Source organism: Solanum dulcamara, chromosome 3 (genome assembly GCF_947179165.1).
Source record: "Solanum dulcamara chromosome 3, daSolDulc1.2, whole genome shotgun sequence".
NCBI lineage: Eukaryota > Viridiplantae > Streptophyta > Magnoliopsida > Solanales > Solanaceae > Solanum > Solanum dulcamara.
This window is the reverse complement of record NC_077239.1, coordinates 300,156-444,334: the sequence shown is the minus strand read 5'-3', so window position 1 is coordinate 444,334 and position 144,179 is coordinate 300,156. Positions and strand designations below refer to the sequence as shown.

The 144,179-nt window shown below is 33.1% G+C and overlaps 14 protein-coding genes and 1 long non-coding RNA gene across 25 annotated transcripts in view; 9 read left to right on the top strand and 6 right to left on the bottom strand.

The window, feature by feature from the left end:
• The first annotated feature begins 5,395 nt into the window (after positions 1-5,395).
• LOC129882034 (ABC transporter B family member 1) lies at positions 5,396-12,948 on the top strand. Its single transcript, XM_055956151.1, has 10 exons — positions 5,396-5,836; positions 5,930-5,984; positions 6,353-6,528; positions 6,626-6,826; positions 6,908-7,167; positions 7,250-7,566; positions 7,743-7,966; positions 9,842-10,215; positions 10,337-11,051; positions 11,503-12,948. The coding sequence occupies exons 1-10, from the start codon at positions 5,441-5,443 to the stop codon at positions 12,778-12,780; spliced, it is 3,996 nt and encodes a 1,331-aa protein (XP_055812126.1). The 5' UTR covers positions 5,396-5,440; the 3' UTR covers positions 12,781-12,948.
• Positions 12,949-19,249: 6,301 nt separating this feature from the next.
• On the bottom strand, positions 19,250-23,103 carry LOC129882033 (uncharacterized). The gene is made up of 3 exons (XM_055956150.1): positions 22,815-23,103; positions 22,661-22,723; positions 19,250-19,646 (listed from the first exon to the last, which is right to left on the bottom strand). The coding sequence occupies exons 1-3, from the start codon at positions 23,006-23,008 to the stop codon at positions 19,541-19,543; spliced, it is 363 nt and encodes a 120-aa protein (XP_055812125.1). The 5' UTR covers positions 23,009-23,103; the 3' UTR covers positions 19,250-19,540.
• Positions 23,104-28,078: 4,975 nt separating this feature from the next.
• LOC129882031 (uncharacterized) lies at positions 28,079-43,355 on the bottom strand. 5 transcript variants are annotated; one of them, XR_008765712.1, is made up of 6 exons: positions 43,152-43,355; positions 42,269-42,363; positions 39,004-39,097; positions 34,318-34,504; positions 29,696-29,820; positions 28,079-28,750 (listed from the first exon to the last, which is right to left on the bottom strand). It is a non-coding gene; the product is annotated as an uncharacterized LOC129882031 (long non-coding RNA). The 5 variants fall into 5 exon arrangements; XR_008765711.1 differs by lacking the exon at positions 28,079-28,750 and having other exon boundaries at positions 28,757-29,820; XR_008765713.1 differs by lacking the exon at positions 28,079-28,750 and having other exon boundaries at positions 28,757-29,820; positions 34,408-34,504.
• LOC129882030 (glucomannan 4-beta-mannosyltransferase 1-like) lies at positions 34,512-39,072 on the top strand. The gene is made up of 9 exons (XM_055956149.1): positions 34,512-35,603; positions 36,896-36,994; positions 37,079-37,331; positions 37,684-37,794; positions 37,886-38,022; positions 38,098-38,211; positions 38,300-38,499; positions 38,604-38,798; positions 38,913-39,072. Exons 1-9 carry the CDS (start codon positions 35,289-35,291, stop codon positions 39,070-39,072), a joined length of 1,584 nt encoding a protein of 527 aa, XP_055812124.1. The 5' UTR covers positions 34,512-35,288.
• Positions 43,356-50,885: 7,530 nt separating the features above from the next.
• On the top strand, positions 50,886-53,468 carry LOC129882029 (heavy metal-associated isoprenylated plant protein 6-like). Its single transcript, XM_055956148.1, has 5 exons — positions 50,886-50,988; positions 51,098-51,263; positions 51,679-51,899; positions 52,329-52,416; positions 52,534-53,468. The coding sequence occupies exons 1-5, from the start codon at positions 50,980-50,982 to the stop codon at positions 53,115-53,117; spliced, it is 1,068 nt and encodes a 355-aa protein (XP_055812123.1). The 5' UTR covers positions 50,886-50,979; the 3' UTR covers positions 53,118-53,468.
• A 17,624-nt stretch (positions 53,469-71,092) lies between these two features.
• LOC129882028 (uncharacterized) lies at positions 71,093-72,317 on the top strand. Its single transcript, XM_055956147.1, has 2 exons — positions 71,093-71,547; positions 71,632-72,317. The coding sequence occupies exons 1-2, from the start codon at positions 71,524-71,526 to the stop codon at positions 71,899-71,901; spliced, it is 294 nt and encodes a 97-aa protein (XP_055812122.1). The 5' UTR covers positions 71,093-71,523; the 3' UTR covers positions 71,902-72,317.
• Positions 72,318-73,052: 735 nt separating this feature from the next.
• LOC129882027 (uncharacterized) lies at positions 73,053-78,369 on the top strand. The gene is made up of 3 exons (XM_055956146.1): positions 73,053-73,561; positions 74,499-74,783; positions 78,194-78,369. The coding sequence occupies exons 1-2, from the start codon at positions 73,217-73,219 to the stop codon at positions 74,763-74,765; spliced, it is 612 nt and encodes a 203-aa protein (XP_055812121.1). The 5' UTR covers positions 73,053-73,216; the 3' UTR covers positions 74,766-74,783; positions 78,194-78,369.
• A 7,394-nt stretch (positions 78,370-85,763) lies between these two features.
• Positions 85,764-86,373, top strand: LOC129881390 (auxin-responsive protein SAUR71-like). Its single transcript, XM_055955599.1, has one exon. It carries the CDS (start codon positions 85,801-85,803, stop codon positions 86,164-86,166), a length of 366 nt encoding a protein of 121 aa, XP_055811574.1. The 5' UTR covers positions 85,764-85,800; the 3' UTR covers positions 86,167-86,373.
• Positions 86,374-91,652: 5,279 nt separating this feature from the next.
• Positions 91,653-95,515, bottom strand: LOC129882026 (uncharacterized). Its single transcript, XM_055956145.1, has 3 exons — positions 95,305-95,515; positions 91,999-92,077; positions 91,653-91,847 (listed from the first exon to the last, which is right to left on the bottom strand). The coding sequence occupies exons 1-3, from the start codon at positions 95,454-95,456 to the stop codon at positions 91,779-91,781; spliced, it is 300 nt and encodes a 99-aa protein (XP_055812120.1). The 5' UTR covers positions 95,457-95,515; the 3' UTR covers positions 91,653-91,778.
• Positions 95,516-97,439: 1,924 nt separating this feature from the next.
• Positions 97,440-99,563, top strand: LOC129882025 (transcription initiation factor TFIID subunit 8). The gene has a single exon (XM_055956144.1). It carries the CDS (start codon positions 98,209-98,211, stop codon positions 99,331-99,333), a length of 1,125 nt encoding a protein of 374 aa, XP_055812119.1. The 5' UTR covers positions 97,440-98,208; the 3' UTR covers positions 99,334-99,563.
• A 2,076-nt stretch (positions 99,564-101,639) lies between these two features.
• On the bottom strand, positions 101,640-104,529 carry LOC129882024 (membrane magnesium transporter). Its single transcript, XM_055956142.1, has 4 exons — positions 104,351-104,529; positions 104,224-104,276; positions 103,784-103,884; positions 101,640-101,997 (listed from the first exon to the last, which is right to left on the bottom strand). The coding sequence occupies exons 1-4, from the start codon at positions 104,421-104,423 to the stop codon at positions 101,907-101,909; spliced, it is 318 nt and encodes a 105-aa protein (XP_055812117.1). The 5' UTR covers positions 104,424-104,529; the 3' UTR covers positions 101,640-101,906.
• Positions 104,530-105,346: 817 nt separating this feature from the next.
• On the top strand, positions 105,347-116,894 carry LOC129882023 (phosphoglycerate kinase, cytosolic-like). 6 transcript variants are annotated; one of them, XM_055956136.1, is made up of 15 exons: positions 105,347-105,387; positions 105,608-105,812; positions 105,919-105,980; positions 107,499-107,766; positions 108,360-108,703; positions 108,811-109,096; positions 109,648-109,715; positions 109,991-110,239; positions 111,034-111,109; positions 111,590-111,666; positions 111,742-111,791; positions 112,487-112,571; positions 113,285-113,383; positions 115,459-116,163; positions 116,267-116,894. In XM_055956136.1, exons 2-14 carry the CDS (start codon positions 105,647-105,649, stop codon positions 115,690-115,692), a joined length of 2,064 nt encoding a protein of 687 aa, XP_055812111.1. In that variant the 5' UTR covers positions 105,347-105,387; positions 105,608-105,646; the 3' UTR covers positions 115,693-116,163; positions 116,267-116,894. The 6 variants fall into 6 exon arrangements, with proteins under 6 accessions (XP_055812111.1, XP_055812112.1, XP_055812116.1 ...); XM_055956137.1 differs by lacking the exon at positions 105,347-105,387 and having other exon boundaries at positions 105,546-105,812; positions 115,459-115,737; positions 115,829-116,163; XM_055956141.1 differs by lacking the exon at positions 105,347-105,387 and adding an exon at positions 106,905-107,006 and having other exon boundaries at positions 105,796-105,812.
• Positions 116,895-117,342: 448 nt separating this feature from the next.
• Positions 117,343-127,340, bottom strand: LOC129882022 (pre-mRNA-splicing factor ATP-dependent RNA helicase DEAH10). The gene is made up of 12 exons (XM_055956135.1): positions 127,166-127,340; positions 126,669-126,715; positions 125,968-126,048; positions 124,553-124,769; positions 123,882-124,299; positions 123,005-123,208; positions 121,953-122,113; positions 121,002-121,187; positions 120,128-120,356; positions 118,504-118,703; positions 117,980-118,114; positions 117,343-117,883 (listed from the first exon to the last, which is right to left on the bottom strand). The coding sequence occupies exons 1-12, from the start codon at positions 127,237-127,239 to the stop codon at positions 117,700-117,702; spliced, it is 2,136 nt and encodes a 711-aa protein (XP_055812110.1). The 5' UTR covers positions 127,240-127,340; the 3' UTR covers positions 117,343-117,699.
• Positions 127,341-129,558: 2,218 nt separating this feature from the next.
• Positions 129,559-140,449, top strand: LOC129882021 (TSL-kinase interacting protein 1). The gene is given in 15 exon segments (XM_055956133.1): positions 129,559-129,580; positions 129,583-129,754; positions 134,334-134,650; positions 134,761-134,843; positions 134,957-135,004; positions 135,130-135,239; positions 135,705-135,789; positions 135,895-136,171; positions 136,731-136,865; positions 136,964-137,115; positions 137,214-137,452; positions 137,538-137,865; positions 139,104-139,511; positions 139,597-139,728; positions 139,857-140,449. Coding segments are annotated over 15 exon segments (2,727 nt in total). The 3' UTR covers positions 140,076-140,449.
• Positions 140,450-141,894: 1,445 nt separating this feature from the next.
• The window catches only part of LOC129881389 (uncharacterized), a 4,630-nt gene continuing 2,345 nt past the window's right edge, over positions 141,895-144,179 (bottom strand). The window contains exons 2-3 of one of the 2 annotated variants that reach the window (XR_008765572.1): positions 143,566-143,859; positions 141,895-142,757 (exon numbers count right to left, since the gene is read on the bottom strand). Coding sequence is in view for 1 of the 2 variants with exons in the window: in XM_055955598.1 (XP_055811573.1) it covers positions 143,713-143,859 (147 nt within the window). In the remaining variant the exon portion in view is untranslated. Of the gene's footprint in view, positions 142,758-143,389; positions 143,860-144,179 lie in introns of those variants that run through there. The other variant, XM_055955598.1, reaches the window with a different exon arrangement.

Sequence of the window (144,179 nt, the reverse complement as noted above, 5' to 3'; positions counted from 1 at the left end):
GATTTATTTATCAATTTAACGTTAAAAATTAGCATATTATATATAACGGCCATATCTCTATGATTGAGCCCCTCTTTTGTAACTAATTTATTATTTTATTTTAGTTTTAGTTTTTAATCATTTCATTTTGTTTTTATTTTGTTGTCATTAATTGGTTTCTTTTTCCCCTTTTTTTCCCCCTTCTAATTCATTATCATTGTTGTTTTACTTTTGGTGTTCTTTTATATACATAGCTTGCTTTAGTCCAAAGTTTAGTTTGAATCTAAAGTATATTCTCAATTATATTTGGTTTTTGTGATCGTTTGGTCTGATGTGACAACGTAGTTTCGTTTTTTAATTTTTTGCAATGATGTTCGATATTAATATTAAGATTTGATAAAATCCAATTTTGCATCAATAAATTTCACGTTAGAAATAACATTAGTTTATGCATTATAAAAAAACTAAGAGTTTATTTATCAAATCGTATTTCGACTTTAAATTTAAAATATAGAATTTGAGTCTTTCAAAGCAAGCTTTAGAATTTTTTTTAGTTTTATTTCAGGAAACTTCAATCTTACCTTTTTATGTTCAAACCCAATTTTAACTTTCAAATATCAATTTTTTTCCAACTTAACTTCTAATACAAATATTACGGCTCAATCACAAGTCTCAAGGTTCGAGCCTTGAAAATAAAAAAAAATATTATCTTTTTTTACTCCATCATGAATTTACCGAGCAACAGTAACATTCCTAGTGTGGTATTTACTATTAATCTAAACCTCACACGAATTTACATAAAAATAATAATAAGAAGAATTACAATAATATTTATCATTAAGAAATAAATAAGGAGGAAAATAATATAATATTTGTTTAAATTCTACAAAATTACATATATAAATCAATGAATTTCACGTGATCGATAAAGAATTACATTTTTATTTTCGTCCATCATTTAGGATGCAGATTCTATCTCAAGAAGCGTCGTTGTTACTCTTTTAAGACAGAGGTAATATCACGCCCTAAACCTTTTTTTATTTGTTTTTTCATGTGGTGTTCGGAGTTAGTGGAATCCTGATTAAATTCGAATCGCGCACTGCAGGGCCATTTGAGGGTGACGCTTCCATCAGGATTTTTTTCATTCTCAGGGTTCGAATCCAAAATCTCTGATTAAGAGTGAAAAAGTTTCACCACTACACCACAATCACTGTTTAAATAGACCTAGATCATTAATTGATCTCTTAAAAAAAACTAAATGTATATGTCCTTGTAAGTTCCAAAAAAGAGTGAAGTCTGTAAATACTTTCTCTGCAAATATAACTATGTTTCCCATTTTCATTAACTCCAGTTGTTATATTATACAATTTCAACTCTGTAATAAGTACTTGTCACTGTACTTATGTTCCAATTAAATTTCCTCTATTTAATGCATTCCAAATTATGTGTAAATCATTAAATAGAGAACTTACAACAAAGGATTGGTCGAGGTACAAAGCGTATGTATTAACAGGATCTATAAAAGAATTGTATACAGAGATAATTTTATCGTGCTTTAAGGCTCTCCTTTCAGAGATTTAATTAAAATGTGTGTACAAAATATGCACATGTATAACATAGACATACACACAAATAAGAATATTTATGGTTTGGTGAAAAATTAATCTAAATTGATAAATCGATTAAATTGATTTGAATTTTTTTAAAACTAAAAATCGACTAAACTGAAGTGTGAATATCCTAGAACAATCCATCGACATTTTTTTTTTATTTTGTGATATAGCTAATCTAGATTCGAATTCAAAGTTTCATTATGATGGTAAATTATCATAACTTAAATGTAAAATCTCTAATTAGGGATAAATATATTATATGCGTATAATATATTATCTTGTTGAGCTTCTTTCTTCCATTAGTTTTTATATTTTTAACATGACGATAATAACAACATATTCAGTAAAAATTCATTAGCGGAATCTAAAAAGAATAAAACATACGCTCACCTTATTCCTACCTCATAAAGACACGATTTTTAAAAGGCCCTCGACTCAAATTTGAATAAAAAGAAGAAAGAGGGGCTTTTTGGTAAAACAACATGATGGTCAAAAAGGAAAATTAACAGACAAAAGAAGCCTTTGTTGTGAAGGGACTTGCAGAAAGTAAAGAAAATTAAAGCCTGCAAAAATACTGAAATTCATTAAAATTATATTCCTTTTTTTTTCTTTCAACTTTTTTTTATATTTAAAAAACAATAAACTGACATAAGCAAAGCTACAAACCTGAAAGAATTTGCAGGACAAGTCAGATACATAGTTTACTTTACTCATATTTTTAGCTAAAAATAAAAATAAAATAAAGCTGAGTTACTGACTTTTTTTTTCTAAACAAAGAAAAAATATATTCCAAGAAGACCCTATTATGTAGGGTAATATTTGAATTAGAATTTTAAAAAAGAAATTAAAACTTCTAAAATTTATGATTTAAGTATGTCAAATATTCCAAGAAGACCTTATTATGTAGGATAATATTAGAATTAGAATTTTAAAAAATAAATTAAAACTTCTAAAATTTATGATTTAAATATGTCATGATATTTATGTATTTGGTAAAGCTTTAGAATCTCGTGGCTATAAACACGTCATAATATATGTTTCCTGTCACATCATTTCCCTTTAGCAATCATAAACTATTCAAATAAATGAAGATATTATAAAGAGTCTTAACTATATTATATTTAGAACAGATTAAAAAAATGTGTCACATAAACTCAAATTGAGAATAATAAAATCCCATTTAGCCAGTTTTTTTAATTAACTTGTAATTTCACTACAGTACTATTATTGGTTATCAGAATTCTTGAATCCAACAAATTTGCTGTCATTTTAATTTTTAAAAAAATTGGCTTTCCTAAAAGTATGAAAAAAAAAGAGAGGAATCTGCAGATTTTTTGTGATTTTCTGACAAGTGTTAGAAAATATATGCTTAATGGTATCTTACATTTGAACCAATTAAAAGCCATAATTAATTATTTTTTTTAATTGTTTGAGGGTACTAAAATGATTTTGATGGAAGTATGTGGTGTTAATCTGACAAAAAAAAAAAAAGCTTTAAGATGAAGGAATTTGGACAAAAATGTAGTGGAGATTTGATTAGATCCAACCTGTTTTTTTCCTCTCTGCAACATAATCATTAGTTGTATTCAACTTATGGGAATTTTATTCACCAACTAAGGAGGATTTTTTTTTTTAAAAAAAACGATCGCATCGAGAATCATGAAATTTCAGATTTAGATCTCAACATAGATAAAAAAAATTATGTAATTTGTTTTCATCTGTCATATTTTTGATGAAACGAGTTACATGATATTTGTTGCTGATGAAAAGTAACAAATATCCTATAATATTAATTAAAATGCGTAAAAATTGGCTATCATAATAATAATAAAAAGGTTATATGCATTTTTATGTAATTTAAGTTTTGATCCTTCTTTTCCGATATGTATAGATCCTGTTCATGGATTAACAAAAATGTGCAAAAGCTCTATTTGCCTCTGGAACAATATCACCATTTTTGTTCAATAAGATACCAAAGTGGATGATTGACTACCCCTTCCCCTTCCTCTTTTCTTTCGTTTCAAGCATCGATTTTTTACTTTGCAATAACTCGGAATTTAATTCCATAGAGATGATAAATCTTTGGCCTGTAAATTCAATGAACGAATATTACCTCTCGATGATCTTGGCATTCTTATGTAATTTAAGTTTTGATCCTTTGGTAGAATTTTATACTAACACACATATAGTAACACATTTCCATCATCCCTTCAGTACTTTTAATTGTTTACTATATTAAAAAACAATAATTTATTTTTACTTATTAACTACACATTTCTGATATGTGAAATTCAGTACAAAGTCAAAAATCAAACAGTTCCCTCAAAGTCAAAAAATAGTACTCCATTATTAACTATTAACTACACATTTCTGATATGTGAAAATAATAGATTATTAATATTGGGGAAAATTACAAAAAAAAAATTAAAATCTTATAAAAATATTTTAATTATAATTTTTTTTAACCACCGCCAAATTGAGACAATATGTTTTTCTGGTCAAAAAAAACAATCTCAATTTTACACACACAGTATTCCTTGTCGGATGCTAAAGTTCTCACACACACACACACTATAGGCTGCTATCATCATCTGTCAATTCTCTGTTTTTTTTTAAAAATAATAATAATAGAGTATTTAGTAAAAAATTTACTCGATGCACAAAATATTTTACATTCAACTACAATATGAAAAAGAACCACATCGTAAGGGTGTGACATAAACGACATACCATAATGAAAGTATTAGGAAATAATTGCTTTCACGATACGAACCGAGATAGAGATAACTTTTTAATAGAGTAAAGTTATATTATTTTGCATAGTTCAATGATAGTTTCAATCCTTCCTATATAGTTTTTTTTTCCGACATAATAAGTAATCATACACAAAAACTTAGCTTTAGTGAATAAGCAAACACTTTAATTTTGAGAGTACATATTTAGACACTTGCATTTGATTTCAACTAATAACTAACTACTGCAACTCGTTTCCAATGGATTTTATGGACACATGATATTAACGTGACATATAAATTTTTAAAGTATCTAAATAATTATTTTATAAGTTGGACTGTTCAATTGCCACATCGAAAATGTATTAAAGATATCTAGTTATACATTCTCAAAATTAAAATCTTAATTGTCAGCGTAAATCAAATTTAAATTCCCCCACCCCTTATTCCACTGTTAAAAAAGTACACAGTAAAAATCAACAAGAGTAGATTTTATTTTCCAAATCAAAGTCAATGGTTAAGTAGAAAAATGTGACTAAGAATAGTTAAAAAAAATTGGAGTAAGAAACACGAAAAATTATTTAAAAAGTTGTGTGTGGAGTGGGGTGGGGTAGGTAGTTTGGGGAGGGAAGAAAAAGAGCATGTAAGGCAAAATGATGTTAAATAAATTTTTAATAACCCTCAATTATTTATTAGGTTACAAAGCGTGGATAATTTAATTCAGGATTAATAATTATGTCTGGAATAAGTTATCTTTGTTTTTGAGTGGTATAGTAATTTTGGAATAATTTATTTCGAGATAAAGTAGATAAATGACAAAAATATTCCTTTAAACCCTTTTTATACATCACTTTTCACATTCATAAAGAGTATTTTTATAAATAAATAATTTATTTTTAAAATTTATATAAAGCATATTATTTTGCATGCAACAAATCAAAAAATTAATAAAAAATAATTTTATCATAATTTATCTCGTCATAACTAATTCATCGTAACTTATCCCGTCATAATTGGTATTCAAACCAAACGACCCCTAAGAGAGATAAGAGAGTGTAGAAAAAATAAGAAACTACATAGTGTGGGTGTGTTTTGTAAGTTTTCATTTGCAAAGCAATGTCACAAGATTCTGAGGAGATAAAGACCATTGAACATTGGAAATGGTCTGAAATGCAAGGCCTTGAACTAGTTGTCTCTGAAGACAAAAATTCAAACACCCCCACAACAACAACAACAACAAATAATCATCAATTTCAAGAAACAAAAATGGAGGTTAAAAAAGAAGAAGGGGGTGATGTGGAAAAGCCAAGTACACCTCCACCTGCAGTTGGTTTTGGTGAACTTTTCAGATTTGCTGATGGTTTGGATTGTGTACTAATGACAATTGGTTCACTTGGTGCTTTTGTTCATGGATGTTCTTTGCCTTTGTTTCTTAGATTCTTTGCTGATCTTGTTAATTCTTTTGGCTCTTATGCTAATGATGTTGATAAGATGACTCAAGAAGTTTTAAAGGTAAAACAAAACCAAATTCACTTAAATGAAAAAGATAGCTAATTTAAATTCATTTTTTCTAGATAATGTTTTGTGTTTTTTTGTGTTATGCAGTATGCATTTTACTTTCTTGTAGTTGGTGCTGCAATATGGGCATCTTCATGGGCAGGTAAAAAAGGAAACTTCATAAAAATTGAATCTTTTTACTTGCTTTCAAGAATTGGGAACTTCATAAAAATTGAATCTTTATTATCTTTCAAGAAGTGGGAACTTCATAAAAATTGAATCATTATTGGCTTTCAAGAAGTGGGAACTTCATCAAAATTGGATCTTTATTAGCTTTCAAGAATTGGGAACTTCATAAAAATTGAATCTTTATATTGCTTTCAAGAATTGGGAACTTCATAAAAATTGTTATCTTTTTTTTGATTTCAAGAATTGTGAACTTCATAAAAAATGAATCTTTTTTGTCTTTCAAGAAATGGATTTAAAGATTCTTTCTTGATGGGGAATTGGATTTTGCTAATGGTTTTTCAGAGATATCATGCTGGATGTGGACTGGTGAGAGACAAACAACAAAGATGAGGATCAAATACTTAGAGGCTGCTTTGAACCAAGATATTCAATATTTTGATACTGAAGTTAGAACTTCTGATGTTGTTTCTGCAATTAACACTGATGCTGTAGTGGTCCAAGATGCCATTAGTGAGAAGGTGAACTTACTACATGAACTTCTTTTGTTTTTGTTTTGTGTGTTTGTGTGTATAGTTGAAGGATCTGATAACCTCTTTTGTGTATGTGTTACTGCAGTTGGGTAATTTCATTCATTATATGGCTACATTTTTGTCTGGATTTGTGGTGGGATTTACAGCAGTGTGGCAATTAGCTCTAGTTACTCTTGCTGTAGTTCCTCTTATTGCTGTAATTGGTGCTATCTACACTATGACATCAGCCAAATTGTCAAGTCAAAGTCAAGAATCACTTTCAAAAGCAGGGAACATTGTTGAACAGGTAAAATAAAAATTGTACTTACTTTGTGAAATTAAGATGTTTTTTTGCTACTGTATTTGCTGAAGTGAAGCTAATTTACAGACAGTTGTTCAAATTCGGACGGTATTGGCGTTTGTTGGTGAGGCAAAAGCATTGCAAGCATACTCAGCAGCACTTAGAGTTTCTCAAAAGATTGGATATAAGAGTGGATTTTCAAAAGGATTAGGACTTGGAGCTACATATTTTACTGTCTTTTGTTGTTATGCTTTACTTTTATGGTATGGGGGCTATTTAGTTAGGCATCATTTCACCAATGGAGGACTTGCCATAGCAACAATGTTTGCAGTCATGATAGGTGGATTGTAAGTACTACGCTTTGTACGTAAATATGTCGAGCTTTTTAATTAAATTTAGTTGCTTAGAACTTTCTCCTTCATTTGATAGGGCTTTGGGACAATCTGCACCTAGCATGACTGCATTTGCAAAGGCTAGAGTTGCTGCTGCCAAGATTTTCCGAATCATCGATCATAAACCGAGTGTTGACAGAAACGCCAAGACGGGTTTGGAGTTAGACACTGTTAGTGGCCAACTAGAGCTTAAAAATGTTGAATTCTCTTATCCTTCAAGGCCAGAAATCAAGATTCTGAACAATTTCAACCTCATTGTTCCTGCTGGAAAGACCATTGCTTTAGTCGGAAGTAGTGGTTCTGGGAAAAGCACTGTGGTCTCCCTTATCGAAAGATTTTATGATCCCACCTCAGGTATCACAACTTTGCAACAATTACTACTTCATTATTGAATACAATATTAGCAATGTGATGGGCAACTTTAAAATGCGTTTTGGAGAATCCGACACGGGTTCGACAACAATTTTGGAGAGTCTGGGCAACATAGTTAAGGTATGAACATCTCAAGCTAATAATTAGTCTTTATGCAGGACAACTTCTGCTCGATGGAAATGACATAAAGACGCTGAAATTGAAATGGCTGAGGCAGCAAATTGGCCTTGTGAGCCAAGAACCAGCACTTTTCGCGACAAGCATCAAAGAAAACATACTATTAGGAAGGCCAGATGCAACACAAATTGAGATTGAAGAAGCTGCTAGAGTTGCCAATGCCCATTCTTTCATAATCAAACTTCCTGATGGCTTTGATACTCAGGTTAGCTAATTAAAAATATTACTCCCTCCGTTTCAATCCGTTTGTTTGGTTTTGACTTGGCACGAACTTTAAGAAATCAAATAAGACTTCTAAATCTTGTCGTTTAAAACTAAATATATGGAAAAAATGTACCAAAATGTTCTTTAATCTTATGGTCTTAAATACGCTATCTAGAAAGTTAGAATTAAATAGTCGCCAAAAATGAAAGATACATTCTCTTTGAAACGGACTAAAAAGGAAAGTAAAAAAAAAAATTGAAACACGGGGAGTATTTACCAAATAGAAATTTTGCAACTTTAGATTCAACCAATTATGCTGCATTAATAAAGATTTAGTAGATGTATCATTAAATGTTAACAATTTTCTTTTACATTCCATATGCTATTTAATATGTGACCATTTAATATAAATTATGCTGGTCCCACTAGTTTATTATGGAAGATGGATTGGATATAAGGTTGATGGTAGAGAGTGTCTGAATTCCAAAATAAATAAAACTAAAAGCTAGTTTGGCATTTATCTTGGTCCAAGTGGGACCACTAGGGATATTACAAAGATTGGTTAGAGGCTTGGGGTTATGTGGGAGAAATGATGCAAATTTACAAAAGTTTCTTTGACTCTTCTAAGATGTTGTTGGGTGCGTGTTAGATCCTATAAAAATAGTGTATTTTTGAAGGATTCGTCGGATGTGTGTCGTATCCTCCAACAGTAATGCATTTTTGAAGAATCCATTGGGTGCATATTGAATCCTCCAAAAATAGTGTATTTTGAAGGATCTGACACAGTTGCGACAACATTTTTTGGGAGTCCAAGCAACAGACATGTACTATCATGTATCAGAAGGGTTTCCTTAGTCAAAGGCAAAGTTTTTTTTCTAATCTAAAGGATGACTTTAACCTTAGGCAAAGCCAAATTCATTGGTTGTGTTGAATGGTCAAATTTTTATGACTTTGAAGGTACATTTAACTGTAAATTATTTACAAAGATGCTTTTTTTTCCCTTCATCTAAATTGTTTTGTTTGGTCAACAAACAAACCTAACATTATTTTAATGAAGTCAATGTTTTGGTAGGGGACTGGTCATTTCATTTAAGAAATAGGTAACATGGGGTTTTCAGTCAACAGTGCATGTGCTGGAACAAATTTTATTTTATCTATTCATGTGAGAACAAAAGACTGTTTGTAATGTTAGTAGTTGGAGAGTTGACACTAGAAGATAAATGCATCAGAATTTTTAAAAAAAATTGAGGAAAAACATGTAGGGTTATTGGTAGGATTATAATAAGCCTGATATACATACAAAGTCAAATAAATAATTACATGGAATTTATTGTGCTCACAAGTTTAAGGGGGTGGGGGGAGGGGGTGCATTTTTTTGGAATGATTAAAAAATAATTGAATGGCTAGGCTGTTAAAATATTATTATTTTTTTGCCATTTTTTCCTTGAGCCGAGGGTCTATCGTAAACAACTTCTCTACCTTTAAGGTGTAGCGGGTAAGGTCTGTGTACACTTTACCCTCTCCCGACCAGATACATTGTGGTTGTTGTTGACCTTGATTTGTCTATGAGTTGTTACTAATAATACATTATCAAACTTTTATTTGTTGATTTGAGAGAAATGTGAAACTTGAGCTGCAATGCGTGTGCTATTGATTAATTTTGACGAGTACCTTGCTTCTCTCGAGCCTCACATGGGCGGGTGTGGTATGAATCAGGTCATGTTTAGCTTGTCCCGTAAATGGTTGAGAGGATTGATGACACTATAGTCATTGTTAAGTTCATCTTTTTCTGTTTTTTACTGTTGCTAATTAGTAAATCGCGGGGTAGCTGAAGTTAGACCTACAGAAAGTGAAAATGTGTATCTGGACATTGCAGGTAGGGGAGAGAGGATTACAATTATCGGGTGGACAGAAGCAGAGAATTGCTATAGCGAGGGCCATGCTTAAGAATCCAGCTATCCTTCTCTTAGATGAGGCAACTAGTGCTTTAGATTCCGAGTCAGAAAAGCTAGTGCAGGAGGCTCTAGACAGGTTCATGATCGGACGAACGACTCTTGTGATTGCTCATCGCCTGTCTACTATCCGGAAGGCTGACCTGGTGGCTGTACTTCAACAAGGCAGTGTCTCAGAAATTGGAAGCCACGATGAGCTTATGAGTAAAGGAGAGAATGGTATGTATGCCAAGCTCATCAAAATGCAAGAAACGGCTCATGAAACTGCTCTTAGTAATGCCAGAAAGAGCAGTGCAAGGTATAATTATCCAAATAATAATATTACACCTTACGCTAATGATGAGAATAATAAAACTCGCAGCTGTTGCTTATACGTGATCTGATTGTATCTTAATGCTCTTCAACTTTTTTTCCCACAGGCCCTCGAGTGCAAGGAACTCCGTAAGCTCACCAATCATCACTAGAAACTCTTCCTACGGTCGATCACCATACTCCCGTCGGTTGTCTGACTTTTCTACCTCGGACTTCAGCCTCTCCCTTGATGCTGCATATTCTAATTACCGAAATGAAAAGCTTGCATTCAAGGACCAAGCTAGTTCGTTTGGCCGCCTTGCAAAAATGAACTCTCCTGAGTGGACTTACGCTTTGATTGGTTCTATAGGTTCTGTCATCTGTGGTTCACTTAGTGCTTTCTTTGCATACGTCTTGAGTGCTGTTCTTAGCGTATACTACAATCCGGACCATGCCTACATGAGCAAACAAATCGCGAAATACTGTTATCTTTTGATTGGAGTTTCATCAGCTGCACTCATTTTCAATACTCTACAGCATTACTACTGGGATGTAGTGGGGGAGAATTTGACCAAACGGGTGAGAGAGAAAATGCTGGCAGCAGTGCTTAAAATGGAAATGGCATGGTTCGATCAGGAAGAGAACGATAGTTCAAGAATTGCGGCCAGGCTCTCTCTGGATGCCAACAATGTTAGATCTGCCATCGGGGATAGAATCTCTGTCATTATGCAGAACTCAGCTCTCATGCTAGTCGCATGCACTGCAGGATTCGTATTGCAGTGGCGTCTGGCCCTCGTCCTCATTGGTGTCTTCCCCGTGGTCGTTGCAGCAACAGTTTTACAGGTGAGTGAGTTCACAGAAATCCAAATCGAGTCCTGCAACATGTTAATTTATCACTTAGCAGGTTTATCAATAAAAAAAGATCAATGTCTCCATGGCGTAACGCATGATAATCTAAAATGGAATTCAAACTAATTCATTAAGACACTTCTGTTTTATATACTTCTTCCATCCCAATTTATGTGACACTCTTTCCTTTTTGCTGAATCCTGAAAGTTCTCTTTTTACTCTTAATGAGATGATTCATAGCCACACAAATATCTATAACTTATTTTCGTCCACAAGTTTTAAAAGTCTTCCTTTCGTTCTTTAACTCCGTGTCCAGTGAAATACCTTCACATAAATTGGGACCGAGATTCATCAAGACACTTCGTTTTATACAAGTTCGTACGGTTTAGGTTAAATTTTAGATTATATATTCTGTGTGTGCTGAATTATTTGTATCCCCCAACAGAAAATGTTCATGAAGGGATTCTCAGGAGACTTAGAAGCTGCTCATGCTAAAGCCACACAACTTGCTGGAGAAGCTGTAGCTAATGTAAGAACAGTTGCTGCCTTTAATTCGGAAACGAAAATAGTCAACCTTTTCGATTCCAGCCTCCAGACTCCGCTTAGGCGTTGCTTCTGGAAGGGGCAGATTGCGGGAAGTGGTTATGGGATTGCTCAATTCTTGCTTTATGCTTCCTATGCCCTTGGCCTTTGGTATGCCTCCTGGCTTGTCAAGCACGGGATCTCTGACTTCTCAAAGACTATCCGTGTTTTCATGGTCCTCATGGTTTCTGCTAATGGTGCAGCCGAAACATTGACCTTAGCCCCTGACTTCATCAAGGGTGGCAGAGCAATGCGTTCTGTTTTCGAACTCCTTGACCGTAAAACAGAAGTTGAGCCGGATGATCCTGATGCAACCGCTGTCCCTGATCGTCTTCGTGGTGAAGTGGAATTTAAGCATGTAGACTTCTCATATCCCACTAGGCCTGACGTGTCAATTTTCCGTGATTTGAATCTTCGTGCTCGAGCTGGAAAGACTCTTGCTCTAGTTGGACCAAGTGGATGTGGAAAGAGCTCAGTCATTGCACTTATAGAGCGGTTTTACGAGCCATCATCCGGACGTGTCATCATCGATGGCAAGGATATTCGGAAGTACAACCTTAAATCTCTGAGAAGACACATTGCTGTAGTGCCACAAGAACCTTGCCTCTTTGCTACCACCATCTATGAAAACATCGCGTATGGACATGAATCAGCAACCGAAGCTGAGATAACCGAAGCAGCAACCTTGGCAAACGCCCACAAGTTCATATCTGCATTGCCTGATGGCTACAAAACATTTGTCGGAGAAAGGGGAGTTCAATTGTCTGGTGGACAAAAGCAAAGAATCGCCATTGCTCGTGCTTTCCTAAGGAAAGCAGAGCTAATGCTGCTGGATGAAGCAACAAGTGCACTCGATGCAGAGTCTGAGAGATGTGTACAAGAAGCATTGGATCGCGCTTGTGCAGGTAAGACCACCATTGTTGTTGCACATAGGCTATCCACAATCAGAAATGCACATGTGATCGCGGTCATAGACGATGGGAAAGTAGCAGAACAAGGTTCTCATTCTCATCTGTTGAAAAACTACTCAGACGGTATTTATGCGCGTATGATACAACTACAACGATTTACACACGGAGAAGCTGTGAATATGGCAACAGGATCAACGTCTTCTGTGCGTTCCAAGGAAGATCAAGATTGAGTAAACAACGCGAAATGAAGCTCAAAATGAAAATACCCCTAGAAAAAAAAGGAGTACACCTTGTGTAACACCCTTATTATTTTTTGGACTGCTAATTTCTTGTTCACTGTTTCTAGTATAGTATAGTATAATATGTGCATTAATCCAAAATTTATATTTATCCTTCAATCTTTCACTCTTACTCATCTCTCAATCATAGTAAACTTCATTTCTTTTCTTAGTACACACCAAATGAACTGAATTTAGTAGTAGTAGTACAATGTAGAAGGGGAGCCTGGAACCTGGAGCAACAATAAAGTTGTCTCCGTGTGACCTAGGTTTGAGCGTTCGAAGCAATTACTAGATTGTCTATATCACATTCTTGAAATGCGGTCCTTTCCGAATCTACCTAATGCATAATGCTTTTTGAACCGTCCTAACTTTTTTTTTTAATACTATGTAGGAAGCAAGAAAAAGGGTGAACGGTACATTTTACTTTGTGGGGATCTAGTACCTAATGTTCATTAGCTACTCCATAAAAGGGTCAAAAGATGACCTTAGGTTCATAGGTTTGAGATGTGTGTCAAGCGAATTAAGTGTAGTATTTAAGTGGAGAAAGATAGAAGACGGAATCATAATCCTCGAGTTTCAAAGGCTTTGGGCAAAGGGATAGATCGGTTCAACCAAAGAGTTATCATTGGATGAACAGTTGATATTAATCCCAAAAGAAAAGACAGCAAGTATAGCCAAACCGTAATTGACCAACCATCTGATAAGTTCATCCATAGTCATTATGCCTCCTAAAACGATATGTCAAATTCATCGAGTTTTTTCAATGAATCAAAACGATCAATTATTAATGGAATTCCTTGTCGACTATCTATAAAATACTCATTTCATTGAGGCCCTTGTTTTTTTTTCCCGAGTGTCAAAATAATAGATTTTTTCATTTGTCAATGAATTGGATCCGCTCCGATTCGATCAATAATGAGATTCTTGGTTAGGGAAAGGTTCTGTGACATGGACACCCAACCCAACTCGATCGATCAGTTAACTCACCTAACAGATGATATTCTTGATCGATTTGATCGAATTTCATTCTTTCTCACTATTCAAAACCGAGAGTTTCCAAACACATCATAATCGAAATTGGCTCCAGATAAATTTCTCAATCATAAATTAAAAATAAAAGGTGAAAAGATAGAGACACTATACATGATTGATTTTAGTGTCCTTCCTAAGTCAGAAAGTCCTAGTGCATCCCCTTTATTACAAGACAAATTCATCATAATGTTTGAAACAAGATACATTGTTACTTATTAACTTTAATTTGAAGAAACAAATTTTTGGACATGTTTGTTTTGTGTCCCACCTCCTATCAATTCACCACCAAATCAACCTAACTAGACCCTACTAATAAATTACTACTAGTACTAATTGTTGCAAACGTTAATTATGACAAACCTTAATAATCAAAATTGTTAAATTTGTCTGTGATCACTTTTAACAAAGAGTGTTTGTGTAGATTAATAAAATATGGACCAAAAAATGTTGGATTTCCGACAAGATTACAAGTCATAATCCATGGCCAGGATATGATTTTATTTTACTTTTTGCAATTTTGGACCGTTTGATGTTGGTTGTGCTTCAAGAATCAACTGAACTCAAGAAGTTGTGCATCTATCGTCGATGAATTTAAGTTCAATGCACTGATATGCGTATAAAAAATATTTATATAATTAGGTTAGTTAAAATATAATATTAGGTAGTAACCGATAACTTAGAATAAATGATAACTAACTTGTCATAACTCATAACATGTTAAATTACACTGATTAATACTAGAAAATTCTTCATTTCCAGACAATCCAATTCATTTGAACGTCGAGGATTTTCGACAAATGTCATACGGGATTCTCTTCGTTAATTATTGTTAAATTTTGATTTTGGTCCTTGTGATATACGATTCAATATATTTAACCTTCAATTAATTAAAAATATGTGCTTTTGATCTCTTTATATATGAGATATGTTATATATATATTTAGAAGTAAATTGTCTTCATATATAAAATAACCATACATATTTAACATAACACATGAGTAATTAAATAACGAAATATTTAATAACTCTTAAAATTTGTCAATATTCATAAGCAAATAAATATAAAGTACACATTTCAAGTAATTAAAAGTTAAATGTATTTAATCATACATTTAAAGAACTAAAATTAAAATATACCAATAACTAAAGGATCAATAAATGCTTCAAAATCAACCCCTAACTTGAAATAAATGGTATGTAAATAACTTATTGTAACAAGTTAAATTTTATTGATCGTACAAAATTAATCATTATATTATCAATGTATATAACCGATAAATTCATCTATCACTCCCTAGATTGATAGTGATATGTGAAGTGGAAGAAAGGAGAGGAATAGGAAACAACATAATTGATTTAAGGGGGTTCACGAGGTGAATGGTTCCACATGTGGAAGAGTCTTAAAAAGGGAGAAAGAAACATATAATTGATGAAATGTGACCGGACGGTTGAAATTTCTTTATTCCTGATTAGATATTTTGAATTCGAGTCTTTATAATAATAATAATGATAATAATATATTCAGTGTAATCTTATAAAATTAGGTCTGAAAAGAATAGAGTGTATGTAGATCTAACCTCTACTTCAAAAGTAGAACGACCTCATGTTTCCGACAATCGACAAACCCTCGACTCAAGATAAAAATAGTTTCGAAAGAAAAAATAATATAATAAAAGAAAACAACAAACAGTAATAAAACGATAGATAGAAGCATAATAATATTATAAAAAAAATAATACTATAATCAAACTACATGAAATAACATATAATAATTGGATTTGAATCTCTGTGCATTATTTTTTTTTGTTGGGATTGCAATCCTCAAAAATAAATCATGCAATACACGAATTCAAAAATAGTCGAATCTCAATATAAATATCGAACACCAGATAAAAAAACTAGAAAAAAGGATTAAAAGAAGAGTCTAATAGCAAAAAGAAACAAAAATCAAACAAGTTGAGATATTTCTTTTATATAGGTTAAAAAACTTGTTTGGATTATTATTATTACATAATAATAATAATAGTGGGGTTATTTTCTTGGTGGTGGGAGGTGCACGAGTGAAAAGTAGCATAAAAATGTGACATTTAAAGTTGAAAGGGATGGTGTATAATGGCTTTTTTCCATAATGAAGGCAACGGCATTATTTTCCAACATTGGTTATTTAAAAAAAAAAAAAAAACTTGTAGAAAGGTGCATTTGTGAACTAATTTATAAAATGATTCAAATTTATCTTATATATCGTTAATAATTGAAGTCAAATATATTTTCGTTAATATACGACTAGTCCATACATACCTTTATTCACTAACGTCGTAAGTTTTTTATTTTTAACACATGGATCATTTACTAGGGAAATAATCAAATTTGGTCATGAACTATGCATTTGCTCCATTGGGATACTAGTTGTGAATATAAATTAATTTTGTCTATAATCAGGAGTTCGAAGCATTCTAATAAGTCATAAATAAAAGAACTTGTTCAATCGACTACAAATTCTATCTTATAAGCAAAAAATTATGTTTGTTGTTTAATTATTCACAAAATATGATAAAAGTGACCATATGAGCAGTCAATTCGAAAAATATTCTTAGCACGAGTTTTATACGGTAAAAAAAAAGTGTACTATCTTATCTTGACTTGTTTAGTAGGATATATTAGAGAAAATATTACATATATTAATCTTGTTATTATTTAATATCTTGTTTGATAGTGTTTTCAACACATGTATAATTCATGTTCAATATTACTTGAGTGTAGAACTAATACATAGCAATGCATGATATTTAACAATATTAGGATTATAAATACATGAATAAGCACAATTAAAGATAAAAGTGCCTTTGAATACATCAAATTATCAAATACTAAATTAATGTCAGTATAACTAATTCCAATATAGCTAATACATCCTCCTCACTACTATTTTTTTTTTGAGAGGTTTTATAATGACAAATGCCCCTGACAAAAACTTAGTAATATTCATAGGTGTATGAATATTAAAAAAAAAGTATATGAAAAAAAGAAAAGAAGATTATTTAGAAGTTGAAGTTACGTTTGAATATGTACTAATTAATTCGTGATAGATTTAGAATGTTATCTATAAATTCACAAAATCTGTTAACAGTTGCACAAACTCTATATAAACATATTTACTAAATATCTATAAATATCTAACTATGAACACAATTATTATTACCATATTAACTTCAAATTATTGTAAAAATTCATAAACTTTCGAATCATGAATCTACCTCTACAACTAACTTGAAAAAAGTAAACATTTTGTGAGTGGGAAAAGAATTTTTTCATTGAAAAACTTGTGAAAATTACTTTTTTCAAATTTGGAACTCATCTTTAAAAGAGTTTTTATAAAATCAATTCAATATATAACATATATTGTTTTGAAAAAAAATATTTTCAGAAAAAGAAAAATCATGTCTAAATGAACGATTAATTACTCCTTTCACTTTGTTTATCGCAGTTTGATTTTATATGAATTTAATAACGATGAAAGAAATAATTTTAAAACTTATAATCTTAAATTTTTTGTAATATTTATTCGTCTATAAACTTCTTGAACTTTTGAACCCAAATTATCATAGTATTTGTATAACTATTAAATCTTCTCATTAAAAAAATATAAAATTGTGTCATTTTTAAAATAGATTAATAGAAAGAAAAAAGTACATCATGAGAGTTTTGGGCACATGTTTTTGACTTATTCAAAAAATCTCAAATAAGAAAAAATCCATAAAATACAAACAAATTTTGCGTCAGAAAGTGTTGTAAAAAGCAATTTTGAACAATTTGTTTTTTCTTCTTTTTCTTATCATCATAATTCTATTTGGCGTACACGTTTAGAATTTCGAAAGAGCATGAAATCGTCCCTCTATCATTCTCTATGACTTAAATACTTATCTTTATTTGTAATAATAGAGTTAGAACTCGTGATGTGCGTTACATATATCATGTGTACGGTTCCTACAATCGAATGAAAAAGAGTAAGTGAATAAATGATTGATTTGAGAATCGATATTTAAGATGTGAATGAAGTATATAAGTTTTTGTAAGTTAAGCTATTTTAGAATAAAGTTTAAATTTATAGGAATGAAGTTACAAATTTGTATATGACTCTGAAGTTAGGTTTTGTGCAAGAAACTTTTAAATATTTTGTCTAAAGTTTGATTTGATAATCACGTGCTTATAAGTTTTGATAAATCATTTCATTTCACTTTTTTGTTTTTTATTTTATTTCACTCATGATATCTCATCTATTTCATCTTCCTAAATTAATTTATTTATCCATTTATTTGTGGTACCTCAATTTAATTTATTTCTTTTTAATTCAAAATTAATTTAAATTAAGCATAAATTTAAAGAGATTTACAAAATCACGTGTACTTCTACTTAAATACTTGACTTTGTAATAGCGTTGAACTCGTGACGTAGTTCCATAAATTACGTGTAACATTTTTACTATCGAATTAAAGTCCTAACTATTAGGGCGAAGCTAGCATGAAAAGTATGATTTAACTTTGATTCAAACTTTGTATATTTCTCGAAAAATCCACTGCATATTTTGCTTCTTCTTTTTTATAGCGTGTGTGTGTCTCTATGCATATTCTGGTCTTTAACACTCACGTCTCTGTTACTTTGTAGTTTGTACTATCTTTTATATTACATTTACATTTTCTCTTTTTTATTAGTTTTCTACCTGATATCTCGATACCCACAGTGAAGCCCGATTAAATTTGAATTCGCACCAAAAAGTGTCACATTCAAATTCAAACTTGAGATCTCTCTGATCAATCCAACGGGATCCTTGTCGGTACTTTTTACATTTTCTATATTACAACTAGAAGAAACTAAGATAGTGGTATATAATATATATTTGCCTAATGTAAACCCAAATTGGGACACTTAAATAGGTCCAAACTTAATAAATGAAATAGTAATAATAGTAATATTAATCCAACTTTGTACCTTTACGAGTAACTATATATGAGATTATTGATTCTGTTAATTGATTATAATAGAGTGTTTTCATTACCCAATACAATACACACACACAAAATATTAGCCCCATAGTGTATCAGTCACTAATAAATTGCACAATATTTTGATATCTAGATTAGCTGTGCGCACCTCAAGTAACAAGGTTACCAAGTCTTACGATAATAGTGTCAAGACAAACTGCACAAACCTTAACTATTCCATTGGATGAGTGTTATTTTATATCGACAGGGACAATTTTGAGAGAGGAGTACTAGAGAAATATATTTTCATCTGATTTACTTTCTCAAGTACAATACTACTCAAGATTTTCTCCAATCACATTATTCCAGTTCAACAAAGAACTCGACGAATTACTGTTCTTTCGGAATTTAGCTATCAAATCCAAATTGAATAAATTGGCATAGAAATTCAAAGATGATTTTTTAAGCAATATGTGGTTTGATACAACAGAAACAAAACATAGGCAGTCATTAGCTAGCATCATCTCAGTGAATCTTGGCCAAACAAGAAACGCCGAGCTAATGCGCTCTGCTATAAGTATTCTAAAGTCTAAACTTGCTATACTGAGAGAGACAGAGAGATATGGTTTCTTCAACAAAATTTTCAAAAGGGAACTCTACCAGTGCCAAATGAGTTTTAAACGGGACGAGGGAAGCTCTTAACTCATCAACATTAGCTTTGGACCATTATCTGGCATGCCCATTCCAGCAGCTAAGTCAGCATCAAGTTGGGTGTGTGGTTTAGGGCCCATCATTATTTTCACACTGCATCACAACAAAACTATTCAGGTAAATATACAAGGTTTGTACTATCACAGACTACCAACTATGATCATTAAAAACCAAGGATTCACAATTCATTAGTCAAATTTGTATGCTCAAAGCATATAAGCTTCAAATTGGATGCTTCTAGCTGAAAAAAGAAAATTCTAATTTCTTTACAGCCAAATCAAAATGAATATGTACTTGCCCAGCATTTCAGTTTACAACTTATAATGTAAAGAGTCACATTTTACCATTTATAACACGTGAGTTTCTATCACATTTACAATTTTAGTCACTATGAAACAACTCCTCCAATTTATCACGTGAGATGTGCTGAATTATCCAAGAAATTGCTCGCTACTTCGCCAACTCGAAGGAAATATAGAAGTTAAAAGATGTAGAAAACAAGATTGTTCAAAGGGTCCTAACCGATGCTGTAAATTTGCAAACAGAAACTGTTGCTGAATAAGTTTCAAGTATTTTAAGAAGGATGTTCAAGACTTTGCACAATTTAACACTGCTCTCTCTTTTCACCATTCACTAGCAAAAAGGTGATCCATTCCTTCACCCTATCTTTGCGAGTGTGTAAGACTACAGAGGCTCTACAATAAATATAACCTCAATTAGCGTCTGTAGCCCCCATGCAAGCGAATTCAACATGCCAGAATAAAAAAGGTCACTTGCAAAGAATACAAAGCATAACTGATGTCAAATTTACTACAAGAAATTCTTCTAGAATACAAATAGAAAAATACTATTTCTTCTATTTCCATTAGTAACATACAGACAACTCTCTAGACAACCAGCTGGTATTATTTGTTGGCAAAACAATATGGTTTAACAGCAAATTATTATGTATGCAATATGTGCAATACAAGCAGATGAAATGATCTTTCGTCTTGAATTTCATATAACCCTAAAAGCACATGGTCCTAGACTCCTAAAAGATCATGGTCCTAGTAAGTTTAGGCATGCTTACCACCTTTACCCAGCCTATAGTTCAAAATTAATTTTACAGAAGGTGGTCTACTCCTTTTGTACTGTGTGCGGGGGGCGCTATAGATTGAGTTTTACTGAGTGGACTAGGAAGACCATCCGGAAATGACAGATCTGCTCAAGGTCAAATGCTTCTCTTGGTTGGTGTTCAAAGATTATCATGCAATGATGCAAACCTACAAAAAAGGGGTATGCAGCTCCACAAGAGGTGCTTCTTATGCAAGAAAAGATTGCGAATAACAACCATCTTTTTTTTCCAATGTAAATTTACTCTCTAAAATTTGGAAATTTATTATTAACATCTCACTCATTAACTGGTATATGGCCAAAACTATCCTACAATTTTTGCTACGATGACACAAGAAAGGTATATAGAGGTCTTCATACAGCATCTGGAATACAATTCCAGCTGCAATCTGGTGGTGCTTCTGGAAAGAAATGAATGATAAGTTGTTTGAAGACAATAAGAACACTGCTAGATATGCCAGCCACGTGTACTTTTTTGCTTTGTTTTTGGCGTAATGTTTCTGACCCAAGTGCCATGATTGACTTCATTAGCTCATTACACGAGCTGTAATGGTTTCCTTCTGGATGTAACTATCCCAATATCACCTTTTGCTGGCTTCGACAGAGGAGAGTGGAATTTCGTGATGCATCATAATCAAAAGGCCGTAAAGTAAAGAAGACCTATGAAGCATCTTTTTGAATCGAATGGGTTTTTGAGGTTGGACAAGCCATTTTTTGGCCTTGAATCGGGTCAGGAAGAACAAGTTGTTCCCAATTTCTTTACGCTTTTTCTAGGATCAGAAGGAACCGCTATAATGACCGCGGGTGGAAATATCATACTTTTTGAGCTGATGCATCGAGGACCTTCGCAAGAAAGATAGATATAGGATATATTCGCTAGAAAGTCCCATCGATTGAGCTGTTGATGGAACAAGGGCTGCTTTCAAACCTATAATAGAAGTCGCTCCATATCGATCAAACTAAAGAGGGTCTACTTCCTCTTATGATTTTTGGGGCATTTCCAACTTCTTATTCTCTTCAGATAAATGACGTCTTATACCGAAGGAAGATCACTAGGCATAATATTTTTACAACAATCGGTAAGAGCAAGTTTAGGTACACCTCCAGGTATCTACTAGATTCAACCCGCTCAGATACCGGGTAAGTCTATCACCAAGGCGTAGACAGATTGAAGGAAATCAGCAAGTAATTTGTCTCTGGAATTTGAAACTTAAGACTTCCATGCTTTCACCTATTTCATTGATTGCTATGTTGTACCCTTAGCAGGCCTACATCTAGCTGAAAGTCTGAAACACCTTTTTTAGCTACTAATCTTTCACGCCTCAATAATTTTGCACCCTCAATACCCATATCAGCTCCAGTTTGAAAAATTTATAGATGTGTCCAAGTAATATCCTCGTATGTCAGAAAACAAGGTAAGCCCACATATCACATTTGCACCATTGCGTATCATGTAATCATTACATAATTGGTATCATTTCCTTTAAGGCTTTAACTTATATGTTCTCTAGGAAGTCCATAGCAGAGAAGACTATATACCTTATATATTTGTCTCCAAATGAATTTTGTTCTTTTAAAATTAAAAGATGAAATAATCTTCTAGATTCTCTAAAATTACTTCGCCTCCAACAAACAGCTAGTTTATATACACAATCACATAATAGCTCCCTCTCTAGCCACTCAACCAAATAAAGATTGTTCATCCATGTCGAGAATGGACCTCAGGACTGAAGTCAATGAAACCAAAACCTTAGCAACAGCAATAAAACTAAGTTCAAGTTGAAGCATCTCAACTAGACTGATTCATCAATTTTCAGCATTTAAGCTCCTTTACCTCACAGTATCTAGAAAAAATAAAAATAAATTACAACTCCTATGCTTACCAAACTTCAATTTATTCAAACAGATAAGAAATCAATAACTACTCAACAACTCCACAGAAAAGGAAGTATCTTTTACTTCAATTAAGCTAAAATTAATTAACGTCTTACCGCTTCCTGTGCTTCTTCGTCTTGAAATGCTCATCCCTCACAGTAACATTCGCAAAATATCGACTAAACACACACAAAACAAAAAAAAGCATTAAAATCCACGAAAATTAAAGCAAAGAAGTATAAATTAAGCTTCATAAGAAGTGTATCTTACTCGCAGTGCATACAATAGTATTGACCCATTCCGGGAAGATCTTCATCGACGGGCAACTCTTTCCGTTGCTCCTCCGCCTTTATCAGCTCATCGTAAACGGCGTCGTCTCCTTTAACAAGGAATTTTGTACGGCGAAATTGCTTGTGAGAGTATCTACGCTTCTTCACGCTCCGGTGTGGACACTTTCCTCCCATTTTTTCTCTCTGGAAATTAGGGTTTTGCCGATTGATTTGGGAATTTTTTTGAAACCCTAGATAGTGATTTCAAAGGGGATAATCTATATAGATATATACTTCTCTATGAACGACGCCGCTTTGGATGTGGTCAAATTAGTATTAGTATTATATATATAGGGGTCGTTTGGTTGTTGGTTAGAGAAGAGTTTGTGTATTAAAAAAATAGTATTAGTATTAGTATTATATATAGGGGTTGATTGGTTATTGATTAGAGAAAACTTCGTGTATTAAAAAATTAGTATTAGTATTTTATATAGGAGTCGTCTGGTCGTTGGTTAGAGAAGAGTTTGTGTATTAAAAAATTTGTATAATTTTATATATTATTTGATTATAAAAATGAGAAATAATTCTCACATAAAATCCAGCATAAGTTGTATATATAGTGTTTGGTTGATTTTTTTCTATTCAGCATATAAATAAAGTATTTGTTAATATAATGTTTGATTTTTTTTATTTTTTTTTTGCATAAAATTATGAGGAAATTCATATGTTATTCTATGCAAGGTAAAATATGAAATAATTAATGGAAACATAAATTACTTTTGCATATACACATATTATTAATTCATGTTTTAGTTATTACAATGAATATAACGACAATGTTTGAATTGTATGAAGAACTATACGACAAAGGCGAGGATAAGAAGTTGTATATACATACTCGCAAAGGCGAGGGAGGAGGGATTGAGTCTTGGACAAAGTGAAGTGCATCGAGGAAGATAAATAATTCGTGGAAAAGGCACACATTAGATTAAGATGGTAGACATATATCCATAAACACTTGAATGAGGAAAGACATATGAATATTGTGTTATGTGATTTATAGTTGTGATTTGTCGAGATTTTGAATATTGTAAGGATATAAAATTTGATGAGGTTAAAGATATTATTCTGAGAAAGGCGAGGGCAATCAGACCAAGCGAGAGCCCCATGACATTTTGAAAGAGCATAGGTAAAACAAGTATGAAGTAGCTAATTGAGTTGTTTCACTTTATCTTCAGAACATCCAGAATGTCTGAAAAATAAAGGTAGAGTACAATGATCCTATTATATCAAAATAAGATTGATATTTAAAATTGCAATAATTATAAAAGTATCAAATTATTAAGTCAAATTATAAAAATTTGGGGAGGGTGATGGAGAGTGGGGATGAGTGTATCTATTATCGAGAACCAATTTAAATTCACGTGAGGCATTCTATTGCAAAAATTATCCATCTCCTAAGGAGACTAATGGAGCAACATTAGAAAAAAAAAAGACTTGGGTATAGTGTTCATTGACCTACACGATGCATACAATAAATTTTCTTAGGGTATTTTATGAAATAATTTAGAGGTTAGAGGCATACATATAACTTATATTAGAGCGATTAAGTATATGCACGAAGAAATCAAGATCCGAGTGACGGCAATGGGAGAAAATTCAGAACACTTCTCAATTATGATAGAACTGCACCACAAATCAAATCTGAACCCCTCCCCTCCCTTCCCCCTTTTCTTTTTTTTGACTTGGTGATGGATAAACAGACGTGACATATGTAAGAGAAAGTGCCATGGTGTATATTATTTGCAAATGATATAATATTGATTAATGAGTCACGTGATGGAGTCAACGATATGTTAGAGGTTTGGAGACGAATTCTAGAATCTAAAGGGTTCAGATTGAGCACGACTAAGACAGTGGAATGCAAATTCGGTGATGTGACTCACGTGACAAATATGAAAGTGAGGATTAATACACGTACAAGTCATCTCCAAGAGATGAAGTTTCAAGTATCTTAGGTCAGTCATGGAGAGATTGATAAAGATGTTACACATCACATTAGAGAGGGTGGATAGAATGGATGCTCGCATCCGGTATCTTGTGTGATAAAAATGTGCCACTAATATTTAAAGGTAAGTGTTACAGAATGATTGTCAAACCAACTATGCTGTATGGGCAGAGTGTTGGGCGATTAAGAGCTCATATATCCAAAAGATGAAAGTAGTAAAAATGAGAATGTTGAGATGGATTTGTGAGCATACTATGACAAATAAGATTACTAACAAAGATATTTAGGACAAGGTGAGAGTATTTTCAGTGGTGGACAAAACAGAGAGTTGAGATGGTCCGAGCACGAGAAAAGTAGATGCACAAATGCCCAACAAGGAGGCGTGAGAGGTTGACTATGATGGGTATAAAGAGAGGTAGAGATGAGACAAAAAGAATTTGGTAAAGGTGACGCACCTACAATTTACCAAGAACATGATTTTAGATATATAGTAGGATATGAATGTCGGGAATTAGTGTAGAAAGTTAGTAAGTAGTCAAGCATCATCTAATTTCCCTTATATGTGTTGTTATTGTTACTCTCCTATAATCTTATTCTTCAATTATATTATTATGTTCTGCTTTGATTACCGTATTTTTTTTGTTATTCTCTTTCCATTATTCTTACCATGGCTTCTTTATCATTTTTTTTCATACTTGTTTTTCTTATATATATATTTTACTTTAAGTTATGCATCTATGGAAAATCACTTATCCATCTTTATAAAATAAGAACAAAGTTGTGTATATCCCATTTTTGTCAAACCACTCTTAAACATCAGGTTGAATATAGCATTATTGTATATTTTAGAATTGTTTAATGCCGGTTAGAATTATTAAATTTTCTTACCTTTATAACTTTGTATATATTTTAAAACTCAAAAAATAAATACTATTGAGTTAGTGCATATGTGTATATATATTTAGGATAAGGAAGGAAAGCCATTGAACATGACAACTCATTTTTAGGTTTTCTATACACTTGACAAGTGCATGGCTAAGGATAGAACAGCATCTTCACATGCCCCTAAGTTCCAATTATCAGAAAACATTTTATTTGGTTTTCGATTATTTTATTTTATTATATATTTTTGCTTGGTAAATATCTGCCTAATTTGAGGTATTTCTATAAGCTTAAATGATAACCAGGAAAAAAAAGGTTCCTCAATAACACTTTTGATCCTCATTAGTGATATTTAAAAGTGTACATTTTTGAGCCATTTACTTTATGAATATTCATATATGTATTATTATTATTATTATTAACCGTTCAATTGCTTAATTATTTATATATTATATTAAATTTCTATTGTTACTTTTTATATATGACGATAATATAATTTTATAAATAATTAAATATATGCTAAGTCATATATTACAAGGACTAAAAGCAACATTTATCAATAATTTAGGAACAAAATGCTATTATCCCCAAAATAAATTATTTAATGTCAAGTATAGAAAAAAAAATTAATTAATGAATTTGGCACCACACCATCCTATAGTATGTCACCAACTATGAATCTTACCTAATTTAGATACAGTCAATTTATACAAATGTCTTTTTTTGGTATCATATAAATTATGTGTCTATTTTTAAAAATTATATGTAAATATAACTTATATGACTAATAAAATATTAGATTGTCTTCTAATATTTATTAAAAAAAATAATAGAAAATATACAATTTTCAGTTTATTCAAGAAAAAAACTATTTTTACACTAATATAAAAAGGTTCATAAATTGATATCTTTATCATCTCGATAGGAATAGACTGGCTTGCCTTATTGTGAGTCAAACACCTAAATAGTGGTAAATATTGTTACAACAACCCAAACAATCTACTATAATCTTTTCTTATTAAGTTAACGGTAAAAACACATCTAAATTATTCTTATTTTTTGCAAGCTTCATATCTCAGTCATCTATTTTTGTCTTAGCTTACCTAAATGTGAGTATCACTCTTTTTGTATTAAAACATACCTCAATGATGAATTGGTCAAATATTTATCCTCTATAGACAGCAGGTGTGTAGACCAACTCAACGCCGAGTTGCATTTTAATACAGAAAAAGTGATGGTTAAAATATAAAACTGCGAAAATGTGATAGTGTAGATAGGTAAAACAATGGATAGCTACAGTAGAAACTCGTGAAAGGGTGATTATTCATTAACTCTTTCTTAATTAAGAAAAGATTGTTTCAACTTAACCTTACCTCAATTAATTTGTTAAATACCAGCACATATTCAGCCGATGCTTGCATTTATTGTAACAACTTTCGAGGGTAAAAATGAAAGGTCAAGATACCATTTTTGTCTGCATGAGCACCAGCACCTTTCTGCACGATTATATGCTAACAAATTCGTTCACTAAGGTGCAGGTGCAAATGCAGATAAAAATATGTCTCTTGTTTATACAAAGAAAACACTTTTATATCTGTATTAGAATGAAGTGTTAGTAGATATAGCAAATTATGTATTAAGTAGATGTAGAAAATGTGACTTGAATATAATAGGTCTATTTCAGAGCCTTCTATCCCCGCAACCTCTCCACACATTTATATATATCTATAACTATTGGCATTGAATGCCAGTATTATTATTATTTATAATTATTGATGTGGTCAATTCTTGGGTTTGGATGGGCTCAAAAAGATGTAAGCTGCCCAACAAATCAAACACGTGAAGTGATGAATAAATAAATAAGCAAAAAAAAAAAACATTCGATATTCTATGTTGCCGCATAAATTAAATATTTTTTGCTTTATTTAAAATGTTTAAAGTTGGAGCTGAAAATGAAGGGATTTATTTGAAATGTTTAATGTTGAAGCTGAAGATGTTGTTTCAAATTTGAAAATTTAATGACCAAACATTAATTTTCAAATGAAAAAAATTATCCAAGAAAAGTGAATATTTTTTTATGGCCAAACGGATCTTATATATTAGTTTTGTTCAAGAAAAAAGCGTCTAGTAGTATAGTTTAAAGATAGAAGTTGATCGCTCCACCTTTAACTACTGGACTTGAATTCGAGTCATGAATATAAAAAAATTTTGTTATGAAATATTTTTCCACTTAAATACATGACACGAATTTAAATAAATTGGAATTCAATAATTTCATGAATAAAATGTGACCAATTAACCAACCAAGAAAACTGTCGAGAAAAAAAAAAAGACAATTACTTTACTTTACTCGAGCCGGAAGATACCCACCCGCAGGGTCCGTCCTGCTTCCCGCCTGAATACCAAACACTAAATAAAAAAAACAATTTTGAATGGTCAGTAGAATGGTTAGACAGGAGGCACGTGCTGAATAGGCTTGGGCTGTTTGTTCTTGGGGACCAATGATATAATGACACGTACTCACACCCAATGGAGGCACAGTAACCCCACCTGAAGTGCCTGTCTGTCTAGTGGAATGGTGAGTAATGCAATCTCAACCCAATATGGATTTCGAAGTTTAAACTTGATGAATTTAACCTTAATACTTCGAATTCATGTATATTAATGTTTTGTATAACACAACTAGATTAAGTAAAACACATTGCCTTTATGTTTCATCCACCTCCGCCACACTTAATCTTTGAATCGAACTTTGAGAATGAAAGATTTTTGTCGAGAGTAATGGACATTTGACACCTCTCTACCTTTGACTAGAGGTCTCAAAGACTTGGGAATGAAGTCTTAATGGATAATCAAACCCAAGGTGGAGCTAAAGGAGAAGCCTGTGTATATACTACCTCTTCAGATCACACTTGTAGGATTATACTGGATATGATATTGTTGTAAGGTTAAATTTTTGTTGATGTATATGTAGTTGGATGACAAACCCCATTGATGAAAATCCTGCCCCGATTATCGATTACTCAAGCAATAGACGAATTTGGGATCTACAAAGTTGCAGCAAATGTTAGGTAATCTTTTCCTTGAGAAGGTGGAGAGAAGAAACAAGAAATATTTGATCTGCCATACATGCTACAGCTTACAAGCACACTAAAATTCATTCATATTTGATTAACTGGATGATAGTGTTATTAATTTCATGTTTTCAAGTTCAGTAGCTACAACATATCCTGTAGAATTCAACATACATAAAGAATGACACCAAAGAGCTATTGTTTATTGTCTAGTTCTATTGAACGATCAGCGACTCTCTCCAAAACTCGATGGATAATGGATCTGCCTAGTTTTTCTTTACTTAAATACTATAATTTTGACTTACAACAATGTTTAGTGATGGAAGTACAAGAAATAACAAATAGTAACAAAAATAACAGATAGTAACAGAATTGTACTACAACAAAAATAATATGATAATCGAAATACAAGAAACAACAGAAATTGAAGGACAAGAAACTACAAGAGTAATACTATGACTACTAGTATGAATTGACAACAAGAAATGCACTTCTACCTACTAACCTTCTACCCTTATCCTATTATCTGTATCCTCCACAACCTCCTATCCAAGGTCATATCTTCGTAAGCTGAAACTACTGTTATCATAATCTCTACAAATATAGTGCGAATCTATGTACAAGAAAAATTTCCACCAGACTAACGGTGCTACCCCAGCTCACAACCGAACACAGCTAAGACAAACCTATGGCTACGACGAGCCACTAAAGTCTCAAGCACTAGCACAATGAAAATCATCTGAAACAAGCCCTACCGGAAGTCATGCCTAACTTCAAGGGCAATAGATCACAAACCTAGGGGACAGAAGTAATTACTCTTCTAATTTATCAGATATTGACATCACCTAGGTGATGCATATGACATGAACAAGACATAGATCACCTTTTGGGGGGAAACATGAAAAAAAAGCTAAATACCTTGAAGCAGGAAAAGATTCATGAATCTGCACTTAGAAATGGAAAGAACAGATCATATACAACAAACTTGATTCTTCCTCCTAGTAATTGCTGGTCTTGGGTAACACATTGAATTAGACGCTCACCTGCAACACCAACATATATCAAAGACATATTAGGTAGGTGATTGAACAGCAATATCTCGGTACCTAAACTACATATTCGAGTAGGTTATCCAGTCCCCCCTAAAGAAAAACACATAGATGTGCTAGATTTCTCACTAAAGCATACCGACGCTCCTCCTCCACAACTATTAGATGTCACATGATCTATCAGTCCAAGCAATAATCACAAGTATCAATTAACACATGCACAAATTAATCTTTAGTGATCAACAACCGCTTCGGGTAAAAGAAGGAACCCTCAACAACCAATGTTCATCCAGCAAATTGAGATATTCAAGTGGTTTGATTGATTGGCAGCATAGGCGTGATAAGGTTCAAGTTTGATGAACAGGAAAGTAAGGTTTGAGAGATAAAAAGGTGTGACCAAGTACCACTGCTCAATTTGTGAGTAACTGGAAAATAAGAAGCAATCTTCCCATTTAATTGAGGGAATACCATGGAAAAGATGATGGAAGTGTCAAGTCTTGTAAGAAAATCAGCATTAAGGAAGAGGTTAAATGTGGAGCATGCACAACAGCTCAAGAATTTAGAATTGAATTCAAGGCCATGATTCGTAAAACTACTCTAATCATTTGTGTAGCATGGGTCTACTCTGATCCAACAAATTTAAAAGTAACAGAAAGAAAGTTAGGTTGTAATGGATGTGCATTTCGTTAATTTCTTCGAAAAGATTATTTAGATCTAATTTAAAGCAATAAACAAAAGGGAAGATAGAAATGATAATATATTGGATTATTATCAAGTAACCACAAGACATAAGTTGTTTTACTTTAATACTTCAATTATAGATGTCCAACCCATAAATTTTTAAGTTACTAAAGAAAGAAATAAACCACTTGCATCTGAAAACATGTCAGATTTTCAAACACGAGGATACCATATTGTCAATTATCACAATTAGTAGGTATATCCGCGACATACATAATGAGTACCAATTCGTCCACATCACCCACCATGACATTACAGAAAAACCAGTTGGAAGTGTTTAAACAATATAGTCGATACAATTCTAGTAATGGAAACTAAACATCGAGAAACAAACAACACAATCAGTGTTTGACATGTTATATACAGGACTCAATAATGTCTTCCAGGGAAAAACAACTATTGCCCATACATTGGTCACCAGAAACTAACTTTTTTCTATCTGCACCAATCCAGATACCACAATCAAAGCGACTTGGTCAGCCACAGGGAGGGAATCTAAATTTCAGGAGATTGTTGAATGATTGGGAAGTGGAAAGGGTGGTTGAACTACTAGAAAGGGTAGGAAATTTCAGAGGGACGACCACTACTCCTGACTCCATCACATGGAGGCACAATGAAGATACTCATTTCTCAGTAACTAGAGTACACAACAGGGGTTTATCTGAGATGACAGGAAGTTTTGAAGGCCCTTAGGAAAACTATATGGAAAAGCATGGCACCAACAAAGGTGAAATGCTATTCATGGATGGTAGTATAGACAGCATGTCTCACTCATAAAACACTTCAGAGGAGGAAAATCCAGATAGCATCTAGATGCTCTTTATGTATGGAGGCAGCAGAAACTAACAGCCACTTATTCCTTCATTGTAAGGTAACATCTCAAATCTGGGCACTCTTTTTCTGTATTAGGCTAGGGAGGATTGGACAATGCCAGAACATAATGCAGACTTACTGAGCTGCTGGATCAGAAGGGGTGGGATGTAAGAGTCAAAAAAAAAAGTGGTGGAAAACAGTACCAGCCTGCAGTTGGTGGAACATACAGAAGGAGAGAAATGAAAGGATTTCGAAGGCAGATCTAATTCCATTCAAAAGATCAAATGGAATTGTCTCACCTCTCTATGTTTTTGGTGCAAAGAACAATGTAATCACACTTTTTTGGAGGTGGCCAGCATTAAGGGTATGCTGAGGAATACATTAATTACAGAACTCCTAAGAAGTCCATTATCTGTACTTCAGTTGGATTGTCAACTGTACTCCTAAGAAGTCCAGTATCTCTATTCCTCAGCACTGAGGGATTGTTAACTTTATTTTTTAGCGCCCACGTGCTTATTTATCCCTATGCATACTTCTAGAACAGAGATTGTTATTCAAGATCATGGATATGATTACAGATATCATATCCTTACAAGATCTTGAAATCTGTAACTTTGATAACAGAGTTTTCACATAATCACATGGAAACAGTATTGGAGATCTCAAGAATTCTTAGTTATGCTAGGCACTGTGGAGGAGATTTCCAGAACAAGATGAACTTATATAATCTTAACTGCATCTGAAGTGGCTTAAGAACCCAAGGTGGCTGGTCCAAAATTCATTTTGTTATTACTTAATCCCCCACCATTCACAACTATCACATTCCAAATGTGAAAGGAATAAAGTTTGGAGTACTACAAAGAGAATATAAAAACAAACCATCAACAATGCCGAAATCTATTCCAAATACTTATGCAAACTCAAGACAAGATATATATAAGATTAGAAAATATAAAACATGCGAGAAAGAGAAGAAAGACCAAAAGCATTTTTATGCATATACTGATGAGGTATATTAAATGGAGAAAAGTCAAGCATCTAAGAATTAAAGAGAAGAAGATAAAGAATAATCATATGGTTGAATATAATTTGCACTATCACCTATAACCTCATATACAGAATTTACAAAGTTTTCTCAAAAGTTCAGGGTAAATGTTGCTTCAGATCAAAGAATAGAAACAACAGAATGGAAGTGTCAATTTTATCTCATGAATTTAGAGCCCACAAATATCAAACAATATCCTTTTAAGAGTCAAAATCAATTCCTTTTGACATGGACTAAGTTTAGAGGTTATCAGGACACAACCAAAAGACGCAAAACTTGGGGAAAACAATTGGCGAACTCCATACTTTGATTTTCAAAATACATCAATTTTATGGAGAGTCAGATGTAAATAGACCTGTGCCAATTAAGCTGAACATTCTTGTTTCATACCCAAGTGACCTTTAGGTAAATACTTACCCACACCGGGTGTTTATACAAATCAAGTATGTCAACCTTAGTAGTTAAGAATTAGAGTGAGAATGCATACAACTTAACCATGATTAAGTGGTGAATGTAAATATGAAGGACATATTCAGCAACGTAATGCTTGAGGCTGGCATGGAAGTGAGGCTTGATGCACTTGTCATCCAAAAGAAAGGAAGTCTCAAGTATCTTGGGTCTACCCAAGGAAACAGGGAGATTGACGATGGTGTCACACATCGTAATAGTGCAGGGTGGATGAAATGGAGGCCCACATCCGGAGTATTGTGTGCTAAAAAATGCCACTAAAACTTAAGGCAAGTTCTACAAAGTGGTGGTTAGACCAACTATGTTGTACAAGGCAAAGTGGTGGTTAGACCAACTATGTTGTACAAGGCAAAGTGTTGGTGAGTCAAAAGCTCTCACATTCCGAAGATTAAAGTTGTGGAGATGAGGATGATGCACTAGATGTGTGGGCGTATTAGGAGAGATAGGACTAGAAATGAAGATATCCGGGACAAGGTAGAAGTGGCTTCGGTGGAGGAAAAATATGAGGGAAGCGACACTAAGATGATTTAGACATGTGAAGAGGAAATGCATGAATGCCCTAGTATGGAGGTGTAAAAGGTTGGCTATGGATGGTTTCAGGAGAGGTAGATATAGGCCGAAGAAATATTGGGAGAGGTGATTAGACAGGACAAGACACAGTTGCACCTTATCGAGGACATGACCTTAGATAGAGGTTGTGGAGGACACAAATTAGGGTAGACGATTAGTAGGTAGTAGAGCATGGTCTCACTTTCCATACTAATAATTGTAGTATTTCTCCGGTAGTTTCTTGTCCTTTGGTTTCTGTCACTATCTATTGTCTCTTCTTGTACTTAAATTATCCCACTATTTTGTTGTAGTTACTATTCTTTCTTTTTTTCAAAATGCTTTGCCATGCTTTTTATAGTTTGCCATGATTTCTTCACTTTTATTATTTTTTTCTTTTCAATCTGCTTTTTCTTGAGTTGAAGGTCTATCAAAAACAACCTCTCTACCTCTCAAGGTTAGAGTAAGGTTTACGTACACTCTATCTTTTCTAGACCCCACTTGTGAGATTACACTAGGTATGTTGTTGTTGTACATGTCTTGCATTCATTGGTTTGGTGCAAACACCCAGGGTAAGTTTTTACCATGACGTTTGTCACAAATAGATTAAAGTTGCTTATAAATTTCAACTAACTTAACAACATTTTGATGTAGGAAAGTTGACAAATTGAGTAACCAAATCAGCCAATTAACCAACAATTTATTGCCCTAACAAAATTGGACATATCATAACTTTAGAAATTTATTGCTCTCAACAAGTGGGACGTGTTTTAACCAAACTTCCTACTTCCTTAAGAATTACTGACAGCCATGAATAATTAGGAAAGTCACCCTTCATAAGGTAGTTTATAAACATTTAAATAAAGCCAACCACTTACTAACATATCCATCACGACTTGGGACTGCAAGTATCCCACACAAGAATCGACAATTTAGATGACAATTCCAAGAGTTGATGACGGTGTTACCCTTGGATGTGCTCAAAACGTGTTATGTTCTATATTCACATAATTCCAAACTATGGGTGGCGTCTTTGAGGCTAGATTTATGCATCACTTCATGGTTCTACATTCAGAAAAAACAGAGTTAGGCCAGCTGTAAAGAACTTCAAAGCAAACTTTGCAATTTTCATTTATTTGATAGTAAGATTTTAAAAGCAATCAGTTGATGTCAGTGACAGATAAAACGACGTAGTCCTATTAAGATAAACATTTTGTTTGTGATCCAGTTCAGAAATCAGAATTACCACTAATGCTCTCAAAAAGAAAGTATGAAAATCAGAGTAACTTAGGAGCTAAGAAAAGGATATGGGTAATAGTGAGAGAAGATGACGAGTTATACTAAAGGACTCGAGGAGTTAAGAAGCATTTTGGCGAAATTCAGATGAAATCTCTTTCACGCTTCTCTTTAGATACGTAAATAGAAATAATCATTCAAAACTTAATCTTTATTATCGAATACAAAGGTTTAACACGTATATTTATGTTTAGATGCTCCAACAGCATTGTCGGAGGGAAAATCCAAACCTCCAGCTAGCACAATGATACGTTGCAACACCTTCATTGCATGTACACCGTGTGTCTCTCACATGAAAGAACTTTATTTAAATGGATTACTCAATCTACGACACCACTCCACCTCATCGCCATTTACTATCGTCACCTTCACCACAAGCACACTTAATCTTTATTTAAAGCAACAAAACCTGCATCCTAAAGTTCACCGCAATTTCACTCCATCTCTATGTACTTGCGGGGCAAGCTCGTTCCTTTCAACCCAAAGTGCTCTGCTCCCTTACTAAACTCTGAATTCAGGTCCTCCATATCATACAGTAACTCGAGCACAAACCATGAGAAATCTTGTTTTCCAAGATCCTAGGATCAGAGTAAGCACCAATACTACTCAAAGTCTAAATCATGCTTGGGAGCGAATACGAGTTCCAGTAGTAGTGCCTGCCCTACACCTTGCAATGTATATATGCATAGCCATGTCCGTCATGCTATTTCTTGAGCGTATTTACATGGCAATAGTGATAGGAGGGGTCAAGTGCTTTGGAAAGAAAAGATATACCAAGTATAAGCTCGAATCCGTAAAAGAAGACCTAGAGAAAAACAAAAACTACCCAATGGTGTTGGTCCAAATTCCTATGTTCAACGAAAAGGAGGTACATACCTTACTTGACTATACATCTTTTCTGATGAAGTTCCAGAGATTTAAAGTTATGCATAAATGATTATTGTTTAGCATTGCATTTCAATTTTTCCTAGAAGAAACTATGAATATGCCTGTTTCCATCGCCCTTTCTTTTTTTCTGATGAGTGGTTATATTTTTTCCATCTTGAGAGTATTTTTTAGAGAATTAATCACAAACATAGAATGATCCCAAAACTGAAATAAATTTAGTGAATCAGAAATAGAAAATACAATTTCATTTCTCACAACCACCAATAATCAAAAAACTAGAAACAACACACAGTAGACAACCATGTCCGAGTATCAAGTGAAAGTTCATCGGGGAATTTTACCTTCAATGCAAGAGGAGCAATATTTGTTCTTTTCTCACCCTCCCCCTTCCCGGCTTTCCCAGACAAAGTCCATCCAGAAAAGATTACAAAAATGAAAAATCACACCAAAAATATAGGAAATTTCTTAAATGAACAAATAGATACCAAGAGATTACACCCTTTTATATAAATCCCGAACCATTAGTCTGACTTTACTGATTAAGCTGAGAAATCTTTGTCATGATATATACCTAAACTTTTCCCTGTTGAGTACTGCCACAAAACCATGATTTTAATAGCAGGAGACCAAATAATTAAATAGATCCAAAAGGCCAAACCAAGATGTAAGTCAGGCCATTGAAAGGAAGTAAGCTTATTGTCCATCTAATTATAAATTCCAAAAGGAGCAAGATAGTTTATGGACATTCTTCACCAGTAGAATTTACCACTAATTTGACTGATTGCAAAAATTATAGATTTATGTTAATCATCCAACACTGTTAATGACTTGTACATAGCTTAATAAAAAGATAGACTAAAATGAGAATCAAGAAACCAATGGAAATAAATCTAGTTATGTTCAGCAGTTAGAAATATAAGTTAAATAATATATCAATAGCATATTGACTGCAAGGCTCTAACCTCTAGCTTAGTCAAACAAGGAACAATATTTAGGAGCATACAAAATAAAGGCACTGAATTTTGCACCTTGCTCCTGATCAAAGAGGATTAAAAGTAGACAACAAGAAAAACACATTTGAAATTAGTCCCAACTAGAATATCATATGAGTAAGGTCTGCGTACACTTTACCCTCCCCAGACCCCACGTTGTGGGATTTCACTGGATTGTTGTTGTTGTAGAATATCATATGAATAGGGATATGAACTTTCTCTACAAAATAAGAACCATTATCATCTTTTTGTTTATTATCATCTTATTGTTCTTTATCAGGTTTACAAGCTCTCAATTGGAGCTGTATGTGGCTTGTCATGGCCATCAGATAGGCTCGTAGTGCAGGTTCTTGATGACTCCACCAACGAAGTTTTACGGGTATCTCTTTCAACTCAACTTTATCTGAGAAATTTTTTTAAGAATCTTCTGAATTCCAATTAATGTTTGAGAATATAATTGCAGACATTAGTGGACTTGGAATGTCGAAAGTGGATAGAGAGAGGGATAAACGTGAAATACGAAACAAGAAACAACAGGAATGGCTACAAAGCTGGTGCTCTCAAGGAGGGTCTAAAGAAGCAGTATGTTGATGACTGTGAGTTTGTTGTGATCTTTGATGCAGACTTTCAGCCTGAAGAAGACTTTCTTTGGAGGACCATACCATATCTTCTCGACAACCCAGAACTGGCTCTGGTTCAAGCCAGATGGAAATTTGGTAAGGCCAAAGACTGCATTATGTCCATACACACACTGAATAATTGGTCATGACCTCAAAAACAAATAAAATTAAAGGTATTCAGAAGAGGTAAAACTAATGAATAATGGATTATTATGTTTATATTAATAAACTTTGATTGTATCCGTTTCATGATAGGAGGATTCTTTTTATGTTGTTTCTATCTCACTCAAAGAACTTTTCATGAAAAGATTTACCTAAAAATCAATTCACAAAAGCATCCTTAATCTATTTAAAAGGCAATGCATACATAGAGAAAGAATTAACAGCTTCAGCCATATTTCTTATTCTTCTAACTTGGTTATTAATGTAAGTGAAAATCTTTCCACAGTCAATGCAGATGAATGTCTGATGACTCGACTTCAAGAGATGTCATTGGACTATCATTTCAGTGTTGAGCAAGAAGTTGGCTCATCAACATGTTCATTTTTTGGGTTCAATGGTAAACTAATAGTCAGATCTCACTCCACATACAGCATCATCAGCTAGAAATTATTTTAAGAATGTAATGAGCTTGATGGATTGAATTGTAGGGACTGCTGGTGTGTGGAGAATTCGAGCAGTGAATGATGCTGGCGGATGGAAAGACAGGACCACAGTAGAGGATATGGATCTTGCCGTCAGGGCTAGCCTAAAGGGTTGGAAATTTTTATTTGTGGGCGACTTAGCTGTGAGTTCATAACTTCTTATTTATGGAAATGACTACAAGCCTCTAAGAATCAGATGACTAACACAGTTCATTTAGGTCAAGAACGAACTCCCAAGTACCTTCAAGGCGTATAGATTTCAGCAGCACCGCTGGTCATGTGGCCCAGCTAACCTCTTTCGCAAGATGATGAAAGAAATCATCCTTTGTGAGGTATCACTATATTTTAAAAATTATTTATACTATTAATAAAAGTTTTTTTGTCAACAAGTCACATCACACCTTTTCTTTTTAAATGCAGCGTGTATCAATCTGGAAGAAGTTTCATCTCATCTACGGTTTCTTCTTTGTGAGGAAGATTATCGCACACTGGGTTACCTTTTTCTTTTACTGTGTCGTCATCCCAGCAACTATCTTGGTGCCTGAAGTCCATCTTACAAAGCCTCTAGCTATATATCTTCCAGCAACTATTACCATTCTTAATGCTGCTTGCACACCAAGGTATGTGAACTCACGAAACTGAACTCAGAAATCGTCCTTTTGTTTTTCATTTCATATTTTTCAAGCATAAAAAGTTAATACAACTTAGTCTGATTTCCACGCAGATCTTTCCATCTTCTTGTATTCTGGATCCTATTTGAGAATGTCATGTCACTCCATCGATCTAAGGCAGCAATAATAGGACTCTTAGAAGCCAGCCGGGTAAATGAATGGGTTGTAACGGAGAAGCTGGGGAACACGATGAAGCAAAAGTACAGTGCCAAGGCATCAAAGAAACCAAGATCGAGGATAGGTGAAAGGTAATCATATATTTATACTTATCATTACATTTGACAGTTCACTCAGTCCCATGAAGTAAGTACTCTCTATCCTGCAAAGTTCTGAATGTAACCTGCACTATGGTTTGCAAACAGGATTCACGTCTTAGAGCTGCTAATGGGAATGTATATGCTACACTGTGCTATATACAACATGCTATTTGGAAGTGATCACTTTTTCATATACCTGTTCCTGCAAGCGGGAGCGTTCTTCATTGTTGGAATTGGCTATGTTGGAACATTCGTCCCCAATTAGAAAATACGGTGAACATAGGATGCCGCTGGCATATGCAGGAAAAACAGTAAGAACCACGCCCAACAAGTAGACTAATAGTATGCAAGTGCTAAATTGTTTAAAAAATTAGGCCCTACAAGAGCTTAATGGTTTCAATGTAATAATGTGTTTCATTATTTTTATATATTTGCAGAATTTACAGATGTTCATTTGGCTTCCCAAATAACTTTTGCTACTCTTTGTCGTGGTATCAGATTTCCATTGCATAATATGTATGTAGTAAATTGTGAAAAAGATAAACATTAGTATTGTGTTCTCATTTTTTATTTATCACCAAAGATATTTTATCTTTTTTCTGCAAAAAAGGCAAATTTATAAAATTAATGATCTAGGTAAGCATATTTTACTCCATGACTCAACCCCTCCTAAAGAATTTAATGAACCTATGGATCCGTAAAAAAAAAAAGGGCAGCCCGGTACACAAAGCGTCCTGTGTTAGCAGGGTTTTGAGAAGGGCCGCACCTCAAGGGGTGTGATGTAGACAACCTAACTTATCCAAGCATTAATGGTTGGATCCACAGCTCGAACCAGTGACAATAGGTCACACGGAGACAACTTTACTGTTGATCCAAGAACCTCCAAATTTTACAAAACCTTACATGGATAAAGGCCAAAAACCAAAGCGCCTAAATATCTTACAAGAAAGTGGGGAATGAACGTGAAACCATAAAGTCAAATATTCCTCCAGCTTTGGACATCTTCATCTGTTAACTGTTTGTTAGCCATGGGAGTTCAAGATTTATTGAACTTGAAATCTTCATTAAGGATCTATTGAACAGATGGCAAGGGTGGTATATGAAGAAAAGGTTGAAGATGATATGGAAGCTTATTCCTTTATGCATCATTTGGACAGTTTGGCGACAAAGGAACAAGAGATGTTTTAAGGGAAAAAGAAGCCGATTTCTGTTATAAAATATAGGTGTTTACAATATTTGTTTCGCTGGCATAAAGGTGATACTGTATTTAGCATAGATGACTTCTCAGACTTGCTAGATTCAGTTTCTGGGTAGTCTTTGTACAAGTCCAATATTTATGTACTCATCTTGGTCTTGATACTGTTTTTGACTTTTCCAAATGAAAATGCATCATCCAACATATATAAAAGGCGGTCGGTAGAGGTGAGATTCGTGAGAAGCATACAAGAATTAGCGACACATCTGGCGGCAATGGCAGATAACTCCCAACTGTGTATATGGGGCTCTCCCCTTAAGAGCAGAACACATGCAGATGTTGATATGGCAGGAAACAAAAAAAATAGGTCAAACCCATCGGTGGCCCCCTAAAGTTGGCACCAACTTTCACTTAGACACCTAAACTAGGAGTTGTTCATTTTAGACACCTCAAGTAAGGTCCTGATGTGTCATTTTGACACTTTGTGCTGACTTGGCATATTGCGTGTGCTGCACCCATTTTGAGCGCGTGAAGACCTTTTTTAAAAAAATATTTTTTTTTTAAAAAAAAAAATTCTTGTTCTTCTTCTTCTCCATTTTCTAAACGTTTTCCTCCATAGCTTTGGACCTTGATTTTGTAATCTCATTGTCATTGCCTAGATCTAGTTTTTGTTTTTCTTCCATTGTTAATTAGTAATTGATTTTTTAAAAGTAACAATTCACAGCCAACATTTACTCTCAACATTCACAGTCAATATTTACTCTCAACATTCTCAAATTCCATTTGCAATAATTAAGTTTTCTGAAAATGGGCATGGTTTTCGGTAAGATCTGTGTTGAAACACCCAAATATGAATTGATTCAATCTACAGCTGATTACGAAATCCAAAAATACCCAGCAGCTGTTATAGCTCAAATCACATACGATCCGACCCAATTCAAAGGCAACAAAGACGTCGGATTCGAGATACTAGTCAATTACATCGGCCTACTGGGTACTCCCCAAAACGCTAAACTTGAAAAAATCGCCATGAAAACCCTTGTAATCACCAAATAGTCGGAGAAAATCGCGATGACTACACCGGTGGTGACTAAGAGTGGTGACAGAGAGAACAAAAATGCAATCTCCAACACTTGATTTCAACATTTAAACCTGGAAATTAGCAACATAAACTAACATAACAGTTAGTATTAACTAAGAATTGAATGAAAATCAAGAAAAATTGAACTTTCATATTCTTACCTAGGATTTTGATCAGTGTGAAATGAAGAAGAGAAAATGGGTTTTTGAACTGAAGAAGAGAAAATGGAGTTGAAGATCAACTTTTGACCCTTTAAATCTTAAAGCAATATGATGTGTAAAGAAGACAGTGTTGGCATAATATAATTGGTCAACTAATCCATGGGGACGAAAGTGTAATACACGCTCTTGACTCCAACTTCAGATTATTTAAAAAGTGTCAAAATGACACATCAGGACCTTACTTGAGGTGTCTAAAATGAACATCTCCTGGTTTAGGTGTCTAAGTGAAAGTTGGTGCCAACTTTAGGGGGCCACCGATGGGTTTGGCCTAATATTACTTCCTGAAAAAACAATATATTTTTTCATGAAGTAATATATATATATATAATATGGTGAGAAATTCCTTTTTCTTTTTATAAGTAAGGTGAGAGATGCGGAGGGAAATTTCTATAATAGAAGCAGTATACAAAATTAAAAAAAAAAACTTACAGAACAATATGGGTCTCTGCAATAAAAGCAGTTGAAAAAGAAGATATTTTCTCACTGTCTTGCTTTATTAATTCTTTAAGTTGTGAATGCAGGGCCTAAGACGACCTCTAGCATAGTACCCTATAGATTAGTCACGATGTTCTTCTAGGATCGTATGAGCAATCATAACCTGGAAATCATTCTCCAATCCTCTCCCAATGCCAAAACCAAGACGATAGTTCTTTGAAGTTTGAAGAAATCTCTTTTCCTCTAATAATAAAACCTACATTAAATAACCTGCCTATGCTCTTCCGAAATTCCACTGGTATCTCGCCAAGCCCGGTCGCTTTCCCCTTGCTCATCCTATGAATAGCACCCTTAACCTCCTCAAACTTTATACACCTACAATACCCAAAATAGCAACAACCCTTGGTGTGCTCCAAGTTTTAGATAATGCCTTAAATTCTTTAACTAAAACAATGATTATCGCATGCATAGACAAACACAGCCCTAAATTAGGGCTCAATGACCACAATAAGCACACAAACAGACTTACATGGATGGGGTCAATGGGTCGATCAGAAGGCTCTTATGGGCTATGGCCTGGGTTGGCGCCCTCCATTGGACTTCCGAGGAGTACCCACCTAAGCTCTGCCCAAGTTTTCGAACCAATGCCAGTAAAAATAATATAATATATCACAAAATAAGTAGACACATAAACAGAAATTTACTTTTGAGTTAGTGCACCAGAATAAATACATACAGATACTGATTTTCAGGACATTATGGGAGATTTTACAAGCAAAACATATTTCAAGTTGGCAAATGGTAGGAAGATTAGTTTTTGGCATGACGCTGGGTTGGTACATTCCCCTCTCAAATTGGCTTTCCGTGTTCTTTATACCATGACAGTCAACCAGAATGCCTCTATTTCAGATTACTATTCTAATCTTGGATAGAACATTGTTTTCCGAAGGAAATGTAATGACTGGGAATCGGAGAGCACTTGTATCTTACTTCAACAATTAGGAACTATTTCTGCAGACAAGAAAAACATCATATGTTGGAAAGGAAAGAAAAGATGAAAATCTTTACAGTCAAATCATGTTACACCCTTCTGCTCAATCTACAAAATGCAACATCAATTTGGCCTTCCCATGCCCCTTACAAAGTTAAGATTTTCACCTAAGAACTTATTTTGAGTACAACATACTCTTGATGCTCATACTTGCATAAAATTTTACCCTACTTACAACAACAACAACAACAACATACCCAGTTTAATCTCACAAATATAACAATCAACTATCAAAACTTTAAACTTTAACATAATAATTTTTCTATCTCGACTAATTCCACTAGATACCTACCACAGCACCAAATACGAGATAACTCTATTCATCAAAAAGTTAAATTAAAGACAAATGAGAAGAAATTACCTGTGAAAGCGCAAAAGTATTGTTGTCTGAAGGAATTCGGAAGGAGTGTTGGAAGTTCAGATTACCGTGCCGGAGAAGAGACCCGCCGGAACGCCGAGCGGGTCAAAGGGATTTGAACGAAACCGAACCGATGCCCAATAATTTGAAGTCCAATAAGAATGGGTCCAATGTTATTGATTGTATGGGCTTTTGAAAAAAGAAGTCCAGTATCAAAATCCATGCAATTTGAAGAAGGGAAATTATTCTTTTTAAGGAAAAAACTACGTAATTACACAAACATTACTATCATATTTACTAATTATCTCTATAGTTTGAAATAATTACATATTATCTAACTAATTAATAATTTCATATCAGATTTCAAGTCACATACACCTAAATATATGTATTTTTGCTACCAGATGCATTTTGAAATAAGATTACACGGGAAGAGAGGCGAGCGAGAGAGAAGATAGGCGAGCGAGATAGGAGAAGCGAGCAAGAGAGGAGAGAGGCTATCCAAATAAGAGAGAGACAGTTATATGCAAATTCAATTAGATGTAGTGTATCTGGAATAATTACACATAATTTTGACCTCATATATCTAAAATACATATATCTGACACGATTGATAATCTTGAAAATTCACGGGTAGACACATAATTAAGCCTTAAACTTGTGAAAATTGTATTGTTTGCCCACTATTTTAAGTCTAGTTAGAGAATCATTGATCTCCATCTCAATTGACTCACCAAATATACTTATTTTACATCTTGTTTCATACTAAAAATCCACTATTACCAATAATCGATTCTTATTAATTTTTTCTTCACAAACCCAACATAGAATTGATGTTCAATCATTGTAGAAGCTTGAAGATTCAGAGTTTGAAAATTAAATTTCTGCAAAAAAAGTAATAATAATAATAAGCTCTGTGTCGAATGGGTAGTGTTGTAAAAGATCGTTTACGTATTAATGAGACTAAATGTAATTTTTTGGAATGATTTGGTGTATTTTTTGTGGTATTTTTGGGTGAATTTGATGTTTGGATTCAAGGAAAAAGACGAATTCAGCTTTTTATAAGATAGTGTATAAAATTGTATATGGTGTATAAATACCTCTTATAATTTTGTGTCATATTTTATATTGGGTTTATAATATTGTATATCAAATTTTTAATATTTTTGTAAAGAAAATAATAATGAAAGTTTTGTATATTATTATATATGGGAGTATAATATTTTATAACGGATTGCATTGATGGCTAAAAATTTGTAATTTAAGTTTTGAGCTATATTATTACAATATAAGTTAGATAATTATATTTTCCTAAAAAATTTCAATTATATATAATGACTTTATTTTCTTAGAAATAAAATATAAGAATTTATTTCTCATAACTTGTAAATTTTGCTCCATGTAGAGGAGAAAAAATGTTGAGTGTCTTTCAAAAACAGTCTCTCTATCTTCACGAGGTAGTGATAAGGTCTGCATACATTCTATTCTCTTCAGAAGTCACTTGTGGAATTTTACTAGATATGTTATTATTGTTGTTGTTTTTGTAGAGGAGAAAAATATATAGTGCAATTACAAAGTCTAGTCAAAGAATATTAATTTTGACCTCCAAGAATAGGAAATATTTATAATTTAATAGATTTAATCATAAAAGTATTTTTCCTAAACTATGTTTACATCACCCTTAAACATGTCGTTTAATACCTCTTAGTCTTCAAGAACATTAAATATTTCAAAATAAATTATATTCTAAATAAAATGATTTCATCTTTAATCAGAAATCTCGAATTCAAATAATATTTATATGAATTTTTTTTTAATATAAAGTATATTCCTCTTAAATAAATTTTACGCTATGTTAGTTCAAATTAATTGGAGCTTCAATTTACATGGGTGAAAACTCTTCCCCACATATGCATTAGAAAAATTGCATTAATTATCTATGAGACTCCAATTTTTGTGTTTTGGGTGGGAGGGGAAAATAATTCAGTCAAATCAAATTAATTGATAAGGTGACACTCCAAGAATCTTTTTTAATTTCTATCTAAAAAACAAATCTAACAGCTAATATATTTATTTATGAAAGACAAGCTATATAAGTCGTTTTCTTTTGTGGGGGTTATTATCATGATGGTTTAGGGTTTGTACAAAAAGAGTCATTAAGTTTTCAAAAAAGTTTCTTCATTTTCTTTCTTAAGAAAACCATTTGTTTGAATTAAGGGGGAAAAATAGGTCAAAATTTACATTTTTAAATCGGTATACACTGATTACTTATATACAGAATATAACATAAATACAGAATAACTATTTGAACTAACTCTTCTAATACTAATTACTCTGTCGTTAGGAAATATTATCGTTTTTGTCATTGATTCCTAATAGAGCTTCAATTTGAGGGTAAGTTTAAACCACAATGAAGAGTTCATGGGTAAATTTATACCTTTTTTCTTGAAAAAATTGAATATCAGTTTCACGTTAAAACTTCATTAATGACAAAGAACAAATATGAAAACTATTTGCTAACCACAAGGATATATTCAATGAACTAAAATTGTAACATAAAGCAAAATTGAACAATTGTACATGGACAAATTATGATATTTTTCCCTGACATTAATAAGCTTATTGCCTATGGGGGACCTCTTTCTTCTTGTTGGCCAAGCAAAGCATTAAAAACACTTGGTTGCAATTTGCCAACTCTAGATGTATATATTGCTCACCATGGGGGACCTCTTTTTTCTTATCTTGGCCAAGGCAAGTACTACTACTACTACTTCCTTTTTGGTTTCGGGGAGAGGCGGAATTAGAATTTTTAGTTTATCGATTTTGCATTATAATTTGTTTGTGTTTATTGAATTCTGAATAGATTATTTATGTATATCAAAAAAAAGTTAAAATAATTTAAGTCAAATTAAAGTTATTGAATTCTATCAAATTCGAAACTTCAAGACTAACTCTGTCGCTTTATTGGTCCGAAAAAGTTATACAAAAGTCAAGAGGTGTCCTATTCCATCTTCATTTTCAATGTCCTTGTAACTCCTAACATTTTCATAATTATTAATAGTTGTATATAGTTACAAATTGATATGCCCCTCGGGGATACTATAGTCGGCGAAGAGTGGTCAGTTGATTATAATGTATAATCAAATAATTGAGGAAATGGACAGAATAAAGCAATCAAGGATAACCAGTAATTATTTTCTTAAAACTATTTTGAAAGATAAGTATGTTAGGATCAAACACTTTTCATATTAACACTAAAAGTTATATATATAGTTAATACCAAGAATGCAAATTTATTTTTAATCAAATTTATCAAGTAAGCATTATATTCAATCATGAGACTGTTGTGTTTTGTCATATATAAAATATTGGCGTTATCCAGCAATCCTCCTCCCACACTTGTCATATATGCAACATGTTCCTAGAAATTAAACGTGTAGTTTTGATTTTGATATCACTAGTTAAAATCAAACGCTTACCATCACAAACAGACCTAACCCTCAAGCGGGGGGGGGGGGGGGGGGGGAGGTTAGCCCCATTGACCTCCTGATGGGCACCCTCATTCACAAAGTGAAAAGCTCAAAGAATCATCTTCACTAATTAATGTTGATTAATTTCACATAATTTGGAAAATGGAAAAATGACTTTACAACCTCTTCCCAACCAACATTGAATTACCACGTTAAACTTTCAAAAGGAAATGAGGAGAAAAAATTGTACAAGCAAAATTTATTTGAGAGAATATAGGGTAATGTCTGCGTATATAATATATTAGTGGCGGAGTCAGAATTTTTAATAAGAGAGTTCAAAATTTAAAGAAGTGGACACACGAACTAGTCGAAGGAGGTTCAACATCTACTATTTATACATAAAAAATTATTTTAATCATGTATAAATAATATAATTTTTCGTCGAAGGGGTTCGAATAAAACCCCTATCAACCATGTGGCTCCGCCCCTACCATATATCCTATTTTCTCTAGAGTCTAGACCCCATTTATGAAATCACACTAACTATGTAGTTGTTGTATACTTGACAAATAAGTTCCTTTGATTAGCATGTAAAGCTTGATTTTTTAAACTGAACAAATTAAATAAAGTTGAACAATTATTTTTAATATACTAGACAATTAAAGGTGGACGAAAGGAGTATTTTTAAAGTCGAAGTGTAAAACTTTTAATTTATTACTCTTGATGTTGTAAATATCGTAAAAAAAAACGTTTTTAAAATAATTCTATTGAATATTATGCCAAAAATAAAACAACAATAACATATTTCAGTAAATCCACAAGTGGAATATAAAATGTCAAATATGAAACGAAAGACAATATTATTATTTCATGTCTAATAGTTCAAAAGCAAAATTAGACTTTTTTTCCCAATCACATATATAAAAGCTTTTCTAGAAGCATTCTTCTCTTTTCAAACCGATGCTTTGTAAATATTCAAAATATATAATTATTTTTTGCACCAACTTTATGCAACCAAACCTACCAAATATATTAAAAATTAAATAGTAGTACTTTTTTTTTCTTTTTGGTTTTTATCGTACAAAGAACTCAAGAGCAAGAAGAAGAAGTACAATTTGTTGAGTACTTTGTCCTTTTCTTTGTTTTCTCATTTTATATCGGGTAATCTCTATTTAGGCTCGATTAAATTCAAGTTAAGAAATGTCACCTAGGGGTAAAATATTTTTTAATAATAATAATTTTATATTCAAAGTTCAAACTCTTGAAATCTTTGATTAAAAATAAAAGAATACTTATTGTTTCATTATGATATCCTTATTGGTCTTTGGCCTACTTTAATTGTTTTATTATTTCTTCTTTTGATTTAGCTTTGAAAAAGAATGTTTGTTTCAATTCATTGATTCAAATACATAAGAATATATCGGTATTTATACACAAGAGAAAATATTATGCATTTTAAATGTTAAACCTACAAATTATATATTTTTATTTTACTAAACCACCTAATTTTGATAAGTTAAATTGGTCTGATGTAAACACACTATACAAATAAATATTAATACATAGGATACGACATATTCATTTGAATCTAATAACTCTGACTCAACTTCAGAAGTACTAAGAATTCATTAAGTAAATATAATATAATTTATTTCGAATCCAATAAATTAAATGGATAATGAAAGAATATCAAACTCAAACCCATAAAATTAGAACTTTGAATATCTACCTCTAGGTAAGACGATTGAGATCTTTCCATCCGTAATCAAAAATTTTAGGATCAAGCCCTGAAATTTATAAATTCTTAACATGAAATGCGTCTCCTCATAAAATCTAAATGTATAGCACGAATTCAAATTAATTAAATTAGTAAATTTCGAATACTATAATATTTAATTTCTTTTTTTAAAAAAAAAGAGCTAGGTTTATGAATTACATTAATCAAGTCCATGCAAGTACCAAATCACATATATTGTCTATTGGGTTAAGGTAGTAGCCAAAAAACAAAAATGACGTTGGAGAAATCCCATAAGAATAGCTTATTAAATTAAAAGCCAAACATATAAGTTACCTTCAACGTTAAAATGGACAAGATAACTCACTAATTATTTATCTAAGAAGCCAAAATATATATATAATTCAAGTTGAAATTATAAAATTAATAATTCATTGACCTTTTTCGCTTTGGATCTTTCACCCTTTCACCTAAAAACAAACAATTATTTATGCCGAGGAGGTAAATTAACGTATTCTACTTGCGTAAACCTGCTCACATTATCGATTTCAAATTCAAATAAAGGAGGAGAGTTACAGAAAGACAATCAAAAATAATTTCTCTGCCCATAAAAATACTAGAGTTAAATCTGTGTATATATCTTACTTTCTCAACATTCACTTATAAAGTTATACTGAATTAATTATGATTGTTATTGTTGTTAAAGTAAATTAATAGATTTTCATGATAAAATAAAATTATCTTCATTTTTATTGTTAACGTAAAAATATTTATATTAAACAAAACACAAAATTAATCCTACATAATATTGGTGCGAAATGCCAATAACCAAGTCAAAAAAATTAATTAAATTAACACTTGTACCGTTGTAGGTATGTAGAAAAATAGATAATATAAGTTTAATTATAAGGAGCATATAATAGCCACAAATTAAGGTGACGTCGATTAATTTGTTCTTTTTTTTTCGTTTGTTTTATTTGTTGCATTGTCATAATATGTGGCCTACGAATCTTTAAATTCTTCATTCTAGTATTTAAATTTTGTTATTGTTTTTACCTTTTTTTTTAGGAACATATATGGATGACATCAAATAGAACAAATAATAGTTAAATAAAATTTTAATGTAAAGTTAGTATTATGTATTTATTAATTATTTAATTTTCAGCATACGTACCTAGTGTGCATGGTTAATGAAAATAGTGATACAGATTCCTCTTCAATTTTTCTTTTTACAATAAATTTGTTTAATTATATGAGAACCATATAAAACTACAATTGTTTTTTCTTTGATCAATCAATTTTTCCATTTGATTATTTTTCTCTTCAAAGTAAAACACCTTTTCAATTTATTTTTTTTTAAAAAAATTAGTGGTTAAAGTTGGGTGGTAAAACACGAAAACAAATGTACAAAAAACGGCGGCAATCCTATTTCACATTCGTGTAAAATATCAGATTTTAGTTAAATTTAATTTACATAAAATAAGAATATATATATATATATATATATATATATATATATATATATATATATATATGTGTGTGTGTATAAATTTAAATTGAAAGTATATAGTTGAAACATGTTATTTGAGGTTGAAGTATTCAATTAAAACATAATTTAGTTCGAGTGTATAAATAGAATATCTTGACAAATTTAAGGGGCCGACTATGTATAAAGTTTAAATATACATACTCTCTGAGACTCAATTTATAATGTGACGTAGTTTGACTGTACACGAAATTTAAGAAAGATTTCACTGGGTTGTTGTTGTTGTTGTTGTTGAAAGATTTTATAATGTTTCAAAACTACTCCTAGAATAAATAAATATTTGAATAAAAGAGTACACTTTTTTGTGGATTTTGTTTTCCAAATAAATCAGATTCAATATGAGTAAAATATTTATAATATCATTAAATATTTACCAAATAAAAAATGTGTCATTCTTTTTTAAATCGATTTAACAAAATATATCACATAAATTGAGAGAAAAATAATATATATACCCCTTTTGATCCACTACCTTCAAAATTGAGTCCGGAATCTAAATGGCAAAAGACGAAATCCAAATAAATCGAAGACAAAATACATAAATAAGCACTTAAATTTGGTTTGAACTAACAAGTAAACGCATCAACTCTGAATATGCACATCTAGACATTTCAACTCTCCTTCACAGTATCAGTTGAACACTTCAACTTACAAAATAATCATCTAGACACTTTTGAAAATTACGTGTCACGTCCCAAAAATAGTATGAACGAATTAGAGTGTTTAATGATTAGTTACGACCAATTAAAGCCCAAATTAAAATGTCTAAATGTACCTTACAATCGTATTTCACATTCATGTATCATTAACATCCATCCATCTATCCATCCATATCTAAACATACATACATATACGCACACCTACCACCCCAAAAATCAACAGGCAAAAAGGAAAAATATAAAATAAAAGAATCCACAAGTGGGGGCTTTACTAATTTTTTTTTGAAAATATATGAAGCTGCTGATCTCATCAATTTACTATTTATTTTTCTATATATTCTCTCATTTGCCTCCATTTTCTTCTCTTCAAACCAAAAATTACATTTCTATAATTTCTCTATAATCCATTCTCATTTTTCAAATGGGTGAGGTAATTTCATCACTTCTAAATCTCCAAAATCACATTAATTCATTTTTTAAAGTTCCAATTTCATTCATTTTGCTCAAATTTTTTGATTTTTTTTTTGGTTTAATTTCAGAAAAAAGAAGAAACTAAAACAGAGGTAACAGAGAAGAAGAATGACGCCGGCGGTGATGCCGGCGGTGGAAAAAAGGATGTCGGTCCTACCGCCATAGTTTTAAAACTCGATTTGCATTGTGAAGGCTGTGCTAAAAAAGTCAAACGTTCCATTCGCCATTTAGAAGGTATAAATTACTCCATTATTGAACTTTGAATTATTAATTTTAGTTTATTATTGATAAAATTGGTTCGTTGAATTTATTGGTTAATAGTACTTTACGGTTTTTTCAAGGAACCATCATTGTTATTAGATCCGCAATATTTGACGGTTAAAATTTTCCACTGCACTAAATTTTAGCCGTTAGTTCGGTTGAATTTAATAATTTTAGTACAAATAACTCGTAAGTGAATCAAATTTTTTTATATGATAAGATAAAATAATCTCAAGTTAAATGGCCGTGGCGGGATGTTTTGGATATTTCACATTATCTCGAGTACCAGACGATTTCCTAATAAACTCAGTAAACTTAATTACTACTAGCGATAGAAATTTTAAAATTTAAAACTCATAAAGTTAAAATTTCGATTTCGTTTCTGAAGGTGTGGAGGAAGTGAAGACAGATTGTGAGGGTGGAAAATTGACGGTGAAAGGGAACGTGGACCCCATATGGCTCCGGGAGAAAGTAGTAAGCAAGACGAAGAAGACGGTGGTGCTCGTCTTTCCTCAGCCCAAAAAGGACGCCGGCGCCGGCGTCGGAGATAAAAAGCCCGACGAGAAAAAGGCGGAAGAGAAAAAAACAGAAGATAAGAAGCCTAAAGAGGTAATTTCGGCTATGTACGTTTAACCTTTTATTAAAAGAAAGAAGTTAGGTGCAAGGAAGGGTAAAATTCAACTGATTAACCAACTGAATTGTTAAATGTTCCAAATACGTAGTTTTGGTTTCTATCATATAAGGTTTTAATTCTCAAAAATTAAGTAAAATTACAAGTTTAACAATTAATAATTAATTAAATTTATGAAAATTCTCATGCATAGATAATCAGAAATGCCATTATAATTAATTGAAGGTTATATGTATCTAATCAGATATTACGAGAATTTATATATCAGTATTTATTAATAACTGGAGGACCAAATGTGCTATTATTTCTCAAGTTTAAAATTGGTATATATATATATATTCTTATGACTAATTAAATTTGGTATTATTAGTTAAACTAGATCTGATTTTTTTTTTAATATATGTTAGCCACAAGTAAGTACAGTTGTGTTGAAGATTCGATTGCACTGTGATGGATGTGCACACAAAATAAAGAGAATTATAAAGAAGATTGATGGTAAGATAAACATCTACTTAATCATTTATTAATATTATATATACAAATTATTCATTTATTTGTTAATTTTTTTTGGTTGTTTATGTTATTGACATTTTTCTTATTTACTATTGATAGGGGTAGAAGAAGTCAAAGTAGATTCAGAAAAAGATTTGGTCACGGTAAAGGGCACAATGGACTTAAAGGAATTAATTCCTTATTTGAAAGATAAATTGAAAAGAAATGTGGAAATTGTCCCACCTAAGAAAGATGATGGAGGTGGTGAAAAGAAAGAGAAAGAAGGCGGCGCCGGTGTCGGAGAAAAGAAAGAGAAAGAAGGTGGTGGTGGTGGTGGAGGCGGAGAGAAGAAAGAGAAAGAAGGGGGCGGTGATAAAAAGTCAGAGAGTAGTGAGAAAAAAGAGGGTGAATCAAAGGGCGAAGGAAGTAAAGGTGTAGAGACAAAATCTGAAGCGAACAAATTGGAATATTATGGGTACAATGCACAAACACATTATGCAATGCCTATGTACAATCAAAGTTACATGAATCAAGATTATGACATAACAATGTACGATCCCGGTTACAACGCTCATACGGGCTACGCCATGGAGTATGGCTACCACCCGCCGTCATATGTACCACCTCCTCCACCAACGACATACTTGAACAACGACGCACAAATGTTTAGTGATGAAAATCCTAATGGTTGTTCTGTTATGTGATTCACAAGACATATCATTCAATCATGTTGTTGAGGGAGAGAGTTCAAATGAAATTGTAAATACATCAAATCAATAGTCTCATCAAGGAAATGTCTCAATATCTAAAGATAACATAATGAATTGTAATTTACAAGTTGTAATGAGATATTCCCCCTATTTTGTATTAATTATGAGGAAAAAATATTACATATTATGAGACTTTTAGAAAAAATAATAATATGAAATGTATACGTAATGGTATATGAGGATAAAGTTTCGTTTTAGGAAATGTCATTAGGTTTAATTAGGTGGTTTATGTTTTGACTTGTATGTTATTAATATATAGATAATATATATTCAATTTTGTGACCACTTATTTTAACTTGCTTTATTGTTTTCTTGTTCATATTAACATTATCACATTGTGCACATGTAAGCATTCATGTTTTAACCTATGGTGGGTATGAGACCAATTGGCACAAGAAAATCTATAGTACAATTTTAATAATGTTAATATTTGTTTTTATTCATAAATAAAATTGATAGATTTGGCACATGAGGACATAATGAGAATATGGTTTTGGGTCACATCTTATGGTAGTTGGATTAGCATCATCAAACAATTTAGACTAAATTAAAGGAAATGTTTACACCATTAGCAACCTAACAAATTATACACTCTATTTTCGGCTAGATTAAAAGAGTGATTTAATCGATACATATGTGTGCTTAAATTACTCAAATTTTGTATATGCATGAAATTTTTATTAAATATTCATAAATATCTGACTGTGAACTTAATATTTATATTAATTAATTTGAGTTTGTTTCTAGAAACACATAGACTTTAAATTTTAGATTCGCTTTCGTTCAAGTTCTAGTACTTTATAGTTTGGTCATAAGTCGCATTTGAGAGATGGCATCTAAGGAAAAAGTTTGACAACTTTTTATTTAGATTTTCAAATCAAATATAATTAGCATCAAGCTAGGGTAAACATTTTCAAAGTTCCAATAAATTTGTGATAGAAAATATATAGAAAATGGCATGAAATTCATGATAACTAGTATTGAATTATCTTGTAGCCAATGGCATAGAGGCTCAAGCTTATTAAGTCTAATCAAGAATTTGTTGATGTCAAATCAACTATTATGAACCACTAAAGGAGCTTGATTAGGAGTGGTAAATTTATCTTCCAACTTATAAGTTATGAATTTGAATCTGTTGAAGTTCGAGTGTCCAACTCGAAACCTCAAGTTGGAAACTAAAGCGCTTGACCGATTGAGTTGTGCTGGTTTTTATGTTAAGTAGTGTCGTTTTATTTTATTTATACTTGTTGTTGTTATTTAATTATATGTGCATATTTGGTAAATTATTCGATAAGATGGTGTCACGTAACTTAATTTAAGATAAATATACTTCTGCTTTTCTCGAATAACAACATAAATTCATAATGTTTTGTGCACACTATCTTCTTTTTTCTCCATCTTATATATACTTTTGCCGACTCTGTCTAATATGTGATGCAAAATTTTTGTGATTATAAATTTAATTTACATATTAATTGTCTACAAAACCAAATAAAGCCATTATCCAAGACTTAAAAGTCATAAATAATGCATTAACAATAATCTCATGATACTGCATTTGTTTCAACACATTCATTTGACGGTGTTTAATTGAGCACAAAATTTAGTAAAATACAAGGGCTTATAGATCGAGATGTCTAGCAAAATGTTTGATCTCTTGCGCATGCATACAACGGAAGCGACTCTAGCACTATATAATGGGCAATAGGTATTCTGAACTAAAAGGAGCCAAGGAAATGAAGGAAGGCAGCACGATCCGATTACACAAAAAGCAAATGTTTATAAACTCAGTCAAATATCTTCTAGAATGTCAACGAGTTTTTTTCACTTAATAAGTGAAGACGAGAAGGAAGCGGGGGTTAGTGAGCTTTAGAAGGCGATCACCACATAAGCTGTTGGCGGAGAAATCTTGAAGAGATTCCTATCATTCATTACTAAGCAAAGATCCTAAGTTTTCGAGTAGCCCACGCTTTTTCCGAAGAATCCTGATCACATGGGCATATGGCCGGGTAGGCCTCCGTTTTCGTCGGAGCTTCATGGGCGTTGTCTTATTCCCCAATAAAATGAATGTGAGTTATTCTTCATGAGGAGCCAAACAGGCGTATGACCTTGCATTGTCATTTAACCTTTTTTCCCGTGTGACTAGATATTATCATGAAACTAAAAATGTACGGTAAAAAAACATATAATAAATCAAAAATTCGTGATAATAAATCATATCATTATAATATGAGAAGTTTAATTACAAAATAAAAATGAAAATAAAAAATAAAACACAAATTGAGACACACATAGTACACTTTTTTTTATCTTGTACAAATTAAAATGGTCGTACGTGATGTTTTAACATAACTAGAAAGATTTAACTTATATACTGTGGCAGCATAACTTTTTATCATGTTATTAATTAATTTTCACCGTATTTTAACAAGTTATAGCAAATAATACGTGAGCCTTATCATACAAGTTATTAGTTTTACTTATTATGAACGGTTGCATATATACTGTATCAATCTTTTACGTAATCTACTACTTTAAAAATTCTTTTACATTATAGTATGGATTAGTTTATTAGTTAATTAGTTCAACTACAAAACATTTCTTAATTGTCACATGAATCATGAAGAAATCAGCTTTAAATGATCATTTCCCCCCTTTTTAGAAATTTCAACCTTTCCATATTATAGTATAATTAGCTTAAGGTTTAAATTAAGCAAAGATATTTTAAGATGTTAAGACTCTAGAAGCAAATGAGAAGTTGGATATATAGGATAATTCTAGAAAATTCCAAATTGATAAAAGTGGCTTTTGGGAAGTTGGTTAATTAGCTAAAAAAAGTGGGTTAGATAAATTAATCTCTTAATTACAACTAACTTCAATTTCACTAATTAATCAATTATTGGCCTTTTTACTATTTAAAAAAAATGACATATACCATAAGCATTGTAATTTAATGAACATCGTCTTTAATACCTATTGGGTTTTGCCTTTTCCTTTTTTTTCCTTGGTTTCAGCTGGTGTTCGAAGCCCGCATTGAATCTCCGACTAAATTTAAATTGTGTACTGCAAAGTCCATTCAGAGTGTCGCTTTCGAGGGTTTTGCCTTTTCAATACTATAAAGGTTAAGTATTTAAGCCAATACTAGTGTTTAACTTCAACTAAAATAATTATGTGTAGTCAAACGGTTTTCTTTTCAAGAAAAAATAATAGTTTTCGTGGTTTGGTTGGTTATTGATCAGTTTATATAAGATACTTAATTAATTAAATATTCAGAGTTATATATATATATATATTAATTATTTAAGAGATTGACTCTTGTTAACTTCGTTTAGCCATGATAATTTAAGCAAAATAATATTTAGAGGTTCAAATAAGGTGTTAATCTTTTGTCTATCGCAAAGCCATTTATTGAAAGAGCTTCTTGTATTTAAATTAATATTCTAAAGAGTTGTGTAGGAGGAAATACGTAAAAACCATGAGAGTCGTCATATTAATGTTATTTTAAGAAAATACCTATCTTCAAAAGAAGATTATTAAAATGAGGTTTAGACATGTCCTCTTCACTTCTAAAGATATTTAGGAAAAGGAGTCTTGTCTGCCATTGCTTGCTGACAACAAAATGGTTTCTTGCTCAATCACTTCCTTAGTAGGCCGAAGGTGTCATTTCTCATGTTTATCGTTATCCTCAAACTTTAGGACTTTTTCAATACTTGTTACGAAATATGAAAGATTGATCTTGATTTAAATGTTTTGACAGATGACAATTTTTTTTAAGAATCAGGTTCACTGTTAGAAAAGGTCATAATGATAAATATGGTAAACTAAAGTACCAGACTCAAAAAAAAAAAAAAGAATCTCGTTCTTATTATTGTCGAGTGTTGTAAGGTTGTGAGAATCGTAAGAAAAGAAAGTATATCCTCTTTGATAGTAGTGAAACAATTGAAGTTAACTGTTTAGTTGAGCTACTAGAGTTAGCTCATTAGATTATAAAGTTCATAAAATTTGAAATCGCTCGTTAAAGATAGTAAAACAACAACAATAACAACAACAACATACCTAGTAAAATTGCTCGTTAGAGTTAGTAAAGTTGATTAAAAATCTTACACATCATAGATCATAATTTTTACTCCATTGAGCAATGTAACGACCCGTTTTCGTCGTTAGGGATAGGCCAATGGGGAAGGATTTCGGGCCAGAAAACTTCGGAAAATTTGAGCCTAGGCCAGACTTGGACGAATTTGAGTCAGGTGAAGTCTAGGGTAATCACGTGAATGATGGACGGTCAAATCTATAATTAAATTGGATAGGCTGATAGCCAAGACGATACGAAGCATGTATGGTTTCGCCGAATTGCATTCGGGCAAGTAAAACTCTCGAAATCTAATTTGGCGTGAAGGGAATAATTTTAATGCATCTTTGGAAGGGGTGTATTGAGAAATGGGGCTTGGAGCACAAACAGTCGCGACTTAAGTCGGAAAAAAAACCTGAAACGGCCTTTTCTGCAACAATCAGTTTCTAAACCCCAAGAGGCGACCTAGGGCGATTTCCATTGATTTTCCACGAATTTTCATACTTAAGGTAAGGTTTTTACTCCCTAGATTCATACTTTGATTCCTAGAAACTAGAAGTATGGGTGATGATCATTGGGGGAGGGTTTGAACTGAAAATCTATAGTGGAAAATAGCCCTAGGGTAAGGTTAGGATCATGGGTTTGATCTAGGGAGTGGAATTGTGTTATATTTTTTGATAGTTAGACCATTGTATTGATCCTTGATATGTATTTAATGTTTTCTAGACCAAGAACAAGAAGAACGAACCTGAAAAGGAAAGACTTTTGCATTGTAAGGTTGTGAAAACTTGAATTTGAGGTAGGTGATGGTCTAGTTTCCCGTATGTGTTTCATATACTTGTTAAATTGCTTCATTATATGTATGTATGTATATGAATAGGTAAACATGCTAGAATATGGGTGAAATGATCACTTGTTGGCCTGTTATTGTGATGAACCTGCTCTTGGCGGTATAAGTGTTGTAAACCTTGAATGTTCTTGTGATTGTTATATCTTGGGATCGGGTGTCACGTTCCGACACATAATTTGGATCAGGTGTCACGTTCTGACACGTATTTGGATCGGGTGTCAAGTTTTGACACATACTTGGATCGGGTATCACGTTCCAACACATACTTGGATTGGGTGTCACATTCCGATACAAAGTTGATTATTTGTAGGTCCCTTCAGAGGACCCTTGTGTGAAGTTATAGAATGTGGAAGACATTGAGTTGTGATATCGAGATGTTGTTGACTTATTTTGTATATGTATATGCCTATTGTGTTGAATTTACTTATCTATGATCTGCTTACTGGCTAACCGTGTGATCCTATCAGTACACCGTTGTTTTTGTGTACTGATGCTACTCCTGCTCTGCCATTTTGTTAAGTTCAGGGCATATTCAGCCGGCTATGGAGAGACCTCGGTTAGAAGAGTAAAAGCTCATTCAAAGTTCAAGGGTGAGATGTTTGTTTCAAGCTGCCATAGACTCTTCTCTGTTCTTGTTCCTTTTCCAGGACTAAGATTCTAGACACTGTTTTAGTATTTTGACTTCTGTTTGGGGAGTGATCCCTTTTTCTTATAATGACACTGGGTAGAGTTTTGGTACGGACGACTTTCAGTTCCTAAGGTGTGTTTACTTCAGCGTTTCGTTGTTATTAATATTGTTGGCTGAATTTATGGGAACTCGGTATTGTTTTCTGATTATATTCCTGCTTCTGCAAGGTTTGTAATAGTTATTTCTTAAGTTGATAAATTGGACTGTAGAATTGGTTCTCCCACTAGAATTAGAATAAATATTGTGGGTGTCAGTCACAACGAATCGAAGTCGTGACAAGCAAAAAAAAATTCAAGATTAATCAAAAGTTATTTATATGTTCTAGTTCAAATTAAAGAACCAGGTTCCTTAAGAAGAATAATTAGAGCGCAAATTATTTCAGTATACATTTTAAAGAGTCCGACACATGCCCCTATTCCTATCTCTCGTGTACATATTATTCACTATTCACTGATTCACTAAGTGACTTTATTTTTATTTTTTAGAATTTGCTTGTCAAAATTTCTAACTATGACAACACGTACCACATGTTAATATTGGCTTAATTGTAATTCGAATCTTATACTATCTATATCCAAAAATCACGATTATTTATCAAATGTCAGCAATCAAGAATTCTTTAGACTATTGTTTTAATTTTTTGCATAAAAAACCCATCAATGTCCCAATCTTTTCCGTGAAATACGCAATAAAAAAATAAAAATAGAGATAGGTAATTGATGATGATTATTGACGAGAATATTAGGGTATGATTAAATTAAAATTCATATTGGGAGTTGAAGTTTCACATTAGAAGGTAAAATATTTTCTGATAAACACAATTTTATATTGAAAAGAACTCACTTTCGAAATTTCTGATTAAAAATAAAACAGTAATTACTTATCATTTTACCATAACTTTTATTGGTAATTAATAATAGGTTTTTGTGCCTTGCCTTAGTTGCTTCAAATATTCTAAACAAATCAAATCAACAAACTTTGATCCTTCAAAAAATCTTTTTTCAAAAACAATTAAACATTTTCACCACAATCATTTTCTTGTGACAAAACTATTTTATTTTTATTTTTCTCATTCGATGTCTGATATTCATTTTAACAAAATCAAATATTGTTTTCGCCACACTCCCGTGATACACACATGCACGTGCCCCCGCACATATATATATATATATATGGAAGAAAAATTGCGTGTATTGCTATAGACTTCAAAAAAATATGCACTTTCAAGACAAACACAAGTCAAATTTGTGTTCCCTTTTATCATTTCCATTTGAATACGTGTTTGGTTGCATCTATATGAATATATTCAGTGGCGAAATCAGAATTTATAATTTATAATTTTTCAATCTATCGAAATTTGAATAAATTATTAATATATTAAATGAAGTTTTTTGATATAAGTACAAGATTTGAGTCAAAATTACTGATTTTTGTCGCACCAATATTTATTCCAAATCTATAATTGGTGCTACTGTAACTTGTAAGAGGGCTTGTCATACATGATAGTTAATTAGTTGGCATTTTTTTGAGACATAAAAAAACACAACGTAATGAAACACGAGTTTAATTTGGAAATAAAAATAGTCTTTCACTACTTTTTATTTTTCAAAATATGATCATGATCTTTTAAGTTCATGAACCTTACTAAAACTTAAAGTTGTTGAAATAAATAGCTATGTACATACATATGTGTGATACACGTAAAATATACTGCAACAGATTATGATAAATTGATAAGTACATATCATTATACTAATTGGGTGAATATTTGATAAAAGAAAAAATTATCGATCGCTAGTCAATTTCATCAGTCATTATTGATAATTGAGATTTAATTCAAATCACGATTATATTCTTGTTCCAATCTCAAGAAATAACTTACTCTTTTTTTTCTTCTTTTTATTAATAAATTTATTTATTTACATGTGTTTCAAGGTGGCCATCTAATCAAATTTGGCATATTTGAAAGTTCCAAGATTATAATACAAACAATGTAACACGTATTGTCATATTTATTGTACCTAGTGTTTTCTTGCGTAGTGCTTTGGCAACATCACAATTGTTTCATGAATAATACATTATGCAATTTTGTCAAATTTTCCAACAATTTTTTTTTGTCAAGATAAGATAGTGACGACCAAAAAAGCCAAACCACAAAAATGTAAAGTTGATTTATTTTTTTTTGAAAAAAAAAAGCACATAGGAAGCTACTCCACAAGACTAGAAATTAATTATGATGTCAATATTTCTTTTTCTTTTTCTCCAAAAAAAAATACAAAAAAAGTTAAAACTATCACATTCCAACTTTTACTTTTCCTAACAGCAACCTTAAAAAAGTTGAGAAAAATCGTGAGGTTGAATGTAAATTTGTACACTGGAAAGGCAAAAAAAACTACTTTTTTTGAAAAAAAAATCAAATTTAATTAATAAAAGTTTGTCTTGTATACAGTAATAACAACAATGTAAGGAATTTTATATTATTGTTATAATATAGTTTAATAATTTGTTATATATATATATATATATATATATATATATTATTATTATTATTATTATTATTACTAAGTTATATGTAGAGGCGAAACCGGAGTTTTAGTAATTTCAAATTTGACAAAACCTAGTGACTTTGATCAAAATTCTATATTTGTATTAAGAACTCATAAATTTAAAATTTTGAATCGGTCTTGCGTTGTCCTATATCATGATTCATTGTAAGTTGTTACTTGTTAGATACTCTATCTATCTTAATTTATAGGTCACAAATTAAATTTTAAGAGTTAACTAATAATTAATTTTGATCGTGAATTCGGATATGAAATCTTTAAATTTTTTAAAATAAAATCTATTTATTTAAAAATTACATGAACTTTTTACAAGTTAAAATAATTAATAATTTAAAACATTTAAAAGATATATAAATAAATTATGATAAAAAAAATTATTTGAATTTCGAAATTCAAGTGTGAGTGTACCTTTTTAATTTAAAGTAGAATTAATTAACTCAACTAGTTAAAATGCCTAACTTTTCGTGTGTGTTTTTCTTTTTTATACTTTAGGAAATATTTAAAAACACTTGTGCAAAATTACGTGTATGTATAGAATTCAAAGTTTTCTTTATAGGTAAAATAAAGATAAAATAAAAGAGCCAATGATTGTTGGAATAAAAATTTAAACTTCTTATAATAATAATATAATATGACGCACTTCCATGCATCATTAAGCATGTTTAATAAAGATATCTTTTAAATTTCCCTATCATAGATCATTATCAAACACCACTCAAAATAATTTTTAGATTTTACTATATGGTTGATTTTCAATATATATATAAACATACTCTTTAATTTGGTCTCAAATAGTTTTTATATGCTTTTTAATTTTAGATATACACAAATAGATTCATAAATTTTTATAAAATTGAACAGGTATACATACGTGTTCTACGTGGCATATGCAAATAAGTTCGGATGTATCTCATGCGAATAACCATGCCGTAAGATTTCACATAGGTCGCATATGTCTAATTGTTCAACTTTATATAAGTTTATAAATTTACTTGTGTATATCTAAAATTGAAAAAAACATAGATGTCAATTAAAGTTCAGATAAAGAGTACACACACGATTATGTAAGCCGCCTTTCGTTAACTACAAGAAAAAATAGAAAAATTGTGACAGATTATTTGCGATAGAAAATTTCATTAATTCTTTTTCACTAGATATTAGAGAAGAAGTATTTTAATTATGGAGTGCCATGTTTGTTCAAAATCAGAGTAACCAAACTTCAACTAGAAATTACGAAAGTGACGTATAGAGAATTTTTGTTAATCGTATGACATCAACATTTAAAGAAGAAAACAAATGAATAAGTTAAAACAAAAATTAAATTCCGACATTATGATTAAAACATCATTAGAACAACACTTTTGAAATGTATTCACGGTAGCATCATTAGAAATAAAATTGTATTCAAAGAAATTTTTTATCCACATTAAAACATGAAAAATCACTTTATTCTTATATTTTAATATATAGTATATTTTTAACATGTTATAGTAGAGTATTATATATTTTATTTTTATGCTATAAATCTCACTTCTTAAGAATACATATTATAATATTATTTTTTTTAGATGATTTGATAGTACTATAACAATTTATTTTACAATATCAGTGTATATAAACAAATTAAATTAAATTGGGCTCCCTTATAACTCCACAAAATTGTTTGATTTTAGAACAAATGAGAACGATAATTTCATAATTTTAATACAAGTAAACTTTGTAATATAAATATGTGGCACAATTCCATTTAAAAAGCCAAAATGCTGATTTCATTTTTGATTATAATTGCCATTTTATGCGAATAATGGGTTTATCGAAAGGGAAAACACTTTGAATATGACAATTTTAAAAAATGATGTACTAAAAAAAGCTATAGATATACTTATGACGTTTTCAATATCGATAGCAACTGTCGCAGAAACAATCATAAAGCTTCTATAATTATTGATTTTTCATTTTTTAAATTCTCGAATTTAAAATTTTTCTCATGTTTTTTCATCAGATTTTCTTTTTGGAGAATACTCATCTCATTATTACTTTCGTTCGTTCTGCTAGACAGGTGGTATATTTAATATTAATTTAATTTTGAAAAAAAAAATTCTTGCAATTACGAAAATAATGAATATTCCCTATCATCTAAGCTTTTTAGAAACTTGATTAGTGGGTCATTCAATCATTAGAAAAATCTGATACTATCTTTTTCCTATGTTTAATATATGTTTGGCATATATACCAATATCCATCGAGAGATTTTTAATTCCACATACATTAATAATACTCTTTTTATTTTTGCAAAAATAATGTGGCCATGCAATTTTAATTTATCTCTTAAGATTAATTAAATTAAAGAGTTCCACTAAGGCCAGACTATTTATTTTTATTAGGTCGCATTTGTTTACATTTAATGAGAGTTTTAATTTAGATTATTCTAATCTCATATGTTAAGTTTATTTGTTTTTTAGATTTTAATCTTAGTTATTCCTCATATCTCAATCATCAATTCGTTTGTATTTTTATGTTACAATCACTTAATATGTCCTGAATGATTAAGATTTATAACAAAAATATATCATTAAGATATATATATATATATTCAAGAATTTATATAAAGATGACAGTTTATTGATCAATTTCAATATAAAAAATAGCAAAACATCTCTAATAACTTAAAATTTTAGATAAAATAATATACTTCAAATCTTTTTGATGGAAAACTAAAAATAATATCAATTTCTTTAGATAAGGAGGAATCTTCCAAATACTAAGGAAATAATTATTCATTTGGCAAGCTATGGACGGGCTTTTATTATCTAAGGAAAATGGGAGCCACTTACACCAAAGCATGCAATTATAAATTATATACATGTTTCCTTTTTTATTTAAAAATAATAATAATTATTGATTACAAGATAAACTCTTAACAAAAATGAGCAACGACGAAATAAAAAAATGAGATGCTTCGAATATTTTCATTTAAAAAGATAAGTCGAAGGTTTTGGATCTGTAGCTTTATTTATCGTCTCTTCATGGATCAATGCTTGTAGGATAGCGTGCCACCAGAAATCGATCTTAATTAAACTCTCATCTTACCAAAAACAACTCTAGAGTTGATGTTTATTTATTTATATTTAAAATGCTGTAGGTTTAGGTACACAACATAAGCAGCCAGCAAATTAAACACTTCTTAATTTTAATTAATTAATTAATTAGGTCATAATATTGGCTTCTATAAAAAAAAAACCTATAGAAAAGGCATACTTTTGAGTGTTTTTTTTTCTATAATTTTTTTTTGTGAGATGGATTTTGGTAGATGAGATCATATTTCTCAATAATAAAGGCCACGTATATACCTAACCTCAAACAATATCTAGTGATATAAATTTAAATAAAATATGTTTAAAATATTTTCTTTATTGTTTATCCCAATATTTAATTTCAAATCATGCTTTGCTGACTCCGTACATACTAATCTATATTAAAAAATTAAATAAATCTTTTTAGTGCTTGTCGTTTAATTAAGTTTGTATACATGTTCTACACGACTAATTTTTCCATTAGGGCAGGCCTACGAGAGGATTAAATATAATAATAAAATCATATATATATATATATATATATATATATTGTCTAATGAAATAAATCATGTTATGGAAAAAAAATTCTTAATTAAATAGGCCTTACGCAACATTGAAATTAAATTTTGTGATCGAACAACTTTATACGAAAATCTAGCAGCTGATGAAAAATCGAAAAGAAAATATCTCATTTAAATACATATGAATATATGTGAAAAATATATAATATAAAATTTTAATAAATATTAGTACATAAAAATACTCGTTGAACCTGCTCAAGTTTAAGTAGAGTTGGGCTGAATATATTTTTAGGAAAACTTACATAAATTCCACTAGTTTAGGAGCTAATTATTTAGATATACTCTGTTTGCAATATTATGAATGTTCTTACCAAATTTTGGTGAGTTTAGATACGTTCAGATACATATATCTCAGGATACATGAGGTCAATTTGTTCTAGATACACTGTATTCAAGTGAATTTACATGTATCTGTAATACATATACAAATCTCGCTCGCCTTCTTCACATCTCGCTCACCACTTTCCTATGTATCTGGTATCCTAGATACATGTATCTAGTGTGATTCGTATGTATTTGAGAATCATTATCTTGCTCGTCTCCCTTACCATCTCGCTCGCCTCTCTCCCTATTTTAGTATATTTGATATTTAAAATAAACGTATCTAGATGTTTCTTCCTCAATATACGATATGAAATTTTTAATAAATAATAAAATACTTAATTATTTAAAAGTATAGACAGAATTAGAATATATGATACGGATGAATGTTTAATAAAGTAGTTTTCCATATTTTTATGATGGCAAAATGGACATAACTTCGAGTAACCTAACTTGATTCGTTCATTTATTAACTTAGCTTTAAGATTAGAACATTCTAGAAGGAATAAATGGCATGGTTCATACATATTCAAGAACTACTCCAGCTAAAACAAGAGAAATGCTGCTTCAGTTCCACATCATCTCAACAATAGATAATTGTATAATAATTCATTTATAATATTTTTACCTAATACTATGAGATTTAATAAAAATATATTTTATTAATAACGAGCCGACTGCCATTTCATTTTGTAAGTAAATTAATTTTCTTAGGCCTGTATTAAAGTATCTTTGTCACCCACACATCAATTCAAAAAATGAATTAAAGAGTATAATTTTTTTTAAAAAATAATCAAAAATGATTTGTACAATCTAAATAGTATCCTTTTTTTTTTCTCTCTTATTTGTTAATTACATACACGTATTTACAACAATTACAACCAACTTTTTGCAAGCCATAGAAAGTTGCACATGTATTCTTTTAGGGTGTGTTTGGTATTAAAGAAAATATTTTTCTAGAAATATAAATAAATTTTTTATTTATTTTTGTGTTCGATTTTTCTAAAATTATTTACATATAATCAGATATAAATTATTAGGAGGTGGGGTACAGGTAGGAGTGTGGAGTTATGGAAATAAAGGTCACAAGGTGTATTGGTGAATGGAAGGATACACCATGGATGTGACATATTACTTGACGTAGAATTGTAGAAAAGTTTCTAAAAATTTGGTCAAACATATTATATAATTCTAGGCAAACAATTGAATGCCCACAAGTATTATTCAACTTAAACCTAAAAATACCGAAATAAATTAAATATATGAGGTGACAAAATCATTAGTGTGGTCCAATTAGGTAATTAACAAAGGGGTTTGGAGATTTTTAAGCCCCTAATTAAACTAATTAATAGTATTACAATGACATCTCTAAAATTTGTAATATTAAAAAGGAAGAGGTTTTGGTAATAACCTAATTTTATTAGCACTATATAAAAATAATAATAATAATGAAGTTTATTGAGGAAATGGTTCACATCAACTATATTGCCTTGATTATATAGCAAGACGACATCACTTTATCTCTATTCTTATAATTAAAGATTTTAAATTTAAATCTTAAATATGAAATTGCTTTTATTAAACTCTCCTAACGTGAGACATTTTATATTTTTAATTAAAGATTTAAATTTAAATTTTAAATATAAAGTCGTATTATTAGAAAATATTTCTTATAATAAGGGAATAATTTCAACGTGAGTTTAAATTTAATTAAATCCAATATTAATATCAAATATCGAGGTGAAAAAAAAACAAGACACCGCAAGAAACACACGGATTGAAGGGTTGGAGTAGCAATGAGTCATGAAATTGACCTTCTAATGTCTCTGACTCAGCTATGATTATGACGTGGCCATTATTTTGGCTTCTTCTAAAGGATTATTTCTATAAAAAAAAAAATTAGACATTTCAACCGTTAATAAAAATAAAAAAGAGAGGCAAATTATCAAAGAGGTATCAAAAGATTTCAAAATGAAATCATAGAATTTCGACTCATACTTTGAAAAAAATTCTGATCATCTTCACAAGCGCTCATTACGATAAGTTAATCATATAAAATATATTTTTTTCATTAATTATACATTGCATACAAAATTTCTATCCGTGTTCATAAATGTTTATTATGATAAATTAATTATATAAAATATATCTACTTCTTTAGTTATACATTGCATACAAAGTTGTGGTGCGCGTATATTTTATTTGTTTGTTTGTTTTCCTTCACTCAGTGACAGATCTAGAACTCTTACTAAGGAATTCAAAAAATATATTGATTGAGATTTGAATTTGAATTCCAAGATGAATTTTGTACCCCCTCAACTATTTATCAATCTCTAATATATTCGTAAAAAAATAAAAAAAAATATCTTATATATATCGTGTAATTTTTTCTAGATCCGCCTGTACCTTTGATTACCAAAAGTCATATCTCCTAAAACTAATTGGTGAAAGTTGTAATACCATTTTGATAATATAGCCAAACTTAATGACATACATGCATGATTATGATGATCATATTTCATGACATGGCATGCTGAGTATGTGACATGTATGATGGGTGGCAATGCATGACGTGGCATATTTTTTTGCTTTGAACATGTGAGTATGAACTAAAAAGGGTTTGAAGAATAATATATTTGACTATGAAGAAGAAACATTGGGTCCCAGTCCACGTCATTCTTTCACGCTGCCACGCTGGATTTTTGAATTTATAACCCAAAGTCCAAAAATAACCAACCGTGGGTATGTATATAAATAATTCAATTACCTTTCCTTTTCAACTTCACAGACCAAAAATAATTGATATTAAATAATAACAATAATTTATTCTTTGAAACAAAATTGAAGAAGAAAATTTAGGTTTTTTCTACATATGATAAGTACCCTAATCGATGACCGTTTTGAATTACAATTTTCATCGATCAAACGATATATAAATTCTTTTGAAGGTATATTTAATATGGTGGCAAGGTATTATTAGTGAAAAATAGCTTTGCTAGCTTTCAAAAGCCTGGTAAAACAGGATATTAGAGTTGATTATAAACATATGTGCATTACATTATGCTTACGAGAAGAGGTGGAATTATTTGTATTCAAGAAAAATCGATTGATTTTCTTTTGCCTGAAATTATAATGTAAATATGTCAAATATGTGTGTAATTGTGTATAAATGTGCACGTTTCTCAAACTATATATTAAATTCTCTTGACATTTTTTTTTGTTAAATTTTTATATTCTGAATTTCATTAATGAAAATTCTGTTTCCAAAATTGTTTGACGAGTTGATATTAGACCACCCAATAGGAAAATAAGAAAAAGTGAAGTAGAATTACTTCATTATTTGGACAAATTAAACCAAAGTAGAATGTTTCTTGTCAAAGTAATTGAATTCAAATGAAACCTTCCCTTTAAAATTCATAACTAGGGAAGAAAAATTAAACTTTAACACTAGCCACCATTAGTCAAAAATATTAATTGTTGGTTGTTCCATATATAGACCATTTATTCAAAAGTTCACCCACAGACTCCCCCCCACCCCCAACCCCCACCACCACAACAAGTCCACCTATTTTTAATGAATAATGTAGTTATTCGAGATGACTAGTTAAGACGCGTATCTACTTATATAACTCTATACAAGTTTAAGTATCTACGTATATCAGATGAGATCAAGTTAAACTATTAACAGTTTAACACATGTGGTTTTATAGTAGAAGGATCACAAGTAAGCATCATAGTAGGTATAATTTTAATTATTAACAAACGACATAGTTATTCAAGAGAGAACTCGAATTTAAACTACTCACATATGGTTTAGTAGTTAAAATAAGCATCATAGTGGAATAATTTGGATTAATGAATGATTAGTTGTTCGAAAGATGACTCAAATTTAAACTATTGACATTTGATTAAATAGTTTCAAGCTGGAATTGCGATAGATTGATAAATTAGCATAGAACTTGTTATAATAATACTGACTTCTTCAAAATATAAAATACTTGTTGAACACAGTGTTTAAAAAAATTTGTATAAGATGTTATAATTAAAATTTATAAATAGTAGCCTTTTTGTCCCTCCATTTAATAACATTAATATTTTGATCTAATCTTTTTGTTCCCTGCCTTTATGTGAAACCCTCTTTACAAGGCAAAAAACAAAGACTTTGAAAAGATTCTTTTTTTTTATTACAGCAGAAATGTATTATTCCGACTATATTTTCTTGATTGAAACTGAAGACTTTTGAAACATAATGACTAGCCTTGATTTTTTTTAATTTGTTAATATAGTTTCTTTTTTGACTTTTTGGTATAATTTGGCTTATTTGGATGTGGATAAGCTTGAGGTTATAGTTGAATATTTTTGGTGGCTGGAGAAAATATTTTAAAAATTACTGAAGTGTGTGCAGCACCATGTTTTCTTTAAAAAAATCCATCAATATACTTACTTCAATAGAACTCTAGAAGGACTAGAAATTGGACATTTTTAGGTCGTTATAATTTTATAGAATAGGCTCTCAGATTATAAAATTTGTAGTTGAAATTTGTGAAGTTTGAAAATTTAAATTCTTAAAGTTAGTAATTTTTAAAATTTAAAATTATGTTTTTATTTGTTGTACTATCTGAAATTATAAATCTATACAAGAATATAAGTTACGATTGATATTTGCAGTTGATTACCCATCTCGAAAAATATGACATACATTTTATTTTTTTTAAAATGAAATTTTGTCAGTGAGAGTAAATTAAGGAGATGGCCAAATACATGTTAAAAAGACCACTCATGATATGTGTTAAAAAATTGATCCCGGATCTAGTTCAATCCCAACATCTAGCTCAAAAAGTGAGAACTGTTCAAATACGTAGTACTCCATTAAAAGAGACTATTCGTTCTGTAAAAAGCCAATATGAAACTTTTTCACACACACAAACACCCTTGCGCACAAGACTGAACATATTGATGTGTGGGTAATTTAATATGGTGGTCCAACATTAATTTTTTTTTGGATGAATCCAACTCTGATGTCATGTCAATGAAATTGATATTGGCATAATTCAAACTCAAAAATTAACTTAAAGGACAAGAATTATCTAGCTCATATTAAAAAGACCACTCATCCCTTAAAGAGCCGAGGGACTCTACAAATAGGTAATTTTCAATTTTGATATCAATGTTTTCTCTGTGAAAATAATAAACTTTTACTTTAATAAAAAATGTTTAATTGTTCTAAAAATAAACTTCAATCAACCAAAAACTCTTACCATATGTATCTTACCATATGTTTGTGCGCCCAAATGCATTGAGATATGTCCTGATACATTCACATACGCTCTAGATATATTTTATCTAAGTGAATTCGCATGTATCTGAGATATTTAACAATTCTTGCTCACCTATCTCCCATCTCCCTCGCATGTATCTAGTATCTCAGATACATGCAAATCACGTCAAACACAAATACATGTATCTAGTGTGATTCATATGTATCTGAGATACACACGAATCTCGCTCGCCTCTCTCTCTATTTTAGTGTATTTAATAGCAAAAATATATGTATCTGGTAGAAAGCTCTTAATTAGTGATAAAATACATAATATTTTAAAAGTATAGGTAATAATAGTAAATATGGTAGTGAAATATGTATTAATTATGTAGCTTTTCCTTTTATCAAATACCACGTAACAAAAACTTATTAATGGGCCTACAAAAATAAAGCCCATAAGATCAACTGCTTAATCCAATAGTAAAGCCCATCTAATAGTATTGGTAGACCCGAGAAGCTTAATGTTGGGTGAAGTTGCACAAATAGCAACTTTCAGGATCTATTTAAAGATTAGTCGAAATTTACAAAATATTTATACCTTAATCCCATTAATATTGAACTTTAGACCAGCCAGTTCAAAACTTTAAACTTCATACTCAAGATCTGAAAATGCATCAATCCTAAATTATCATGTAAGATAATGTATGTATTGCTTAAAGTATCAAATTCTTTTTTCCAAATAATAAGAAACAAGAAAATTTATCACGAAATAGCTTAATTAAAATATGACTAAATTTTAAATAATTTTTTATAAATCAAATACATATTATAAATAAAAATATTTGAGAGTGTAATAAGAACGTCCGTCCGTCCGTCCGTCAACAACAGAATCACTTCTCCGGCTAAACCAGCGATCTACTTTTCCGACGATCAATGTCCGATTCCAATTTGAAAACTGTAAGTCCATTTTCTCCTTCTTCTCCGAATTGAATTTCTGTTATCTTTTCAGATTCCGTTGAAAAATCGATTGCGAATTTACAGGTGAGGGTTGTAATTAAAGGGAGAGTTCAGGGTGTATCGTATAGGGGTTGGACAGTAGATAATGCGACGGAATTGGGTTTGAGTGGTTGGGTTAGGAACAGAAAGGACGACGGAACTGTGGAAGCCATGTTTTCCGGTAGTTCTGAGAAGGTTCTAGAAATGGAACGCCGGTGTAGGGTGGGACCACCGGCGGCGAATGTCACCGGCGTGGATGTTAATGCTTGTGATGAAGATCTGGCGCCGGGCTTTGAATGTAGGCTAACTGTTTGATCAATTGCCTAAAAGAAGCAAAATAGGAGTGATTTTTTCTTTTTTTGGTTATGTATTTACACAATATAAAGTTAATGCGTACATTATTTTTTCGATACACACTATCAAATGACTTAGTACAACCATGTTGAAGGCGAACAACATACACATTAGTCTTACAAGAGGGGTCCGAGAAGAATGAGATATGCGCAAACCTTATCTTGCATTACCTTGTGTGAGATAAAGATATTATTTTCGATAAATATTCGATTCGAACGGAGCTCTACCAACTGAACTATATCCGGAGCCAAGCGGAGCATGCATCTGACTACAAGAAAAGTGTTCTTAAAAATAGATTTGAGAAACATAAAAATAAAAGTTTATGATGAAAATATTGTAGAAAATTTTGGTTAGTATAGATATTAGAGATCATTGAACTCCATTTGTAATTGAGGAATATGAATTTTATATATTAATTAATCAAGGCTAAATTGCCTAATACACACTCATACTTCTATTGATTTGATATCCCGCCTTTTTTTTTTACTTTATGGAATTTATGCGATTGTCTCAATTCAATAAAAATAAGCGTTTTAAATGTATCTAATTGTTAATCGAACTTGTGATTTTTAATATGATTGTAACCTTGAATTAGAGTTTTTGATTTTATCATGTTATATATCTTCGACATGATTACAACATATCATTGGTTAAGATTTAATTTCATTTTAGTCGATTAAAAGCAAGTGTTAAAGCTACATTACAAAAAGATATGTGCATGCATTCTAATAATAAAAAAAAGCCATGTTGGACCTAACAATAATCGCACTCCAATACGAATATACTAACCATTCAAAAATAGATAGTCTTTCCTTGGTAAATAGCGTCTTGAAGTGAAGCAAGCGAAGGCATTATTGAATGAAAGAAATAGTGAGCCTTATGTGGACGATTTGATAGTCTTTTCAAAAGAAAGAACCGACCACTGGATTATTCAAATAAATCATGTTTTCCGTGGTTTTCCCATTTTACAACTTCCGTACCAATTCGGTCATTTCAGTAACTCTCAGCTCAGTCTTTTTCGTTCTTGAGAATGGTCGTTGTCGGGAAATTCCCACTCCTATTTTGTTTAGAAGGTGATCATTCCTATCAGAATGAGCATAGATGAAAGCAGACAAAAAAGGCTGTTTCTATAGCATTATATAGGCTTGGCTTAGCCCCTCTAAGATAAAGAGTCAAAATTCAAACAGCCCACTTTGTTCAGTTGCTCTGCTCGCTCCGACGGTATGTCTCATTAAGTCGAGAACTTAAAAAAGATAGTCAATAGAATACGAATCGAATGGCATTAGTGGCAGCTTCTGCATCATTATCTTTTTCTACAGAAAAATTCACTTGTCGTTTCACAAATTCATACTTCAAATCCCATTTTGTTAAGAAGATTAACAAGAACAATCTAGACCCACCATTGCAGCAATGGCTAACAAGATCAAGAATCTCGTTTATTATGCTTACACAAAATGTTATTGATTCATATAAAGACGCAAAACGAGTTTCCTTTCAGCTTCCTAAGTTACTATTACCATTTCGCTCTCGTTTTGTTCCACTTCTGCCCAAATTTCCTTCACCTCTTCTGTCATATCCTATGTCCTCCTTAAATTCTGACGCTAACCCAGATGCTAAAACGGTGAGTCCTCCACTTTCCCTTTTCGATTTCTAGCTTCTTTTGGGAGATGGGTGTTTGGTAATTTCTGGGTCTGAACTTCCATTTTCGTTTTTTTCAGTTCAAATTGGCGATAAAAGATGTAATTTTGAGAAATGGGTGTTTGGTGATTTGTGGGTCTGAACTTACCTTTTCGTTTTTTTCAATTCAAATTGTCGATAAAAGATGTAATTTTGAGAAATGGGTGTTTGCTGATTTCTGGGTTTAGGACATTTTTTATGTGCTATGGCTGTAGGGGTGATAGGATTTTCGATTGAATTTCTTAATTGAGATGAGATATTGAGCTATTTCCTCACACTTTGTTATGGGTGTTTGATTGTTTCTGAGTTTTTGATATTTATGTGCTATTTGGTGTGAATTATTTGTTTTACTTAACAATATGTCATTTTGAGCTTGTTAATGGTAATGGGTGATTGATTGTGTTTCCTGGTTGTGGTAACCTAAGGGGTCGTTTGGTAACTGGTTAGAGTTATGTATTTATTAATAGATTCCCTCATAACTAATGTACGTATTAGTTATGCGGATTTCTTAATTGTAAACCAAACGTCGTATAAATTTTATACTTGAATAACTTATTTCCTATTGACCTACCAAATGTCGTAAAAGTTATACGGAAATTAATACATGGATAGCTTGTTTCTTATCAAGCTACCAAACGACCCTTAAGTTTGTTGTGATCTTTAATTGAAATTCTTAGAGAAAGATGGTGTTTTGAGCATTTATTAGGAGATTGATGTTTTATTATTTCTGGGGTTTGGGTGTTTGTGGTGCTATGGTTGCTGGTTAGCTTACAACAACAACAACAAAAACAAACCACTGTACTATGGGACTTTAAGGTGGTTTTTCAGTAATGAGTGTTCATATTTTCTGTATTCTGGTTATTTATGTGTTGTGGTTGCAGGTTAGAGCTGTGATTAAGGGGAGAGTGCAAGGGGTGTTTTACAGGGACTGGACTGTGGAGAATGCTAAGGAATTGGGGTTGAAAGGTTGGGTTCGAAATAGGAGGGATGGATCGGTGGAGGCTTTGTTTTCTGGAAGCCCCGAAAAAGTTCAGGAAATGGAGCAGAGGTGTCGGAGAGGTCCACCATCTGCTATTGTCACTGGACTAGATGTCTTCCCCTGTGATGATGACCCTGGAACTGGGTTCGAACGCAAACAAACTGCTTGATCATAGGCTAGCCTGTTGGTAAAGACTAAGCTGAATACTTTTTCCTATTTTGTCTAACTTGCTGTTGCTACATGTTTAAGTGGTTATAAGTATATCATGTTTGTACACACAAGGTCTTTGAAATGTTAAAGGATTTTATTGTTAAATGTTCTAATTGGTGTTATGCTTTCATACATTTATTCATTGTTGTGTTCTTGTGCTTTTGCTAATTGCCTTTTGAATTTTAGCATTATCTTACCATCTACATTTACTAGAGTAACTGACTAAGTTGCACGGACTTTTCATTTTTGCCGCCGAACCTGTGTCGTCGACACGACACTAGTGCGGTTGCGGGATTCATGTGGTATGCGATCGATCCACATCAAATACTTTGACCATAATCCATGGACAATCTTTTTTTGTGTGTGTGTGTTGGGGGGGGGGATTGAGATTTTGAATAAGAGAAAGGGCATACCTTCGTTATTTTAGTCCTTTTGTCTCAATTTTATATTCACAGTGTATCTCTCAAAATTTAGAATATCTTTGTAGCGCTATTTTATAATTTTGAATTTATTTTAGTAGAATCCCAAAACCCGTACTTGGATCCATACCCTCGAATCATAAAATTTAGATTTTGCCGAATTTGACCCTTAGATCAGCACCCATGTCGGATACCTGCACCCGAGTTCAAACAACTTAGGTAATTGATGGAGTGAGGTTTGTGGCTCTGGGAGGTGCTCAAGCCTCTTACTTAAGACCTTCGAACAACTTAGGTAATTGATGGAGTGAGGTTTGTGGCTCTGGGAGGTGCTCAAGCCTCTTACTTAAGACCTTCGAACAACTTAGGTAATTGATGGAGTGAGGTTTGTGGCTTTGGGAGGTGCTCAAGCCTCTTACTTAAGACCATTTCATATGGCGAAGGTTCCACAACTGCTTACACATCTTTTCAGGCCCATGTGGATGGAGAGATTTGGCCACTATCCTACAACAACAACAACATACCTAGTGTAGGGGTCTGGGAATGGTGAGGTGTACGTAGACCTTACCCTACCCTTGAAGGGGTAGAGAGGTTGTTTCTGATAAACCCTCGGCTTGTTACCGGGTTTGTCTGAACCTTTATGTGTAAAACTTCACTACATTGCAACAAATAATAGATATGAATTCATAACTTTAAAAATATAATGGGTTCAACTAAGAACCTTAAAGGTCGAATCTATAGAACTTAAATCCTGGATCCGCCTTTTGGTCGAGAAGGGAGATTATCTTATACTTTTGCTTTGCTCCAAGTATGGTAACTTATGTCACCTTCTATGTTAAAGCCAAATGTAATTGTTACTCAATTTTCTTTGAAATCTCTTCAGCTATTTATTTATATGTTGAATTCTTAAGTAACAATTCAAAGATTTGTTGCTTCTGATGTTTTTGGGCATATATATCCTGTGGTTTGGCAAATTGCTCTGGAATTATAGAACTTTTGAGCTAAGAGCCTATTATTTAGTAGCTTCGCAATTTTAAGCTATGGACCACATGATTTCTTATTTCTTAAGAATATGCAATTCCAGATCTTTATGGAGAAGATGAACCATGGTGTAAGAGAGAGATTTGGGGATGTGGTTCGAAATCACGGAAAGAAAATTAACTTCTTAGGAATCGTTTTGAAATAGTCTTACGAATGCTATGGAAACTTATCACTAAATTTCACAGAAATGTGCTATTGAATATCATAATGGTGTGAGCTAAAATAATCTTTTCTGTAACTAGTGAAGAAACTTAGGTAGATGTTCTAGTCATTGCCTATTAAAGTTTTCGGCTTAATTGCTATGTCATCCAAGTTTGTGTAGAAAACTGTTGGACTAATCTGTTCCATATTTGAGAAGTATGGTCTTCCTATGATAGCTTGTGAAAGTGTCATGTATGTTATGCTATCCAGTAGGAGAGAACACTCTTGCCTCTTCTTCTTGTTTTTTTGGTAGTTAGCGTTCATGCGTGCAAATTCTCAAAAAAAAATAAAAAATCACCTCATGAGTTTATTATTTAGTCGAGGGTCTATCAGAAACAACATCTCTACCTCCCAAGATAAGGGTAAGGTCTGTGTATACACAATCCTTCCCAGACCCTACTGGTGGGATTACGTTGGGTATGTTCGTTGAGTTTTCCTGATGAATTTTCTATGAGCCACACTAGTACCCTGCATTAAGGAGAAGTCATTTTGGGTAGTCTTGTACCATTATTTCTCATGTGGTGTCTCCTCTTTCTGAACCTATATCTTATAATCTCACAAATACACCTAGCTCTTGAATAGAACAAGAAAATATTACTGATATAAATATTAATAATTAATTTTACGGTTTGGACTCATGATCTATAAGTTATATGGAGACAACATTACGGTTTCTCCTAGACTAATCTTCATAAACCTAAAACACTAAAAGAGAGAAAAACAAGGGAATGAGTGTCAAATCTGAAGCAAATCGAAAAATTAATTCCCGCGAAGTGAATTTAGTGCTTCCCTTTAACCTAGAAACACTTCCTATCCTATTGTTTGAGTTGTCTGAAGGCGGTAAGTTAGAGGTAACCAAAGATGTAAACGATCAATTCCTTGTTGCCGATTCTTACACCATAAAAAGAAGATTGATTTTCGATTGGATAAGAGAGAGTTGACTTTAGTCTCATCCGAATATATATTATAATATATATATTCAACTCATATGTATCAATATTTGGACCACAATTTAATGAATTCTAACTGGCCCTTCCCTCATATCTTTGTCTTCCCCATGTACTGTGAGCAATATATTCAGTGATCTTTTTCTCTTAAATCTACTATGTTATTTTTTGTTCCCTTTGAAGGATGAATATACATTTGAATCTGCCAACTTCTTGTCCAGCAAATCTTAGTAATATATTATTTAGAAACTTTTTGGAGATTATCCACTCAGCCTAACACACTTGAAAAATTGGAAAAATATTTTTTTTGAAAAATTAGAAGTTTAAAGTCAAAATTTATGAAAAAAGTATGACACATAAATTGAAATAAAGAAAGTACGCAGTGTCTTAATTGAAAAAAAATGTTTAGGAAATTTATGAGTTTCTCTTTTTGCGGAAGCGGATCTACAATAACCAACTACGATTTATGTCACTGATTATCGAGATGAATCTCCTTGTTTTCACAACCTAAAAATCCTCTTTAGACAGATGCAATGAATTCTCTCATTGTAAACCCTAGTCATCATATTCATTAATGTGGAAATTTGTCGTCTTTCTAACATTCATAATGACGTATTTACACATTATACTGATGTTATTATGTAATTGGATGTCACTTTTCCTTCTCCTTTTTTCCTTCTACGTTTTCCCTCTTTTTCTTCTACTTTTTCTCCTCCACTAACTTTTGTCCCACCAAGTTGAGGAATCAACTTATATCAATTTGTTGCTTTCTTCATTTGCAGGGGGAAGACAGGAGTACTCAACGGGGATAAGGGATCCCCCCGGGTAGAGGAAGTAAGAGATGGCTAACCACTGCAAATGTAAATATGCATAAAAAAAATTCATCTGCTCCTTTCTATTTTCTTTTACTCTTTACTTCTTATTTTGTTAAGTTAGTTTATTTTATAACACGTTATCAGTACGAGCCTCCATCGCTTTGAGCTATATTTTTAAGAAGGTAACAAAAGGGGTAAGGATTTTATTTTTTAAAAATGTCTAATACTTCTAAACTTGAATTTGTTGCTCTTGACATGTCTAGAAAAGGCTACTCATCATGGGCAATAGATGCCGAAATACATCTAGAATCGTTGGGCCTGACAGACACCATCAAAGATAACAATACGACATCTAGTCAAAGACTGTGCCAAAGCCATGATATTTCTCCGTCACCATCTTGACGAGGGATTAAAATTACAGTACCTTACATTAAAGATCCTTTTAAATTGTGGAAGAATCTAAAAGAAAGATATGACCACCTGAAGTTGGTCATCATTCCACAGGCACGTCATGATTGGCTAAATCTGAGATTAATGGATTTTAAAAATATAATTGAATATAATTTTGTCTTGTTTAGAATTATAGCTCAGTTAAATTTATGCGGAGAAGAAATCACTGAACAGGACAAACTTGAAAAAAAATACTCCATATTTTCACCCGCGAATATGCTCCTTCAGCAGCAATATCGCGAAAAGGGGTTTAAAAAATATTCTGAATTACTTTCTCACCTTCTTATTACTGAACGTCACAACGAACTATTAATGAAAAATCATGATAGTCGGTCCATTGATTCTTTTCTACTCCCTAAAGTGAATCAGACAAATTATAACCAACGAGAAAAAGGTCATGGCCCAGTCGTGGTCATGGTCGAAGAAGAAATTATAATCATGATACCCGGCTGACACCGAGAAATGATCAGCAGTACAAAAAAAAGAGTGAAAAGCCAGAAGTTTTACGAAAGAAAAATTTAGAAAGTATATGTCATAGATGTGGAGGTATGGGGCACTGGTCACGAACTTGCCGGTCATCAAAACGTCTGGTTCAGCTATATCAGGCATCCTTGAAGAGGACAGAAAATAATCCACAAACAAATTTTATCTCTGAAGATAATATTGAGCCTATGCATCTGGATGTAGCTGATTTCTTCAATTTTTTTGAAGGAAATATGAATATCGATAACCCTAATAATATTTAAATAATATTTTTGGTACTAAATAATATATTTGTATTTTTCTAATTCATGTAAATAAATAAAATTTGTGTAATAAGCCATGTTTTAATTATAATATTTACTTTATTTCTTTTTGAAGAAAAATATGGATATGCCTCAAATTTTATTTGGATCAATGATCAATCACGAAGATATTTATGTAATTGATAGTGGAATAACTCATGCCATTTTTAAAGACGAGAAATATTTTTCCAACTTGCTTAGAAGAAAAGCAAATGTTACTACAATTTTTGATAATTTAAAAATCATTGAAGGCTCCGGAAGAGTTACTATATTTCTGCTTAAGGGGATAAAAATTGTTATAAATGATGCACTATTCTCTTCTAAATCCCCAAAAAACTTGTTAAGTTTTAAAGATATCCGTAGAAATGAATATTATGTTGAGACACTAAATGAAATAAATACTGAATATCTTGATATAACCAAGAGTGTCTTAGGCCAGAAATATATTTTGAAAAAATTATCAACTTTGTCGTTTGACCTATATTATGCAAAAATTAGTGCAATTGAAGCACAATAATCGTAAACCAGAAGTTTACTGATTTAAATACATTTGTGTTATGACATGATCGAATAGGTCATCTTGGATCAATAATGATGAGACGAATTCTTGAAAATTCAACTGGACATCCGTTAAAGAACTAGAAGATTCTTACAAATGATGAATTTTCATGCGTTGCTTGTTATCAATGCAAATTAATTGCCAGACCATCGACCCTGAAGGTTGGCATCGAATATGCTGGCTTTTTAGAGCTTATACATGGAGATATATGTGGACTTATTCATCCACCTAGTGGATTGTTTAAATATTTTATGGTCCCAATAGATGCATCATCTAGATGGTCTCATGTGTGCCTCTTATCATCTCGCAACTTGGCGTTTACGAAGATGTTAGCACAAATAATAAGATTAAGGGCACAATTCCCAGGTTATCCAATTAAGACTATTCGCCTTGATAATGCTGGAGAATTTACATTCCAAGCTTTTGATGATTATTTCTTATCAATTGGGATAAAAATTGAACATCTTGTTGGTCATGTTCATACTCAAAATGGCCCTGCAAAGTCATTTATTAAGCGCCTATAATTGATAGCCAGACCTCTACTAATGAAAATAAAATTACCAATTACTGTTTAGGGTCATGCTATCTTATATGCAATAGCACTTGTACGTCTCAGACCGACATATTATAATAAATACTCTCTGTCACAACTAGTATTTGATCATAAGCCAAATATAGCCCATCTACGAATTTTTGGTTGTGCGGTATACATGCATGTAGCACCACCACAACGTATAAAGATGGGCTCTCAACGAAGGTTGGGCATATATGTTGAGTTTGACTTACCCTCAATAATTCGCTACCTTGAACCGTTGACAGAAAACTTATTTACTGCTCGATTTGCAAATTGTCGGTTTATGAAATAATTTTTCCGCCATTAGGGGGAGAGAAAAAGGACCACACAAGAGAAATTGCGTGGAAGGTTTCATCACTATCTCATTTTGATCCACGTACCCGCACATGTGAGCAGAATGTCCAGAAGATCATCCACTTATAGAACATAGCAAATCAAATGCCAGATGCATTTATTGATTTGAAACAGATAACTAAGTCACATATCCCTACAATAAATGTGCTTATCCGGATTGATGTCCCAAAATGACCATCTACAAGTATCATAGCTTCTGAATCTCAAACACGCCTGAAGCGTGGCAGACCATTGGGTTCAAAGGATAAAAATTCTAGAAAGAGAAGCGTAAGGAATAACAAAAATGATACTACAAAAGAACCCCCCGAAGAAGGTCAAGATTTGAGTAATCCTGATATTTCTGAAGAAATTAGTGAACCCGAGACTCAAGTGAATGAAGAACTTTCAATAAGTTCTACCAATGATGAGATAAATTTAGATCGATCGAAAATTACGGTAGATAATATTTTTGAATATAATGTTGCAATTAACCTTATACAAGATAGTGAAAGTATTGAGCCTAATTCCGTCAAAGAATGTAGACGTAGTTATGATTGGCCAGAATGGCAAAAGGCAATTCAATCTGAATTAGACTCACTTACTAAACGTGAGATTTTTGGACATGTAGTCCAAAATTCTGAAGGTGTAAAATCAGTTAGCTATAAATGAGTTTTTATGCGAAAACGAAATGAGAGAAATGAAATTGTAAGATACAAGGCACGATTTATTGCACAAGGATTCTCTCAAAGACCCGGGGTCAACTATGAAGAAACATATTCACCTGTTATGGATGGAATAACTTTTCGATATCTCATCAGTTTAGCTGTACATAAATCTTGAAATACATCTAATGGATGTCGTTACAACTTACCTTTATGGGTCACTTGATAATGAAATTTACATGAAAATTCCAGAAGGATTAAAATTGCCTGAAGCATGTACTAAGTCTCGGGAGATGTACTCAATGAAACTGCAAAGATCATTATATGGTCTGAAACAATCAGAGTGTATGTGGTATAATCGTTTTAGTGAGTACTTGGTAAATGAATGTTATATAAATGATGTCATTTATCCATGTGTTTTTATTAAAAAAATGGAATCAGAGTTTGTTATACTCACCGTTTATGTTGATGACATAAATCTCATTGGAACCCCTGAAGAGGTCCAAAAGGCGATTGAATATCTAAAGAAAAAATTTGAGATGAAAGACCTTGGAAAAACAAAACTTTGTCTAGATCTACAAATTGAACATTTAGCAGACAAGGTCTTTGTCCACCAATCTGCCTACACTAAGAAAATCTTAAAACGATTTTACATGAACAAAGCACATTCATTAAGTACTCTAATAGTTATTAGATCACTTGAAGTGGAAAAAGATCAATTTCGACCTTCAGAAGAGGATGAAGAACTTTTTGGTCATGAAGTACCATATCTCAGTGCTATTGGTGCACTTATGTACCTTGCTAATGCAACCAGACCTGATATAACATTTTCTTAATTTTCTGGCAAGGTATAGTTCATCCCCAATGCGAAGGTATTAGAACGGTATCAAAAATATTTTGCGATACCTAAAAGGTATTATTGATATAGTTTGTTTTATATTAACAAAGATTGTGCAGACCTTATTGGTAATGCAAATGCAGGTTATTTATCAGACCCACATAAAGCTCGATCTTAGACAGGCTATCTATTTACACACGGAGGAATTGCTATATCATGGCGATCTACAAAATAGTGTATTGTTGCTACTTCTTCAAATCATGCTGAAATAATAGTAATTCATGAAGCAAGTAGAGAATGTGTGTGGTTGAGATCGATGATATAGTTCATTAAAGAAAGATGCAGCTTGAAAAATGATGTCAAAGTACCCACAGTTATATTCGAAGACAATGTCGCGTGCATAACTCAATTGAAAGGTGACTTCATAAAAGGAGATAGAACGAAACATATTTCACCAAAATTATTCTTCACACATGATCTCCAGAAGAATGGTGATATTGATGTACAACAAATTCGTTCTAGTGATAATCTTGCAAATTTATTCACAAAGGCATTACCAACATCAACTTTTGAGAAGCTAAGATATAAGATTGGAATGTGTCCTCTCCAAAATATCAAATGAAGTTTTCATCAGGAGGAGTAAAATACGCGCTACACTCTTTTTTCCTTAACCAAGGTTTTGTCCCACTGGGTTTTTCCTGGTAAGGTTTTTAATGAGGCAACACTCAAGGCGTATTATCAGATGTGTGTACTCTTTTTCTTTCACTAGGCTTTTTCCCACTTGGTTTTTCCTAGTAAGGTTTTAACGAGGCACAATATTTATGGATGTTTACGATAACTATGTATATTGTTTCTTGTAAAGTTTTTTTTTAATTACACGTGAACATCCAAGTGGGAGTATTATGTAATTGGATGTCACTTTCCCTTCCCCTTTTTCCCTTCTACGTTTTCCCTCTCTCTTCTACTTTTTCTCCTCCACTAATTTTTGTCCCACCAAGTTGAGGAATCAACTTGTATTAATTTGTTGCTTTCTTCATTTGCCGTGGTTATAAATAGCTAGTGCAAATATAAATATACATAAAAAAAATTCATTTGTTTCTTTCTATTTTTTCTTACTCTCTACTTCTTATTTTGTTAAGTTGATTTATTTTATAACAAATGTGAGAATTTATCGTCTTTTCAATAATCATATGATATGTTTATACATTATAGTCAAAATTATAAATTTGTGTCTATCCAACACTATATATGCCTGGATCCGACCCAATAAAAAGGTTGGGAAAGTGAACAAAGGAAAAAAGATGGATCATATGTTTGCAATAAATAACCAAAAAGGTACCAAAGCACATGCAAATGAGCAGGGGCAGATGTACCATTCTAAGTACATATTCAGTTGAATTCATTAGTTTGATACGAAGCATAATTTATTTGTAATATTTTTATTAAAATTATAATAAATAATAAACATAAATTCATAATCTAAATATCTAAGGGATCCAATGTTAAAAAAAATTAAAAAATCGAATTTATAAAATTTAAATTTTGAATTTGAGAAAAATCGTATTGACCTGTGCCGGTGTGCCTTTGTGGCAACTAAATTATCAATATGTTGCTACAAAGACATCAAAGTGATGCAACATTACTATGTCTCTCTCTGATTCATTTTATGTATTTTAGTTTGACTAGTTACAAAATAATTTTTAAAACAAGAATGGAGTACTTTTGGATTTAATTACTTTAAGGACAATGTTGATGATCTAAACTATGTATAATGTTGATCGTGGAACTTTTTAAGCTTCTCTTTTTCCCAATCTTCATGAGGGGAAAATGAAGAGAAAAAAAGAAGTTTTCCCGCTATCTCAATTTATTTAAAACTTTTTTTTAGTTAGTCCTGTAAAGAATATTAATATATTTCTAAATTAATAATAATTTATGTTTAAATTTGTTATTTTATCTTTAATGAGATGATTTACAATCACACAAATATTTATTACTTATTTTAGATCACAAATTTCAAATATCTTTATTTCATTCTTAAATTTTTGAGTTCAGTCAAACACCTTCCCATAAATTTGAGATGGATACGTTATTATAAAGTGGTAGACTACTTGGCCAAATATCAATCAAAGCAATTTGCAAGTTTTTGAAAGAAAGGAATGAGACACTGAGTTAAGCTCTTTTATATTATAATTATAAAGTTGAGATGTTTTAGACATAGCTATTAGGAATAAAATAAGCTTTTTTTTCCTTAGCAATAACAATTTTCACAAGTAGTTTTTCTTATGAAGCACTTTCTGAAACTTCACCAAGCAAATTACTGCTTTAATATCAATAGAAGTGCTTTCGTAATTGATTAACCAAACACAAACTGTTAAATCATTTTTAATAAAAAATAGTTTTTAAAAAACAGATAGATTCAGTCAGCTAAACTCCATCAAATTGCTCAATCAATATCAATAAGATGTCGTGACCGCTTAGACTATATATATAACACTTCTATAATCTAATTCATACCAAACACAAACTGTTAAATCACTTCTAATAAAAAACAGTTTTCAAAAGATAGATAGATTCAATCAGCTAAACTCCATCAAATTTTTCAATCAATATCAAAAAAATATCGTGACCGCTTAAGCTATATATATAACACACTTCTATAATCTAATAATTCATACCAAACACACCCAAAATGGAAAATCTAACTGGCCCTTCCCTTCATATCCTTTTCTTCTCATGTGAGCAATATATGTAAGGTCATTTTATCATGAATTGATTTGTTCACCATGTCTCTCTTAATTCTGCTTTATTTTCTGCTCCTTTGATTCTGCCAACTACCTGTCCAACAATTTTTTAAGAAACTTTTGGAGTTTACACTTACCCTAACACTTTCTTTTATATAGAAAAAATATGAACCCTCTAGTACTAAACTTTTCTTTCTCTATTGAGCGTGTGAACAAGTCTCATATTTACGCAAAGTGTAGTAGTTTGACTCAAAGGAAACTACATTACATCATATTACAAATACCTTTGGATAAAAAGTCGCTGAATTTCTGAACGTAGAGATTTATCCGAGTAATTTAAACCTCTTTCGCTTGAAAATTATATTATATATACAAAATCATTTTTGAGTTGAACTAACTCAAATAACTTTTTTCCACCAAGTACAAAATAAGAACATAAAGGTTAGAAAAGTGAATTTGGAAAAAGATGGATTATATGATATGTTGCATCAATGACCAAAAATGTTACAAAGCACATGCAATAGGGACCCAATATTTTCTACTATAAATCTAACCCTTCTAAAGCTCTACAATATAACCAAACAAAATCCTAAAATTCACTATACTAGCAATCATTAGTTAAGCTCAAAAATATGGTGAAATCCAAGATCATTGGAAAGTTATTGAAGGCTCAATATCTTCATCAATTGATTCTCAATTCCAAAAGGAGGTCAAATAATAATCAGTTTTCCAACGAAACGCCACGTGGCAAGACATTATTGGTGCCAAATGATGTGAAAGAAGGACATTTTGCTGTTTTTTCAGTGAATCCTGAAGAGGAACCCCAAAGGTTTGTGGTGGAATTGCATTGGCTAAATCATCCATCTTTCTTGAAATTATTGAAAAAGGCTGAAGATGAATATGGATTTAGACAAACAGGTGTTCTTGAATTCCCTTGTCGTGATGAGGAATTGGAGAAGGTTCTTGCTGTTGGATGTTTGAACAAAGTCTCACGTTGATAATAATCAAAAAGATTTATTAAGAAGCTGCGTACACATATTATAAGATGTAAGGTCTTTTGAGAGAAATCGTACGAACTTGTCACTAGTGCTTTTGCAGTTTAACTAAGTTATAATCAACAAGTTGCTACAAAGATATCAAAGTGATGCAATAGTACTATTTCCTTCGTTTCATTTTATGTGTTTTAGTTTGATCAGTTACGAAGTTCAAAAAAAATAATGGAATACTTTTGAATTTTACAACCCTTAAATTAAAGATGTCTATGATGTATCTAAATTAATTTACAAATGTTAATTTTTATTGTTGTTCAATTAGATTTAATTAATTTATAGGACAATGTTACATCGGCTAAAGTATATATGATGTTGATCATGGAACTTGTCTGCTTAGAAAATTTCATTTCTATATGATATAAATAAAGTGGAACTTTTTATCTCAATTTATATCTTTTTTTCTTCTTTTTAGTCTGGTCTCAGAAAGAATGATTCCTAAATTTAGTAATAATTTATGTTTAAACTTCTAATTTTATCCTTTATAAAATAATTTAGGTAATTTTACACAAATTTCATAGTATTAAAGCTAATTACATCATATTTCTATTCTTTTTCAAGTTATAAAAATCCGTTAAAGTTTAAAGATTTCGGATACATCACTCAACTTTCCAATATATCACGTTTCGATTTCGAATACATCACTAAATATTTCAATACATCGCGTCCCGATATATTACCTTTGTCAATACATGACACACCAAACTAAAGCGCCATCTATTAATTCTATTTTGAGGTGACCCTCTTATAGTCTTTGATTTTAACTTATATTTACAAAGAAACACAAAATTGATATGCAAAAACTAAGTTCATTCTTGTCAAAGATACTAGCAAGCAATTCAAAATACTAGCAAGATCACATCAAAATTTCGTTAATCTCTAATTCCGCTTTTAATATCTAAGATAATCTCTTATGGACTAACAAGTGACGTTGTTCAACTAATAACTAATCTTATATTATATCTCAAGCAATACAAGATATAATGACATAGTTAATCGAGGGTCATACAACTAACAACAATCAAAACATAGATGAACAAATAGAGAGGAAGAAGACCAACTCAATTATATTTAACCCTATCAAGAATTTCATCAAATAAAAGGTTCAATCAAAATACTAGAGACAAATTTCAGTTTCTCATAATAACAATATTGGTTTTCTCGTGAGAGAGGGATCTCGAGCGAGCTCAACTTTTTTTCAATCTTTAATTCTTTGCTTCAAATTATGTCAAAATCACCTTTTTCGATTCGTATTCATCTAAATACATTTCTTACACGTATAAAACTCTTAGTAAACACAAAAACACCCAAGATAACGAGGTAACAACATATTAATGCATACGATATGAGGCGATAACGTAATATAAACACACACTTTTAGCCAAATCTCATATATTTAGATTGAATCAAGTTATAATTAATTGCATTTGAGATATTTTTGTGAATTATAAAAGGACCCCATTCAAAGGATGAAAGGGATTTATCAAGTAAGTAGCATCAATATCAATACAACATACAATACAAGGAAAGGAAAACGTAGCTAACTAGAAGAGAAGAAAGTCCTTAGCTTCCTTATCTTTGTTTTTCATCTTCATATCTACTTTATTGTATAAACTTATTTCATTTACGCTATCGAATTATCATTATTTCTAATTTTCACTAGCTCATGATATCGCCTTTAAACTTATTTCATTTTTTTCTATCTTTAAATGATAACACGTAAGTTATGACGAATCGATAGAACTTCAGATGCTATATATATTCAACCTAATGTACTATATATCATATCGGCTAACTTGACTTTATATCGCATTAACATGGAAAACACATGAACATGGTCTTATATCCAAAGGACAAAAAGGTTACTTGCCTAATATAGTAAATAAACAAAGCCAGTGGGACCAAAAAGCAAAAACTAAAGGAGGTAAAGGGAGTCAAATAAGTGGATTGGATGAGTAAATAAATAGGCAGTTAATAATCCGTTTAAAAGTTATTTAAATTAATATGATTAGGATAAAATGATTATATGAGGTGAATTTGCAAGTTAATTAACTATGATTATGATCTTAGAGCTAAGCACATATCATGCCTTTATTAATTTGGTGTAAATATTTTTTTTGGTACAAATTTGGTTTAAATATTGAGGATGAATAACTTTTTACCCTTGTACAAACCCCTAATGGAGAAACTTTCATTTTCATAACTCATAAATATTGTACGATACGAAATGAGTTTAAATTTTATACATTGTTAATATAAAAATAAATAAATTATACTACCAAAGCATCTAAAGGTGACCCCTGAGAAACCCTCATGTTGCATTCATTTTTAAATATATATATATATATCTATATATATATATATATGAAAGATATATCTTTTGTGACAACAAATAAAATATGTTATCTATTATAATAAGCAAAAATAAATTGACATCGTAAAAATTATTTATATTTACAAGATATTACTCAAACGCATACGGAATAAGGTACTTGAAGTTCCTTTTTTAATAAAACAAGAAAAAAAAAGTGCATTGGAAAGCAAACAAAAGGAAAAGAGTGCATTAAGAAAAAGATGGATCATATGTTGCAATAAATGACCAAAATGGTTCCAATATATGATGAAAAAGCTTTTTGCAAATGTAGGGCACATGTTATGGGGACCAATACTAAACTCATCATCTTAATCGATTAGTCAGACGACAATTACTTTACTTATTATTTAATATGAGTTGTCTATCTTAATTAGTCAAACAAGAATTACTTCACTTATTATTTTAATATAAGCTGTTTAGCCTTCACCATATCCTATATAAATCCCCTTCAAAACCACTATTGAAAAACCACAATAAAATCTGTTATACTCTATATATACAACAAGTATACACCAAAATATGGTTAAGTCCAAAATCATTGGGAAGTTATTGAAGGCTCAATATCTTCATCAATTGATTCCCAAATTCAAAAATAGGTCAAATAATAATGCTATTACTAGTACTACTGATCAATTTCACGACGAAACGCCACGTGGAGAGACGTTATTGGTGCCGAATGACGTAAAAGAAGGACACTTTGTTGTTCTTTCAGTGAATCCTGAAGAGGAACCACATAGGTTTGTGGTGGAATTGCACTGGTTAAATCATCCATCATTCTTGAAATTATTAAAACAAGCTGAAGATGAATATGGATTTAAACAACAAGGTGTTCTTAAATTCCCCTGTCGCGCCAAGGAATTGCACAAGGTTCTTGCTACTGGATGTTCGAACTAAGTCTCACGTCGTAGCTGGAAAAAATTAAGAATCTACATACATGTAAGGTCTTTCAAAAAAAAATCGCGCAACTTAGTGGTGCTCAACAATTAATTAATTTACAAAAGTTAATTAATTATGTTATTGTTCAATTAGACTTAATTATATTTTAAGGACGATGTTATATTGTTTCAAAATAAAGTAAGTGTCTAGTGTAATTTGATTTTTTCTTTGAATTTGTAGAAGTTCTCTAATTTAAAATGTCTCTATTACAAAATAATTTACTATGTTCCATTTTGAAAGGAATTAATTCATAACATTACATAACAATGAGGGAGTTGAGTTCTTAAAGATAACAAATGAAATTTGTGGACTTGAAAGTTCATTTTTTCGTTGAACCAACGTTTTGCTCCCGTGTTTATGTTCGAACACAACGAAATAACACATGATTCGATCCCTTTATCATTAAACAGAAGTATTGAGTTCGAGCTTTGAGATAAAGAAATTCCTAATGATGATCATAGTGTTTTTCCCTTCAAGTGAACCTTATGTAATACAAGTTTAAATTAGTCAGAGCAATGTACGTGTTTGATGTTCCGAATATCATATGATTAAAAAAAAATTCTTACCAAGTTCCACCATAAAGATATGTTCAAACAATAATTAATGATTGCATAAGGTATGGTATTAGTGGGAAGAAAAAACAAAAAGTACCCTTCATAGCTAGCTCATTCAAAGGAAAGTAAGTGGGAGAAAGGGAATTATCAAGCAAGTAACATCAATATCAGCACAGCATGCAATACAAGAAAATGTTTTCTCCCATACCAAACAAATCTAAATCATCACCGGCTATTTATCAAAACACATCTCAATTATCACCGTCGTTCAGGTAGAAAACTTGCACATTTGATAATTCAGATATGAAACTCAAAAAATCGAAATACTTTACATGTGTTTTTAATCCTTTCACTCTACAAATTTAACAAGAGCTGATAACCCAAAATTAGTTAGGCACAGAGAAGAACAAAGAACTAGTCAAGCTGAATTCAAGCAAAATTTAATCAACTGTTACAACAATATCTCCTAAGTGGATTAAAGTACATTTTGGTTTTGACAGTACATGACAATTAAAAAAACTTCCAATAATTGTGGACAAAGTCATACAAGTAATTCAATTACATGTTAGAATTACAAGTGACCACCATTTGTAGATGGACCATAACAAATATTGGAATTTGGACCATCAATTTTTTTTTGGATTGTTATAACAAAATACGATTATATAGAACATAAAAGATAGATTCAACAAAAAAGCATGAAAGTTATAACAAAATGTTGTTATCCAGAAATCTGACTATAGTTCATTGAAAAACATCCAAAAAGATTGAACAAAATCAAAGAAACTAGAAGAACATGGTACACTTATTAAGCTTTTCATCAAGAAGCTCATCAAAACTCAATACTCAAGTACTTTCCAAATTATTCAGCAAAGCTAATGGACATCAAGAAAATGGTGAGAAAAGGAGGACAGTTTCAATGCGGAGTCAAAATATTCAGAGGGGGCTCAAAATAAGAAAGGTAAACACACGAAGAAGTTGTAGAGGATTTAAACATCTACTATATATACATAGAAAATAACTTCAACCATATATAAAACTGTGTAAATTTTCACTGAAGGGGATTTGAATAAACCCCCTCAACCTTACCCGCCTCTGCCCCTACTTCCAACAATGTTTGTTTTAGAGCTGATTTCAGAAGTTGTGAGGTTATTAAAGCCAAATTGAAGAACATGAATTCAATAGGGATGACAATTGGAGCAGGATAGGACGGAACAGATCAAAGCTTATACATTTAAAATTTTAAATGAGACAAGGCAGGTTGTATTTTGGGCCTTTTGGCCTGTTTTTTCACCTGAGGTTGTGCCTAAAGCCAGAAGAGACTAGCAAATAAGATTGCCTGACAAGTAAGGTCTAGGAAGGATAGTGCGTACGCGGAGTTTACCCCTACCTCGTAGAGATAGAGAGGCTAGTGAGATAATACTCTGAATTTGTGGACACGGATCGTTCGCCTCTTTTGTCATCTCAAGTTTAAGTAGAACTCAAGAACACAGTACTATGAACCTATACAACAGATTCAGTATAAGGTCCATCTCAAGTTCAAATAGGAAGACCAGCAATTTAGAGAAAACTAAGGGAATAAATCATGCAGCACTTGAAAATATCACCAAACTTTTCAAAGCTAAAAAATGTTTGAATTCATAGTATCAACAGAACTTTCAAAAGGAAACACCAGCATGCTGATACATTGGAGAAACTTATGGAAAGTAAACAGGCCAATTGAAGTAGTACGAGTCTCGTGCATCTTTATCCATGTACTGGTTCCACTGCAACAAATGAAACTCAAATGAGAAACATAAAGCCAGTAACATTCATCCCAATTTGAAACTAAAGCATTGGAATAAAAATTATCATCGTTTTATAAAACTACATGGCACATAAGAGTTAACATAATCATAACATAAGAAACATAAGTACCTTAAACTCATAGTCCTGATTTTTCTTGAGAGCTTTCTTCCAATGATATTGCTCAAAAAGCATGGCTTTGTCATGCCAGCTGCACATAACAACATATTCAATAAGTCAGCCACACAGAAAAAAGGAATTTTTTTCAGAAATCTCAATCTTGCAGTAATATGGTTGTCGTTGAGACAACACTTACTACTGTGAGTACCTAACATAGCAAATGTAATCACTTGCTGGGGCAGAGACTATTGGCAAGTAGCCATAGTGGAGTGCACCTGCGTCAAACTAAAGTTTTGAAGCTATACTAGCATCCACAACTCAAGAAGCATAGTTCTAATGAGATCAAGAAGGAAAAAGTGAGCCCCCATCACAAATTAAGAATGCACGGAAACTTTGAATGATGTTGTTTAAGTGAACAGATCAAGTGGTTTCCATTTCCAAAAAAAGAAAGCACATGGATTATGCTTAAATCATTATAACCCTTGCCCTGTACTTCAGATCTCGAGAGATAAGCCTTTAAAATTATTAGTATAAAGTAACAGATCAGCATAGGAAAAGATAACAATGACCCAATTTTCTTCAAACATGACCTATCAAACTCCAAATGTGAACTTGGAACGCAGAAGGGAGCCTCATGCTTATCCAAAAAAAGCAGGAAGAAAAGAGAGAAGGGAGCCTCATATTACGGCCCACTACCCCTTTCAGTTCACTCGGACTCCCAGCAAACCACCCTCTCTGCACCAACATTTTGCAAAAAGAATATAAGCCATCTTTTGTTTCTCCTACCCTACTACTAAGATTTACATGAAAGCTCAGACAGATACTCTCCAACAAGCTAAGCATTCTACAGTCATCATGCATTGATGTTTTTCTCTAGTGAATACAGAACTGTTCTACAGAGATGTTCTCATGGCTCTAATTTGATAGTCTTGGACAAAGCAGTACTTAAGAAGTTTCCAAGATTTAAGCCTCGGACAAAGTTCGGTTGAGAGTGATTTTCCTTTCTTCGAGGTGGTGCAAACTCTAAAGACAATTTTCCGTGTTTGAAGCAATTGTCAAATATCCTCAAAACTTATAGTTTTTGCTTTACTTAAGGTGAATCCCTGATCCATTTTTTGTAATCAACAACTGCTTTGTTCTTAATGAGAAAAATAGAAGCAAAATAGTGAGAAAGATTAGGAGTTCAACTTAGCATGAATGTACTGCTCCTTTGTTGTTCAAATGCCAACAGATGTCATTTAGCTAGAAGAGGAGGGAACTTGAGTAGAACGGAACATAAAATAGAGAGATGTGTATGTATTAATTTTTAAAATAAAAAATGAAATAAAAGATTGAAAATAAAGCAGGACAACCTGCTAGTATAAATCAAGTGCCACCTATTCTAAACTTCTGCAACTCAACAAGCCTAATGACAATTTTAAGCCCTCGACATACTAGTGACACCTATTTCAGCAATATAATCTTGCACTAATGAAAAAATCACAGAATGCCTCACTATCGCTCAACAAACTAGTGATACTTATTACAGCAACACTATGTTCTTTGAGTAGGCATTATAGTGTGCACTAACCTTCTATTGACTGTTTGCAAACAAATTTTTAGGATTATATCCACTAAGAGGGTTAAGAAACCTAAATACGCAAAACCTATATTCACCGATATTTCCATTTTGGAACATGCCAAATGGAAATGTCGAGCATCGACAATGTTCCGGACATCTCAATGGGGATGGAGAAAGGGCTAAAGTGAGCAGGAAAAACAACCTTACTCAACTCCTTGATCAAAAACAGATTGACCCAATATCTTTTTTGATATAGACTGACCCCACATCGTTTTACTCTAAACTGTAAAGAGAAACTGGCAGTGTAAAGTCAACAGTTAACTCAATCATAATCACATCGAGAACAGCCTTAACTTTATCAGATAAAGATCAAGAACAGCTTTGAAGGTTAATTACTTATCCACCCAAAAAGATAAAGGAACTTGCAAAGTGAAAAAAGACCTCCCTTGTAGTTTTACAACACCAAATGGACCTCAACTCTACTTCAATTTTTAACATCATAATTTGATATACCACTTTGTCTTTATCCAAAACTAGTTGTAGGTGGCTATATGAATCCTTTATATCAGTTATGTTCTATTCGGACCTATTTGATTCCAATACCAAGTAATTAGTCATTTACGGCAAAGTAGAAGTTCTCTAAAACTAGAGGCAACAATACCAACTAAAAGTAAGAAGCGTCCTACTCATCCCCGAAGAGACGTACAAGTTCCTAACCAAACTACAAAGGCTCCTAACAAGCACCATACCTACTTTAAATATAACAACAGTTGACCAATACCATATGTCAATACCACTCCTCGAAACTACAAGCACACTATATAGAACAAGAATTGAGCCAAAAAAAGGTAACCCATTTCCCACACACTCTCTCTTTCTCTTGCTTTAATAGCTCTTTGCACCACCAACACCATATCTCGATATCACTCCTCAAAATTACAAGCACACTATATAGAACCAAGAATTGAGCCAAATAAAGATAACCTCTTTACCACTCTCTCTATTGCTTTAATAGCTCTTTGCACCACCAACATCACAAGTTTATACCATTCCTCAAAACTACAAGCACACAATATAGAACAAGAACTGAGCCGAATAAATATAACCCCTTTACTTCTCTCTTGTTTTAATAGCTCTTTGCACCACAAACACCATAAGTCCAAACTACTACTCAAAACTATAAGCACCCTATATAAAACAAGAATTGAGCCGAATAAAGACAACCCCTTTACCAGACACTCTCTCTTTCTCTTGCTTTAATAGCTCTTTGCACCACAAACACCATAACTCAATACTACTCCTCAAAACTACAAGCACACTATATAGAACAAAAATTCAGCCAAATAAAGACAACCCCTTTATCAAATTAACAACAAATATAAAACTAATTGTAAGCAAAACAATATAGAACAAGAATTGAGCCAAATAAAGACAACCCCTATACAGCTCTTTCTCTAGCAATAATATCTCTTTGCACTCAATACTACTACTCAAAACTACAAACACACTATATAAAACAAGAATTTAGCCAAATAAAGACAACCCCTTTACAGCTCTCTCTCTCTTGCTTTAATAGCTCTTTGCACCACAAACACCATAACTCAAATACTACTACTCAAAACTACAAACACACTATACAGCACAAGAATTTAACCAAATAAAGATAACCCCTTTATCAAATTAACAACAAATATGAACAAAAACAGAACATTGTTGCAAAAAGAAACTGAAAAAAAAGTGAGTTTTGCAGGTTTTACTTGTATTGATTGGAAAGAGTCCACATGTATGGATTAATCCATGTGAGAGCAGAGAAAGCAGCAGAGCCGATCCATATATTCACGAATCGTTCCGGGTCAGCGTGTGGCACTCCCGGGTCGCCCCTATATGCGTTTCCAAAGTACTTCTCCATTTTCTTCTTCTTCTCAAACGCTAGGAGTTTTCTCTTTCGGCTTATCCCAATTCTCTGTGAGCCAAAAGAAGAATTATATTTATATATGTGCTCTTTTAAGTTTTTAAAGTTCCACATTTTACCCCATGAACTTCTCATAATTTTCAAAAAAATTAAATTAAATTAATGTCTGGTATTATTAAATGAACGTAAAACGCTTTCTAAATTAATGTCTCATATCAGGGGTTGAACTCGAATTCTAAGATTAAGGATAAAAGAATATTTACCATTCTATCATAATTTTTATCCTTAAAGAAATGTGACAGTTTGCTACTAATGTTCTATTTATGATTATTGTTAAACATTAACTAATCAGATTACATTGAGTTAATGGTAAAAGACATGCCTACATATCTCAACTATCTGTGGTTCTATTTATCTATTTAAACTATCACCTTTTCACAAATTTTATACCTCAATTATCACTCTTTTGTATTAAAAACAAACCTTGGTGCTGAGTTGACGTACACAAACAAGCTAATGATTGTAAATAAAAACTTGATCAACTCAGTATCGAGATATATTTTAATATAAAGAGGGTGATAGTTTAAATAGGTAAAGAGAATAATAAACAATTAAATACAAAAATTACTAATATTTTTTAATTTATATGTGCATTGATTATTAACTTCCATTACATTAAAAGAGAAGGAAGAATACACAGAAGAAAAATTAATTGACTAGGATGACAGAAAAAAAAACATCAATGGAAAATTATGCAAGTATAGAATAGTTACAAATCAACTACTTGAATTATGTACAAAGTTCACATATTTATTTATGTAAAACTTTCCTCTTAGATTTATAGTTTTGTAACCTCTATTCAATTTAATGGTGTTTACAACTCTTTACTGATCTCAAATTGGACATCACTTAAGTTATGTTTGAACTTAAAAAGCTTTTAGTAAATGTAGACATTTCTTTAAACATAAGAACAATAACATAAGTATCATTGTAATTTTACAAGTGGGTTATGGAGAGAGTAGTGTGTATGCAGTCTTATTTTAATATTGTGAAAATAGAAAAGTCTCGATTCAAGTAAAACATAAGAAAATCAAGTATAGAAAGGAAACACACTAATGAATAAGTCATAATAAAAACACGTGTGAAAAGTACAATAGAAGTAATAAATAAATAGGGTAACTAAAACAAATGAAACAACAAATAATAATAAGATCGAAGATAAGAGAGTAAGAGAGTAATAACAACAAAACTGACAAAGAAAACTAGACAATACTCAATTACCTACTAATCTTTTATCATAATCCTCAACTTCCACGTCCTCTTATCAAAAGTGATGTCATCTGTAAGCTGCAGGTAAATAAATACGGTAATTAAAGCAAAAAAAATAATAGATTATAATAAAATCGAAGAACAAAATAGTAAGAGAGTAATAACAACAATACCGATAAGAGAAACTAACCAACGTTCAACTACCTATTAATCTTTTACCATAATCCTCAACCTCCACGTCCTCTTATCAAAAGTGATGTCATTTGTAAGCTGCAGGTAAATAAATACGGTAACTAAAGCAAAATAAACAACAGATAATAATAAAATCGAAGAATAAAATAGTAAGAGAGTAATAACAACAAAACCGATAAGAAAGACTAACCAACGTTCAACTACCTACTAACCGTCTACCATAATCCTCAACATCATGTAATCGATAAACTGCAAATAAGTCATATCTAGTCTAATTACTCCTTCAAACACACTTCCAAAATATTTTCAAGAAAAAAATAATTAAAATTCTGTCACTTTATTCATCATATTTAATGAAGTCAACCTAAATAATTTTACCTTTAAGTAATAATTAAAATAAAAGGTGTATGGGTCAATTGTGAGTTTTCTAAACTATATGGGCTTATATGCTATTATTAGAATGTATCTTTTTCTATAAAAAAAAGGTCCCGCTCCAGTATTCGATCCTCCACTCTCTCGATCTAAAAATCCCTTTCTTGGTGTGTACCTTTTAGGGTTTATCAAAAAATTCTCTCCATAAACCCTTCTCTGTTCTCTCAATTTCTGAAGCAATTTCAATTTACTAATCAAGAAACCGGTACCCCAAGTTCAATTAGTCTCAAAAATTCAGCTGTAAGTATTCATTTTCATACAATCTGGTTGTATATTTGGGGCATTTGGTGTTGTAGTTTTACTTGTTAATGTAGCCTAATAGTTAAGGTTTTATGAATTATCAAGTGGAGTTGAGGAATCTTGAGGTGGGTATTTGGTTTTGTTGAAGAATTTGGTTGAGTTTTGGGTTCTGGGGTTCGCATTTTACATCTCCAAGTTGTGATTTTTTCTTTGTTTTTTGGGAAAAGACAGGAGTTTACCAAGTGGGGTTGAGGAATCTTGAGGTGGGTATTTGGTTTTATTGAAGAATTTGGTTGAGTTTTGGGTTCTGGGGTTCACATTTTGCATCACCAAGTTGTTTTTTTTTTTAATTTTGGGAAAAGCTAGGAGTTTTGTAATTCATGTCTACTTGTATTTTGGGCAATTGGGGCTGTTCTTGTACTCCTTAATGCAGCTTAAATGCATAGAGTATGCATGAATTGCAAATGGGTATAGGGATCTTAAACTGCATATTTTTGAGTTGTGGAGTTTTTGTAATGTTTCTAAGTTGTGAACTTTTACTATTAAAGACACGGGTTTGAGCTGAGTGGTGAGGTTTTTGAGTTAAAGAAGCTGTAAATCTTTTAGTAATTTGAATATGATCGTTGGAGGTAATGCCGAGGATAAAAGGGAGAAAGAGAGTACTGTTGATAATACTAGGGAAGAAAGAGTTGGTTCTGATGATTTTGGGCGAGCAATATCGAGGACTGCGGTGGCACAGATATGTGAAAGTATTGGGTTTGAGATTTTCAGTGAATCTGCTCTTGAATCGCTTGCAGACATTGTGATTAAGTATATACGTGACCTAGGCAAGACTGCTAGTAGTAGTGCTAATTTAGCTGGAAGAACACAGTGCAATGTGTTTGATATTATTCAAGGATTAGAGGATATGTGTGCCTCCACTGGTTTTCAACGAGCATCGGAAGTGAACCGTTGTGGGTTAAGTTCTGGTATTGTTAGTGAGATTGTTGAGTATGTGGAATCTGCTGAAGAGATTCCATTTTCTCAAACTCTTCCACATTTTCCTGTGGTAAAACATCCCAGTATGATACCCAGTTTTTCCCAAATTGGTGAAACACCTCCATTTAAGTATGTACCTCCATGGTTGCCTGCATTTCCTGATCCGCATACTTATGTACGGACCCCCACGTGGAATGAGAGGGCATCAGATCCTCGAGCTGATAAAATTGAATTAGCAAGACAGCGAAGGAAGGCAGAAAGATCTTTATTAAATTTACAGCAGCGATTGGTGTGCAATGGTTCAGCAATGGCATCAACTTCTAGGCAGCCAGATGATGTTGGTATTACTTCAAGTGCTAGTAAAAGTGAAAACCCGTTTCTTGCAAAACCTTTTCAAGCTGGTGAGAAAGATGTGGACCCTGTGGCTCTTCCAGCTAAACTTTCTAGTGAGGTAGACAATAAAAATCATGTTTCTTTGCTGGAGACGTTCTCCCCAGCAATTCAGGCGATGAAGGATGGGCTCTCTGAAACAGTAGATGGTACAGAGAGAACACTTCCGGACAAGAGGCTTGCTGTCTGTTTAGAATTTAGACCTGGAAAGAAGGCCTTAGGTGATTCTTTGGATCTGAGGCTTTTGAAAAAGGGTTCTGGGAGAAACGCTTCCTTGTTCCGGCGGGATGAAGAAAGAGATGACAAGAAGAGGAGAGCTGAGTTAATACTGAGGCAATCTAGGGATAATCAGCAGGAGTTAACCCAGTTGTAAATTAGTTGGTTAGCTTGATGGGGTACTTCCATAGTTCCGTCCCCTTTTCAAAACAGCAGCAATTGATTAGGTTTAGGTAAAAGTCACTCATACTGTAATTCTTCTGTGGATGTCACAGAGTCTGTTTGGATGTTGAGATGTAGTAATGTAGAACATTTTTTCGAGCGAGGTTAGTCATTGTTCATTCTCCAATTAATCTATCTCAGTGAGAATCTTTTTTCTTTTGCAAATGAAGTTTCTCCTTCTATATACTCCCCCCCCCTGCCCCGCCCCCCACAGACACACACAAAGAAACAATTTACACAAATGAAAAGGAGGAAATAGAGTAGGAACACAAGTTTTTGAATGACGGTGATGTTGATCATGCATCTATTTGCTTTCGGTGGCTGTGAAATTTTCATTATTCAGTCTTTAATGCAGAAGTTTGAAAGTGGGGTTGATGGATGAAGCATGAAATTGATGAGAAATGTAAATTGTATTTGTTGTTGTTTTCTCTTAACTAGGAAAAGGACTGAATTGCGCCCCTATACATTCTTTTTGTTCGTTTCATACAATCGGTGGTAGTTATTGTGAGTGTGGTAACTCAGGGTCTCAAAGTAGATTCAAGCTGTATGAGTATCTTATATGTCAATATCTATAAGATAAAATAGTAAACAAGCCAAGCTATAATTCAAGTTCTTGCAATGTCCTGTCTGCAATATGCCTTGTACATAGCCAAGGAGTCAAACTTGAAGGTGGTCTTTTTTGCTTAGGACTTCATTTTAGCTTCCCTGATGTCAGATGAATCATTTCAAATCTGTCCTCTTTTTTCTTAAATGAGATTTCAAATCTATTCTCTGTGATTCAATTATTTTGTAACTTCAGTGCAAAGCTAATACTTGACTCATTTGATGTTCAAATCTTGGCAGCAACGATGATACAACTTTATTATACCAACCTTGTGCTTTTAGATGATATTCCTTCACATTCTTAGTCGAAGATGTAATGAAAAAACGTGAGTGCAATTTGCAATGCTGCTTGTGGTAGTGTCTTGCTTCTTCTACTCACTATCAATACCAATTTTTCTCCTTGTGTACATTGTGATCGCAGTTCTCGCTGATTCAGTGATATTTAGTTCCTTCTTTGATGACTTGCCACCACTTACCACTGATCTAACATCAGCCATTTGTTTGACATCATCATGATAAGTAACAATCTGCTAGGTGCTTATATTCCTTGGATTGGGAATCTGTTATATTGATTAAAATGAAACCCAAATTAAATGTATAATGATCTGTGGTGGAAATTGTATCTTTAGTTGGTGAAGGAAAGACAATAGTGTTGTTTGTTTGAATTCTGTGTAAAGGATATTCTTATGAATGTATGGTCACTGCCATTCAGTACTCGTGAGCAAGAACATGTGGTTTCTTTAAACATCTTGTTATCAATTTCTAGCTGCTTTATTGTCCAGATTAGCAGTTTTTGGAGTTCTCTTAGAACCTTGTGGTGTTGTAACTTGTTTCATTCATAGGTAAGGTATGCTCAAGGTAGTTTTTCTATTGTTTCATAAGACAAAAAAGCTACACAGTTATTGCTCCAAGTAGGAGTGGGGTACCCTTTGTTACTTATTTGCTTTGTATAGTTTCTTGTTGGCTACTTCCACTATATATGTCTATATCTCGGATCTCTGGCGTGCTCTCAGTTACTTCTGCTGTTGATTTTGTGTTAGAAGAAGAATTAAGTCGGGAGGTAATACAAACACATTGTAGTTTAGGTGTGTGCAAGTTGCAAATGGAGCCAACTTGGAAGTTTTTTTCAATGCATTCTTCCATTAATAGATTTTCTTGTTGGTTATGCCATCATGCTAAAAGATTTTGTATAATGGGTTCTTTGTAACTGTATACTCCAGTAAACTGCTTCATTTTCTACTTGCATAATCTTGCATTGTAATTAAGCTATGACTTTTGAGTGAATGTATTCTGCAGTAATGCATGTTTTCTCTTCTCATCAAATTAAGTCTTTGAAGCTCAAAGATCTCACCATGGATAATAGACCATGCTAGTTATGATCAAAAATTTCAGTTTATATGGATTGCTTTTGCATGACAAAATCAGGGAGAAACATACTATTTGGTTCATTCAACCAAAATAAGGCACAAAATTGAAATTATGAAAAATAGATGCCCTACATATCCTGCATACACACCACTCTCCCCAGATCCCACAAGTAGGGTCATACATATCCTTCATTAGAGATGTCTAAACAGAAATTTCAGAGTTGTACTGCAAAAAATTCTTTTTCAAAGACCAAGTTCATGTTTCCACAGATAGATAATAAATGATAATAGATACTATGAGATATGTTCTGAAAATTAGAGTCTTAGCATGCAAAAATATAAATGTGCAGAAACTATCTTTTTTTCCGTCTGCTTTTTAACAATTAACATTCCACAGGTCGGCTAGTGCTGCTCAAGTAATCGAATTAGTGTAATAGGAAAACTGTCTAAAACAATCCTCTCCAAGAACAGTTGCGAAAGATGGAGCTGGTCTGAAGGATAGAAGCTGAGTTCATGAATGCTAAATTAGTCCAGACCATCACTTCAACTTCAACTCGGTTTCCAGAGGAAATATTTTTCCACGGTGATTGAAGATCATAAAATCCAGATTGGCAGGCAAAGCGACCACCCTGCATTGTAGAGAAACATAAGATATTCAAAAAAGGACATCGCATATACAATAAGACCAAATGAACTGACTTCTGCTACCAATTCTCACCATACTTGAAGTTAAAACACCAGAACAACGAATGTGCTTTCACACAGTGTTTTCTTTAAATGAGCTTTAGCAACAAAATATACAACAGAAACCAGGTGTACTTGCTTGCCAGGGACCTATCAACTGAACTTTGCCTTTTCTACTTGAGTAAATGCCCTAAAAAGATACCCACAATCTAATCTGTTACCTAGAATGTGATAGGACGGTGATGTAACTCAAATCAAGTGAAATCACGAAAAGCACATAGAAACTTTTACTAATATGTATCCAGAAAGAGACCAGGTAAATAAGAAAGATCCTAAATGAAAAAGAAAATGCATGTCTTTCTAATGAGATGTGATCTGTCTAGGGCTAGCTGAACTAAGCTAAGTGGGCAGGGAAAAAAGGTCGAGGGATAAACAACAGAAGTCATAGTTTGTGGTATTCCGGGGTAGATATAAGTAGGAACGGAAAAAACACATTGGAAAACTATGACTCAAAAAGAAGAGCTGCAAGCACAAGGATTCTGTGGTGGATACTAAACAGTCAAACCAAAGCACATTTAGAGACAAGTGCTTAAAGAAGGGAGCATCAGAGTTAGAAGCTAACACAGTTATCCAGTGGAAAAATGAGAAGTTACATTGGAATGTAACATCTAGCTATATCTAAAAGTCTAAGACATTAACCACAGTAACTCTGATGCAGGAATGGTACAGGGCAAGGCTATTTAATAAAAAGAAAATTATCAACAATGGAAGGAGGAAAATCCTTTGAAGAAAATAAGAGAGTGAAAATAAGATAAGAAGGAGACTAGCAAAGCCTGTGATAAGTCTTTAGACGGCTTGTACTAAAAGCCATAAACACTAAAAAGAGAGAAAGAAATGTATAAGCTAGCACAACTAAGAAGGATGAGGGGTAAAGACGATACTAAAAAAGTTGCAACATGAGGTAGTTAGATTTTTCTGGTAGTGAGATCAAAGAAAGATGGAGAAATCAAGGATAACTTTAAAGATTCACATCCATGACCAAAAGAAACATTAACTCACTCTAAGCATTGTGTCCATTGAAGTAAAGTTATCCTTAAGGAGGTTTGAAAGTGCCTTAAAGAAGTCGGAATAGTATAACTCACCAAGCTACGAAATTTTGTTTGAAGTAGTGCAACATAAAAAAGAAAGACGCGAAACAAGTAGAGATAGAACATCTTAGTTCTGATACATAAAAATGAAAGTGATATTCAACGTTGTCTGAACTTCGAGAAAAGAATGATAAAGTAGACATTTAGGTTATATTTTATAGAGGTTATATTTTTGCTAAAACAAATAACAAAATCGATGAAAATAAATTGGAAGAGGAAAGAGGATTTCCACATGATATTCATTGCCCTAGCCTTACCCCTAACTAGCTGAGGGGCACTTCATCCACGAGGTAAGCCCTAGTTATTCATTAACTTAGAGAAAGAAAATGATATAGTGCCAGAAGAAGCCCTTTGTGAGTGCTTAAGAAGAAAAAAATATATAAAAATATAACGCATGGAGGATATGAGCAAGTGAACATTGACCACCGTGAGACAGTGAGAATAGATGTTCCCATAACTGTGGATTTGCACCAATGATCTATATTCCTACAAGTCCCTAGAACTCCAAAAATTTCTATTATTGCAAAACAAAGAAAAACAATAAAAATACAAGAATCCCAATTTAAAAGAGTGAATTAAGTACCTGTTTTCCTCAGATTGAGGATGGATTGACTTGAAATTTCCAGGGGCAGCCATTGCAGCCCACAAGCATAACACTAAACTAACTATCAATTCGATTACAACCTGCACATTACCCAACATTTAGATCAATCATTACCACATCACAACAACAACATAGGCAGTATAATCCCACAAGTGGGGTCAGTCAAACCTAATGTATACACAACCATAGCACTACACTGTGAAGGTAGAGAGACAGTTGCGGATAAACCTTCGGCTTGAGCAAACATATCAAAAACTCCAGTATGTAAAGCAAATATAGCACCAACAACAACTAACACGATTGAACAACAACAATTTACGATCAATCATTACCATATCACATACATATAAAAGATCAACTTTTTATCAACTGTAGTAACTCGGTAGATTCAACGAAAAAGGTGAAAAATGAAAATTTACATCGATGGGTGGTCCAGAAAACTCCTCCTCAGTAATCTTAAGCAAACCCCTATCTGAAATTGAACAAAAAAAAATTAGTCTTCAAATTGATGCAGCAAAAAAAGGGGAAAAAACCTAAGGGAATTACATTGGATAGTGGAATAGGTAGCATGAGATAGAATTAGAACACCGATGACGCCAACGAGGAAACCGGCACCCATCTTGGTCGGAGAATAGATCGGCGGCCGGTGAAGACGATTTTTGACGGCGAAGATCAGTAAAAGTGAGCTAAATCTGCTTAGCTGGTCGTTCTTTGAAGTTTTAGCAGAGTAGATCCGTATTTCTATTCGGGTCGGGTACTTATACCCGACCTAATATTGAGACTTTATTGCAGAAGTAGACCCTGTATTTTCACTATTTATTTATTAGACCCTCGGCTCAATATAAAAATAATCTAGAAAAAAAACGTTATGAAAATATAAGAGACAATAGATAGTAACATAAACAACACATAATAACAAAACTACTATAATAAAATAATATTATAATTGAACTACAGAAAATCATATATAGCAATAGAGATTGAGGAACGAGAAACTACGAAAGTAGTTCTACGCCTACTAGTAAGGAGCAATAAGACAACACACTCCTATCTATTGGAATGGACGCACTCCTACCAACTAATTTCTTTACATTCATGTGTCATTCATACATGTCCTCGGTAAGCTGTAACTATGTCTTGTCTTGTCTTGTTTAATTACTTCTCCCTAATACTTTTTTGGTTTACTTTTATCTCTGCTTCTAAATTCATCCATAGTTAATCTCTCATACGTCTGCAAAAGTTTTATTTTATCATATTCAGAAACATTGAAATAAATTATATTTGAATTTATCCTTTTGTGATTCATGCTTTACGGTAATGAAATTTTAACTAGCAAAAAAGTGATAATTCAAGTGTTATATGGTGCAACCATTCTAAAAGAAAATATTCTTATTCCTTATACGAGAACTTATTTTGAGGGAGGATTCTGTAGCTCTTAATTCTTGAAGGGATTTATATGTATAGTCTCATACTAGTGAGGGGGATCAATGCAATTTACTTTCTTAAAAATATATTAGAAAAACTAGATATTGTGTCTAGACATTTTATCTTCATTCAACTGTCACTTTTGTCAGCCATTTTAGGTAAGTAATTTGCTAATTTTTGCATCATTTTTTAGTTTCATTGATATAATTACTATATTAGGTACTGTGTTTTTCATGAGTAATTTTTATTTATTTAAAAAAAAATGGGGTAGGGAAGGGGAAATGGGGAAGGGAAAGTTCAGTGAACCAATTAAGCTACTAAAATTCTTCGTAATTTTTATTTATTGTTCCTATGGAGAATTTGATATTTTTCTTGCAGTCTGTAGTTCAAAGTTGATTCATAGTGAGCAACAAAAGGATGAGTCAGGTTCTGGATTTCTTCTTAGGATACTCTTTACCTAGAATATCAAATTTCCACAATGGTTGTAAAAAATTTCAAGATTTGCGAAAAATTAGACTGCGTTTGTCGTATGGGAAATGTTCTGCAGTTCAAGAATGTAAAAAGATTCAATTTTTACAGCAAGGTTAGTACCAAAACTTGATGTCCCAAGTTATAGAGCAAAAAAAAGTTCAAAAAAATTGTTATCTTGCTGTTATTAATTGTGTTTTTAATATGATTTTCTTTTCCAGCTTTAAATTTGGAGCTAGCCGATTATGCTGATTTGCATTCAATTCGAGAGGAGTTAATTTCAGTAATTTTACTTTTCTTACATTTTAAGAAAAATACTCGACTTACTTTCGTGTATGTAAATTATTAGGTTCATACCCCTAACTGCTGCATTACTTACCAAATGATGTTTTACTAACGGCGGAGTCAGTATTTTCAGTAAAGGAATTCAAAATATAAAAAAGTAAACACATGAAGAAGCTAAGTGGATTTAACATTTACTAGATATACATAAAAAATAATTTTGACCATGTATATGTAGTGTCATTTTCCGGCAAAACTTGTGTCGCTTAGCTCTGTTCGTGCTTATAACTATTGTGCTCTGAATCCCCAAGAGTCAAAGAATGTGCCATATCCAATAAACAGACATATAATGCACATACTTTCTTGCTAACTATAAATCTGAATTAGCGTGTCGTTTTATCTTTTATCCCTATTTTAATGCTTCAAGCTTTGGTTATTCTATGTCTATATGTGTTAACTGCACTTCTGTGCATCATATTCAATTGAATTAAATTACATTTCTCCTCTTGATATAAACCAATAAAAGTATTGACTTTCATGAATGAGGTAGGTATAGGCAGATAGCTGTATTTACTGATGCAATATGTATTTGCTATTGTTAAAGAATCTTAGATTAGAACCAAACCTATTGGAAATCACAGAATTGCGTATTAATTATTAGTAAGTGCCTCAGTATCTCGTGATCAATCATTGTGGAGTAATGTATATAACAACTGTTGCTGGTTGAAATTATTACTCCGACGTCTCAAAAGATCTTGCATCTTATCAATGAGAACCCCTGACCTTAGGTTGCATTTTAGATGCTTACATCTATTTTATTACGTATGTTAAAAGAGTTGAAGTCTCCGGATAATTTGGTTTTACTGTGAGTACCAGGATAGTTGTTGATTTTCGGTGGTATTATTAAGTCACTTCTATTCAGAAGCTGCAAGGTTTTGGTTCAATGGCTAAGGTACTGCACACACGTCACGAGTTTGAAACTTAGCTGTTGAGCAAGTCGGCTATTCAAGTGGAGAAGGATAGAGAGGTTGGCCTATTACATACCAGCTTTCAAAGCTAGAAAACAGCTAATTTCTCTGTGATTAAAAAATTCGTTTTTGTATATCATGTGCTGTAATTTTATGCAATGATTAAAACTTGCCCTCCTAGTTTGAGTAGTGTTAGTTCAGCAACGAATTAGGAAAGTTTTTATATATTAAAGTGCTCCTTTCGAAAACTTTTACGTGATACACTTTTGAATGAGCATGAAGATTCAGTAGTTAGTTTTTCATGCATATTTTTAGTTTCGTATGTGCGTAAACTATTTGTTTGCTGGATTTCAACGTGTTTAAACTGGCCTGTCAATTCTTGTTTCTGTTCAATTAATTTCACATCCTAGAAAGGAAAACATGTTACTGAACATTGGACTGAAAATTCAGTCTTCTATAGTTTGTGTCATACGTGACAATATTTATTGTTTTTTCATGTGCCATTCAGTGTGCTGTCTGTTCTTCTTACTCAGACAAGAATCCACTTTTAGGCTGAATCTTGTGATGGGAGAGATTCCGATATCTTACCTCATGTGCAAACCCTTAGAAACTTTCCGGAGGAGGAGTTATTTGGAAAAGTTGTCATGGTCAGATTGGATTTGACCATCCTTCTAAGGGAGCAGAAGAAACAGCAGTCTCCAGCAGCTCGTGTGGTTTCAACCATCAAGTATCTATACAAAGCTGGGGCAAAATTGATTCTGATAAGTAGCTGGAGTCTGAGAGCTGACTCGCAGCTTCTCAAATTGGAGTATGTTGCAGGTATACAAATTTACTTACTTTTCACTTATTGTTCGTGTTGCTTCTACTCATCTGTGAACTTAGGCTTAGCTTCCCAGAGTACAGTGTTATCAAAAGCAAAAACCGCAAAAGAACTCTAAGGTCTGATGGGGCTATAAGCATGCGGCTTTAATGATTAAAGGCGCAGAGGAAGAAAAAATACAAATATATATGTTTAGTACAAGACTAATAATTATAAGCATGAATAACAAATATATGAACAAAGAATTTGAAAAAAAAATGATAAAGTGAAATATCAGTTGTTTAGTGTCGCCTCTTTAGAAGAGGCTCATTGGCAAGGAAAAGTATGCCTTAGAACCTTGATGATGACACTGAAGCGCACATTAAGCGAGGCAAAGTGCTCAACACGTTTTGAGCCCCTCTTCAGGGCTTGAGCGCCCCTTTGACAACACTGTCGGAGTATGAAAAACCTATGTAAACACAATATTCTAGGCAATGATGAAGGGCCTGCTTTGATACACTTCTTCTTCTAGTTTTTATTTTTAATTTTTTTTCTGTTCCAATAAAACATGTTTTAAATGGAGTTCAATTGATCTGGACAATGTTTTCTGCAGAATTTCTATCGTCAGAACTTGAACTAAAAGTCATACCAGTGGAGCTTGGTTCTGGTTTTGAGCAGTCCCTGATGGAAGACAGACATAAATCTGACATCCTTCTTCTTGAGAACCTTTCTCAGTTTAAGCAGGAGCAAGCCAATTGTTCGGAGTTTGCACGACGCCTATCATCTGGTGTGGATATCTTTGTTAATGATGCATTTTTTCAATCACATAAGATTCTTGCGTCAAATGTTGGTATTACCGGATTCTGCTATGCGTCCATTGCGGGATTTCACTTTGACGAGGGAATGTCTCAACTGAAGAAGATAATCGAGATGAATAAAAGGCCCTATTTTGCAATAGTATGCATCCGATAATCTTTTTCAAGTATTTGTCAGATTCTTGATAAAATGAGAAACGGACTTTTTTGGTTCACGTATCGCAAGTGATAATTTGAGATGCAATGCAGGTCGGTGGAGCTAATCTCGCTGGGAAAGCAGCAGCCTTGCAATTTTTGGCATCTAGATGTGACGGCTTAGTGTTTGTTGGAGATGCTGCATTTCAAATAATGCATGCTTTTGGATTACCTGTTCCTATGGATTTGGTGGAACAAGAATCACTAGAGGCAGCCCATGTGCTAGTTGAGGCTGCAAAGGCAAGAGGAGTAAAAATCATAGTACCAAAAGACTTTTGGTGCCTCAATAATTACTATCCGTCGCAGATGAAGATTTTTCCTGCTAATCATATCATGGATGGTAAAGTTAAATCTCTTAAATCTTCAGCCTAGGCCCAAGGTCTGCATTGTTTCATTTGCTAGATTAAGGACTAAATGGACAAGAAATTGCTGAACAATTAAAAAATTGAAAATATATACTTCCTCTGTTTCAATTAGTTTGTCTGGTTTTGACTTGACACGGAGTTTAAGAAAGTAAAGAAGAGTTTTGAATCTTATGGTCATAAATTAAATATATGTAGAATGTACCAAAATGCCCTTTAATCTAGTGATCTTAAACATGTCAGGTGGTAAGTTAGAATTAAAGAGTTGCCATAATAGGAAAGAGACAATTCTTTTTTAAATGGACGAACAAGGAAAGTAAGACGAAAAAATTGAAACGGAGGGAGTACCGTACATTGGTGAATGATAAATTCTTATTCCTCTCTGGCAATTTTGGTCCTTATTTAGGAAACTCCATTTGTGTGAGCTCAAGCTACTTTTGTTTCTGAAAGTTTGAGAATATCTCTCTAGTATTTACCATAGGGATGATAGTTTCTAAGATATTTAAGGATTTCAATTGTTTTTCCTTAGGATGGAAACCTGTAGATGTTGGACCTAACACATTGGAGGGAATGATGTCCGTGCTTTCAAGATGCAAGGTAATCACTGAAGTTCCTTCTGCTGAAGGTTAGATTTAAAAGTGCTTGCTCAATTTTGAGGTCATCCTTTGGTCTTCTTTGACTAGTTCCATGAGTTCATAGGATATCTCGTCATGATTGCAATGGTAGGTTTAACCTATGATTTGCATCTATGAAATTGGTGTGGAAATTTCTGTGATCTTATGATATAACTTAAGATGATGATTTTTTTTTGGTACAATCTATTCTGTGGAAACAATATATGCTCAGAGAAGTATACTTTCATTGTTTTTCAGAAAATTTTGTGGATTGGAGCTTTAAAGTTCAGCTCATCACAACAAGAATCTGTTGGAGCATCCAAATTAGCTGTGATGCTTTATAATCTTAGTAAAATGAACTGTGATCTTATCATGGTCGGCAAACAGGCATGTGAGACATTTGTTGGGAAATCAAGCCATGTAACAGCTGATATGATTGAAAACGCTTCCATTGTCTGGGAGTTTCTGAAAGGGAGAAAGCTTCATGGGCTCTTGGCACTAGATAGAGTAAGCCTTTTCTAACTCAACATGCTGTGTTAAAGAAATTTTTAAAATCCTGATACACATCGTTAACAACCAACCCACTTGTCTTGGATCCAGCTTCCTCAAGTTCTCTAGATAGAAACAGACATCGTATTAATAGAGAAAAGGAGGTAGACACATGAATAAGGACAAGTATTTCATTCAATAGGAACTGATACCACAATAAATAAGCTCATTAATTGCCCCTCCCATCCATTTTTCGAACAGCTTTGTTATGCTTTCTAAGTCGAGGGTCTATCGAAAATAGTCTCTCTATCTCTACGAGGTAGGGATAAGGTCTGCGTACACGCTAGCCTCTCCAAACACCACTTGTGGGATTACATTAGGTATGTTGTTGTTATCAATAGCCCCTCCCATTCACATCTTGACCAATGTTTGCAACATTGGCCACATGTTATGTACTAAAAAAAATATGACGATTCCTTTGTGAAGTGAAGCATACTAGCTGGGGTGGCGGAACTATATATGTTGGGAAATATTTACTTGAGTAGAGTAGCAATGCAAGGTGTCGGAGTCTTAATTCCTCATGAAGGAACTACTAACCTACTTCCCCTCACCCCGGCTCCTTTTCTGGATAACTGCATGACATACGTTTCATGTTTTTTTTCCTTTTCCTGTGCTCTAAGTACTTTCATATTCAATTAAAGTGGTTCTAACCATTGAACTTGACTTTGAACGTGCCAACTAATATATAAAGTATGCTTACCAATAGATGTGTATTAGCTTCAGAACTAATTGAGTGTTTGGTGTTTGTGCAGTCATACCCATTTGAGTTGAATTGGGATGCTATATATGCCAATACGACCCTACCTCTTGTTGTTGACGTAGGAAGTGGTAAATCTCTCTTTCCCTGATTCAATCTTTCTATAAATCTATCAGACTATTTGGGTTTGAATGTGCATAGTCATTTGATTACGCCAATAACAACTCCATATTTACAATGGAACATGAAAATTTTCCCGAGGAAATTTGTCTGGAGGGACTCTAATTTAGTCTTTCAAATACTATTGTAGTTTCCTATTTGTGAGCAATGAATCCACTGGTTCCCCCATACTCATGAAGGAAGCTTAAACCCCGTAGTTTCTCTATTTATAATCTGCAAATGAGCCTTATAGTTTAATACACACGATGTTTGTGCTAGACTTTCAACAACAAGAACAAGTGTACTTCAACCACCTTATGTAAATAAATAAACTTTTAGTTTTATTTTCCATTTCATTAGCTTTAGCTAACATATCGAAACCCACGCTGTTGTGTAGCATTTAAGGACACAATTAGTTTTTAGTTCTCACAGTTGAAAGCATAAAATTACAGGCAACGGCTTATTTCTGTCCAGAATGGCAAAGATGAGGAAGGATTGGAACTTTCTTGGAATGGAGATAAATGAAAAGGTTTAGTCTTATGCAGAATGTTTCTCTGCTGCTTCCTGTTCTAAGTTTAACAATTTTGTCTTTGCATTTTTCCAGTTGGTGAGCCGTTGTCTTGATCATGTTTCTCAATCTGGCATGACAAATGAGTATGTGTTTTCCCTACGTAATTTCTTTATAAGATATGCACTTGATTAGAATCTTCCGGAGGAGCTGAAATTTGTGTTCCAAATTGTTCCCAGTAAAGACAACTGTTTAAGTGTATGGCATACTGTTTTAAGTTGTCAATGTGTTCCAAATATATATAGCTCCTCTGACAACATAAAACAGTTTGGCATACAATTCTGTTTTTGGCTGATTTCTGTAGTCTTCCTTTCAAGATGTTAATTTGCAGGATTCTTACATTTTTCTCCCCAGTCCCCGGGATTTTCACTTTTATCACTGACTGCCTGCCTCTTCTTCATGCTTCATACCACCTCAATGAATTGGCGATAAACATGTGAACTATAAAGACCACAAATAACTTTGAATATTTTCAGTAAACCATCTTATCATGATTTAATAAGGATGTTAAACAAGAGACGGGTATCATGAGGTGTTGCATTAACATTTTTTGAAATTGTTGTGTTTCTAAAGGATGTAGCATTCTCCAATCCCTTCAGCTAGCTATTGTGTTTATAATCTAAGTTAGCAACCAATATGCCTTATTTCTTTTAAATTCTAATTGCTGTTGAAGATTGTCAAAGTCGCTGCCTTAAAATCGTGCGCACTAACCATTGCACTTGTATTATAGCAGCAGATAGTCCTGTATTTTATGTGTTCTGATTTTGTGTTATGTTCTTAGATACTTCATAGCAACAAATGCCACATCAACATTCCGGTACATTGTTTCCAGTTACCCCGGTGATCTGATGCTTGTGTCAATTCAGGTAGGTAGCATTTTGTTGCTTCTTTTGAATAGAATCTAAGATACATATCGAAATGCCATGGTCAAGGCTGTCCATGTAATTGCTTATATGTTAATAACAAGGAACAATCAAGTTTGGCATATATATATATTTAGTTAATGGTCAAAAACACACCTAAAATATTCCGGATTTTTGAGTTTTTCACACCTGAACTATCAGGTATGCAAGTTTCCTACCTAAACTATCACCAACTATTTATCAAAACACAACTCAACTATTTGTTCCCTTTTCCTACGTGAAATATAATTATATAACCATTGTTCAGATGGGAAATGGGAACAATGGACAGTTGAGGCGTGTTTGATAAATAGTTCACGTAGGAAACTCACAGCCCTGATAGTTTAGGTATGAAAACTCGAAAAAAGGAGATATTTTAGGTGTGTTTTTGACCCTTCACTCGATATTTAATATGACCTCAGTATGATGTAACATTCAACAAAGTTCAAATTATAAGAGTTGCTAGTTGATTCTTACAATTATTGATGGATTGAATCAATATGATCAGAACTACTACTGGCTGATTTGTTTAGTAAATACTCCCTCCATTTCAATTTATTTGTCTGGTTTTGACTCGGCATGGAATTTAAGAAAGTAAAAAAGGTTTTTGAATCTTGTGATCTTACATTAAAGATATGTAGAATGTGCCAAAATTTCAACTTTCCTCGCAACTGCAGTGTCCAAATCCAGATTTCAATAAAACAGAACACCGATGGAGGATGGTGCAGAGATCATTAGTTGAAGCGATAGCAGACTTGCTGGCTTCTGATGGGAAGGTATGATAAATGCATCTCTCTGATGCTATGTGTCTTGATATGCATTTGTGTCTCGTGTTGAATTGTTATTCTATGTGTGATTGAAGAAGCAACAAAACTTTGACATGATTCAACAACAACAACAACAACCCAGTGAAATCCCACAATGTGGGGTCTGGGGAGGGTAAAGTGTACGCAGACTTTACTCCTATCAAGGTAGGATGACTGTTTTCGAAAGACCCTCGGCTCAATAAAAGCATAAAAAGAGGTCAGATAAGGCTAAGAAGTTCAAAGCGATATGGAAAAGCAAATAACGTAAGTGACACAGATAAAATAGAGTAATCAAAGTATAGAAAGTAATAGATAATAGCATAAATCAACGCACAAGAAATTATAGTTCGCTAATGCGCCTACTAATAAGGAAGAATAACGAGAGTATGTACTAGCCTTCTACCCTAATGTGGGTCCTCCACATCCTCCTATCTAAGGTCATGTCCTCGGTAAGTTGTAACTGCGTCATGTCCTGTCTAATCACCTCTCCCCAATATTTCTTTGGCCTACCCCTACTTCTTTTGAAACCATCCATGGCCAACCTCTCACACCTCCGCACTGGAGCATCTGTGTCCCTCCTCTTCACATGCCCAAATTATCTCAGTCGCATTTCCCGCATCTTATTTTCCACCGAGGCCACTCCTACCTTGTCCCGAATAGCCTCATTCCTAATCCTGTCGCTCCTGGTATGGCCACACTTCCATCTCAACATTCTCATCTCGGCAACTTTCATCTTTTGAACGTGAGAGATCTTAACTGGCCAACACTCCGCCCCATATAACATAGCCGGTCTAACCACCACTTTGTAGAACTTGCCTTTAAGTTGTAGTGGCACCTTCTTGTCACATAGCACTCCGGAAGCGAGCCTCCATTTCATCCACCATGCCCCAATACTATGTGTGACATTATCGTCAATCTCCCCGCTGCCTTGTATGATAGACCCAAGGTACTTGAAACTACTTTTCTTTTGGATGGCTTGGGCACCAAGCCTAACTTCCGCGCCAACCTCCTGAGGTGTCTCACTGAACTTGCACTCTAAGTACTCTGTCTTGGTCCTACTCAGCCTAAACCCTTTAGACTCCAAGGTATGTCTCCAATCCTCCAGCTTAGCGTTAACTCCGCTACGAGTCTCATCGATCAGGATTATGTCATCGATCAGGACATGATTCAAGTAGTAACATAAATGACAGATATTGTTAAGAAAGTGGACCTTGGGTTTAAATCCGATCCCAAAAATTAGCTCACAAGGTGAGGATTAATCAAGATCATATAATAGACAATGTATTCCCTCAATCAATGTGGGACACTCGAACACTTTCGACTCCTGCATGCTCAAGACTAATAGCCTGTTTGCCAAGCTTTTGGGAGACCAAAAGTGCTTAATTTTAGAAAAGTGAGGTGTTTGGCCGAACTTATTGGAAGAAAATAAGTGCTTCTGAAAGTAGCAAAAACTGTTTCAGAAGCTTTAAAAAAAGTAGTTTTCTCAAAAGCGCAAATACACTCGGAAGTACTTCTTAAAAGCTTGGTCAAATACTAATTGCTGCTCAAAAATGCTTTTAAAATTGATTGTGCTAACAGAAACTGCTATTCAACAAAAGTACTTTTGAAAAACACACTTCCAAAATAAACTGATTTTAGAAATTTGGCCACACAAGCTATAAATGTCTAAAGAGTCATTTGAAAACACAACGATGAGTTTGGCTTTGGTACCTCGTTAAGTAATTGGACCTTAGGTCTAACTCAATCCCAAAAGTTAACTCATGAAGGTGACAATTTTGTTAGAATATCAAGAGAGCGTGTCTAAATTCATACATTTCGAGTTTCATTTTAACTGTAGGGGAGTGCAATCAACCAACAAAGACTCCATGAATTCACCTTTTTTCTTGTTTTGTCCTTTAATGATTAAGGTGTAAAGTGCAAACATTCATATTCTTTATCAGATACCTGAAAGTGGCTCGGGCTGATATGTTTTGTGTGAGACGGACAAAAATCATTTCATGAGAGAAAAGAGGAGTACTAATACAAATCTGTTATCGTAAACACAGGTATTTCTCCAATCTGATGTAAAAGAAGTTGTAGCGAGAATGAAAGAAGAATTTATGAAATATGGCAAAGGAAAGCTCACAGTAGTGCCTCATTTGGAAGATAGCACGAGTTTCCGAGATGGTTGGTTGAAGGAAAATCCCTTTGGCATTCGATCAGATTGGGAACAACATGTTATAGACCGTGAAGCTCCTATGTACAGATTACTGCTATTGAAATCTTCACCTTCTGGTTGAGATAGTTGAAACAGGGTGGATTATTCAACAAACAAATTCGCTGAGGTAAATTTCATACTAACCTTCCAAGTTGAGTAACTTTCTGAGAGTTTCCGAGATGGTTGGTTGAAGGAAAATCCCTTTGGCATTCGATCAGATTGGGAACAACATGTTATAGACCGTGAAGCTCCTATGTACAGATTACTGCTATTGAAATCTTCACCTTCTGGTTGAGATAGTTGAAACAGGGGGGATTATTCAACAAACAAATTCGCTGAGGTAAATTTCATACTAACCTTCCAAGTTGAGTAACTTTCTGAGAGTTTCCGAGATGGTTGGTTGAAGGAAAATCCCTTTGGCATTCGATCAGATTGGGAACAACATGTTATAGACCGTGAAGCTCCTATGTACAGATTACTGCTATTGAAATCTTCAGCTTCTGGTTGAGATAGTTGAAACAGGGTGGATTATTCAACAAACAAATTCGCTGAGGTAAATTTCATGCTAACCTTCCAAGTTGAGTAACTTTCTGAGAGAAAAGCCCTTAGTTGAGTGACCATTTGAGATATTATATCGCACTTTTGTTGCCAAACAGATTGTCTCGGAGTTTGAACAGAGGGCATAGAGAAAAGAATGGGAGCTGAAAAACAGTACCAAAACTACACCAAAGTGAGAAGAGTAGGAGATTCATTTCACCATCTTCAGTTAACATGATTGAATTTATTTTTGATTCTTTCTGTTCAAACAAAAGTCGAGTTGATCTCTCAGATGATCACTCAACTACTAATTATTATCTCAGAAAGTCACTCTCTTTGTTGAGAAAATTGAAATCAAGAAAAAAAGTGACTATCTGAGATAATATGACCATGTGAGAAATCAAGTCGACTTTTGTTTGAATAGAAAGAATCAAAAAACACCTCAAGTGAAATCGCGTCAAAATACAGGATTATAGATGTTATACTATGTACTAATTAGTTGATTTTCCCATTCAGAGATCAAAATACACAACTAAGTTAGAAGTACGAATTCATTTTGTTATGCCTTCTTGGTGTTGATTGATACTGGTCGCACCGACAATGTTACGATTACTTAGGCTATCAGTATATTTTAACTTATTTTACAAAGATAATAAAAGTTTATTTCATTAGTTAAAACCATTAGAGAGAGAGAGAGAGATACTCTTGCTTATATAATTTTTATCCATACGTTTTGATTGACGTTCACATTTTCATGGTCGCCAAGTATCTGAAATCTATTGGTTCGATTAATCCAAAATTCCAATGTTCTAAGACAAAAAACGCTCTCTAAGAAAACGTTATACTTTTTCCGATACCTACTCCGCAAGGTCTCGCTCCCTTCACTTCCTCTTTAACAAGATATGACCCTTTTAGTGGCAATAGTGGCGTACTAAGACTCCACACCATCCTTATCAAGATAAAAATTGTGCCTCCTTGTCACTTGTAAAGTCCAAGAATGAATGCTTATTAAAAAATCGATAAGCTAATGTGTCATCGGGAATGAACTTAAGTTGTTTCACTTCAAAATGGAGGTTTGTGGTAACAGTAGATTGACAGACACAACTCCAAGGCCTGAGTGCCTAGGTTGTAGTCATAAGAGTGGTTGTCGATGCATTCCAGCTGCCAAATCTTCGATAAGAAAGAGGCGTCTAAGTAAACAAAAGTGAGATCTTTCTAATCATGTTTTCGACACATCCATGTAGTATCCCTCAAGAGAGAAGCAGCAAAAAACATTTACTACAAAGACGATTTCACAACATACAAATGACGAAAACTAATCAGATGGATCTCATCAAGGCTGTTGAAACTGAGAAATTGGTAAAACCACAGTAGGCAAAATTGACAACATTCCTTTTGAGCCGAGGGTCGAAAACATCTTACCCCACAAATGTAGGGGTAAAATCTGTGTACGTCTCAATCCTCCAAACCCCACTTGTGGAATTACACTGGTATGTTGTTGAAGGAAGGGATATCTTACCAATATAAATAATAATATGGCAATGAAACACATTTAGTCTTGCACGGCATACAAGTGGGGAGCCAGCTCAAAGAGCCACAAGTAATCGATTCTGGAAACATTACGGACATAACTATGGTTAGTATGAACTAGTTCATTGAAAACTATACACTCTGGCTTGGCTCGGAACAGGACAGAAGACGGGTGTATTTGGACAATCAAACCACTTAACGTGACCCTGCCAGTAGATAGTTAAAATGAATGTCAGATACAGGAACGAGTAGATAATATGTCATAGAAATCCAAACAGATACACTGATTCACAAATCTTTACCTGTATGCACCATCAGGCTGCTTCATAGCTACTTTAAGAAAAAACGAGGCAGCAAGGGATCTGCGGAGGAGAAGCATATCATCTTCACAAGAAGTGACGCGAAGACCCATTTGTTCAACATTCCTCACAATTTGACTGCAACATAAATAGAAAGCTTAAGATTTTTCACATGCTCAGGGACCCGAGCAAATGAGAAGAAGCAACAAATACATCATATAACAGTGAAATACGACAAGCATGAGCATAAAGAATGTAACGCATAAAAAAAAGAAGAGTTAATGGTCAAAAACTGAACGGTAGGAAAAGGGAGCAATTAATAGTTCAGGTGTGTTTTGACAAATAGTTGGTGATAGTTCATTGGAAAAGTGAACACTTGATAGTTCAGGTAGGAATCTCGCAAAAACGTGATACTTCAGGTGTGTGTTTTATCATTTTCTCTAAAAGTAACTGTGGAGGTGGAATAAGTCATATAGCAGAAGAGATCTTCAATAATTTTCCTTGAAGTTGAAGTACATAATGCCTACCTGTGGATATCACGAGCATGTTTTAGAGAGCGACTGTTGATATAGTTATCCTTGCACCATTTTCGAAGATTCTTTTCAGCTTTTTCTTCACTATTTACCATCTTATTCTTCTGAAAGAACTCATCAGCAGTGCGGTATACATTAAGCAATGTCAGATGATCCCCCTCTGGACTTGCAAAGCTTTTCAATGCATTTCGTGACTGGCGAAAACAGGTAAAATTGTTCAGAGTGTTTTCTATTTATATGATATGCCAAAATTAATATAACACATCAACAAAGTCGAGGTGACTGCTAAGTTGAAAGATCACACAGGAAAAGAGAAAAGTCAATAACACAAGAACAAGATACTACTTGAAGACAACAGTTACTAAAACTGCATACAAATTCTTCTACAGTCCATTCACCATTTCATGGCACACGATTAACTTGAACTTAACAGACAGATTAAGAAATTTAAAGAAAAACAAAACTGGAACAGTTAAAATGACATGAACAATTTTTATCTACTCCAATGGTTGGGTATTAAAATATTGAAGGTCAATTTTGTAGATTCACCGCCAAAATCAACATTATAAGAGTCAAACCTTCAAAGGGAAATGTCTCGCACGAATTCAAAAAGGGTCGAGTTTTAAGCTCTACACCCCACTTATCAACTAGACAGACTTATTGAAAGCCTTTAACTGACAAAATCTATATCTGAATGTGGGAGCATGAAACTGGTCTATATCTCTTTTAATAAGTACTTCACCTCCCAATCTCATACACAATATTATAATGCGTGACTTTCAAGGGCCAGGAAACAGACGGGCATAGAAGATCCTAACCAAGACAACTTACTTATCACCAAACAAACTGCAAAGCTTTTAAATCCAGGCCCGTCTAGTGGTTTGCCAAAGATCTCCTAACTTTCTCCGAAATGATTCATCTGTTAGCTTTTTCAACATGGTGGGACGGACAATAGTAGGATATTGTGGGATATTAGCCTTAGAAGCTTTCTCATGATCGGGAGATAGAGAGATGGAGGAATTTATTACCTAATTTATCATGGAAATATTGATGAAGGAAACAAGGTACATTGCTTGCGGCAACATACAAAAGTTTGTTATACTACATAAGACTGCTTAAGAGGGAGAACAAGGCAATTCTCACCAGAGCAATGCAGCTAAGTTAACTTCCACCAAAAGTATCTCTTTTTTTATTAGGATGACGACGGCGGATTTAAAATAAAAAATGGAAAGTTCAGCATAAGAGGCTATCTTAACAGCTGGAAGCATCAAATAAAACAATTTGACACTCATTAGACTTATAGAAAGAAAGAAATTTGCTACAATCCTATGAACATGTTATCTTTAACTATATGTTGAGCACACAAGATATTCCAGCATAAATGATTGGATGAACTTTGTGGACAGGAACTCCTTGAGATGTTGTTTTCATGTAGTCCTCTTGCACATAAGTTTGAAGAAAATCATACTTACCTACTAATAAACTAATCTTTTTCATCAAATAGAAATTTTAAGGAAATATTTTAACACAGACAGAAAGGGGAAAGGGAAAAGTGGGTGGGTGGGGGGGTGGGGGTGAGGGAGGGGTATGAATAACAACTAGCAGCACAAAGGACTACCTCTTCCAACTTTTCACGTGGTGCATAGAAAATAGATTCCACTGAAAGCATTGCAACACAGATCAACATTTCTTTCAAGCATCCAAATTGGCTAGCAACAATGAGAGCCTTGGAATAGACTGGATCAAGGGGTAGCCTGGCCATTTGACGTCCAACATCTGAGAGTTTATTATCTTCTGTTACAGCACCCAACAAGTAGAGAGACCACAATGAGTTGACTACGGCAGTCCTGTTCAAAGATAATTGAGGAAGAAATTATAGTCAAGGATGAAAACAATAATTGCACGACAACATTCAAGCATTGAATGCCTGCATCATCGGTAATGTAATAACGCATGCAGGTGGTGCAATGTTCTGCTCCATAATGTAAGGGGCAGCAAAATGTTAGGCTGCTGTCGAGTATATTACTAGTTTTTTCTCTTCTTATGAACAGTGGAATCACTTAGAGGAGGGGTATTTAGTAAGATAGGTTATAAGAAAAAACAAGGATTTTCCAGCAAAAAGGTAGATTCCAACGGTGCTGATGATGTTCAATCAGTTTCACAAGGAAAATGCAGGTTTTTCAGTTATACAGATGAAGTAAATAGTATGAATGTTCTCCCTTGTGCTTCATCAATTTAACAAAATACGAAATGGTTTTTATACATAAAATACGGCAAAATTAAGTAAAATATGTGTAGTGAAACGATACAGTACCACCACGCTAGAGATAGATGCCAATTAATAGTCAAACATGTGCCACACAAACTTAAGTCATGCAAATAGGACAATTTTGGGGATTAAGAATTCAAAGAAAAGGCAATCATATATGCTGATAGCCAAATATATTTGAAAAATGCACTGAAAGACTTGTCACTCTCATTGGGGCAATCACCTGTCTGGTTTTTCAATGAAGTCAAAGTTGATGACATCATCAATGCCTAGAGCCTTGAGCTGCAATACAACATTCGAGAGGTCACATCTCTTAATCTCGGGTAACGTAGAATCTGTAAGTTTCTCAAAGAAACTTTCTTGATACAAACGATAGCATTTCCCAGGCCCATCACGTCCTGCACGTCCACTATAAAAATTCAAGAAATTAGGTCTTGATCTGATATTTAACAGACAATATTACCAAAATAGAGTAAAGTTACGTAATCCATTTCACTTCTGTATATATAAATCCTACTGCAGTGGTTCAACTTCTCGAGCACCATCCTCCCATGGATTTTACTTCAGAGGCTGCACCCAAAAGTTTTTAGGTTTAGCTTTGTCTCTTTTTTTATTGCACGCAAAATTATTCCACCTGGTACCTCCTCCTTCCCACCAATACAAGTACCGGATAACTCTTCCCACCAAATATTAGGCAAATGGAAAGAATACGCTGCTTCTATTTATTGCAATTTTAAAATTTTAAGCTTCTATCAGTTACCAGAAAAAGAATCCTCCTATACAATTCCTCTGCTTCGAAAAGAAAATTACGCTTCCAATTACAATCCTCCTATTTCCTATGTTGATCTCATCAATATTATGTTGACCCTTTGAATAATATTTGTACTCAAGTGGCAGATACAGATCCGAGGTAAAAAAAATCTTCGAAGCATAAGTACATCCCAGTACATATCCTTAGCCTATCCCACATGTCAAATATATATATGACATGCATGTGAGGCCTCATTGGTATATGCGCTTCCTTGAACAATGCAAAGTAAAAAGAGAATTATGGTTCAAACCACCATATTTTATAAAAGCTGGACAAAAAATGCTTCTGAATGAAGTCAGTACAGGAAAGGAGGTGATTTAGTCAATGTGTATTGAGACTTAAATGCATTTGCAAGCACCCTACCTCCTTTGCAGAGCTTGAGCTTTAGATGTTGTGACAATGATCAATGAATCAACTCCCATCTTAGGATCATATGTTCGGGCTTTCACCAGTCCAGGATCAACAACGTACCTAATTCCAGGTATTGTCACCGATGTCTCAGCAATATTTGTTGCCAGTATCACCTAAATACGAAATGAAAGAATTAAAATCTGATCTTACTCAATTCAATAGAAACTTAACTTCTACCCCACTTTTTTTCTTTTCAGGCTAAATTGTTGGGACGGACTTTTTATAGGGATTCAAGCTTTTTAGTGGACATAGCTTGCCAACTCAGAGCAAATACCGAACATTAAGCCATGAAAACTTCACGTCAAGCATACCAGAGAAACTAGATCAAGAACTTGTTAGCATTATTTTAAACGTAGCCAAATAATAAAAATGCACATTCACAACGCTAAGCCCATATTGCAACAAGTACAAGGCTACAAGCCAGCATATAACCAAACTGTATTTGAAGAATCCACACGAAATACCCACCCACCAAAGCGACATCCATTCGACATAACCGTACAAGCCAAACCATGGCATCTACGTGAAACACAGATGTTTCTAAGACAATGATACTCATATGTACCATGTCATGTAAAAGTAATGGAAGGAATTCATAAAATAATCGGAGGAATATCAATTAAAGCATATAAAGTTTCATGAATTGGAATGAATGGAAATTGTTTTCTTTCATGAAATGGAGTGCATGAACCGAGTTTTCAAGCATCATTTCAATTCAGTGGACCCAATATTTTGGCAAGTGGCTTATTCCTTTTTTGAAAAAAAGAACTGCAACTCAGTTTTGTTTTTTCAGACAAATAGATGCAAGACGAAGTTTATAGTAACTTTCTTTTTCCAACAGAGGATATCACGAACAATTATTATATTATCTTATAAACAATTCAACGAAGTTCATGTAAGTCATGTTTTACACAAAGATCTAAATGCAATCCCAGATTAGACAAAAGGAAAATATATCAATCTCAAAAATTCAAAAAATAAGCTATCCAAAGAAACAAATCAACCTTACGATGTCCAGCTGGTGAAGGCATGAAAACCCTCATTTGCTTCTCAGAGGGAAGTGATGAAAATATGGGAAAAGTTAAGAGCTTCCTACTGCATTCAGGTAATTGTCGGAGGCGTTCATGGATAAGCCTCTCAACGGATTCAATCTCCTCTTGACCAGTAAGGAATACAAGTACATCACCAGGACCCTCCTCTAGATGTATCTAGCAAAACAAGTTTGAAGGAATGACCAGAAAATAAGACATTCAGCAACATCACAAACTATAAACTTGACTAATTGAACCCTCAGTGCTACGTGAAACATTAAACTTAACTATGTTAAAAGGCCAATGTAGTAACAAATCAAGCTATGAGATGTTAAATAAGTTAATACGAGAAAGCAACAACAAAGAGCCCGTTTGGATGAGCTTAAAAAAAGTAACTTTTATGTATGAAGTGCTTTTAGAACTTTGAAGTGCTGAAAGTTATTTTTATAAATAAGCAGTTGAGTGTTTGGATAAAAGTGCTTAAATGAGGAAAATGATGTGAATTTTAGGGTTAAAAGAATAAAAAGGGTAGTTTGGAAATTTAGTTAAAATATAAAGGATATAAAAGTAATTTCCATGGTCAAAGAAAATGACTTTAAGCACTTAGAAAAAAAAGTTAGGAATCCTAACTTTTCATTTTTGACTGACTTTAAGAACTTTATGGCTTAAAGTTAGCATTAGGCAAACACGTCCAAAAGCTAAAAAGGGGCTTTAAGGTTGGTTTTGACCAACTTCAAGCCCATCCAAACGGGCTAAAAGGCACAAAGCTGCTGCGCCTTTGTGAAAATTTAATGACACTGTCAATCAGTTCAAACTCTAATTTGTGAAGCAACAAGATCAATGTAAAAACCTGAAATATAGTAATCAAAGCTGCATCTATGCAATCTGTCTCAGGCTTATGGGTGTAGAATATATCAACAGGAAACTGCCGTCCCTGAACATGAACAGCTTTTGCACCACCAAAGTACTCTGAGAAAACTCGTGCATCCAAACTGGCTGACATGATGATCAATTTCAATGGGTTGTACTTCTTCGCTTGACAAGGCTTCAAACTAGCATCGTTCTGATTGTCAATCACTTCCCCCAAGGCATGCCCGTTGTTAGAATTATTATGATCAGTATTTTCCACTCCATTAATAGATTTTGACCTTGCTTTCTGTACATTCTTTAACAATCCAAGCAATACATCAGTGTGGATAGTTCGCTCGTGCGCTTCATCAACAATAATAACAGAATACTTGGAGAGATATGGATCCAATAATGCTTCCCTGTAATAGTGACATATCATTCACCATTTGCAAATTGACTTTTCCAGATACAGCTTTAGATAATCATAAATAGCTCTATCATGTGATGTGATCATGTGAAGTAAACTCTATGTGGAACATGAACAATCTCTCCACACATGCCTGTTTATGCAACAATTAAGTTCATAATCATGGTTATATTACTCTTTTTTTAACTTTCGGAAAAGCGATACTCATACATGTTATGCATCAAACCATTTTTTTTCCTTATTACCTCAGAAGTAAACCATCTGTCATATATTTGATCTTTGTTTGGCCAGAAGTTACATCTTCAAATCTAATAGCGTATCCAACCTTTTCACCCAATGGAACGCCACATTCCTCAGCAACGCGTTTAGCAACAGTGATAGCAGCCACACGTCTAGGTTGAGTTATCCCAATGATACCACCATCACGGCAAAATCCCCATTTAAAAAGATACTGAGGTAGTTCTGCAAAGATATAGGCCACAGCAAAATAAACCTGAGGAATGTCAAGATAGCAGCTAAACCACGCAACACATACCTATTTGTGTCTGATGAATAATACAAAAGACAAATTGTTTTAATTTTTTGAGTATTTTAGTGTATTTATTTCTATAGAATGAATAACAAATTTTGTTACTTGGAAGTTTTAAGAGAGAGAGAGATGAAGGAAAATTAGCAAAAGAGAGTATCAAAGAATAATCTCAAAATTCATAGGACAATACGTATAAGTTCATTACCATTATCAGGATGTGTAATTTGGACACTCAATAAATGGAACCGACAAAACAGAGTGAGCTGTCTGACAACAATTCAGCCAATACTTTCAGGTGCACAATTCAAGCAGTTATGACTAATCACAAATGTTCACTAACCACCACAAGAGTTCCTCAGTTTATGGCTAGACCAAGTTAGTGAGGGTTACTTGGATTAAACTGAAACTTTCATAAAAGTATGACTAATTCGTCATCCTTCCTGCTGTCAATCCTCAAATATCTCTCATACTCAAACACACTCATCAACCAAAATGTGAGGAAATTCCCTAATTCATCTAACAAGAATTAAAAAAATAATAATAATAAGCAAACATGAAAAACAGTAGAGGGTTGAGTTCAACCTCGGCTTGCAATTATGGGAAGTAAAAGTTTATAGTGCGCAGATGACTTCCTTAACAAAACTCCAGATCGACTATTCTTCCCCGAGAGAGCTATACCTCATTTTAACAGACACCTCAACCCCTCACTACAAAAGAAAAAGACTCTAAGAAATTAAACAGTGTTGTGATTACTAAATCCACACGTACATCATCCTTTACATTTTCACCAAATAATCAACGAACCATATGTCAGCGATCTTCAAAATTTCACCAGTTCTATAATGCTTGACTTGCACAAACAGACAGAAAGACACCTTTATACACATCAGTAAAGACTGATAAACCACACACAACCCAACCCACAAACAAACAGATAAAGAAGAAAGATGCAATAGGCATAAGTCTTTTATCCTTTCTACTAACCGAAGACATGGAAGGCCTTAGAACTGACACTATGCAACATCATAAATGACCACCATCACTGAAGTATTTTATAAAGTACTGCAATGCAAATGAATCTGCTCAGATGCATGTCAGTCAGTCTAAGAGGACGTGTAGCAAAGTACTTACGAGTTGTCTTTCCACTTCCAGTTTCTCCAACAATTATCAGAGTGTCATTGTTCCGCACCTCCTCCACGAGTCTCCTTTCAACTGGAGTTAATCAAATAACATGTGTAAGATGAAAATCTACAGAATACAGCAAACCAAAACCCTGAACAGATGAAAACTAAACAACAAAATAGCATGCATTCATGCCTGCTTTTTCATTACAGAGCACCACAGCACCCTAGAACACAACAACAACTATGTCTCAGTCCCAAACAAATTGAGGATATATGATGATGATTCATGAATTGGCAAGTTTATGCTGGCTGTGAGCCTACCATAACCCTCCTCCTTTTTCCGGGGTTAGGACCAGCAATGTGAAGAAGCTCACACAAACGGAGCAACCACAACACCCTAGAATCTCTAGATAAAATCAGTTGTAACCATCAGAAAAAATAAACTTCCCACAGTCCATATACTACTTAAATTATAAATGCCCACAGTCCATATACTACTTAAATTATAAATGCCCACAGTCCATATACTACTAAATTATAAATGTCAACTCCCAGCCTAAAACTTATTATAAAACAATCAGTAAACTGAAAAATAGCTCACACTGAATAACTAAAACTCTGAACAGGATTGAAAAGAAAAGCAAAAAAAAAAAAAAAGAAGAGCAGACATTAGACTTAAGTATTCAAATTGAATAGCTAAAACAATACCTTCAGCAATTGGTAAATTTTTTCTCTGTTGCTCAATCTTTTGCTTCCTGCCAAATAAAAATCAAACCTTTGGACAAAAAGGAGTGCATCTACATAGTTACACACCCACAAAAGGAAGCAACTTTTTAGCTTCTGGGATTGAACTAAGAAGGTATAAAAGGTAAAACTAAACAGGGGTATGATAAAAAGTAGAAATCTGGCAAAAAAGATCAAAACTTTGCACATAAACGTATACATTTACATAGCTAAATACCCACAAAAGGAAGTATTTAGCTTTTTGGATTGAACCAACAAGGTATAAAAGTAAAACTAAACATATGGGGTATGCTAAAAAGTAGAAATCTGGCAAAAAAGATCAAAACTTTGAACATAAACGTATACATATACATAGTTAAATACCAACAAAAGGGAGAATTTAGCTTCTTGGATTGAACCAACAAGGGATAAAAGTAAATTAAACAAATGGGGTATGCTAAAAAGTAACAAAAAAAACTTACCTGGAAAAGAAGTCCCCTTTTGTTTGATGTTGATGAGTGTTTCTTGAAAAATTGTTACCTGCCATTGAAGGCATCTTTCAAGATTTGTTCCAAATACTTGTTAATTTCTGCCTTTGCAAACAAATGGTGGAAACTTTGTTCACTGTTCATAAGGAGCCGCAAGACTAATAATTATAGTTTCACTTCCCCAAACACCCACGCACCCCATCCCACCCCACCCTACCCCAGCGGTCTGTTTTCAAGAAGGGTAAACTTTTTATTTAAAAAAAAAACAAAATTTACGCAATAAAATTATTTGATTTTTTGTCAAAGGGGAAAAAAGATTTTTATTTTATTTTTGACCCGCTGTTCAGTACATGCTAGAACACATCTAACTAATAAAGAATCTTAGCTAACTAATTAAGAATTAAAAAATATTTATTACTCCATCAGAAAAATAAATTATTTTTAAAATAAAGCAAACTCTTTTTTTATTGTTTGGATGTAATTTTTGTATTGTTACGATGAAATGTTGGTTATTATAATAATTTATGATATTAGTTATGGCGATTTTTTAGTCATAGTCTGAAAGATAGAATATATGCATGTTTGATGTATGCTTGTTATGTGTGTTATTGTACTTCATATGTATCAAATACAATACACACGACATGCAAGTATATACAACAACATACACGCATGTATATCATTGATAATATTGTGTGTTTGTCATGTGTATACTTTTATTATCGTATGTCACTCTATGTCATGTCTATGTCAATTGTATATACATCCACACCCGTATTACATAGATATATAAGTATGCATCAAAAAAAAAAACGGCGAAAGTATCTTGGAAAAAAAAACTTCAGTAATAAAAGAAAACACAATAAAGTCGATAGGTGAGATGGATACAACAACAAAAAAGAAGACTCTCCTTAATGTGCACATTCACATTAATTGGGTAAATAGACTCAATATTACGACGATTAAATAAAAAGATTTTTATTTTATTTTTGACCCGGTGCTCAATACATGCTAGAACACATCTAACTAATAAAGAATCTTAGCTAACTAATTAAGAATTAAAAAATACTTATTACTCCATTAGAAAAATAAATTATTTTTAAAATAAAGCAAACTCTTTTTTTATTGTTTGGATGTAATTTTTGTATTGTTACGATGAAATGTTGGTTATTATAATAATTTATGATATTAGTTATGGTGATTTATAGTCGTAGTCTGAAAGGTAGAATAGATGCATGTTTGATGTATGCTTGTTATGTGTGTTATTGTACTTCATATGTATCAAATACAATACACACGACATGCAAGTATACACAACAACATACACGCATGTATATCATTGATAATATTGTGTGTTTGTCATGTGTATATTTGTGTTATTGTATGTCTCTCTATGTCATGTCTATGTCAATTGTATATACATTCCCACTCCGTATTACATAGATATATAAGTATGCATCAAAAGAAAAAATGGTGAAAGTAACTTCGAGAAAAAAAACCTTCAGTAATAAAAGGAAACACAATAAAATCGATAGGTGAGATGGAGACAACAACAAAAAAAAAGACTCTCCTTAATGTGCACATTCACATTAATTGGGTAAATAGACTCAATAGTATGCGGATTAAATAAAAAGATCGAGTAAAATCATACATTTATGTAGAGGGTTTAGGGTTAGGGTCATGATAAGTATATAAGCGATTTGTATTTCATCTTTTAATATATTTATCTATACTATTATAATGCATAAAGGTCCTTAGCAAAATATTATTCACCTTTTTTAACCTTTAAAAGTAAAAACTTTATTATACCTTATTGTTAAGTAACGTCGAAAAATCTCATTTTGTGTAACGATTAATTTGGTGTGATCAAATTGTTATCTTAATATATTTTTCTCTGTAATTATTCTTTAATAATCTCATTTATCCTTTACACTACTTTTTTTTATAGTAGTTCCATATTGTACCATATTTTTTTATAGATTTATCATTCAAATTGTAAATGTGTAATATTATGTTACTTAAATTTTATTATACCTTATTGTTAAGTAACGTTGGAAAACCTCATTTTGTGTAACGACATTTGGTGTGATCAAATTGTTATCTTAATATATTTTTCTCTTTAATTATTCTTTAATAATCCCATTTATCCTTTACACTATTTTTTTTATAGTAGCTCCATATCGTATCATACTTTTTTTATAGATTTATCATTCAAATTTTAAATGTATGATATTACGTAACGATGAAAAACAATATAATATATTCATAATATTATATTCATTATCAAATAATACTACCATCCAAATAGAATATTAATATCGACTTGAATTTAGAATTAGTCAAACTTTAATACGGATGGCGAAAAACAATTCAAAGGGGAGATTTTCATGTGTAATTTTCCTCATATTGTACCTTTTGTTCCTCTCCTTTTCCTTTGCTTTTCAATTTCCTCTCGGACCAATTGAATCCATTCGTAATTCCAATCTACTTTCCTCTTTCCACCTGCTTCTTTCTGCCGGTGCCGACTTGCCGCTTGGATTCCCCACGGTGTTCTTCTCCGCCAACTTCTCCGGTTGATTCACGGTAACTGTCTAACTCTTCGTACTCCGAAACCGACCTGAATTTCGCGAATTTTCTCTATTTTTCCTGTTTTATTTGCTCAATATTTAGATTAAAGAGGTTTAGTTTGATTTTTTGTTGCTGATTACTATGGATATAGAATTATATGGTACATTCTTCCTCAGGAAACTTGTATCTGGTCCATAGAAATTCGAAATTGGTGATTTTAGACGTTTGTAATATTCAATTTTAGTAATTCGAGCATCATATTAAATTTTTGTCTGGTTAATTTTAGTACTTCAGCTCTCCTTTTTGTTTTTGTGTATCGATTTATTGTCTGTTTTGATGAGCTAATGTGGTATTGATAGAATTTGCTTGATTTCTGATGGATATAGCTGAGACTACAATGTAATAGAAAATGAATAAATCTAGTTATTGTGAGCATCAAAAAGACTAAATTAAACTGAATATGTTGCCAAGCTTTAAGTTTTTTGACGAAAATGTATTAGGGAAGTGTGTAATTAGAGAACTATAAACATGGAATATGGATGAGAATATCTTGGAGCTTTAGTTTCAGTTTAAACCGAGCACGAGAAAGTAATAGCTACGTGATATGCCTACTTGAATCTCATGAATTAAGCGTGGGACTAAGAGTAATAACTCCAAAAACCTTTTGCCTTGGATTCTCTCACTACAAATCCCTTTATAACGTCTAGTGGGATTGAAATCTTTTCTATTTGAGTAATTAATTAAGACAGATAAAAGAATAATAGCTTTACAATCTTGTAACGTGGAAGGCGAAAAGCAATTACTTCCCTTGTTCCATTTTGCGTGACATTGATTCTTTTTTTAGTTTGTTCCATGTAGGATGATATTTTTTTATTTTTAGAAACAATTTAGTTGTGAACTTTTCATTTTACGCTTAGTGACACAGTTGTATAGCCACAGAAGTGTCATGGCATTCTTAAGACGACAAGTTTCGAAAGTCGTTCTTTCTCTCTTAAACTTTGTGCCTATTGCTTTGTCAATCACCTTCCTATAAAATGAAATAGAGGGAGTACCTAACGGAGGAATTAGTTATGAGAAGTTAAAGCCTTATTGATCACAGTGCCACCGTACATGTGTTCGGTGATCAACCTTAAAAGCTAGCTTATGAGGTGAGTATAAGGAGACAAACAACTCATCCCTCCACCGATGTCAATGTCGGACAATTGGCCCAACTGCACAGATGATCGGTTCATGCGTTGGTGGGAGGAAACAAGTACCCTGTAGAATTTTGAGGTGCACACATGCTTATTTAGAGTTTGACATCGCCATCATTAAAAAGTAACATAAAAATCAAGTACCTAAAAAGCTTGTTAAAAAAGTAATTAAAATATATTTAAGTGAAATTAATGAAGTAAAGATCTTGCAAATTAAGTTCGAAACCAATTTAAAATTTTGATTTTGATGCAAGAGTGCAGTCCAGTTTCTAGTTCAATATAAATGACTAGCATTGATCGCTAATTTTTTTGTTCTAAAATGTAGGAAGTTCATTAATAATGTTCGCTCAGCAATTAATCTATTTTCCAATTGTATTTGTTATTTTTGAACAATTGAATCGAGGGTTTGGAGGAGAATTTGTCATTCAATCTTGTGAACTAATCGAAACCAAAATTGGAAAAAGAGATACAAACGGAGAGGAATAACCAATTATTAAGACAACCCATTCTTTCTATCTATTTTTTTATCGGTAAAGAGGTAGTCTCGCGGTAGTCTCGCGGTCTTTTCCAAGCAGAAGAGGGTATTGAGAAGGAAGAAAGATCCCTTTAAAAGCCGTCAGCCAACTACATATCTTTCTTCTCTATTTAAAGATGGACAGATGGGACCCCGCTGAAATTCATTCCTCGTATCATCTAGGAGTGAATAGGACTTACGGAACGACAACTGAATATCGTTTGAAAAAGGTTGCATCAAAAGCCATGAGCATTTCTATTTGATCTTCTGTATACCATCTACTTCTCTTCGAAACATCTTGTGTTCCTTTCTTTCCACATTGCCACCCTCCTAGAATAGAGACGCAGGTGATGATGCGTACGCCTTAGCCCCTAGCGCCTCGATACCTACACTTAGGTGCTGGATAAGTGAAGTGAATCGTACAACCTAAACTTCGCCTAGTTTCAGAACTTAAGCATGCTTAAATGAGCCTTTAACACTATTGGTTCCTGCAATCTTTTCATTAACTGTAGGGGAATGCGGTACCTTTGTAAATCTTGCTATGTAAATACCAGTTCCTTCTTAGTTCTTTTAATCAACAAATCTTACTTAGAGAAAACAAATCATGACACATAGGCTTCAGATATGAAGGAAAGTGATCCAAAACTTTTTAGATCATGAGGAAAGATAATTTGTCCACTGCTCCAGGGTTACAAAACAGTTAGACAAAATTAGAAGGAACTTGGAGAAGTCAATAGCAGACAACATTAATACCATTTGATAAAGGGGATGAAGTGGTAAGATATTTGAAAAAGGAGGCATTTGTATTAAAGATCAGGTATATGAAGATTCAAAATAGAAGTCTTCTATAGAAATGGCTATAGAGGTTAAACCACTAAGAAGATTGTTTTGTGGGTAAATGTTGCAAATACTAAGTAATCATAGAAGATCACTGGTGCACTAAATTGTTTCTCTACTTATAGAGTGGAGCATTGGAAATATATTTTAAATGTTTTGGGAGGAAATTAAAAGAATCATATATGTTGAAATATGGGGATGGTCTGAAGATAATTTTTTCGCACCATCGATAGCTTGGTCTCACTCGTTTGAGGGAATAGTTCCTAATCCCTTCAATTTTACTTCATATTCTGAAGCTAACATAGCACAGTGCAAATAACCATTGTTGGACATCAGAGAATTTGTTATGAGTGGAAGAGTGAGAGCTTAATTCATCTATTGAGGAAATTGGGAGGAGAAATGTGTTGCAAGGCTTCATTCCATGGGGCGGAAAAGTAATGGTAAAGGTTTTCTTTTTCTGTGAAGGCATGTTCTGGCAGAACAAATAGACCATGACGTTGCAATTGCTTTGAAAACACAGAGCTGTCTCCCCCCCCGAAGTCTCTAGCGTTAGGTGGAGAGCTAATGAAGCATGCCTAGCAAGAGATATTTGTTAGGAAGAGGGGGTTCTGGCTTCTGGTTCACAGGAGATCCTAATCATGGATTATTACACTTTGGTTCCAGTCAACAGCGTACGTGTTACCATGTGATCTTTTGGCTTCATCTTGGTGCATATTTATAAGTCGATACTTTCGCATTGTAAAAGAGAAAGAAAATGTGTTCCTGCATTGTGGGTAAGGGAACTGTGGTATATGTTCCTAAACCTACTAGGGATTCATTGGGCCATATGCATATTTGAGTTGGTTTGGGAGGCAGACACAAAATCTATACTATTCCCAGCATGGCAGCATCATCTTGTGGATTTTGTGGAGGGAGAGAAATCAGAGATGTTTTTGTTGGCATATCAATTTCTGCTCATATTAAAGTCAACGTGTTTACTGACTCTTGCCTTTTTCTGTAGTTGTAAATATGTTAACAATGTGGATGCTTTAATTGACCTTATTAATTCCTAACATTTTTTAATAAGGGACCTCCTGCATGTATTTATTCCATACATGCTTTTATTCTTTTTTTGTCGAGAAAGGTAACATTACATGCTTTCTTTATTCTTAAAAGGAAAAACCGATAGTTTGTGCACAGAGGAATTATGATGTAAAGGTAAGACATGAATTCTGCAAGTTTAAAAACATTTATTATTGAATAGCACCTCTGTATGTAATTTGATAGTTTCTATAAACAATTTGTGACTTTACTTGGCATAATAATAATAATAATTTGTTACTTTATTGCTACCTTACCTTCTAGTCCTTTATGCAGTCAAGCTTTTATTTGCATAATGAACTAGTTTTCTATATAAAAGGAATGTTAATTTTACTTGATCTTCTCAGAAATCTTTTTCTGTGCTCATGTGTGCATGCACACATATGTACATATAAATATTTTGATAAGGACACATGTACATACATATGTATAAAGTTTATGTCGTGAACCAACATGATTTAAACTTGTTGCAAGTTGTCCCAGTGTGCATTGTGGATTTGTGAATATTTAGTTATCAATTTTACTGCTTTAAAACTTTCGCTTGAATATTTTAAGGAACACTTGTGAAAGGTTGTTGAAGTATTCAATATGTATGATGGAGGACAATTGAAAGAAAAATAAACTATTCACTTGTGGGTAATTGTAATTTGATACTCTTTTTTCATGCATGATAAACTTTTGTAGATCTCTATAATATTGTATTTCGGAATTACTTTTAGTTGCTTCAGGTTCTTTTGTAGATCTCTATAATATTGTATCCCATGAAGGTTCTTTAATAATGGTGGGTTTTAGTAAGTTGTCATATTGTGAGCTTGTGCTAATGCATGGATCTATACAGAGTAGTATTTTGATATATAACTAATAAGAGATCGATGTTACTTCCTTTTTCTGCAAGACTGACTATATGCGACTTAATCAATCTTAAATTTCACTGTTTGAATGTTGAGTGGTCTTTTATTTGCTTTTCTAGGTACTTTTTATCTGTTGGAGGTTTGAGAAATATCTTCTGGTGTTTGCAGTTGAAAATAGAATGCAAAGCTAGTGCTTCGGATGACTTCAACATGCAAATGGTACAACAGGTCTCCTTAGAGTGTGACACATGCCTCCATCCCGAGACTTTTATGTGCAAGGATGGGCTTTCTGGTGTAACACAACATCCTGCAGCGGCACTGTCAGTGATACCCTCAAACGATCATCCTGCTTCACAGCAGTCTGTGCTGACACATGATCATGCGGTGACACAGCTGGTACCATCCTCCCAAGACCAGGTCATCCTACAGCAGCCAGGTACGTCATGGAAATAAATGCTATATCTTAGCTGTCTTACACTTATCGTTCTCTAGTTGTGGAAGGTTAACTTGTCATTTTTGCTGCTGGGATATTAATTACTAATGCAGCCAAAAGACAGCCACGTCAATGGGCTGCATGGACACGTCAGGAGGAAGAAAGCTTTTTCTCTGCTCTGCGACAAGTTGGGAAGGTAATTCATTGTTTTGGTGTATATATAGGCATAAAGCTAGCTTCCTCTTTTGTTTTTATTTTTCTTGTGCGATCGATCAACAATTACTGTGGTTGTGGCACTTTCATTTTCAGAATTTTGAGAAAATTACTAGTCGCGTGCAGAGTAAAAACAAGGATCAGGTGATATATGTTGGCATGTATTTATTTATTTAATTATCCACATATCTTTTCTTCTATGCTTTTTCCTTCACTTGTCTTTTCCTGTTTGTTTTTTTTTGAACATTTCTATTCCTTTGATTTGGCAGGTCAGACATTATTATTATCGTCTAGTGAGGCGTATGAACAAGTTATTGGGCCCAGAACTTTGTCTTGATGCCAAAAATTCCAAGGATACTAATGCTGCAATGTTGCGATGGTATGTGGGAGCCATTACCTAGTCATTCATCTCTCTCCCGGTTGTTTCAAACTGATGAAACTATTGACTGGAAATTTTTTGTGCCATATCATTAGCAGCACGATCCTCTTTTGGTCCATTTTTTATGACATAGAAGCATGCTATGCATTAAATGTAAGGATGGTGTTTTGTAGTTAGAAATGAAGTTATGAGATCAATGCTTTCTTTTTTTAAGCTTTTCACATGTAGTATTATTGCTGTGATAATTATGTATTACAGGTATGCCACACTTGTATGTCTTTTCCCTGGTGAAGTAAACCAGCAATATGTCCTATTTGTTGGTTTGGAGAAGTAAACCACGGACTTTATCCTATTCACAACAAAATCTATTATGTAAACTTGGAGCGAAATGTAGCTCACTTGTGACACTTGTACATGCTAAATAGCTACTTCTAATGATATAGCTAACTTTTGCTTTGTCTGTAGGTGGTCTTTACTGGAAAAATATAGCTGTAAAGCTTCAAAGCTTCATTTGAAACCGCGGAGATTTAAAATATTTATTGAAACTTTGGTCAGTCAAGAGCTCAGCTTTTATTCCTTTATAACGCTCCATGTTTCAGCATGATTTCTTATATTCTTAGCTGGGACTGAACTACGTTATTATATTGTCATAAAGGAGAGTCAGCTGTTGAAAGACCGGAAAAAGAATGTAAGAAGGCGTCCTTCTCAAGGAGAAAGTAGTTCTACAGCTGCTGCATCTCCTTCAAGTCATGGCAGAGTGTCAACTAATGATAGTCGGACAGTTAAAGTGGTTCTTCTTGACAACCAGGACGTACAAAAATTTGGATCTGGAAAAGGCTCTTCTCTAAAACGCCATGTCACTATGGGTGTCAATAGAAGCAATGCAAAAGTAGACTCTTCTGTGAAAAATGCTAGACATCGCCGAAGGACAGGTTTGTTATTTATAAAGTTCATGAATGAATTGCATTTGTTGCTTCTTTGGCTTTTATGCTTTCCCTGCATCTTTTTGCAAAGCTTATGCTAGAGATATACATTGCTTCGTATTGGATATGTTAGGGAATAAGTGGTTTGTAAAGGTCTTAGGCTACTACTCCCATTCCGTATGTTTTAAGTTGGTTGCTCAGATTCTCTTACATGTACGAAGAATTATTCTTGGTATGGACTATTATATAACTATGAGTAAAGATGTTTACTTTTACATGGGAATATTTGTTTTGTTCTTCTTACACTACTTCCAGATGGCAATATGGCATCACAAAAATATCTGACCGATATGTCATTGCAGTGGCAAGCCAAAACATTGTCTTCCTCCCACCTTCCATACCTTAACTGACATGTTCAGAGGAGTGTTAATAGTGACATTTCTATGACTGATATAGTCTGCCTTACTGCTTTGGCTTTTTTCTTTTAATTGTTCTTTTGTTTTTCATTTTCCTAAATAACAAAGCTACTCTGAGCTCAACCCTCGGTTGTATTGTCTCTGGGTGGCAGGTTCTGCATCAACAGCTGCATATAAAAGGTGGGAGAAGGCTGCAATTGCTGGAGTTTCATTGGTAGCTGATGCTGCGGAGCATTTGGAACGGGCAACTATTGATAAAGATGTCGGACTGGTCCAGAATTCGCAGGGTGAGTAGTTAGTTGAAGCTTTCTTGTTTCCATTGAGGGTTGTTGATTCCGTCAAATGCATCTAACTTCTAGCTATCCTTTATATGAATAACTTGCAGGTATAAATGGTTTTGATCATGTTGGCAAAAATGTTCATTCTTTGCCGACTTTATCCCAAAATCTGGTAAACGAGACCAATTTACAGAGTTGTATGAAACTCAAGCTCCAGCTGTTTCCTGTTGATGAAGGAACTAGAAGGGCCCTGGAAATGGTAGGTTAAGTAAATCTCTTTGCCATTCTGTGATTAACTGGTTATGATATTTGATGTAAAATTTATTTGCTATCACTTCTCTTTCCATTCTGTGTTAGGATAATCATAACCCGTACTTGGAGCTCACTCTAAGTAATCGAAAAAAGATGTCATCCGTTTTGGAACATCTCAATCGTAAATGGGGAAGTTCGAGCATAGCAACTGGAGAACTGGTGCTTTTTCCTTACCATGTACAGATGGAAAGCCTGGTGCAATCCCTGAGATGGACCAAAGATACTACACAAAGTGCGGCTGAAGTGCATAATCTGATTGGAAGCCCTCCAGTTTTCCGTCTCAGGTCCGTGTTTTACGTTTTCTTTTTGTATCCTTCAGAAGTTATCTCTACAATAGTTGTGGGACTGATTTATTTTTCCTTCTTTTAGATATGGTTGGTTTCCAAATGCTGAGCTTGGAACGCCTCTTGAACTATTGTCATCTATCATTCCATTTATGCAAAATATTAACCCTAACATCACAAAAGAAAATAATGCGGAAATACTATCATCCCCTGGTAAACTTGTACGATTTTCCAAAGAACCGCTAGCTTCTAACCCAAGAATGACAGTGACATCCTCCTCAATCAAGCCGTCTGGTGAGTCAAACTTGCAAGCTAGCATGGGTCTAAATACCTACACTTATGATCATGATGAAACTCTGCCATTGGATAGAAGGGAGAACGGGGATGCAACCACAGTGGAACAAACTGAGATGGTATTTTTTTTCTTTAGTTTCATTCTCATTCTCATTCTCTTTCTGGCTTCATTTGCTTTATAGGAACTTGGAAAACTGGCAATTCAGTTAAATTCCTTTTGGCTCTTTTACTTTCAGCTAATCCTTGTGTTTGCTTTTGTTGTATGCATTTTTGAGTGATGAATAAAGTCATAGCACACCTTTTTGAAACTTACTGAGTTGTCCTTAACATGATGAACTTCAGCTAACCTGGTTTTGTCAGCTTTATACGGGCTATTTCTATTCTTCTAGTATGCGGATTTTGCTCTAGGTGAGATATGTTGAAGACCGCCTTATCTTGATGATGCAATAGCTTATGAAGGAAACAATTTTAGGTACAGATTTTTAACGAGATGGTTAGCACTGGGTTTTGGTCTAAGGTAGGAATCAAAGTAAAATCTGCTGGAAAATCATTTTAAAGGAGATAAGGACATCCATAGAAAGAAATCGCCTATTTTGAAGTTGCATCCCAGGAAAAATCATTTTTAAAGGAGGGCACTGATCATGAAAATTTGCTGATATGAATCAGGGAGCGAATTATTAACAAAATCGGCCCAAGTAGAAAACCAGCTTACTTTAACCTTACTGCTCAAGAGAGAGTGATTGAGGGGATCTAGGGATAAAGTGTTATTCCCAATTTAGACTGGGCCGATCCTCTACTGCTGTCTTGAGAGGTTTGTCCCGTGAAAAATATTCACGAGTTAATTTTTTACAGTCTAATTTATTCGAAAGATTGCCCAAAGGCTAAAAGCCTGAGTAGTTGATCCGATATCTCTAAAATGATAGGTAAAATCCCGACTGTAAAATTACCCATTGCAGAAGGAACAAGATTTACACAATAAAAAATATCCCCTTTAGGTCAGCTATTAAAGAAGTGAGTCCTCAGTGCCCGAGCTAGGGAAACTTGAGATATTGTAGTCATTTTCACTTAGCACTTGTTTGTCTGATTGGTAAATAAAGCTATCAATTTACAATTCATGCCAATACAATGATTGTGTAAAACATGTTTTTACTTGCTGGGGGAGAAACTGAAGTTCTATCATCAAATGTTCAGGTTGAAGCAAATGGATTTTGAGGTTCTCCCTGTATTTTTTTTGTGTGTTAAAGGGAGTCATTTTTTCTTTAAAAGAATGTTGGATCGCATATCAATCAATAAGTTGCGAGTTGCTCATTATTCTATTTCTGAATTTTTACTTGCTTCCTATTAGCATGATATGCAGGGAATCAAGGCCAGTGCTTTGTCAGCAGGGGATTGGGAAGATAGCTTTACCAACATAAGTGTGGGAGACCTTCTCTTTGATGCACCTGATGATGAGGAAACAGACTGCATTGACTCAGCTTTGCGCGGAAGCTCTCATTTTCTCCAACAGATGCCATTAAGCTGTGACTCGTTTGATGCAGCGATTGCTGCTCATATATATAAACATCAAAGCAAAGCTGATTCTCAGATGGCTCTTCCACCTCAAGCATCTTCCATTTGGAACGCTGAAGATACATGTGATGCTTTTGCATTTAAGAAAAACGTTGCTTTCAGTGACAAAGCACAGCATTCATCCAGCAATGTTGGTGCAGAGAATTCCCAGCGGATTGCTCAATCATCTTCCCTAGTATCGGATGCAGGAATCAAGGTTTATGTCAAACAGAATCTCATCAAGCATCACTTTGTGCTTCTTAGATATGGAACATATACATCATTTTTATTTTCTTTTGCAGGATTTGCCTGGGAACATGGAATCCTTTACCGGTGAACCTGCTCATGATAACCCAGTGGATGAGTGTCAATCGGATGCACAAGCGTTGGATGGTTCTGCAAAGGATCTGAATGAGCTCTCTGGCATATATTGGGTAAATCATTTCTTACTTATCCTGCCTTTCTGCTATTAGTGATGCTTGCAGTAGTTATATATACAGCCATCTAGTATGTCGGCTTTGAGGGCATGTGTTTACCAAATTCCCTTTTTTCAACCCTGCAGACAGACTCTTTAGGACCGCTAGAATTGGATGCACCTTCATGTAGATATCATAGTGAAGACATAACTCTCAGTGATAGTCTTGGTGGTTTTAACCGCCTCATAGTTAACAGTCTGGATGCATTTCAAAATTGCTCATTCTTTGGGTTGGACAAGAAAGATCCTGGATCTACTGTTGAAGCTGTAAAAACTTCAGATTTAAAGATCGGCACTGAAGTCTGAGCTTCTCGACTGTGGAACTGGAGTAATCACGGTTTATTTGTTAAAAAGACTTAGTTCGGCTAACTTATAGGGGGTGTCACAACAATCTCAAGTCCAGAACTTCTTGCATGCGCGCAATGCTCAAGTATGCATGACACTTGAAAAGAGAAAAGGGTTGAAATGGGACAAAGGTTCTCTCTTTAATGTACAAAATATAACTCTTGAGAAATATTTCAGGTGTCTGGAGACTGGATGTGTACATTGTGTAGAATTTATGTGCAGCATGTGAAAATGCCATTTTTTTTTTTTTTTGACTGATAGATGTTGCAAATTCTCAATTTTGGCATTGATATTACATTATCGATAACAAATATAATGTGCAATTTTATAATTGACATGGGGAAACCAAAATTTCAAAATATGTTGCCATACTTCAATTTTGACTTTTTTTTTTCTACTCTCTACTAGTTATTTTACAAAAAATTCGTGAAAGTTAACTCCAAATAATGTTTCTAAACCATACATTATCCCCAAAGGATGTGGTGTCTTAGATGGGGTTGTTCCCTCTCTTACTCAAAGGTTTCGGTTTCGAGTCTTGGAATTTTTTAGTAGAGATCACTTTTCTTGAATGAGTTTTACACGGTTCGGATTGGTTGGTTCTAATGTGGATATTGAACACAAGATACGTAATTGAAAAAAACAACTATACAGTTAGCTGTCACTCCTTGCTAGCTATAGAGCAAGGACATTTACCTTCTTGACGAAGTCAGAATTTAAAGTTTTTATTGAGATAAGAACTTGTTCCTTCTTACATTTTCCTGCCTGAACATATGGATAACAAAATCTTGGATAAGAAAAATATGAATTTGTTCATGAGGATGATTATTTTTTTACCCTGAATAAATTTAATATTGAGATAATGTTCAACTGACTAACAAGAATTTGTCTGAAATAATAAAAGACAAAAATTAGCCGGCAGGGGTCAATTTAATATCTACCATGAAGTTACATTTCATTGTCTTATTTTATTTTTTTGGCAAGCATTTCATTGTCTTATTATATACTTAGCAATCCCTCTGACTCAATCAACTAGTATTAGGTATGCACCTATTAATAATTTAAATTTGATTGAGTTAAACTTTTACAATTCGTAATGTTAAATATATTATACTTTTAAAATTGTAAATTCAAAATACAATGGTCGTTAAAATTTTCGTGTTGTTTTTGTTTAACCATTTGATATTCATAGTATGCTCATTCAATTTATCTAGAATTACAAAGCTTAATATTTAATTAAGAGAGAATCGCTTTTTATCAAGAATTTTGGTGTTTTTTGTTTGGAGGGTACCCTCGAAAACAAATCTAGTGGAAACAAGGTGGGATCGGTATCTCAAAAGATTAGAGCATGTGCCTACGAACTGATAGTATTGGGAGTTCAAATCCGGTCCAAAATAGATCTTTCCCTTTGAAGTAGAAATATCATGAGCGGGATTCATTCCAAGGTTCAAACTGAATACCACTGATTAAGAGTGTAAAAATCTCATTCATCACATCATATTTTTTATAAAAAATTTCAGTGCAACAACAACAACAACAAACCCAGTATAATCCCACAATGTGGGGTTTGAGGAGGATAGAGTGTACGCAGACCTAACCCCTACCTTGAAAGGTAGGACGATTGTTTTCGAAAGACTCTCGGCTTTAAGAGAGGAAAACAAGATAAAAAGTCAGATAAGGACAAACATATCAAAAACAAGATGAAAACAAGGAATAACAAAAAAATAATGAGAAAGTCATGATAGAATAGTACGGGAAGAAGGAAACATTAACTACTATAAATAAATAAGATAAGATAAGATAAATAAGATAGTCAAAGTACAACGGCGCCACAACTATAAACAACAATACAATGCAGAAGTCAAATGGCAATAAACAATGAGCAAAACTACAACTACTATGGTGCAAAGGATGAATCACCTAACCTTTTATCCTAATCTGAGTCCTCCACAAAGGAAATTATAGTGAGCTAATGTGCCTACTAATATGGTAGAATAACGAGACTATGTACTAGCCTTCTATCCTAATGTGGGTCTTCCACACACTCCTATCTAAGGTCATGTCCTCGGTAAGCTGTAACTGCGTCATGTCTTGTCTAATCACCTCTCCCCAATATTTCTTCGGCCTACCCCTACCTCTTCTGAAACCATCCATGGCCAACCTCTCACACCTCCCCACTGGGGCATCTGTGTCTCTCCTCTTCACATGCCCAAATCATCTAAGTCACATTTTCCGCATCTTGTCTTCCACCGAGGCCACTCCTACCTTGTCCCGAATAGCCTTATTTCTAATCCTGTCGCTCCTGGTATGCCCACACATCCATATCAACATTCTCATCTCGACTAATTTCATCTTTTGAACGTGAGAGACCTTAATTGGCCAATACTCCGCCCCATATAACATAGCCGATCTAACAACCACTTTGTAGAACTTGCCCTTAAGTTGTGGTGACACCTTCTTGTCACAGAGCACTCCGGAAGCGAGCCTCTATTTCATCCACCCTGCCCCAATACGATGTGTGACATCGTCGTCAATCTCCCCGTTGTCTTCCATGATAGACCCAAGGTACTTGAAACTACCTTTCTTTTGGATGGCTTGGTCACCAAGCCTAACTTCCGCGCCAACCTTCTGGGGTGTCTCACTGAACTGTCGTTCACACATATATAAGTTTATATCAAAAATATTGAATTCGATTGATCTGTTAGATAATAAGGTATATTTTTATGCACCCTCATTATTTGGGGAATAAAATGAAGAGAGATTATATATAAGAGTTCCCCCAATTAACAAGAAGCAAAACATAGCAATGGCAAAAAGCAACCAAAAACCTCATGCAATAGTAATTCCATGCCCATTTCAAGGCCACATAAATTCTAGCATTCACCTTTCACTAAAACTTGCAACAAAAGGCTTTACTATAACATTTATCAACAAACTAATAGAAAGTTGGTGGTTGATGATTGGAAAGTTGGGATTAACCTTTGTGATAATTATAATATTAATAATAAATCAATTATCACAAAGGAGGAAGTAGCAAAAAAGTTTAATTTTCTTATGAGTGAAGAAAATTCAAAAGATTTGAGGAAGGTTATCAAGGAAGTGAAAAAGACTACGGAAATTGCATTATTAGCCAATAGAAGTTCAGAGAAAAACTTTGATTGTTTGTTGAGGATGTAATGGCCAAAACAAAAAGATAAAATATTTTTTGTGTTTTTGACCCTTTTAAACTTTCACAATATATTAAAAGAAAAAAGCCAAAGAGACTGCAAATGAAGATTAATAAATCTTATAGTGGGTACAAATAAGTTTCAAAAAGAAAAAAAAAGAAGATGAATCCTATAAACCCTAAAGAACTAAAAAAAAGCTCACCTAAAATCTCAGGTTGTTTAGTTAATTAATGTCTATAATGACAGCTTGATTTTATTAATGACTTTGATATTAAAATCTACAATACCTTAGGACTAAGGACGATTCATCCTCCTAACTCTTTCCGCTTTTCTCAGATATATAAATTATAGGGCAGTCCGGTGCACTTAAACTCTTGTTATGCGCAGAATCCGGGAAAGGTCCCAAATATACAAATTATAATATGAGTAATTAATTAATGACTTGAAAATATGGAAGAGCAAAATTGAGATAACATCTTAGCCATATGGAACCAAAAATCGCCACAACCATTTTCCCCATTGGAGCTGCTGCTTATTTCCTGTTGAAATTTGGCATTTTTCTTGGTTTCACATGAAGATTTCTGCATTTCCAAGAAAACAAGATTAAAGAAAGAAATTTTAAAAAATCAACATTGTTATTTTCTCGTCTTAAAACAAAGTATCATTTTAGCCAAAAAAAATTATATGCTAAAATAAGTGTTGCTTTAGAAATTCAAGATAAAAAATAATAATTAATTCAACTACATCCTCGTATTAAAGAACTACTCTCTCTATTCCATATTAACTGAATTTCTAGAGTTTTTTCATTATTCAAAATAGTTGAATTGTTCAACGTTCAAAAGAAATGTTTGAATTTTTTTCCATGTTTACCCTTTGCATTAATGAAGTTTTATAATTTTTT

Coding starts and splice junctions, on each gene's coding strand:
- LOC129882030 (XM_055956149.1), top strand. CDS start 35,289: ATGAGAAATCTTGTTTTCCAAGATCCTAGGATCAGAGTAAGCACCAAT. Junction 38,023..38,097: donor TATTTGTGGGCGACTTAGCT/GTGAGTTCATAA, acceptor CAGTTCATTTAG/GTCAAGAACGAACTCCCAAG. Junction 38,500..38,603: donor AATGCTGCTTGCACACCAAG/GTATGTGAACTC, acceptor ATTTCCACGCAG/ATCTTTCCATCTTCTTGTAT.
- LOC129882028 (XM_055956147.1), top strand. CDS start 71,524: ATGTCCGATTCCAATTTGAAAACT. Junction 71,548..71,631: donor CCGATTCCAATTTGAAAACT/GTAAGTCCATTT, acceptor GCGAATTTACAG/GTGAGGGTTGTAATTAAAGG.
- LOC129882034 (XM_055956151.1), top strand. CDS start 5,441: ATGTCACAAGATTCTGAGGAGATAAAGACCATTGAACATTGGAAATGG. Junction 5,985..6,352: donor ATGGGCATCTTCATGGGCAG/GTAAAAAAGGAA, acceptor ATGGTTTTTCAG/AGATATCATGCTGGATGTGG. Junction 6,529..6,625: donor AAGATGCCATTAGTGAGAAG/GTGAACTTACTA, acceptor GTGTTACTGCAG/TTGGGTAATTTCATTCATTA.
- LOC129882025 (XM_055956144.1), top strand. CDS start 98,209: ATGATCGTTGGAGGTAATGCCGAGGATAAAAGGGAGAAAGAGAGTACT.
- LOC129881390 (XM_055955599.1), top strand. CDS start 85,801: ATGGTGAAATCCAAGATCATTGGAAAGTTATTGAAGGCTCAATATCTT.
- LOC129882026 (XM_055956145.1), bottom strand. CDS start 95,456: ATGGAGAAGTACTTTGGAAACGCATATAGGGGCGACCCGGGAGTGCCA. Junction 92,078..95,304: donor ACTCTTTCCAATCAATACAA/GTAAAACCTGCA, acceptor TGTTATGTGCAG/CTGGCATGACAAAGCCATGC. Junction 91,848..91,998: donor ATCAGGACTATGAGTTTAAG/GTACTTATGTTT, acceptor CATTTGTTGCAG/TGGAACCAGTACATGGATAA.
- LOC129882029 (XM_055956148.1), top strand. Junction 51,264..51,678: donor TTCCATTCGCCATTTAGAAG/GTATAAATTACT, acceptor TCGTTTCTGAAG/GTGTGGAGGAAGTGAAGACA. Junction 52,417..52,533: donor AATTATAAAGAAGATTGATG/GTAAGATAAACA, acceptor TACTATTGATAG/GGGTAGAAGAAGTCAAAGTA.
- LOC129882024 (XM_055956142.1), bottom strand. CDS start 104,423: ATGGGTGCCGGTTTCCTCGTTGGCGTCATCGGTGTTCTAATTCTATCT. Junction 104,277..104,350: donor TACCTATTCCACTATCCAAT/GTAATTCCCTTA, acceptor GTTCAATTTCAG/ATAGGGGTTTGCTTAAGATT. Junction 101,998..103,783: donor CCTCAATCTGAGGAAAACAG/GTACTTAATTCA, acceptor TCTACAATGCAG/GGTGGTCGCTTTGCCTGCCA.
- LOC129882033 (XM_055956150.1), bottom strand. CDS start 23,008: ATGGGAGGAAAGTGTCCACACCGGAGCGTGAAGAAGCGTAGATACTCT. Junction 22,724..22,814: donor TACTATTGTATGCACTGCGA/GTAAGATACACT, acceptor GTGTGTGTTTAG/TCGATATTTTGCGAATGTTA. Junction 19,647..22,660: donor ACGAAGAAGCACAGGAAGCG/GTAAGACGTTAA, acceptor GTTGTGATGCAG/TGTGAAAATAATGATGGGCC.
- LOC129882022 (XM_055956135.1), bottom strand. CDS start 127,239: ATGCCTTCAATGGCAGGTAACAATTTTTCAAGAAACACTCATCAACAT. Junction 124,300..124,552: donor ACAGATGGTTTACTTCTGAG/GTAATAAGGAAA, acceptor TCACTATTACAG/GGAAGCATTATTGGATCCAT. Junction 122,114..123,004: donor CACCAGCTGGACATCGTAAG/GTTGATTTGTTT, acceptor TTTCGTATTTAG/GTGATACTGGCAACAAATAT.
- LOC129882023 (XM_055956136.1), top strand. CDS start 105,647: ATGAGTCAGGTTCTGGATTTCTTCTTAGGATACTCTTTACCTAGAATA. Junction 105,813..105,918: donor GATTCAATTTTTACAGCAAG/GTTAGTACCAAA, acceptor TTTCTTTTCCAG/CTTTAAATTTGGAGCTAGCC. Junction 109,097..109,647: donor TGCTAATCATATCATGGATG/GTAAAGTTAAAT, acceptor GTTTTTCCTTAG/GATGGAAACCTGTAGATGTT.
- LOC129882027 (XM_055956146.1), top strand. CDS start 73,217: ATGGCATTAGTGGCAGCTTCTGCATCATTATCTTTTTCTACAGAAAAA. Junction 73,562..74,498: donor CTAACCCAGATGCTAAAACG/GTGAGTCCTCCA, acceptor TTGTGGTTGCAG/GTTAGAGCTGTGATTAAGGG.